General features: G+C 38.8%; 7 protein-coding genes and 2 long non-coding RNA genes across 19 annotated transcripts; 3 read left to right on the top strand and 6 right to left on the bottom strand.

The window, feature by feature from the left end:
- The first annotated feature begins 6,453 nt into the window (after positions 1–6,453).
- On the top strand, positions 6,454–37,407 carry zmym4.1 (zinc finger MYM-type containing 4, tandem duplicate 1). Its single transcript, XM_067412226.1, has 27 exons — positions 6,454–6,614; positions 7,744–8,343; positions 8,445–8,497; positions 8,591–8,746; positions 10,005–10,077; positions 10,181–10,418; positions 11,345–11,474; positions 16,935–17,150; positions 17,231–17,381; positions 17,498–17,613; positions 17,705–17,929; positions 26,267–26,417; positions 26,538–26,713; positions 26,834–26,999; positions 27,090–27,242; positions 29,482–29,519; positions 30,597–30,741; positions 30,829–30,935; positions 31,192–31,363; positions 31,997–32,203; positions 33,003–33,103; positions 33,883–34,036; positions 34,267–34,418; positions 34,506–34,620; positions 34,698–34,937; positions 35,023–35,149; positions 36,602–37,407. The coding sequence occupies exons 2-27, from the start codon at positions 7,818–7,820 to the stop codon at positions 36,804–36,806; spliced, it is 4,293 nt and encodes a 1,430-aa protein (XP_067268327.1). The 5' UTR covers positions 6,454–6,614; positions 7,744–7,817; the 3' UTR covers positions 36,807–37,407.
- On the bottom strand, positions 34,902–39,418 carry LOC137037866 (uncharacterized). Its single transcript, XR_010897321.1, has 3 exons — positions 39,082–39,418; positions 36,607–36,755; positions 34,902–35,031 (listed from the first exon to the last, which is right to left on the bottom strand). It is a non-coding gene; the product is annotated as an uncharacterized lncRNA (long non-coding RNA).
- Positions 38,330–84,660, top strand: zmym4.2 (zinc finger MYM-type containing 4, tandem duplicate 2). 10 transcript variants are annotated; one of them, XM_067412221.1, is made up of 29 exons: positions 38,330–38,899; positions 63,497–63,772; positions 63,870–63,951; positions 64,580–64,930; positions 66,065–66,120; positions 66,274–66,348; positions 66,982–67,060; positions 67,243–67,450; positions 67,532–67,658; positions 68,071–68,283; positions 70,399–70,546; positions 71,657–71,772; positions 71,881–72,105; positions 73,247–73,397; positions 73,514–73,689; positions 77,805–77,973; positions 78,166–78,294; positions 79,207–79,247; positions 79,381–79,510; positions 79,623–79,732; positions 80,382–80,553; positions 80,660–80,866; positions 81,397–81,497; positions 81,679–81,808; positions 81,959–82,110; positions 82,200–82,314; positions 82,392–82,631; positions 82,707–82,830; positions 84,156–84,660. In XM_067412221.1, the coding sequence occupies exons 1-29, from the start codon at positions 38,600–38,602 to the stop codon at positions 84,373–84,375; spliced, it is 4,623 nt and encodes a 1,540-aa protein (XP_067268322.1). In that variant the 5' UTR covers positions 38,330–38,599; the 3' UTR covers positions 84,376–84,660. The 10 variants fall into 10 exon arrangements, with proteins under 10 accessions (XP_067268322.1, XP_067268321.1, XP_067268317.1 ...); XM_067412220.1 differs by lacking the exon at positions 38,330–38,899 and adding an exon at positions 39,780–40,274; XM_067412216.1 differs by lacking the exon at positions 38,330–38,899 and adding an exon at positions 41,264–41,705.
- Positions 84,661–84,745: 85 nt separating this feature from the next.
- Positions 84,746–90,523, bottom strand: illr4 (immune-related, lectin-like receptor 4). Its single transcript, XM_067412227.1, has 7 exons — positions 90,394–90,523; positions 87,747–87,848; positions 86,904–86,972; positions 86,675–86,722; positions 86,456–86,592; positions 86,246–86,358; positions 84,746–86,124 (listed from the first exon to the last, which is right to left on the bottom strand). Exons 1-7 carry the CDS (start codon positions 90,485–90,487, stop codon positions 85,950–85,952), a joined length of 738 nt encoding a protein of 245 aa, XP_067268328.1. The 5' UTR covers positions 90,488–90,523; the 3' UTR covers positions 84,746–85,949.
- Positions 90,524–91,785: 1,262 nt separating this feature from the next.
- On the top strand, positions 91,786–94,753 carry rbm48 (RNA binding motif protein 48). Its single transcript, XM_067411939.1, has 5 exons — positions 91,786–91,914; positions 91,999–92,189; positions 92,907–93,052; positions 93,403–93,956; positions 94,621–94,753. The coding sequence occupies exons 1-5, from the start codon at positions 91,789–91,791 to the stop codon at positions 94,690–94,692; spliced, it is 1,089 nt and encodes a 362-aa protein (XP_067268040.1). The 5' UTR covers positions 91,786–91,788; the 3' UTR covers positions 94,693–94,753.
- A 57-nt stretch (positions 94,754–94,810) lies between these two features.
- On the bottom strand, positions 94,811–97,582 carry clxn (calaxin). 2 transcript variants are annotated; one of them, XM_067411938.1, is made up of 6 exons: positions 97,501–97,582; positions 97,181–97,336; positions 95,389–95,493; positions 95,160–95,311; positions 94,967–95,071; positions 94,811–94,861 (listed from the first exon to the last, which is right to left on the bottom strand). In XM_067411938.1, exons 2-6 carry the CDS (start codon positions 97,206–97,208, stop codon positions 94,811–94,813), a joined length of 441 nt encoding a protein of 146 aa, XP_067268039.1. In that variant the 5' UTR covers positions 97,209–97,336; positions 97,501–97,582. The 2 variants fall into 2 exon arrangements, with proteins under 2 accessions (XP_067268039.1, XP_067268038.1); XM_067411937.1 differs by having other exon boundaries at positions 97,505–97,571.
- Positions 97,583–98,611: 1,029 nt separating this feature from the next.
- On the bottom strand, positions 98,612–100,001 carry LOC137037165 (progranulin-like). Its single transcript, XM_067410982.1, has 5 exons — positions 99,993–100,001; positions 99,612–99,791; positions 99,376–99,513; positions 98,854–98,965; positions 98,612–98,728 (listed from the first exon to the last, which is right to left on the bottom strand). The coding sequence occupies exons 1-5, from the start codon at positions 99,999–100,001 to the stop codon at positions 98,715–98,717; spliced, it is 453 nt and encodes a 150-aa protein (XP_067267083.1). The 3' UTR covers positions 98,612–98,714.
- Positions 100,002–109,703: 9,702 nt separating this feature from the next.
- LOC137037229 (progranulin-like) lies at positions 109,704–113,566 on the bottom strand. The gene is made up of 5 exons (XM_067411051.1): positions 113,518–113,566; positions 113,166–113,330; positions 112,951–113,088; positions 110,959–111,070; positions 109,704–110,822 (listed from the first exon to the last, which is right to left on the bottom strand). The coding sequence occupies exons 1-5, from the start codon at positions 113,524–113,526 to the stop codon at positions 110,809–110,811; spliced, it is 438 nt and encodes a 145-aa protein (XP_067267152.1). The 5' UTR covers positions 113,527–113,566; the 3' UTR covers positions 109,704–110,808.
- Positions 113,567–124,423: 10,857 nt separating this feature from the next.
- LOC137037230 (uncharacterized) lies at positions 124,424–125,305 on the bottom strand. Its single transcript, XR_010897267.1, has 3 exons — positions 125,168–125,305; positions 124,805–124,993; positions 124,424–124,721 (listed from the first exon to the last, which is right to left on the bottom strand). It is a non-coding gene; the product is annotated as an uncharacterized lncRNA (long non-coding RNA).
- Positions 125,306–125,488: the final 183 nt, after the last annotated feature.

Here is a 125,488-nt window from a genome sequence, read left to right as displayed (position 1 = left end):
TTAAATCAGCACTTAAGGTTAATGGCAGATTACCAGTTTTTACAGTGGAATCTTTACTACATCAAACTTGTGTAACAGGACCTGGTTTAAATTTAGCTACTCTGTGATATTAATCCTTAAATAAAAAAAAACAAAAAAAAAAACATTTGAAGGCACATATGAAATTGTTTTATTTTCAATGTTTATAGTATTTCAATAAAACATTTTAAAATAAGTTGTTAATATTCATATTTATTTTAATATTCAGAACAAATTTAATACTTACAGCAGTGCAATACCCAGAATTAGCGGAGTTTGTTGGGGTTCACATTAAACTTCAAAGCTGTATAAATGTGACTCCAGACACATCTCTTCATCAGCCAGTAACAGGAAGTGTCAAACCTGAAGAGAAAGAAACCTGAGAAACATTCCTCTTGCATGGCAACACCCAAACAGCTCACAGGGAAAAAAACAACAGCTATATTACACTGATTATCCAACGACAGCAGCTAATGTTGCCAGGGTTTCTCAAGCAGTACAATGTATGATGGACAAATTTTAAAATCAGCAGAGGAAAGGAAAGATGTAAACTATTATTAAGTTTTATATATATATATATATATATCCTGAATTATTCATTCAAAAAGTCTCACCACATTTTACAACTTGAACTAACTAAAGATTATCAAAATGGATAATTTTGAAATAACATGTTCATCATTCCTGCATCTCCAGAGCAAAAGATTGGATGTTGCAGTGTTCATATATATATATATATATATATATATATATATATATATATATATATATATATATATATAAACAGCCGTTTTAGATTTAAATGACCCAGATCAGTTGGCATTTCAAAGTTATCAAAATTATTATATATATGTATATATAATATAAAGTACGGAAGAGGATTATAAAAAAAGTTGCGATAAAATGTTGAGAATAAACACTTTAAATTATGAGAAAAAAGTCATTAAATTACGAGAAAAAGATGTTAAATTATGAGAACAAGTTCGTAATTTACCGATATTTTATCTCGATTTTTTTTTCTCGAAATTTAACGTGTTTTTTTTACCCGTAATTTAACGAGTTTATTCTCAACATTTTATCTCAACTTTTTTTCTCGAAATTTAACGACATTTTTCTCATAATTTAATGCATTTGTTCTTGTAATTTAACAACTTTTTTCTCGTAATTTAATGACTTTATTCTTAAAATTTTATCTCGACTTTTTTCTCGAAATTTAACCATTTTTTTTCTCGAAATTTAACAACTTTAATCTCAAGATGGTTTATCTCGACTTTTTTCTCGAAATTTAACAGGTTTTTTCCTCTAAATTTAACAACTTTAATCTCGAGATGGTTTTATTTTTTTATTAATGCTTGGCCCTAATCCTTTTCCATAATAAAGGGATAGTTCACCCAAATAAAATCTGTTGTCATTTACCCACCCTCAAGTTGACCTAAACCTGTGCGAATTTCTTTCTTCTGCTAAACATAAAAAATGTTTTGAAGAATACTGGTAACTAGTCCCTATTGACTTCCAAAGTATCTTTTTTTCCATACTATGAAAGTCAATGGGGCCCATCAATTGTTTGATTACTCATATTCTTCAATATTTTCTTTTGTGTTCAGCAGAAGAAAGCAACTCATACAGGTTTGGAATAACTTGAGGGTGAGTAAATGGTGACAGAATTTTCATTTTTGGGGTGAACTATCCCTTAAAGTCACTACTGTTTAAAAGTTTGTGGTCAAAAAGATTTTTTTTCTTTCTTTTTTATATAATCTCTTATGCTCACCAAGGCTGCATCTAGCTGGTTAAAATACAGTGAAAACAGTAATATTTTGAAATACATTTACAATTTTAAACAACTTTATATATGAATATATTTTAAAATGTAATTTATTATTCATGTGATATCATAGCTGAATTTTTAGCATCATTAAGGCCCATTCACGCCAAGAACTATAACTGTAAAGATAACTATATTGCTGTTCTTGTTGCATTTACATGGATTTAACCAGCAGATGTCATCAGCATGCTATGTTTCGAGTGAATAGCTAGTGTAATTGATCTAATCTAACAGTGAATTCAGCTGACGAAGTCAATATAGTGGAATAAAAACATCTAGTTGCAAGCAAGGCAATTGATGTCAAAACTACCTGAGGTAATTTTATGTTACACTGTTTGCTAGCCTGTCATAATGATCTTATTATTAATACTTCTCACCATTTATTCCAAGGGTATGACCGACTGTTTTCCAAATATACATTTTCTTTAAAGTATCCTTGTAAAGGGGGTTTGACTTGTCAAACTGTGGTTTATTTACTTGGACCTCAGCAATTAACTTTTCTGAAATATCGTCGGCCATTTTAAATGCGCGAGCCCTTAAATGATTATGGATTCTGATTGGCTGGCAGTGTTTTATCGTTCAACAGCGGGGCAAAAATTGTTCTGAAATAGTTATCGTTGTAGCTGTGGTGTGGACAGTGCTATTCTTTTATATTTAGACCGTTTTCTTTATAGTTATTGTTCTTGGTGTGTACAGGCCTTTACGGGTGTATAACGATATATGAGGGTGAGTAACGTTAATTAATGACAGAATTAGCATTTTTGGATGAACTAACCCTTTAATTTCTTTTACTGACCCCAAAGTTTTGAAAGGCAGTAGGTATTTGACAGTCCTAATCTTTCCATTCCTTCAGCTTTATACCAGAAGATTTTCTGATTAACCTCATATGTGTCTGTTTTGGTCTCCTCTGATCTCGCAGTATCAGTCAGCCTTCCCTGTTCACCCCAGACCAGAGGGCGGTTTTTGAGGGGTTTTCGAAAAACCACCACCCCCTTTTACTCAAAAGTGGCCCACCTCTTTCCTCCTGCGAGACCCCTGAGAACACAAAGACGCCTCAGCAGAGCTATCATCAAGTGTACATGCATTTCTCTCAGCCTCTGAGACCTGTACCAAAGGTGACACAAACCTTTACTCGCAGTCAGCGGCGGTCCACAGAGAGCAGAGGCTTACAGCCGTTAGTGAGGCAGTGCAGGCAGCCTGTAAACCTTGAGACTTTATCTGTCAGAGGAAAGACTTGCCTCCCCACCCGGCATTTACCTGATGTTTCATCTGCCACGTCTCGTACTCAGCTGCATGTGTTCTTGCCTGCAGAGGGCGCTGGACGGGAGGAAGACAGGGACAGCGAGTCGGTCGATGAGGGTTTCATGGATGAGCTGGATAGCAAAGTCACCACACTGAGGCTTCAACAAGATCCAAAGAAACCCAAACAGTGTGGTTTAGAAAAGTCACTGACAGGTGAAATGGTACGATTAACATCTTAGTTTCATCATTGTTGGGTTTAATTCATTACTGAACCTAATTACTGTAATTTAATAAAGCTACTTTTCCCTTAAAAAAGTAAAGGGATTACTCTTGTTTTTTCTGTAATGTAATTACAGTTACTTCAGAGGTAATTGCAGTGAACACTGTATAGACTATATTAAACAATAGTGGATCAAAACTAAATGTTAAAATGTCTGTTTTTAATGTAACCTTCTCCCTTTACACACTTCGGTCAGTTGTTTATTTGAAAAAATTAAAAGTGCCGTTTCATGTCCTTGTATTGTTCAACTGGTCGAGGTTGATGTAAAGTAATTAAGTAATCCAATACTTTTTTACATTGCTGAAGATGTAAGCAGCTAGTAATTAGTTACTTTTTTTAGAGTAACTTACCTAACACTGAATGTCATGCCTTTATTTTAGCATTTCATGTTTTGAAACATCAGATAAATACAGAAATGACAAATGTTTCCTCTCAATGTGTGTTGTAATGTATGTCAGTATAATAAAACAAAATTATGATGAAAGGTCTTGTGTGCTGATGTATAAAAGGAAGAAAATGTTATATTATCCCTACAGGTTGTTTAGTGTGGGAGTAATGCATTACAAGTAACTTGAGTTATGTAATCAGATTACTTTTTCAATGATCTAATTCAATCATACTAATATGCAAAACTAGATTAGATTTAGAACAAAGAGTGTTGAACTTCATTCTCCTGTATCCTATTCTTCTTTAAAGGTGCAATGTGTAATATTTAGGAGGATCTATTGACAGAAATGCAATATAATATACATAACTGTTTTCAGTGGTGTATAAAGACCTTACATAATGGACCATTATGTTTTTATTACCTTAGAATGAGCCATTTCTATATACACACACCGCAGGTCCACTAACGATGCATTCACACTGGGGGGCGGCGTTAACGCTTCTCATTTACTTTGAATGGGTGATGTCATGCGTTGCCGAACAGAATTGTGGGTTCCGTCACGTCGCTTTGCTCTCGGCAGAAGTTGAATAGCGCTAATGCAGCGCTAACGCAGGGATCAGCCAATCAGATCACAGACGTTAGCCAATCGCATTCATGTAACACCGGGAAGTAATGTGAATTGCTGTTGTATATGATGATTGTGTCAGCTCAAGCTTCAAACATGCCCTGACGCTCAGTGTGAATGCAGCGTTACATGTTAAGTCGCCATTCTGTGCCGGCATGTTTCTACAGTAGCCCTAAATGGACAAACTGTTTGACTGGCTACTCTCTGCTATCTCAGAAGATGACACCTTTGTCCTGTGTTGGCCACCGTAGCTTCTCTATATTGCAATTCGCAATCTCTAGATACCGCTAAAAATTAAAATTAAAAAATTTAAATGAACACGCACCTTTAATCCAGAATAGCCACACATCTGAAAGGTGTATTTGAGCTGTGCCCTCTACTTCAGCCTGAGGCTTATTTATTCCACTTTTGGTGTGAAAGGGCCATTTGCCAAAAATATAACTTTTTTGGTTGTTATTAAAAAATAAGCAAGCCCAGCTCAGGTGAGAAAAAGTATTGCAAATGTAAGTAACGCAATTAGGGAGTAATGGAATATTGTAATGGATTACTTTTAAAAGTAAATTTCCCCAATACTGGGTTGTTATATAAGGACTACAATACAGTTCCGATAACTGTAAAGATGTAAAGATAAACTACTATAAACAGACAGTAGTCATTTTTGACAGAAGTGATTTGATGCTGCTACAATTTAAAGGGTTAGTTCACCCAAAAATGAAAATAATGTAATTTATTACTCACCATGTCGTTACACGGTGTAACTTATGGTGCGTTCAAGTCTTCCTGGGAAGTTCGTATTTACGAGGTGGGAAATCGTGTGTACGACGGTAGGTGCGTTCAAGTCACTTTCGTCGGAGTATGATGGCGGTGTGCCTTCTCTAAATTAATTACACAAAATAACAACACTTCTGCTTCTAGAAAATGTAGAGCAAATAATGTACATTAGTTGTATGTTGCTTTTTTATGTTTTTTAATTAATGTATGAAGCTGTTGTAAACTTTATTGTTGCATATTACATTTTTATATTGTGATGCTATTGTATTTTTTGCTGGGAATCAGCTTACTTTGTTGTAAATAGAAAAGCCTGACAATTCACTGCTAAATACCTGTAATATTGTGGTATTTCGCCATGTTTCTGACTGACACGCCCCCAACTAGTACAGATCGGAGCTTAAAGAAAATTACGAGCTTCCCACTGGTATTTACGACATTGTGGTGGCATTCATGTCAGTTCTGCTCGTAAATACGATCTTTCCGACATGACTTGAACGTACCATTACACCCCTAAGACCTTAGTTCATCTTTGGAAGACAAATATTGTTGAAAGCAAAGCCATTCAAACTCAAGATCCATAAAGGTACTAAAAACATATTTAAATCAGTTCATGCGAGTACAGTGGTTCTACCTTAATGTTATGAAGTGACAAGAATACTTTTTGTGCGCCAAACCCCCCCCAAAATAACGACTTATATAGTGATGGCCGATTTCAAAAACACTGCTTCAGGAAGCTTCAGAGCGTTATGAACCAGCGTGTCGAATCAACGGTTCGGAGCGCCAAAGTCACGTGATTTCAGCAGTTTGACACACGATCCGAATAATTCGACTCAGAAGAATCATAACGCTCCGAATCTTCCCGAAGCAGTGTTTTGAAATCGACCATCACTAAATAAGTCGTTAATTTGTTTTTTTTGGCGCACCAAAAATATCCTCGTCGCTTTATAATATTGATATTGAACCACTGTCTGTACTCACATGAACTGATTTAAATATGTTTTTAGTACATTAAGGGATCTTGACAGAGGAAATGTCATTGCTGGCTATGCAGGCCTCACTGAGCCATCGGATTTCAACAAAAAATATCTTAATTTGTGTTCTGAAGATCAACGAAGGTCTTACGTGTGTAAAATGACACGAGGGTGAGTAATAAATTACATTATTTTCATTTTTGGGTGAACTAACCCTTTAAGTGGTCGAACCGATTTGCAGGAATGAATGGATCGCGCACGCGCGCCTACCCAACGCTTGTGGTGTGCATCTCCCATAATGCACTGCTGCACGCAAAGGGGGAAGTGCTTTCGCGGGAGAGCCAGCTAGTCCTTCCAGCTAGTTGATCCTGTTTTAGCAAGTTTTTCCACAATTTTGTTATTTTAATACAGAAGTGATCCACCGTGCATCGCGCATGATTTGTACATCGGCTGTCTCGTGAGAGGAATTGTTGAAAGAATACGTCAAGCGCTCTAAAGTGAGTATTTAAACTGTTGTGAAGAGTGGCCCGCGTGTTGTTTATCGTCTCTGCAGAGATTCGCTGCAGGAACATGCATGCCCTGCAGTATTTCACCTTTATACCCCCCGTTCTGGCTGCAACTTTCTTTGCGTGCATGATTTAAAGCCACGTGATGGAGTATTTCATGTTTGCGTTCCTATCGAATAGTGTGCTGAGGACAAAAGAACGACGCCTATGCAACAAAACAGGGCATTAATGCAATGTTGAGGAATTGGATGCATGTTTATAATCCTGAGGCTGCATGTTTTGTGCAGCTGTAGATTAGGCTGGTGTTTTGAAATAGGAATGTATTTTAAAAATAACTCTTGGTAAAAAAAATATTGGAGGAAAGTCAATATTTTTATCCCTAAAATGGTGGCGGATGCATCTATTAGATTTAAACTTTTTTTTTTCTGCCAACAAATAGTTTTCTTCCACATTTACGATTAATAGTTAAATGCAACAATTTTGTGTAGTAATTGTAATTTTTCGCGACATAATAATAATAATGCATAATATTTATAAGATATAATGTATTTTTCATGACAAATGTGTGTTATATATTTTATTTTCCATGAAAAGTAAAAAAAAAAACTCTATAATGTTGCTTTTGCTTGAAAACAAGGGAGTGTGGTTTCATTATCATGCTTCCAAAAGTCCCCATGAAATCAAAATGGAGGTTTTTTGGCTTTTAGTATGAATATGTTAGTCTTATTGTTATCTATAAGCTAGTGAAAACAATGACACAATTTGCATTTTTTAAGACATAAACTTTTTTTTCTCAGTTTTGCCAATACATACAAGTGGTGACATCACTCTGCATTTTAGCTCCTCCTCAGATTTTCTGTCCAATCAAATGCTCTCTAGAATCTAAAGCGCCCCGCCCACTACACTATAAATAGAGACTGAAGCTAAGTCACTTTCACACACATTTACTATTTTCTACGTGGCGAATAAAGTGATATGGAGGAGATTAGGAGGAAAATGTGGACTTTTTTACATTTAGAGTGACTTTTTAAACTATAACTTTATTGTTATAGTCCTTGGTTATGGGCCTTTATTGTTGAACTCTACCATATGGATAAATGTAATCATTTTCCACTTTCAGGAGCGAAGTCTGGCCCCTTGTAGCCTACAGAGGTAGTTTCACAGCTGGACTCTACATCTGCAGAAGGTGTCCTTATGGCCAGTGAGGATTTCACAGGACATCTCACTGGAGATGCAGCTTTTTCAGAAGAGAAACCAGATGCAGTGGAGTTATGCAAGCTGGACGCCACTGAACCTGGTGTAAACGAGCCAAACCCTCAAAACAGCCTGATGGAGGGCCATCAGATGGAGCTGGAGGAAGTAGAGTCGCACCAGGAGGAAATGGAGGAAGATCTGGATTTAGGACAACAACCAGATGTGGACCAAGGAAACAGTCCAGAAAAGGGCAGTCCATCCGACCAGGGTGAAGAGGAAGAGAACTGTGTACAGGAACACTGTGAACAGAAGGACACTAGAAAACTAGAGAAGAGCGAAGACGAGAGCAACAAAGACCACATGGCAGAGAAGAGCGAAGACAAGAGCAACGCAGAGGACACGGCACACAGTTCAGAGGAGCTTGTGATTGCTAAAGTTGAGGACTTCACAAATGAAATGGCAATAGATGTGGACCAGACTGAGGTTCGTGATGGGAAGATGGAGGTGGATAGACCAGAAGATGCAGGTTGGTGTGAATTTTTCTTTCTTTAATTTACTGTTTGTTAAGATTGATTGATGTTTCTGTTTATTGATAAGTATGTTCTACAAAATGTTTACATTTAACAGGAAAATTGCTGGCTAAACCCATAAAAAAGGAGAAAACTGAACCATCTGCCATGGTGAGCACAATATCACTGTTTTATTTTTACTCTTTGATTTTCATTGTGTTTTTGTTGATGTACACTCCTAAATCTAAAACCATTTTCATGCAGCAAACACATCCAGTGTCAAAAACTGAACTGAAACCACAAGTGGCCCAGCCTTCCATCGCCATTCCAGTGAAGGTGAAGGATGAGCCAATGGATGAGGAGTATGAGAAAGCATCGGCAACTCTGGAAAACATTAAAGATGAGCCTGACACTGCAGCTGTGAGTTTTTCTGCCTTTAATTTATTTTTTAAGAGGTAACAAAGGTTAAGCAATGTATTTTGAATACTTTCTCTTTATGTTCAGGGTGTCTTTGAATGTGGGTTTTTATCAGTTCACTGGGGGGAAAAAATGCGTGCACTGGGTTACCAGCACCAAGTCCAAGCATATTCATTTCTACTCCAAATGTAATACAAAATTTAGCATTTTAATCAACAATAATTTTTTTGTTATCCTTTTTATCCTTTTACCATGTGTCTTGGAGTATCGCAATAATACCATAATTTGAATTCAGTATTGTGGTATTTTTCAAATTGTGATATAAGGGTATCGTTACACCCCCATTACCTTGTAATTGTTCAATTGTAATATGAATAATTGATTAACAATTTAATTGAGGTTAAATAAAAAAAATCTGTCTGTCGAACAGAACTTCATACATAAAGACAATTGGTCTACTTAAGATCGAAAACTGCCCCCCTCCCCCCCACAGGAGATGGATCTACTCTGAGCAACGTTGTTTCTTTGTCATTCACACTCATTAGTATCTATGGGCCATACATCTGTATGGGCCATTTGGTTCACACCTTTATAGACACAGATAGAGTTGATTGCATCTGATGCACAGTCACAATGTAAAAACCATCTGACCAAAGATGACTGAAAATACACTTCATCTTTCAACACACTAAAGTTTGGGTTGGTCAGGTTGAAATAATCTCTTATTCTCACTAAGGCTGCATTTATTTGATTCAAAAATACAGTAAAAACAGTATATTGTGAAGTATTATTGCAATTTAAAATAACTGCTTTGTATTTAAATTTTTTAAAATGTAATTTATTCCTATGATGGAATTACTCCAGTGTCACATGATCCTTCAGAAATCATTCTAATATGATGATTTTCTGCTCAGAAAACATTTCTTATTATTACTAATGTTGAAAACAGTTGTGCTGTTTAATATCTTTGTGGAGACAGTATTTATTTGATATAGTTTTTTTGTAACATGTCTCTACTTTGTCACTAAATATTTTTTTCCTCCACTACTTTACTGCACGAGAAAATGAAATTTAGTAACCTAAAATTCCTTTATTTGAATGGCAAAATATGATTAGTATTTAAGGTGCACGGTAATCACAATGAAATGAATGAAATAACCCAACAAGCCAAAACATGTGGCAATAAAAACATAACTTTGGGGCATTGTTGAGTAAGTTCTAAAATGTTTCATGGAGTTTAACCCTTTGTTCATGCTTTCAGGAGTTTAACCAGACATCTGATGCGATCAAGATCAGCGCAGTGTTCTCTGTAGGAGGAAATGCCACATCCATTGGTATGAGCCCTGAAAACATATGATATATTGCTACATTGGTGAATAGTTGATTTATTAAGTTACATCTTATATTTCTTACATAATCCTCTTTATGTGTCTGCAGCTTCAGCAGCCGTCCCAGCAAAGGCGGCACCAGTCCCTACACTATCTCTTCGTCCTCTGGCCCCTGCCAATCCAATTGGTGTGGTCTGCACAGGATGTAACAAAGTCCTGCTAAAGGGACAGACTGCGTTCCAGCGGAAAGGCTGTCCCAAACTCTACTGCTCACCTCAGTGTCTCTGTAGCACCTCTACTATGGTGGTCAAGATACCTCAGAAGAAACAATGTTACCACTGCCTCAAGTAAGCCTACAATAAAACTTTTAAATTTTAACTTTTCAAATGATCATAACAGTTGCATTAGATTTGATGTTTATGCACTCACATTCAAAAATGACTTCCAAAGCAGTCATATACTTGGTTGTTGAATATGAACTGAATATTCACTTCTTTTTTTACCACACCAAAACTTAAAGTTAGTTTACCAAGAAATTAAAATTGACATTTACTTACCCTCATGTGATTCCAAATCCATAATTTGTGTTGATAAAATTAACAAAAGTCTAATTTTAATGAATTAATTAATCAGTTGAAAGTCTATTCACCCAAAACTTGGATGCTTCAAAACATTCATAAAGAGATTATGAAGTAATATCATATGAATCGAGCAGTTAAGTCTTCTGAAGAGACATGAATGGCTTTTATTCACATATAAACATTGCTCAGCGAACGTACATGGGAACGTTCATGGAATGCTCAAGTATGTGAACCAAATGAGGTTCTTCTTACGCGTCAAACAAGTTTGGTTGAGCTTCTGTTTGTTCACTGATCAATTTTCATATGTGAAATAAAAACCTAAATTAAATGTTCATAATATAAAGTGATTGTGTCTGTTCAGAACACTTGGTTTAAACAGCTCAATTTATATGGATTTATTTTATGATCTCTTTTATGAACGTTTTGAAGCATCAGAGTTTAGGATGAACAGACTTTCAATATTCATTAGAGATATCTTCATTTGTGTTCCAAAGACGAACAAAAGTCTTACGGGTTTGGCACGACACAAGGTTGAGTAAATGGTAACAGAATTGTCATTTCTTGTCAACTGTTCCTTTAATACACATTATTACATGCTGCTTTTATTTTAAAAGGTAAAAAATAATCATATATAATAGAAATTAAATCACAGCAATGGCACGTAACCTTCAACCATTTCTGTTTCCGTGCAGAGACATTCTTGACCCAAAAGATGTGGTCAATGCGCCAGTGGACATGTCAGGAACTTTGAAGGAGTTCTGCAGTCAGAAATGCCTCAACGCTTTAAACTTCAAGTGCAGTGTGTGTCAGAAGGCAGGAATGGTAAGTGTCATCTCTATCTGTTCAGGTGTTTGCTGCACTGATGCGCCAGTACTAATTAATCATGTTTTTGACCCCTAAGGATCTTTTCACACCAAGACAAATATTTGACACAACATTTAAATGAACAGCACTTACTGTGTCTGTTCAGAATGACACAAACATTTACATTTTATCATTGACAGATTTTTTTTTTGCTTTTCCATCGCACCCCAGGTATTTAATTTCAGTCATATATGACTCAAAATTCAGCAAGCGCTGTTTAGTCTAGGGCTGCACAATATTGGAAAAAACTGACATTGCGGTATTTTGTTTTTCTGCGACTATATATTTCGATATGAAAACAATTTCACCAGATGAGAGTGAATGATAGGGGAGTGAATCTGTATAGAAAATAATAAAACAAATTACAAGCATAGATGAATACAGGAGAACAAAGATATGTATGGAAATTTGTGTCCGCCACGGAATAAAAAAAGGATGATTACAACTTTTTATCTCACAGTTCTGACTTTTTTTCTCAGAATTGAAGTATAACCTCGCAATTGCGAGGGAAAAAATCAGAATAAAGTCACAACTCTGACTCTAACTCACAATTGTGAGTTTTTATCATGCGATTGCGAGAAGACAAGTCAGAATGATTAGATAAAAAGTTGCAATTACCTTTTTTTATTTATTCAGTAGTGGAAACAAGTTTCCAATGAAATAAGTTTTGTTTTTCAGGTAAATTTATGTTTTCAGGTGCAGACATAATCAAATATACAATGATGCGCACATCGCGATATCGATGCTAAAACAATATATTGTGCAGCCCTAGTTTAGTGTATTTAACCCCCTGGAGGTTCCAGCATGTGTTTTTTCTTCTTTTTTTTTTTTTTTGTTCTAATAACAATGGCAGCAATTTAAAATACTCTTATTTATGGTTATGCAGATAAGAGGAAGACATCATTCAAAACTGCTTTCATGTGTGTCTACTCACAATAACAAAAAGGTCTCAGAAACTCAGCCTTGAATTGTTGCACTGACTTGACAAATGTCTCTACAAAAACCCTGATGTCAACTTTTATTTTTACAGTTTAGGGGTGTAAAACTTAACACAATGAATTCATATATATATATAATCCAAAAGCATAGCTAAGCTTTTAGGAAACGGTCAGTCAAGCTTTTTTTATATGCTTGATATACTTTTATACTTAGAACTAAAATGTGGCAACTAATGTTTAAATGAAATAATATTAAGCACATTTTTCAGATTAAACAACTTGCTGGTGATGCTTGACATTATTGGTCATTCAGTGTTTCTGCAAAGTATGATTAATAGTAATTTAAAAACACGCTAAATGTTAATCTATTCAACTAATTTACTTACAAAGGCGACTTTGCATCTTTTCTTATGTAGGCTGTATATTGTCAGCAGCTCTGAGGTCTGACAGACTGCTTGGCTCATGAATATTAATCACATTGTCTGCGTTCGCTCGAGCTGATTGGCGTGAATGATGATAGGTGAGCGCTAGCCAATGGGATTGCCGCTTGCTTATCCTCCATCTGCCGATGGATACAACCGGCTAAAATAATAAATAATAAACGAAGTTCGTAATTTTGACAGAAAAAAATATGAATATAGCGCGTCAATTCTACGTGGTTCGACTGTTTCTCTCTCTTTCTCTCTCTGTGCGCGTGTGTCAGTCCAGCGCCGGTGAGTGCGGCTTCTACACAATAGAGACTTCGCCTGTTTGTCTATTGATGTCAGCAAGAACAGTGCGCTGTAAATAGAGAGATAAACGCAGCGTTTTGCGGTCCAGCTCGCTGTATTAATGCTATATTTAACATGCCAATGTTTACTCGTATTGTAGATGTTAGATAGTACCGTTATCGCGTTCAAGGCGCTCCCACTCGCGGATAACACACACGGTTATGATCTGGGCGAGCCATACAAATATGGTAAAAGCTCCCCATCAATGTGATTAAAAATAGCATCAAGCTTCATTCGATTCATTCACTTTTCATCGCTTTTGGAAGATGGCACACTGCACGTGTGAGGAACCTTCCCAGATCCTGGACAGTGAGGAAGAATTCACCTATTCTTCAGAAGAAGAGCACGAGTCTGATGATGAATGGGAAAATTTTGAAGAGCGAACTGATCCAGCAGAGGATATCAGTTCTGATGAGTAAGTCATCTATTCTTTGTATTAGTTAACATGTTATTTTTAGACATGCATGTACATATTTTACTTAGTTGGGCTGTTTGCCAGACTAAAATAAGCAGCATAAAAATAAATGCATATGTTGCTCTTAACCTTGGTGACTTGTCATTACATCTAAATGCTATACAAAACGAGTATGCACGTTTTATGCTGTATAATACATTTCCGTTTAAAAGTTTGGGGTCAGTAAGATTATTTTTGTTTAGTTTTTTGAAAGAAAGAAATACTTTTATGCAGAGAGGACACGTTAAATTTATCAAAGGTCTCAGTAAAGACATTTTATAATGTTAATAAATATTTCTATTTCAAATAAATGCACAGCTGTTTTCAACAGTGAGAAGAAGAAATGTTTCTTGATCGGCATATTAGAATGATTTCTGAAGGATGTATGTTTGACCTAATAAATAAGACCTTACCTACCCCAAACATTTTGAATGACATAAATATAATTATTTAGAATATATTTAATTATAAATATATATTTATTTCAATTATAAATATATGCATGTGATTTTCAGTAATGTTAAACACTGTAGTTGCTTTGATCCTAATATTTGCATGCTCACAAATGTTTGCCTTTTATTCTTTTATTTGCAGATGTGAGAATGACATTGACCTGATGCCTGTTGCAAAGAAAGCCAGGACAAACGGGCTTTCCACTCAGTCGTGGAAAACGGAGAAAGTCGTCGACTTGGTTCCACAGAATCTGAGATTCTTGCCCGCACGGGAACCTGGACCGCAGATGAAGGCTACTGACTCGCATTCCCCTCTTAGTCTCTTCAAAATGTTTTTCACTGACAGCGCTGTCTCAACTCTGTGCTACAACACAAACGCTCAGGCCGCCAGGTCAATTGCGAGGGGTCGCAAATACAAGTGGACTGACGTCACCGTTGACGAGATGTACCGCTACTTTGGGCTGATATTCTACATGGGCATGGTGAAGTTGAGCTCCATCAGTGACTACTGGCGGCAGGGCACTCTTTTCTCCGTGCCTTTTCCCGCCACGATCATGTCAAGGGACAGATATCGCACCGTTTCATGGAATATGCACATGAGCCACCCAGAGGAAGACAAGGAGAATGACAAAAAGAAGGGCACAGATGAGTACGACCGCCTTTTCAGGGTCAAACCCCTCTTGGAAACAGTCCGTCTCGCATGCAAAACTGTCTATCATCCCAGAAGAAATTTAGCTGTGGATGAAAGAATGGTGGCGTGCAAAATGAACACTGGAATGACGCAGTACATGAAAGCCAAGCCGACCAAGTGGGGCTTCAAGCTGTTTGTCCTCGCGGACTCGTCGAATGGATACACTGTGGACTTTTCTGTGTACACGGGAAAGAACGCCAGTGCCTCTGGTCATGGACTACCATATGACACAGTGATGTCTCTTTTGGACAAAAAAATTTTGGGATCTGGGTACCATGTGTACATGGACAATTTCTACACAAGTCCGAAGCTCTTAAAAGACTTGTTAACCATGAAGTATGGTGCTTGTGGGACTTACAGAGACTACAGGAAGGACAGCCCACAGAATGCAGCTAATTCACTGACCAAAAAGTCCACCAGGGGATCTATTAGGTGGATTCGGGATGGACCGCTTGTGTTTGTGAAGTGGATGGACACACGAGAGGTGTCTGTCTGTTCCACTATCCATCCTGCCTACAACGGAGACATTGTGCAGAGGAGGGTGAAAGCAGAAGCAACATGGAGCTTGAAGAGTTATCCTTGTCCCGCACCGATTGTTGCGTACAACCAACACATGGGGGGCGTCGACCTGTCCGATCAGCTGTTGCAGTACTACACTGCACAGCACAAAACCTTGAAGTGGTACAGAAAGATCTTTCTCCACTTATTGGATATTGCTGCCACCAACGCCTATACAATACACAAAGAGCTGTACGGCAACCTGTCCCACAAAGAGTTTATGGAGCAGCTTATCGCAGAGCTCTGTGGCGTGTCGCTGAAAACAGAACGAAAACGGACCAGCAGTGACCACGTGCCTGTTCCAGGAGCTCAGCTGAGCACAGACACCAGGAAAATCGCCTCTGCTGGACGTCGGATCTGCGTGCATTGCAAAGCGGTGCATGGCAAGAAGCAGCAAACCCCTTGGAAGTGCCAGGCATGTGACGTGCACCTGTGTCTTCAGTTGACCAGGAATTGTTTCCAGGAATGGCACAAATCTCTGTGACTGTGTGCTCGAAAACGTGCTTTATATCTGACTATCAATCTTTCTATTTATCGGTCTGTCTTTCTGACTGTCTGTATTATATTGTACACTCCTGTAAATAAACTTAAAACAAACAAAAACGTTCTTTCTTTTAGTCCTCTCACATCTTCCTCACGGGGGCATTCCCAGATCTGATGATCTTCCCAGATGTGAAACGCATCAAAACAAAGTGTCACACAAAAGTTAGTCATGTTTTATGTGAATGAACGGACAAGATTGTCTTCACATGTTATAACAAAGAATATGATCTACAAAATCCAGTAGTCCAAAGTCTTGTGAACAACATTTTTTTTAAGTGTTTTATGGCCCCATCTCATCTGAAATTCTTCTAAAATGAGCATTTTTATCAAGCTTGAATGTTTATGTTCAGTTATTTTACTTTAATGGCAATGCAAAGGACCTATTAATTGCTAATAAAGTGAAATTATTGAACCTAAACATACAAGCTTGATTAAAAACGCTCATTTTAGAAGAAAATTTCAGATGGCACTTAGAGGCTTTTGCATATTCAGACCCCCTTTTTTTTCATCAATTTGCAAAGTTGACTCAGATATGTTTTTGCTTTGTCATCAAGCTTTGTGGAGCGTAGATTGTGATTTTGTATGTTGCTGCCTTATGAAGCAGTTTAGCATAAGGCAGCAACATACAAAATGAAAAAAATAAGGGGTTTGTAGGCTTTCTGAATCCACTTTGTATTTTTTTTTTTTTTTTTTAATCAACTTTTATGATTGCACTGTACATATTGTTCACACATATTAGGACAGAAACTACTGTTTAGTGTACTTTAGGTCCATGAAAAGCAAATCTGTATTATAACCGACTGGCTGTTTGTGATGCATTTTCTTTTTTGTTACTTTATATTTCTCTAGAAAACACTATTGTTCTGTTAGACTAAAAATTAACTCTAAGTATGTTATAGTCTCTGACAATTGTATGAGTTTCTGTGGCTGCTTTATAAGATCCATATAGAAATAAAGTTCAGTAGTTTTAAAAGATCTAAAAGGTTGCATGTTGCAATTGCATTTCTCATAGACTTACACTCATGAAGTGAACTTCATGGGCTCCATCCATAAGCTGTGCAGCGACAGCTGCTTCAACCAGTTCCGCTCCTCCAATAAGCTGAACATGAACAGCTGTGTGAACTGTGGTGGATACTGCTATGGCACAGACAGTCAGTGTCCATCTCTGCAGATAGAGGGCAGTGTTATGAAGTTCTGCAAACAAAACTGCCTCATAGGCTTCAAAAAGGTAACGGCAAAAGAATTCCTAAATAAGGGTTGTTTGTTTTGTTGAAAGTCATTATTAAATAAATTCATCTTCTTTTTTAGAAGAGTCTGAAACCTGTCCCCTGCAAAATTTGCCGTACCACTCGCCCGGTGGCAGAAATGGTGGACAGTCCGAACACAGGGGGAATTAGAGAGCTTTTCTGCTCCCCTTCCTGTGTTACAGCAAATAAAGTTCAGACTGTCAGTTCTTCAGGTAACATATTCACCAAGATTCAGCATTATGGTCTTCTCAAAAGAGAAGGTCTTCTTTATGGTCTTCTTCCAAAAGGAAGTATATTCAAATATCTTTTTTGTTTGCATTCTAACAAGGTGCTCCAGTAGAATGCAACAGCTGCAAGCTGAAACTAGTGCCTCAGTATCATCTAGCCATGTCTGATGGAACCATCCAGAACTTCTGCTCCTTTTCCTGTGTAGTGTCATATCAGGTAGAGTTTAGTACTTTTACGGATCGCCCTGGTCAAAATGTCAATCACAGAAGTAGAGATAATGAATATTCCGCTTTTTGACTTTGTTCAGGAGTCCTTCGGTAAGACGAAAACTAACAACCAGGTGAACATGATAACTTCTACAACCAACAACACATCTACCCAAAAACCTGCTGCTTCCAAGCCTGCTTCAACAGAGTCCAGCTCGTCAACAAAGACTAGCGCTCCCAGTGGTCCTGTGCAGACAGTCACTAAGATCCCCTGCTCTCAGTGTCTGAACTCATTCTACCACAAACCAGAGCTGCTGGAGTTCAAGGTACTCCTGTTCACTGGTGTAGACTAACTCGGCACTGAAAATAAAGGAAACATTTCACATAATTGGGAGAAAATATAATAGTACTAGAATAGTTGGAGTTAATGGTTTTACAGGCATAATGAATTCTTGGAATTTCTTTCTATTTATAATTTGATCACATGCAACAATATGCACAGATTGTCAAGATACTGATAACTAGTTAATAACTGATATACTGGCCATTATTAGGTCACAATCTACATTTGAGGCTGATTAAAAAAAAACTTTAAGAAAAAATTAAGCTACATAAAAAGAATAAAGAAACAAAATGCTTTTGCCATGGAGAAAAAAAACATACAACAATTTTATTTTACTTCTATTTTAACAATAGGCAGATTAGGCAACTAGAAATAATGTCAAATACAATTTATTAAAGGGTTAGCTCACCCAAAAATTAAATTTGTCATTAATTACTCACCCTCATGTCGTTTTACGTCCGTGATTAAATCGGAGAGGTTTCTGATCCCCTATAGACTGCAACATAATTACCACATTCAAGGTCCAGAAAAGTAGTAAAAACATCGTTAAAATAGTCACATATAGGAGACTAACAGGGAAGAGATTAAAGGTGCCCTATAATTAAAAATTGAATTTACCTTGGCATAGTTGAATAACAAGAGTTCAGTACATGGAAATGACATACAGTGAGTCTCAAACTCCATTGTTTCCTCCTTCTTATAAATCTCATTTGTTTAAAAGACCTCCGAAGAACAGGTGAATCTCAACATAACACCGACTGTTACGTAACAGTCGGGATCATTAATATGTACGCCCCCAATATTTGCATATGCCAGCCCATTACACAAGGGCAGCCAGTGTTAACGTCTGGATCTGTGCACAGCTGAATCATCAGACTAGGTAAGCAGGCAAGAACAATAGTGAAAAATAGCAGATGGAGCAATAATAACTGACATGATCCATGATAACATGATATTTTTAGTGATATTTGTAAATTGTCTTTCTAAATGTTTCGTTAGCATGTTGCTAATGTACTGTTAAATGTGGTTAAAGTTACCATCGTTTCTTACTGTATTCACGGAGACAAGACTGTCGTTATTTTCATTTTTAAACACTTGCAGTCTGTATAATTCATAAACACAACTTCATTCTTTATAAATCTCTCCAACAGTGTAGCATTAGCCGTTAGCCACGGAGCACTATCAAACTCATTCAGAATCAAATGTAAACATCCAAATAAATACCATACTTGCGCAATTAGACATGCTGCATGACGAACACTTTGTAAAGATCCATTTTGAGGGTTATATTAGCTGTGTGAACTGTGTTTATGCTGTTTAAGGCAAGTGCGAGCTCCATGGGCGGGGAGCACAAGAATTTAAAGAGGCCGCAGCCTGAATTGGTGCATATTTAATGATGCCCCAAAATAGGCAGTTAAAAAAATGAATAAAAAAAAATCTATGGGGTATTTTGAGCTAAAACTTCACAGACACATTCAGGGGACACCTTAGATTTATATTACATCTGTAGCAAATTAGCTCAAAATAAATATGAATAATTAATCATAACTAGTTATAATTAATTATTAATATTTTAATCAGTCAATAAAATTAACTTAATGTAATAAAATTAATATTACAATCAATTAACCTGTTGTTCAATGAACACACAGTGTTAATTGTTTATTAACTAAGAAATGTTCATTTCCAGGTTATAGGAAATAACAATCTTATTCTACTAAAAGCCTGTAGTCAGGACCGACATGAATAGGGACTCCCGTACATGAGCGCAAAACACGGACAACCTTACGTGTGACATGAACAAGACTTTATTAACTAGACTAAACACTTAAACTACTCTAACATTCACACACATACATGCATACAGTTTACCAAGAGAGAGAGAGAAAGCAGAGTACAGGAAGCAAGAAGTTACAGCATTGTTGGACATTCAGCAGATCAACAGCCTTGAGCAAACCATCAGTTTAGTTTTAACAGGCCCTTCTTTAAAAGGGGTAAGGATACTCAATGTATCCGATAATGAGACTAAGTTTGATACTTGCATGTCTCTCCAAGTTGAATTAAAACTGTCCTGATGCAATTTGTGGAGGCTCCTGTTGAATCTTTGCTGATATTTTCTTGACGAAAGAGAACCGGCTGGATTCAGAGGATCTTTGGTGAATGGAAGGTCTAGGCCGAGGCCTGGCACAAGCTTGGGGTTCCTTAGAAGCTTCTAGCTTCTTAAAGCATCTTGACGTCAGCATTCATCAGTAAAAGAGAAGAAGAGGAGGAAGAGCAGGAAGAGAGGGGGTTCCTTGTGATCAGTGAATATAAGGGGTGAAGATGTCACACCCTCTTGAGGTGTCTGAGCCAATAAGGAGTTCCCCTTTCAGAGGGAAGTTTTACGAGTCTTTGTTCTGTAGCAAGATATTAGCATAAGACACTGGATTGGATGAATGAGAGAATAACCTTCTAGATTCTTATAATACTAATGTGTCACAGAGTTAGTAACATGTGACATAAATTACCAAATAGGAAATGAAAGTTGGAGTCCGTAGATACCAAGCATGCTGCCAATGTGATCTCAGTTAACTATACATTTGCAACTATGGAACATTAATACCAAAATAGTTCAAAAGAGAGAATTAATACATAGAATAAAGCCTATAAAAGGAAAGTCATGAGATGGGCAACTTGGATACATGTTTATACATTTCCCAAGTGGTTATATAGAGAATACATAGGATTAAGAGAGTTTATTTGTCCTTCTCAGGAAGAATGAGTCACTAGTCTCTCCAGAATTCTTCTGGATCATAAAAGTACCATATAACTGTAACAGGACACCTAGGTTGGCCTGTGTGCTAGCAACATTGGGATGCTGGTTACAGTTTTAGGGGGATGAGTTCAGAGAACTTTGATAGGGAGAGTGAGTTTATGGGTAATTCATTAAATACAATGAATAATTGTGTGGCTGATTGGTCCAGACGTTACATCCCCCCTTTCGGTCGTTGTTGTTCTTTCTATGGACACCAGCGAGCGTCGTTGAAGGTGTAGAAAGATCAGACACACCACTGGCACACAAGGCTGGAAGGCTGTGATGGCCTCTGGTTGTATGTGTCTCCTGGAGTGGTGGTCGTTCCATTGCGGTTGATGTAGACAGTAGACAAGCTCAGGTCTCTGAGCTGGTGTTGTGTGAGTGGTCAGAAGCTTGTACTGCTGAGTACTCCTCAGGTAAGAACTGTTCAAGGAGCTATCTTACTAGCGTTAGAAGCTCCTGCAGGTCCGATGCAGGCGTGTCCAGTCGTCCTTGGGCTGCCTGCTGTTGGAGATCCTGCTGTGTCTGCAGGGAGAGGATGCTCCCATCCCTGGCTTCTCCCTGTGGTAGGTCTGGTACCTGGGTCTGTCTGAATTAATCCTTCTCCTTCTGCAGCTGCAGAGGATTTCAGGAAAATGGCTGATAAGGTGTCAAGCAGAAGGCTTTGGCCTCCCCCTCTGTACCTCTGTGCTTGGCTGGGGGAGGTTCTTATGCTGACTCCATGCGGTGAAGTGAGACGTTTCTCCTGCAGTGGTTCTGTTTGCTGCAGGTAAGAGAGTCTCAGTTCTCTTTTCTTCTGTGTCTCTATTCTGTCAGGGTCCTTGTGTCTGTCCCGAGCCTCCATCTCTAGCTGGTCTATGTGGCTTTTAGCATGCATCAGCTCCTTGTGAGTCTCTGTGATCTGGAGTTTGAGGTTGTTCACCTCCTGTTTCAAAACAGCGAGGATGTGGGCCAAGAAGAAGTTGACTTCAGTCAGATCATTGTGATCACACCTCTGGTTTGAATCATCTGCCTTTACTTCTCTTCCATCTTTGTCCAGTTGCTTTTGGCTCTGGGGCTGTAATTGATCAGCTGCACTGGTTAGGAGGGTGTTCCTCACGACACATAGCCAGTCCTTTTGGTCTGCCATCTGGGCAGTTAGGCTGAGCATCTGCAACATTTAGGCACGCTTGTGGTGAGAGTAAGGGCAAGAGACTACTGCAAGATCAAACAGAATTTAGGGCTAAAGGCACAGTGAGCAGCCAGGTGTATAAAATACAGCTAGGTTTAATAAATGACTTAAGATGGTTCTTGTGGTCAAATTATTTCTTAGTATTTCTTACTGATGGCTCACAACAGGCTTGACCTCTGAACAAATGGAAAAGAGAAAGAGAGAGGAAGAGGAGAGCTTTCCTATTAGATTGTGCTTATTAGTGGTGCTCAAAATTATGCCATAGCAGTCATTCAGATTCCTTTGTAACTGGCTCATAAAATTGAAGCAACTGTTGTAAATAAACAAAATCAAGAAGGAGAGTATGTCTAGTTGCTTGTGGTTATATTGGGAAATTAAACCACACAATATTAAAAAGGGAGATGTAAATAAATCACAAAGATGAAAGAAATAATACTAGTAAAAATTAATAGCTGACTGCTATTATAATTAAAATCAATAAAAAGATTTAAAGAAGTGACTAAAACAGCAGAATGACCTGGTATTGGGAATAGTCAATAGCACTAGTGATTAACAATTAGATTAGCTTTGGAAATCACTCTATAGTTGGTCACAGCTGCAGCGTGTTCAGGACCACACCATGTGTGTGTCCCTCCCAGAAGTTTAGTCAACGTGCTATTGAAAAATCTCAATAAATCCTAGAATTCTTCTTTAGTTAAACAGTTTACATGTAATTACATTTAGATTTAATTACCCTAGTAACTGCAGATTTAGCTGAACAGTGTTCAGGGAGAAATGCACCTAAGTGCAGGTGAAATTAGCTGAGAAGAATTAAAGGTAAGGAAAGAGAGAAATCAGAAAACCAGGAATGTGGTTAAGGGAAATTGGTTTAGATCAGTTCACACTGCATACACACAAGCTATAGTTAAAGGCTTCACGTAAATGATGCTAACCACTAACTGTAGAAGCTATTATTTAGCTTAGCCTGAGGTGCAGGGCTGCTAGGTGAGGTTAGCTTAGCCACCTAGCCTGGTTTGTTTACAATATGGCATCACAGGGTGAGTTAGCACTTCCTGTGACAAGTCGTTGTCATGGGAACCAATGCACATCTGGGCAATTCAAACAGTTTATTGAGACTGTCTGCTCATTTCAAACAAGTTACGTATAGAGTTAAAATGTGACGCTTATACTTTCAGATTTTCAAAAACTTGATATTACATTCAGTAAAATGCAAATATGTTTTGGCATTTGCAAATTTTACTCATGTAAACTCTTCTCTCTACTTTAAACAACGTCTTGTACTTGTTTAAAGGGTAATTACACAGTTTGCTATAAGTCAAAGCTTGTTTAAGCATATATAGCTAAGTCCGTCTTGTGCATGAATACTGATGTTCCTTTCAGCGAGTGAAACACAGTTTTGGTCAAAAGGTAGCTATGCTTGTAGATGCAGCCAAAGTTTAGATGAATGACATCAATCTTAACTATAAAAGGGGAGCATTACCCAAATCTACATTTATATAACACTGTACTGAGATTCATTCATCAGAAACAGGTTAAGCAATACTGCAATTGGTATTTCTCCAACCAAAGCAGAATAATCAATTCTGGTACAGTTTACATGCCGCTGAGCTGAGATTCCTTCGTCAACACAGGCTTATGCTCTAATACTGAGATTAGGATTTCTTCGCTAAAATCAGATTAACTTTACACTGATACCATTTGAACATATGCTAAAATGTGTCAAGAGTAGACTCTTTCAGTTACAGTAGAGATGTCAATTCAAGCTATCACTTTATCAGCATCTAACAAGCCCGCAATTAGTGACCAAAATGCGCATCGTCTGACATATTCTGACTGGAATTATCAAATGCACACTTTTAAATTGACAGTGGTTTAAGCTCATAACCTTTGTTTATTCATGCCCGCATTCTCCACCATTTGTAGCAAATTAGCTCAAAATAAATATGAATAATTAATCATAACTAGTTATAATTAATTATTAATATTTTAATCAGTCAATAAAATTAACTTAATGTAATAAAATTAATATTACAATCAATTAACCTGTTGTTCAATGAACACACAGTGTTAATTGTTTATTAACTAAGAAATGTTCATTTCCAGGTTATAGGAAATAACAATCTTATTCTACTAAAAGCCTGTAGTCAGGACCGACATGAATAGGGACTCCCGTACATGAGCGCAAAACACGGACAACCTTACGTGTGACATGAACAAGACTTTATTAACTAGACTAAACACTTAAACTACTCTAACATTCACACACATACATGCATACAGTTTACCAAGAGAGAGAGAGAAAGCAGAGTACAGGAAGCAAGAAGTTACAGCATTGTTGGACATTCAGCAGATCAACAGCCTTGAGCAAACCATCAGTTTAGTTTTAACAGGCCCTTCTTTAAAAGGGGTAAGGATACTCAATGTATCCGATAATGAGACTAAGTTTGATACTTGCATGTCTCTCCAAGTTGAATTAAAACTGTCCTGATGCAATTTGTGGAGGCTCCTGTTGAATCTTTGCTGATATTTTCTTGACGAAAGAGAACCGGCTGGATTCAGAGGATCTTTGGTGAATGGAAGGTCTAGGCCGAGGCCTGGCACAAGCTTGGGGTTCCTTAGAAGCTTCTAGCTTCTTAAAGCATCTTGACGTCAGCATTCATCAGTAAAAGAGAAGAAGAGGAGGAAGAGCAGGAAGAGAGGGGGTTCCTTGTGATCAGTGAATATAAGGGGTGAAGATGTCACACCCTCTTGAGGTGTCTGAGCCAATAAGGAGTTCCCCTTTCAGAGGGAAGTTTTACGAGTCTTTGTTCTGTAGCAAGATATTAGCATAAGACACTGGATTGGATGAATGAGAGAATAACCTTCTAGATTCTTATAATACTAATGTGTCACAGAGTTAGTAACATGTGACATAAATTACCCAAATAGGAAATGAAAGTTGGAGTCCGTAGATACCAAGCATGCTGCCAATGTGATCTCAGTTAACTATACATTTGCAACTATGGAACATTAATACCAAAATAGTTCAAAAGAGAGAATTAATACATAGAATAAAGCCTATAAAAGGAAAGTCATGAGATGGGCAACTTGGATACATGTTTATACATTTCCCAAGTGGTTATATAGAGAATACATAGGATTAAGAGAGTTTATTTGTCCTTCTCAGGAAGAATGAGTCACTAGTCTCTCCAGAATTCTTCTGGATCATAAAAGTACCATATAACTGTAACAGGACACCTAGGTTGGCCTGTGTGCTAGCAACATTGGGATGCTGGTTACAGTTTTAGGGGGATGAGTTCAGAGAACTTTGATAGGGAGAGTGAGTTTATGGGTAATTCATTAAATACAATGAATAATTGTGTGGCTGATTGGTCCAGACGTTACACATCTTTTAAAAAGATGTTCTACAGCACCCGCATTCTCCACCATTTGTAGCAAATTAGCTCAAAATAAATATGAATAATTAATCATAACTAGTTATAATTAATTATTAATATTTTAATCAGTCAATAAAATTAACTTAATGTAATAAAATTAATATTACAATCAATTAACCTGTTGTTCAATGAACACACAGTGTTAATTGTTTATTAACTAAGAAATGTTCATATAACTGTAACAGGACACCTAGGTTGGCCTGTGTGCTAGCAACATTGGGATGCTGGTTACAGTTTTAGGGGGATGAGTTCAGAGAACTTTGATAGGGAGAGTGAGTTTATGGGTAATTCATTAAATACAATGAATAATTGTGTGGCTGATTGGTCCAGACGTTACACATCTTTTAAAAAGATGTTCTACAGCACCTTTAAAATGTTGAACAGAGTCATTGTTTTTTTGTTTTTGCACACAAAATGTATTTTCGTTGCTTCATAACATTAAGGTTAAATCAGTATAGTCACATTGACTATTTAAACAATGTTTTTACTACTTTTCTGGACCTTGAATGATGGTAATTACATTTCTTACTATGAAAGATAAAAAAAAATTAAAAAACTCTCATCAAAAATATCTTAGTTTGTGTTCCGAGGAACTAACAGGTTTGGAACGACATGAGGGTGAGTAATTAATGACTAATTTCATTTTTGGGTAAATTAACCCATTAATAAAATGCATTAATTTATAAAGTCTTAAATATATTGTCATATTTATTTATCAGACCAGTATCAACAGCATTATCATAAAAAGTCTCATTTTATGACTGAAACTGGTATGACTGCTGATATATCACACATTCTTATTTATATTTGCATTGTAAAGTTTATAATTAAAATTCTTTCATTTTGTTTGTTTCTTTATTAATACTTTCTACTCAACAATGACCCTAAACCTAATTGGTTGCTTTTCTGACCTTTCAGAGGAAAATGTACGCTTTCTGCGATAACGCTTGTGTTGAGGAGTTCAAACAGATCAACAACGTCATGGCTCGCTGCGAATACTGCAAGATCGATAAAGTTGTAAAGGAGGTGAAAAGGATAAACAAGATTGACCGCTCTTTCTGCAGTGAGGGTACGTGCTAAGAGCAAAATTTAGATATTGTTTCATGCCATGTGTTTTCTTTTTGATTCATACATGCATGTCTTAATACCAAGTTGTCTAAGCTTTACTTGTTTGTTCATCCATGTACAGGATGCAAGTTACTTTATAAGCATGACCTGGTCAAGCGCTGGGGGAAGAAACACTGTCGCAACTGCTTCTACTGTAGTGGCTCCTCTCAGACTGTCATCACTGAAGTTTTTGATAAAATAGAGGAGGAGTTCTGTGGGAATGTATGCTTACAGCAGCATACCTTATTAATGCGTAAGGTAATATTTGAACTCTTATTATTTTCATTGAGAAGCAATGTACAAGGCTGTCATTAAGATGCATTAAGACGTTATTCTGTGGTTGTGGCTTTCAACTAACAGTGAGTACATTTCTGACAGGAAATAAAGTGCTCCATGTGCAGGCAGGCCAAGAAGATGACCGAGACTGTGAAATGGCTGGGTGAGATTAAGCATTTCTGCAGCTTGCAATGCTTGATGTTCTTTTGCAGTCTGCAGGGAATCACTGGGCCAGTCAAATCTTCAAGCAAACCTCTGACCACACAAGGTATGTCTTCCTGCAGATATTTGTGTATATCTCGCCTCTGTAGCTTATCATTTGATGTCTGTCTTGTCTTTTGGTAATTGGTTTCCTCAGGGACAAGCCCAGCGCCGTCTCCAGCCCCTCAAAGTACAGTGAATCGCACATCACTGATGACTAAAGAGGCCACACCGGTCATTGCCAATGTTATATCACTCTCAAGTGCATCCAATGGACAGCCATGTGTTTTGGGAAATAGCGTTCTGCAAGGTGACTATCCTTATCATCCTTGTACCATGGTTATCAGTCGACATTAAAGATTTTAATTTATCAGTAATATTTATTTACTTTATTAGTAAATCATAAATACAGTGCTTAACAAATTTATTAGACCACCACTCAATGTAAGCTTTGTGCCACAGCTGCCCTAAACAAACAGTATTGGTGATTACCACAATCATTTTTTATGTTTCTGTAATGGTTAATCCACAACAGTATGTGTAAGCACTTTTGTCACAGTAATGTTTCTAATGCTAAAATATAATTATTGTTGTGATTAAATTAATTCAAAGATAGATCACACAAATGTTTAATCAAAAGCAAGTCTTTGGGAACAACTAGAAACTATTTGGAAGTCAATAACAAAAGATACTGTTCAAAAGTATATAAAACAATGCCAGCAACAATGCAAGCTGTTATCAAGGCCAAAGAATGCCACGTGCATAAATAAAAAAAAAAGTTAACAGATTCCTAAAATATGTTTGTTTTCTTTGTCAGTGGTCTAATAAATTTATTAAGCAATGTATATTGATTTATTTTAATTTAAATAAGCAATTTAAATTAATTCATTTATTGGATATATCCACCAACTTATATATTTCAAATAGGATATTTTATTGTGCATGCTCATTCTCATTTTTTACATATAGATTTTACTTTTGCCGCCATCTTGCAGTCACTTAATTTAATAACTCTAATTATTTAATAACACTGTTAAATGTAACCTTTAGCCAATCTCTCTCTCTCTCTCTCTCTCTCTCTCTCTCTCTCTCTCTCTCTCTATATATATATATATATATACACAATCTATATATATATATATACACAATATATATATATATATATACACAATATATATATATATATACACAATATATATATATATATACACAATATATATATATATATACACAATATATATATATATATAAACAATATATATATAGATATACACAAAAAATATATATATATACACAATATATATATATATATACACAATATATATATATATATACACAATATATATATATATATATATATATATATATATATATATATATATATATACACATACACATACACAGGGCTTGACATTAACACCCGCCAAATGTGGGTAGATTTCAGCTGTGGCGGGTAAGACAGCCACTCCCATAGCCACTTTGGCGGGTTGAATATATTTTCAGCCTACAGCCAAATGAAAAGTAGCCAAGCTTTTCGTATCACAAAATTACAATTCAGTCACAATTCTTTATCGATTAACTTGCGTTATGAAGGTGGGATAGGCGGAATCGCGCTAAATGACACAACAGAAGCGCTCGCGATTCAGTTCTCCTTGCACCTGAATACACGCACACACAGATGTCAAAATGCATCGTGTATCTCGCGTGAATACAGTCAGCTATGGCTTACGGCTAAGTGGACGTAAACAGGTGGGTAAAAACTGGATATGTGTCAGTATATGACGTCCAGCCCCCAAATAAATACCCCTCTGTCATTAATGTTAATCAAACATCAAAAAATGTTAAATACATGTATACGTGTATGCTAAATAAACATATGTATCTGAATTTTTTTTTTTTTAAATTACTATTTGTAATTTGCTTCTTTGTTCTTTTTTATATAGCCTAACAAAAATAACTGTATACCTCATGTATAGTCTTGATTTGGGTGGTCAATCTGCATTTGTAAGTTTGAAGGGGTTTTAAATCTTGTAAATCAAGTAAAATGACTCAAATTCAAGTAATTTAAGCATGCCAGAGTCAACTTTAATCATATAAAATGTAATTTCCCAACAGCAAAATTGTGGCCAGTGAAAATGCTGAGTGGCTAGTAACTTTGGAAAACCACTAGCCACATTGGCTGGTGAGCAAAAAAGTTAATGTCAAGCCCTTTATGTATATATAAAATACACGTTTTCAATTCTGTAATGTTGCAATGGCTAAATTCACTTGTATTGTAAATGACTATTTAGTTTGTTTTTTCTTTGTTTGTTTTTAGAAAAAAATTATAAAATTATATCTTCCATTTATCAGATATAAGCCATAACATGAAAATCAGTTTCAGTTATCTGAAAGAATTTTAATATTGCTGCCAAAACACATTGCCAGTTACATACAAACTTGCATTAAAGTTTGTCGGCATTATTTCCTTGTTTGTTTTTTGCAAACTAAGCAATGAGTCAACTATTTTCTGTGTGTTATCTCTCACAATTATCTTTTTGCTTCCTCAGGCTCTGTTCCAGCTGCTACTGCAAAAAGTTCTGGAAATGTGAGTTTTTCAGAATATCGATTAAAGGTGGTAAAGAGGATGTTTTGTTTTATAAATTTTTGCAATATTGCTTGAAACTGTCTTTACTAAGTCTTACTACTGTCTTTACTGTCTTGTACTAAGACTATTTATTAGGTGCACCGAAAGGAATATTATTAATATACATCATCTGTGCACGAGGTAGGGCCTTAAAAACATCAGCCAATCGTTTACGCGATCATCGCGTGAACGATTGGCCCTCTGGCTTGTCAATCACTGACGTTCCTTGTGAGAGACACGCGGCTGCGCGCTCCAGTAACTTTCCACACTCTACATGCGCCGCACGCAATGTTTTTGTCAGGAGACAGGAGTAACAACTGCAGATTATGAGTTACCTGCGGTGAGTCCGACATAATGAATCCACTAAGTGTGTGTGCGGCTTAACGATTGTAAGGCCGATTATGAATGTAAATTGATACTTATGACTGATCGCGCTCAAACGCGTCCAGTCAGAGCCAGTTGCGTTCAGTCTGCGATTACAGTCGGTGTTCAAATTCCATGTGAAAGTAAGTTATATAAATCTGCTTCAGGAGCAGGAAACTATCGCTGTATGTTGAGCACAGTCAGAATGTTTTAGCTAGTCGTAAAATGTGTGCCCGGCTTAATAACACAGCGAATGCCGGTGGTAAACAAACAATCGTGCACGAGTTTTGGGAGGCGTTCACTTGAAATGAGCTGTAAAGGAGGGGGATTGTTCTTCCTCATGCGCTCATTTCAAAAACTCAGTCGACGAAAACATCCTCTGTACAACCTTTAAACCATGGGAGTTTTTCCCCCTCCCTAAACCAGTTCAGAGCCAATCCTGCCCTGCAGCCAATGTCATAGGTTAAGGTTAGGTTGTAGGGTATGGTCAAGGGTTATTATTTGTTCTAGCATTGTGTTTGCAATCAGCACTGCGATTGGTCATGTCAATGAAATCTAATCTATAGAATGGGAGTTTGCGTTGAACTGGTTTGGGGGAAAAAATTACACAAGTAAACCAGCTGACGTTCCTCTTGAAATGTGTATGAAATCAATCGTTCTCTGTGTTTTCCCCAGACGGCCAGCACACAGACAGATGGTGTGAAGGCTTCAGCTCCACCACCCCGAATCCTGAAGAACAAGGCCCTACTCTGTAAACCCTTTTGTCAGAACAAAGGCACATCCTGTAAACCCAATGTCTGTGACATGAACACACAAACAGGTACTAGGAATCACTGTTGCAGACATGTTTCTAGTGGGCATGGCATTTGCTGACACTCACATGTTGTGCACGTCTGTTGTCCTTTAGATGGACCTTCCGTGATAGTGCTTCCTGTGCCGGTGCCAGTCTATGTTCCGGTTCCCATGAATCTCTACACACAATACACTCCAAAGTCTGTGGGGCTACCGCTACCGGTGAGTTAACTCTACCTCTTCCAATCTGAAACTACAAAACTTTGGGGGACGGGAGATGCTAAAAATAATTTAAAACTAATGAAAACTAGGCAAATTGAAAAATAAATAAAATAATTTAAAAAATGAAAAAACTATTATAATCAGTTTAAAATAAATTGCAGATCATAGATTAGATTCAAAGGTAACCTAAAAACTCCCACCCCTAATTATACCCTTGGTATATACTTGTATCATGTATCTCTGTCTGTTTATGCAGGTTCCAGTGCCGTTGTTCTTCCCCACGACTCTGGACAGCGCTGAGCGCATCGTCAAGACCATTCAGGAAATCAAAGAGAAGATCCCTGATGACCCTCTGGAGGCTGACCTCATCATGATGGCGGAGATGGTGGCTGAGGATACAGAAAGGGAGAAATGCATCACATCTACTGGTAAATTAGGGACAATTTTAAGGTTTTTAATATTTTTTTTTTTTTTAATTGCTTGAATGTAAAAAAACAAACAAACACATTATTCACATTTTCACATTGTTGCAGCATCTCATTTCCCAGTCTGACAGTAGCGCTCTGTTTATTTCCTGTCTCTATTAAGACCCCTCCTTATGAAAAGTGCAGTGTGCTCTGATTGGTCAACTGGACCAGTGTGTTGTGATTGGTCAATCGCTTTGAGGATGTTTGGGAAATGTCATGCCTCTTAACATAGAGTTTCAGCACACTACTAGCTAACTCAACCAGGCCCCGCCTCTTTATTTTGAATATGCCTTGGCCAGGAATTATATGAGTGGGGAATATTATGACATGTTCCTAGAAGAAAACTCAAGAATACAATCGAGGCATTTCAGGGAGTTCAGAAACGGTGTGCACTGATATAGAGAATAACTCCCTTTGGAGTGACTTTGGGCTTTGTAACCTTTTCATGCTCAAACAGCAACATTATACACTAATGTAATACACTAATGAAAACATAAGTAGTCTTTTAACACTATTCCAACAAAACTTACTTATACAAAGACACACATGCACACATTTTCTTTTTGTTCACAAGCCTCTTGTTTTGTTATTCAGATCCGGCTGGAAATATAATGGAGGATCTTGATCTGGAGGCCCTATCCAGCAATCTGAGTTGGGAGGACGACTCTGTGTCTTCTGCTCAGACATGGGATCAACCCACAGAGCCTGAAAGGCCGCCTCCGTCCAGATCTGCCACACAGACCCCCGTCTCTACCGCAGCAGAAGAGCCACAGATGGACCTGGAGGCTGATTTCCCAGTCGGTAAGAGCTTCTACTGTGGATTAGAGGTCAAAATGCATAAACACGATCCAATTAGAGGTTCAAGCACTGTGACCTTATTATTATTGTAATTACTTAACCATTAGTCCGATGGACTTGAAAATTGGCATGCAGTATCTTTGTCCGATGTGCCATGATTGTCTCATTGATGTTCATTCTCAAAAAACATGTCCACTATCGGCCAATGAATTTGAGCAGCAATCAGACAAGGTTAACGGAGGCCAATCGGAACGAAGTTCACTGGGTCTGTTCGACTCGAGCCTGTTTGATTCAGGCCTGTGAAAAATTCGAAAGAAATTGGCCACCGGGGGGCACCTTCGTGTCTTTCACATGGATAAACGATTGTGTACTGCGCTTCTTTTTTTTTTTTTTTTGCACACGCCCATGACATTTGTACCACATGGTAGAACTCCTGATTCTGAACAACTTTGCCCATAAGACCTCCTCTGTCTAACGAATCGTTTGTTAAATACTGGAGATTATTTCAAAAACCAACTTTGAGGAATTAGTCCTAGATTTTTGGCTCAACCTCGATACCTGTTAAAAAGCTTTAAAAAAACAAAACCATTTACAATACAGTCAATTAATCTAGGGTAAATTAATACCTATTGGCTGTAAATTATCAAGATGGTTACAGACCTGCTAAATAAAACACAATACTTTTTTACACCTGTGCTTAAAGGCCTTAAAGCGCTTGATCCCTGATAATTGCTGCTCAGAACCGTATTTTTTTCTTATTTTCAATTCATATGTCACGTATCTTTATTCTTTCATATTTCAGAGAGCATTGAACTTTTCAGAGGGCAAGCACAAAAGGAGATGACAGATTCTGTCAAACGCAAACGCAAGAGAGGACGTGATGGCCTCCCTCAGAAGAAACGGGTAAGAACAACTACTCTTTAATTATTCTTGATTTTTCACCAAAATGTTCAAACAATCTAACATTTATATTATCATGCTAAGGTGGGTGATATAAATCAGTTTGTTTCTGCTACAATATTCTGAGAGCATGTTTAGCAATATTGTGCAAAATGCCACTACATGGTAGAAATGTTCCAATCATTTTACATTTAGCCACAACATCATTCTCAGAGGACCTGTACAACAAAATATACAAAATAAAAACAAAACAAAATAAAGCTGAAGCAAGTTTTTTTTTTTATGATCTGCTTGGTTACAAACGTTCTTCCAAATATCTTCTTTTGTGTTCAGAAGAACAAAGAAATGTATACAGGTTTGGAACAACTTCATGGGGACTAAATGATGTCAGGATTTTCATTTTTTGGGTGAACTATCCCTTTTAATAGGGTTTTGTAATAGGGTCCAGGGCTAGTGCCTAGTTATTACTTGGGTATTGTAATTACTATAAAAAATACATAGTATGTACACGTGAAACAGGACTGTAAAATAAAGTGCTACCCATTAAAGTCTTATGATTATGTCTAATATTATTTTTTCATACTTTCAAATAGTCTTTTAAATTGTCATAGTAGAAATAAAAACTCAGTTGATGTACAAATATTCTCTTTAATACAATACATTGAACAGATAATATAAAAATTTGTAACTTTTTTTCCAAATAAGAATTTTGTAGTAAAGGTTTTTTTTTTTTTTTTTTCATAATATCAATGATTACATGTTTGTGTTTTATTGGTGTGTAGGGCCGTAAAAGTGCAGCAGTGGTTCCAGCCAAACCAGCTCCAGACAACTTCTCGAGCCTCTCCAAACTGCAACACGAGTATGCCGTCAATGCCTGGAAGGACTGGGTGCGTTGGAGAAACGCCCAACCCAACATGGAGACTCCCAAATTTGGCTGTAGGTCTCAGTTTGATATATTCCCAACATTTAACCCACAAAAGAATAAAAAAGAATCAATTATGCATACTTAATGTGTTTTTCAGTTTATAAATTTTTTTGACTAATATGCCTTCACAGGGATTTGTACCATAGACTTTGCCATTGTTTACATCATGCTTTAATAGTTAAGCTACACAATCTTCACCATGCGATTTAAGCATTAAACACGTCCTCTTCATCATCCATAGCGCGTATTATGACAATAAAGGAGGACCTGTTGAAGTGTTGCACGGCTGAACTCAGCTACGGCCTCTGCAAGTTCATCTCTGAAGTTCGTCGACCCAACGGAGAGAAGTACAGCCCTGACAGCATCTTTTACCTCTGCTTGGGCATTCAGCAGGTGAAACAAGAAGAAATCGCACAAACTGAACACATTCAGTCATGTTGTGTAGTTTGTTTGATTGACTCTCATAAATAATGTTTGCAGTACCTGTTTGAGAACAATCGGATGGAGAACATCTTCTCAGATGTCTTCTACACTAAATTCTGCCATGAAATGACCAATATACTCAAGGGATGGAAACCAACTATTTTGCCCAGTGGTGAGTAATTTAAGACACCAACATGAGACTGGCTCATTTCTCTGTTGTGCTACAAATGTCTCTGTGTGTTTGTGCAGGTTATGTTCATTCTCGTGTGGAGGAGGAGTATCTGTGGGACTGTAAGCAGCTGGGAGCGTTTTCACCCGGTGTGCTGCTCAACACGTTGCTCTATTTCTTCACCAAGTGCTTCAACTACAAGACTGTGGAGCAGCACCGTTGCCTCTCTTTCGGCCACATCGTCCGCTGCTCTCGGAGCAAGGGCAGCACCAAAATGGCCTGTTTGCGCTTCTATCCCCCCAAAGAGGACTCAAGCTCTGGTCAGTGGTCAGTCATACCGTCATAGCCTGATTGTGTTTTTTGTGTTCTTGTTGTGTGTATCATTTGTTTGTTTGTTCAATGTAGATGGCATCCCTGCAAAGAAAAGAAGGGAAGAGGATGACGACAATGACACTATATATGAGATAAAGGAAAATTCAGACAATCCTCTCCGCTGTCCTGTCAGGCTGTACGAGTTCTATATCTCAAAATGGTATGTTTGTTTGAAATAACAGATAAACACAAAAACACACATTGCCATTAAAAAGTTTGGGATCAGTAAGATTTTCTTCTGCTCACCGAGGCTGCTTTTATTTGATCTGAAATTCAGTAAAAACTGTATTACAACTTAAAATATTTGTTTTCAATTAGAATATACACCGATCATGTATAACATTATGATCACCGACAGGTGAAGTGAATAACACTGATTATCTCTTCATCACGGCACCTATTAGTGAGTAGGATATATTAGGCAGCAAAGTGAACATTTTGTCCTCAAAGTTGATGTGTTAGAAGCAGGAAAAATGGGCAAGCGTAAGGATTTGAGCGAGTTTGACAAGGGCCAAATTGTGATGGCTAGACGACTGGGTCAGAGCATTTCTAAAACTGCAGCTCTTGTGGGGTGTTCCCGGTCTGCTGTGGTCAGTATCTATCAAAAGTGCTCCAAGGAAGGAACAGTGGTGAACCGGCAACAGGGTCATGGGCGGCCAAGTTTCATTGATGCACGTAGGGAGCGAAGGCTGGCCCGTGTGGTCGATCCAACAGATGAGCTACTGTAGCTCAAGAAGTTAATGGTGGTTCTGATAGAAAGGTGTCAGAATACACAGTGCATCACAGTTTGTTGCATATGGAGCTGCATAGCTGTAGACCAGTCAGGGTGCCCATGCTGACCCCTGTCCTGCGCCTAAAGCACCAACAGTGGACATGTGAGCATCAGAACTGGACCATGGAGCAATGGAAGAAGGTGGCCTGAACTGATGAATCACGTTTTCTTTTACATCACATGGATGTCTGGGTGCGTGTGCGTCGCTTACCTGGGGAACACACCAGGTTGCACTATGGGAAGAAGTCAAGCTGGCGGAGGCAGTGTGATGCTTTGGGCAATGTTCCTTGGGTCCTGCCATCCATGTGGATGTTACTTTGACACGTACCACCTACCTAAGCATTGTTGCAGACCATGTACACCCTTTCATGGAAACTGTATTCCCTGGTGGCTGTGGCCTATTTCAACAGGATAATGCTCCTGCCACAAAGCAAAAATGGTTCACCAATGGTTTGAGGAGCACAACAACGTGTTTGAGGTGTTGACTTGGCCTCCACATTCCCCAGATCTCAATCCAATGAAGCATCTGTGGGATGTGCAGAACAAACAAGTCCGATCCATGGAGGCTCCACCTCACAAATTACAGGACGTAAAGGATCTGCTGCTAACATCTTGGTGCAGATACCATAGCCCACCTTCAGGAGTCTAGTGGAGTCCATGCCTCGACGGGTCAGGGCTGTTTTGGCAGCAAAAGGTGGACCAACACAATATTAGAAAGGTGGTCATAATGTTATGCCTGATTGGTGCATTTTAAAATGTAATGATTCTTTTAATGTTAATGCTGTTCATGAAATTAAATAAGGGAACATGCACTATAATGCACTCTTAATTTTCTTCCAGCTCACCCAGTGTGAGGCAATGCACAACCCAGTTCTACCTAAGCCCCGAGCGCTCCTGCGTACCCAGCAGTCCCATGTGGTTCTCGACCGCCTCACTGAGCGATGAGGCTCTGGACAGCATGCTCACTCGCATCCTTACTGTCAGAGAGCTGCACCTGGAGACGGACAAAACACCCAACGAGACCGATTCAGACAGCGACTCTTGACTTCAGACCGTGACGTTGAACTGAGACTCACACCATAAGCGCACATCAAAATTGCAGAGTGAAGGAGGCGTCTGGGGGAAACATTTCTTCTACAAGGCTTACAAAACCTGGCTGCCGTTAAATGGGCCTTACAGATATTAGTGATTCCGACTTGGGAAAGTGTTTTGTCATTGTATTTTCCATGTTTAATTGGATGGTAGTTTTTTTCCTGATTAAGTGTATGAAAAACTAGATTTGAAAAAGCAACTGATGTCAGTGAAAACACTTTGAAAGGTGCGTATGGTTGTATGGATTTCAGTTAGAGGACAGTGCTGAATTTTATGCAGTGCCACATTATACATAAGTGATCTTTAATGGGATTACTGCACATTCTCTGTATTATGAAACACTAAAGACATGAACAGCATCTTTGTATAACAGGCATTAAAAATAGTGGCTGGCGTATCTACCCTTTGTTCATTTGGAGTAAAAATGAATCTTGAGGGTTTTATTTCTTTTTGCAACCTTATCATTCCAGGGTTTATTAATTCCTGTACTATGGACAATACTGTATTTCTTTGCATAAAAAAGACAATGAAACTGAATCTGAGTCTTTCATTTTGTTTCAACATATACTAAGTTGTATCTTCCTGAAGTTGAGATTTCAAATAAAGAATCAATCAAAATGACATGCATTTTCTACAGAAATGCTTTTGTGCACTGCAGTCTCATTTTAAAATAGATATGTACATTACACATTGATATTCTGTTTATAGGCATTACAAAATCGCAAATGTACATCTGAATGAGAGAATTTAAAAATTAGGTTTTAACTCTTCAACTTCTGCAAAAAAAAAAAAAAGTGCAATTCAATACTCAATTTCATGTCCATGTTAATTTTAGATTGATCTAGTTTTAGAGTTGACCACCAAAAATGTGTACAATTGACCAATTTACTAATGGAGCCACATTCTCTCTATATCTCTGGGATTGAACCAAATGGGTCCTTTAAAATGAAGATACAGAAAGAAAAGTTTATGGAACAGAATCTAAAAGGATATTAAGGTATCTTTAATAATTCTTGAGTTACAGGCATGAAAACTAAGTTTTAAGACAAAAAAAAGTGTTTTTGATCATTTTTTGAATGGTCAACATTAGCAATTTTTCGTTGCATTATATTCCTAAGTAATAACAGACCTATGGCTATAACTAATAAAGTAGCAACTAATTGGCCAACCAATCTCCATGTAAAAAAACATAAATAATGATGCTACCGATTATTCATTTTTACCCCCTGTATTACTAAATCTCACATTGTACCATTTGGTATTGGTAAAATTGAAAGGAACACGCCACTATTTTTGAAAATAGGCTCCCCTAATGTTAAACAGTTGAGTTTTAACGTTTTCTAATCCATTCAGCCGATCTTGCGGTACCACTTTTAGCATAGCTTAGCATACTTCGTTGAATCGGATTAGACCGTTAGCATCTCGCTCAAAAATGACCAAAGTTTTGATATTTTTCCTATTTAAAACTTGACTCTTCTGTAGCTACCTCGTGTATTAAGACTGACGGAAAATGAAAAATTTTCTAGGCCGATATGGCTAGGAACTATATTCTCATTCCGGCGTAATAATCAAGGAACTTAGTTGCTGCCATACCATGGGTGAGCAGGCGCAATGATATTACGCAGCGCCTGAAAATAGTCCCCAGCTAGGTAACTTCCAACGTGACCGGTCCGGCGCTAAGTTTGTGTAGTTGCAGAGGGCAAATTGGGTACTATAGTGGCTGGATTTACCTGTGTGGGATTAGCCATGGTTTTGTGCGTTGTAAAGGGCTGTGATAGTAAATCGAAGGTGTACTCTACCATCATGTTTCATAGAATTCCAAAGAAAACCAAGAAACGAAAGAATCAGTGGCTGGCTGCTCTGAACATAGATCTCAAAACACCGGAAGAATCAATCAATAAATGGCGTGTTTGCTCAAAGCATTTTGGACCAGATGCCTATTTGGAAAACATGGACAGTGTTAACACGGTACGACGTCTAAAGAATACGGCCATCCCAACAATCTTCAGAGTACAGACAGGACCAAGTGTATCATCAGCCACAGCTGTAAGTGTAACATTACTATTATTTTTAGTTAGTTTGAACGACCAGATTGAAAAAGCACTGCTATTGTCGTTAGCTAACTGTTACCTGTGAAATGCAATCACTGCTAGGTTCGCGCGAGCATTTGGCTTATACAGTATATATAACGTTAGTTGTTTTGTTGTAGAGTTCTGGTGTAACGTTACCAAAGTAAATATCTTCTGAATCTCACAAATGTCTCCATGGTTGCAAGGCACGCTCCCTGTGCAAGGAGTTGGTTATGTTGACGGAAGTTACGTCACCGTCGACCGTTATGACTGCGGTTACGCGCACACTGAGTGGCAGCATTGGTTTTCAGCGTGAATGCCGCAAAAAACAAAAACAAAAAAAACAAAACGTGAAAGAGCTTTGTGATTGACTTTACAAATAGCTTTGACACAAAATCTGAGTTATATATAAGACTGTCGAAAGCTACAGAAAAAAGGAGCAAATGGATTGCTGCAATTCACAAAAACAACTGGAACTCCAGGCAGAGAAACCGTTATCATTTTGTGTCAAAATGTTAGATTTTGAGGTAAAATCATACTGTATAACAGTTATATTGTAATATATTGTGTTGACAACTCATCAAATACGTATTTACCATCTTATATTCTGCATAATTGGGTGTTTTTAAATAAACACTGACAAAAACAAGTTTTAGTGCTGGATGATATGACGATATATATAACATTGATATAAGTGATCACTCGGATTTAAACCGACATATATTGTAATTATATAAAATATTCACAGTAAGATTTGTTTATGTATTTCCCCGGCGTCAAATCAGACACACATAAATGTCACAAACACTATTCCTAGCTGCAAGTCAATATCCATGGATTAGGTTTATTTGACAAGTTGTAAGGAACACTTTCGAGTCCAACCTTTAGTGTAATCGTTTGTTTTACTCGCGTTTTCACAGTTTCCTCTATTAAATCCAGTCATACAGCAGGTTATTTTGACACTCAGTCCAGCTGAGGGAGCGCGCTTTCGGCGGGAAAGTGACGTCGATTTACATAGTGCATAAACATTGTAGGTACGACGGCTAATCAAAATGGTACGTACTTGCGCTTATCCGGATTGTTCAAACCGACTTAAAACTAAAAGATTGCGTTCTCTCGCGCAAACTCATTCGGGAGTAGTGAGTTTCCACGTATTCCCAACTTCTGAGCCTGATCGCCTGAAGTTATGGCTGATTGCTCTTCGGCTGGATATCAACAAATCCATTGACACACTAAAGACGATGAGGGTCTGCAGTGATCATTTTTCCCCTGATGATTTTACATACCCCGGAGAGGATCGCGTACGACTTAAACCATCAGCTGTGCCTGTGGTTTGTCCACATCCAACTAAGGTATGTGAACAAGAGCTTTGTATGTGTCATTTTCATTTGTAAAGCTGGCCTTACGAAAAGTAACAAAATAAAATGACGTTTTGATGTAATGAAACCATGTTTTTTAGTGGTTTACTTCCATTTGTATAACAACTGTTGTACTACAGCCGCCATGTTTAAACTACGTCAGAGCGCGCGCACACACCTCATGCACTGAATGCCGTGCGCGCGCTCAAAGCATTTGGATATAACTTAGTGGTGTATTAGAGGTAAAATAATAATAATAATAATAATAATAATAATAATTATATATATACTTATCGGTTTCTCGCACAAACCGATCGTTTTGTGTCTTAGCACGATGTTCATGCCTTTCTTCAGTTGAAAAGAAATTAAGGTTTTTGAGGAAAACATTACAGGATTTTTCTCCATATACTGGATTTCAGTGTGGTTCAATGGGTTGAAGGTCCAAATTGCAAAGAGAGAAGATGTTGCTGAATAAAGTAATTTTTTGCGCACAAAAAGTATTCTCATCGCTTCATAAAAATAAGTATACTGTAGTCACATGGACTGTTTTAAAGATGTCTTTAGTAAGTGAAAGTGGCGTTTGAATTGCTGTCTATTGAGGAGTCAAAGAGCTCTTGGATTTCATCAAAAATATCTTAATTTGAGTTCTGAAGATGATTGAAGGTCTTACGGGTGTGGAACGACTTTAGGATGAGTAATTAATGACATGAATTTCATTTTTGACCCTTTAAGGATAAGTTACAGTAATTTGAATGGCACACTATACATTATAAGGAAGCACCCAACTGGTTTTTGTATCTATTGTCAGGTTTCAGAAGATAGAGCATGTGCTTATGAGTTGCAAACAATGTGAAGAACAGAGAAAATAATGATGGAAGAATTAGTTAAAGTGAAGGAAATACTGGAAGGCGGTGAGAATGAACAAAGCAGCTGCAGAAGAAGTATTTGCAGTTTTTTATCAAGGATAGGACTGATGAGGAGAATATGATGAATGGACATTAGAGGAAAATAAACCCGGAAGATGGCAGTAGTGCAGCGCGTCTTTATGCAAGCTGCAGTTAAAGAAGAAAAAGACGCACGCTGTTGTGCTTTAGGTCTTGGTGTGTAGTGTTTAAAATGGTGCTAAAGTGTGCATTTCCTGGATGCATGAACCGTGAGAAACCTGCGAGAGTGCGTAAAAGTGCCTTACCAACGCCGCCAGATGACAGACTTACATTTCACACTTTCCCATTAAATGATCCCGAGCGACTGACGCTGTGGCTGCTCGCTGTTCAGCGGGATGTTGATTTACCGCTTCGATACGTCAAGCAGATGAAGTTGTGCAGTGAACATTTTTCACCAGACGACTTCAGACCTGGTCTAGGAAAGATACGTCGATTTCTGAAGTCAACAGCTGTGCCCAGCCTGTTTTTAAAAAACACAGAGGTATGTGGAAGCGGTCGTTGAGGGTGTTAAAGTGTTGACTTCACTTTGATATGGCTTTAAAAATATTCGTTTTATAATGCTTTTCATGATACTGTACATTAAATCCGATTTACAACAGTAACTTAAGATGTTTTAAGAGACTACGAATCAGAACGCCGGTGTTGTGCCGTATTTCGACTGCCCTCCGCGTGCGCGCGTATGACGTCATTTGTTGACATCGGTGCGGCCAAATGAATTTAATATGTTTGTGTTGCCCTTTCATTTTCATTTATTTTTATGTAGTTATTGCATATACATGTGGATAAAACTTATTTCGGCAATATTAAAGGATTAATTCACTCATAATGATCATGATAATTTACTCACCCCCATGTCTTTCGTTCTTCAGTGTAAAAGAAATTAAGGTTTTGAGCAAAACATGTCAAAAATGCAGCTTCGCTGGGCTCTACGCAATCCCAGTCGAGGAAAAGGTGTCTTATTTAGCAAAACGATCGGTCATTTTTCTAAAAAAATAAAATAAAATTGCATATTTTTAACCACAAATGCTGGTCTTTCACTACTACATGCATTACGTAGTCACGTTGGAAAGGTCACACTTGACGTAGGTGGAAGAAATTCATCCTATTAGTAGTACTGTGTTCAGACTCATAGTCAGCATTAAACAGTTTAAATAGCATACTTTTTTTCCCCCCTCAATGTTTAAAGCTTTTTTAGTGTTTAAATTTTGTTAGTTTTATTTGGTAGCTGATTTTTAACTTAATTTCTAAATTGCTTTATTTTATTTAGCCTCTATTGTAGCACTTTGAGATTTAAGTGCTTTATAAATAAAATGCTTTATTATTATTATTATTATTATTATTCAGCATTCAACTTAAATAGGGGATTGAAAGAAAGATATATGGAAACGAGAAGATACTATTAAAACCAGGCTATAGAGTTAGACACTCAAACTTTAATTATTCACTGCACATTATAGAAAAAATGTGAGTCTGTTTTCTGCAATTACTGTGGAATAACAAACAGTTGAACACTTACACTTTGAGGCATATAATAGAGAAAGAAATCAGCTTGTTAAAAAAAACTATGAAATATGGAAATTAATGCTATTACAGTCTGAAGTAATATATTTCAGAAGTAATATATTATACAATTTAATTTATTCCTTTCGTTCATCGAGGCCTCACACTCCATCCCAGTAGGTGGCGGAAGTGCACCTTAAGCTGGTTTACCAACCGCAATAAAACACAAAAGAAGGAGAACCGTTCAAAACTTGTATTATATTGAATGACACATATTTATACGTATTTGTGTCAGTTTATTGTTTAAAATGGTGCGTTCGTGTATGTATCCTGGATGTTTAAATCTTATGAAACCGAAGAGATTTTTTCCGCAAGGAAAAATCGTGACTTTTCACAGATTTCCTGTACATAATCCTGATCGATTGAAGCTGTGGTTGCTCGCGCTGCACCTGGATATCAACACACCCGAACATGCTCTGACACTGAAGAGAGTGTGCAGTGAGCATTTTTTCGACGATGATTTCCACAACTCTGAGGAAGGAAAGCGTCGTTTTCTCAAAGCGTCTGCTGTGCCCATGACGTGTTTACAGCAAGCAGAGGTATGAATGAGCTTCAGTATAGTAATGCATTAATTATTTTACACAATATGTAACGTTATTCAATTTAAAATGTTTGAAAACAAAATAATTGGTTGGCAATAGGTAATACATTAGGTATCAAACTAATAATGAACAAGATTTACAGCATTATTGATCTAGATTAGTTTATAAATTGTCCATCAGTTCATGTTGAGGGAAAGATAGAATACATCGTTGCTAAAACAGTTTACTTTTTGTGTTGGTGTGAATATTTGATCCTTACTGATTGTACTCTACATCACTACTATCAAATGCAGAGTTGCATTTACACATCAACGACTGTCATTGCCTCAATGTTTTTTTTATTATTCCAAGTAAACATACATGTGAGACTGCAACAAAAGTATATAGTGTTGCTATATATATTCAATGTTTATCGTTGTGTATAAACTACAGCAATCACATAAATTAAAAATTGTTATAATTACAAATATTACCTATGAAATACAAATTATGTTTGTTGTCAAAAAAATGTAACATTTTACTTGTAATCACAATGTATATAAAGACCAAAAGCATCTTTTGCATCTTCTCTGAAGCCCTCATAATGTCCTGATGGAGACCGGTATAAATGTCTAATGACACTGACCACACAAGAGGGATGAACCCTCCTGTTTCATCTTCCTAATCTCTCTCTCAGCATCCATTCAAGACCTAGCCTGACTGTATTGACTGTAAAATCAAAGAAATGTGCAGTGAATAATTAAAAAAAAAAAAAATTATATATATATATATATATATATATATATATATATATATATATATATATATATATATATATAAAATAGTTGTAATACATGTAGTCACACTTAGGGTTGCAAAGGGGCGTAAAGTTTCCGGTAAATTTCCGGAAATTTTCCACGGGAACTTAACCAGGGCAATTTTGGAAATATTCCAATTTGGAAACTTAACAAGAATTTACATTTATTGGAATTAATTGGAAATTTTGGGAAATATTTATAATATAAAATGTATCCTATACAAACATAAACTATTTGTTTGGTCATAACATGACATTTCTTTTTCACATTCAATTAATTCTAATTTAGTAAATATGGAAAAATGTTATTGCAGCAGTTATGTGTTATTTATTTCAGTGTCACATGATCCTTCAGAAATCACTCTATGCTGATTTGATACTCAGTCACTGTCAATGTTGGAAACGGTTGCACTGCTTTATTTTTTGGAACCTGTAATTTTTTTTAGGATTCATTGACGAATAAAAAGTTAAAGAACAGCATTTATTCAAAATAGAATTTTTTTCTAACAATATCACCGTCACGATCATAGCCTGCTCCTGTCAGTTCCCGGACTACACTTCCCACAATCCTCCCTGTCTGTCACATGTTCACGTCACACCAATCACCTGTTGCCACATTCCCCCTAGCACACCACACTAATCACCACACCCAGCTGCAGCTCATAACCAGGACTATAAAGGACTGTCACACACACCACTTCACCGCGAAGTCTTGATTATTGCCCCGGCTGTCATTTCTGAGCGTTTATACCCTGTTTGTTTTCCCGTTGCTATTCCCGTCTGTTTAACGTTTCCTGACCCTTTGCTGCCTGCCCATCGACCCTGTGCCTGCTCTCTGGACTGTGTATCTTGCTTGTTGCCCTGATCCTCTGCCTGTCCCTGACCACGTTTCTGCCTGCTCTACATTGCTGTGTTTGCTGATGCTGACCCCTGCCTGTACTACTACGATTACTTTTAATAAAGCTTGCAAAATGGATCCCATGTCGAGTGTTGAATCGTTACAGAAGACTTCGCCGCCACCACGATCCAGCAGCTTTCCCGGAGTTCAGTTGTACGGTATGGACATTGACCAGTTGTTATTGTGGAGTACGCAGGGCACGCGATCGTTAGAGGATTATGTGCAGGAATATCTGGACATTGCTTACCTCTCTAATCTTCCGGACTGTGCACTGATTGACTTTTTCTGTGACGGCGTCAACCAACCTCTCCAAAATCAATTAAGACGAGATGGACCGCGTTCGTCACTCAGCAGCTTTATGGACTATGCATTGTTGACTGTTGTCTCTCCGTTTACTGTGGGTGTCGCGGAGGAATGCGACACCATGGTGAACCCCGTAATGGCCGCCGCGCCAGATAACACACAAAATGGCGGCTACCATCACAACAGCAACAATTCATGTCTCCGCTGATCGCCCAGAGCAACATCACGTCTCCGCTGATCGCCCAGAGCAACGTCACGTCTCCGCTGATCGCCCAGAGCAACGTCACGTCTCCGCTGATCGCCCAGAGCAACGTCACGTCTCCGCTGATCGCCCAGAGCAACGTCACGTCTCCGCTGATCGCCCAGAGCAACGTCACGCCTCCGCTGATCGCCCAGAGCAACGTCACATCTCCGCTGATCGCCCAGAGCAACATCACGTCTCCGCTGATCGCTCAGAGTCACGTCACATCTTTAGATCAGTCAGGAAGCTGAGAGGGTTGCGTTCCAGCGTGACTGACCCACCGTTGACTTCGGCACGAGCTGCTGCTATTCCGAAACCAACGCCGGCCGCTTCACACTCAAGCCCGCCGGCCGCTTCGCTCTCAAGCCCGCCGGACGCTTCGCTCTCAAGCCCGCCGGACGCTTCGCTCTCAAGCCCGCCGGACGCTTCGCTCTCAAGCCCGCCGGACGCTTCGCTCTCAAGCCCGCCGGACGCTTCGCTCTCAAGCCCGCCGGACGCTTCGCTCTCAAGCCCGCCGGACGCTTCGCTCTCAAGCCCGCCGGACGCTTCGCTCTCAAGCCCGCCGGACGCTTCGCTCTCAAGCCCGCCGGTTGCAACGCTCTCAAGCTCGCCGGTTGCTATGGATTCAAGCGTCTTGGACGCGATGGACAAGATGGCTGCGTTGCCAGTGCCCACGGGCAAGATGGCCGCTCCAGCCAGTGAGTCCGCTCCAGCTAGTGAACCCGCTCCAGAGCCCGATCCAGCCAGTGAGTCTGCTCCAGCACAGCCTGCTCTCCTGGTCTGTCCTGTCTTGGCCCAGAGGGTCGTGCTCACTTTCTATGTCTTGGCTGTCCTGCGTGCGTTGAGGAACTCGAGCTCTATGGACTTTGTAACAGTCTGCCAGCCCAAGCCGTCTGCTGTCGTCCCAGACCAGCTCGAACAGTCCGCTGTCGTCCCAGAGCAGCCCGAGTCGCCAGCTGTCGTCCCAGAGCAGCCCCAGCCTGAGCCTGCTGCCATCACTGAGCTGTCCGCTCTCCTTGATACGGCCATGGAGGCCGTCACCGAGCTGTCCGCTCTCCCTGATATGACCACTGAACACCCTTGGTCAGCCCTGCCGCCGCCGGCCAGGCTGCCTGCACTGCCACTGCCGCCGCCCAAGCGTTCTGCCCTGCTGGTGCCATCCAGGCCTTCGGTCCACCAACCTATTATGGACCCTGCTGAAATCCCCAAGAACTTTTTTGGGGGGGGGCAGTATACCTGAGGGTGGGGAGCTTGTGGGTGGGGACCCTGCGCAACCATGGCCATTAAGGGCCACTGAACTGTTATGGCCATCTCTGAACTGCGAATTATTATGGCCTTTAATGGACTCTGACCCGCTGGGGTCACCTATAGACCCTGTTCTGCCGTGGCTGCCCGAGCCATCTGATCTGCTGTGGCTGCCCGAGCCATCTGATCTGCTGTGGCTGCCCGAGCCACCTGACCCGCCGTGGCTGCCCGAGCCATCTGATCTGCTATGGCCGCCCGAGCCACCTGTCCCGCCGTGGCCGCCCGAGCCGCCTGTCCCGCCGTGGCCGCCCGAGCCGCCTGACCCGCCGTGGCCGCCCGAGCCGCCTGACCCGCCATGGCCGCCCGAGCCGCCTGACCCGCCGTGGCCGCCTGAGTCCCTGGGGCTGCATTGGAGATCCCGTCTGCCGTTAGATCTCCAATGCACCCACCCCCCCTCCCTAGCTGTTCCTTTTACGGCGCGAGGACGCGCCTTCCGGGAGGGGGGCGTTATGTCACGATCATAGCCTGCTCCTGTCAGTTCCCGGACTACACTTCCCACAATCCTCCCTGTCTGTCACATGTTCACGTCACACCAATCACCTGTTGCCACATTCACCCTAGCACACCACACTAATCACCACACCCAGCTGCAGCTCATAACCAGGACTATAAAGGACTGTCACACACACCACTTCACCGCGAAGTCTTGATTATTGCCCCGGCTGTCATTTCTGAGCGTTTATACCCTGTTTGTTTTCCCGTTGCTATTCCTGTCTGTTTAACGTTTCCTGACCCTTTGCTGCCTGCCCATCGACCCTGTGCCTGCTCTCTGGACTGTGTATCTTGCTTGTTGCCCTGATCCTCTGCCTGTCCCTGACCACGTTTCTGCCTGCTCTACATTGCTGTGTTTGCTGATGCTGACCCCTGCCTGTACTACTACGATTACTTTTAATAAAGCTTGCAAAATGGATCCCATGTCGAGTGTTGAATCGTTACAATCACTTTATCAATTTCACATATCTGAATAAAAGTATGAATTTCTTTCAAAAAAAAAAAAGGAAAAATTTTTGACTGGTAGTGTATAATGTTATAAAATATTTCTATTTTAGATAAATGCTGTTCTTTACATTTTTATTCATCAAACAATCCTGAAAAAAGAATCACAGGTTATAAAAAATATTGAGCAGCACAACTGTTTCCAACATTGATAATTGAGTAGCAAATCAGCATATTAGAATGATTTCTGAAGGATCGTGTGACACTGAAGACTGGAGTAATGATGCTGAATTCAGCTTTGCATCACAGAAATAAATTACATTTTAATATATATTAAAATAGAAAATCATTATTTTGAATTGTAGTTATATTTCACAATATTACTGTTTTTTTCTGTATTTTTGATCAAATGTGCATGTTATGGACTGGGGTGTGTCCTCAATAGCCCTGCAGTATATAGTGTGCTGTGTGAATGTCAGGGTAAAAATTCAACTGAAATTGCATTAAATCTGGTTGCTTTAACCAAAATTATGCTGCAAGATGTTTTTTTTTTTTTTTTTTTTTTTTTTTACTACATTTAAGTACCCTGTTATAGGCTAACCTGCAATTTTGCAAATTCCTTGTTTATTCCCATAAATTACCATATATTCGCGTTAACTCCCTTGGAAAGTTTCCAGCTTTGAAAATTCCCGGAATTTTGCAACCCTAGTCACACTAAACGGGATACTTACTCTAGTGTTAGAAAGCCACCAGGTCCTTGTGGCCTCAGACGGCATCCCCAAACTGAAAACACCTCCAAACCGCTGTTGCTCAGTCCATTGCGTTCAGTAATTCAATGCTAGATTAGACCCTTATTCCTCGGCCGAGTCATGTAGAGTCCTTTGAGGCTGCATTGAGATTGCAGTTTGGACCTTCATCCCGTTGAACCCCACTGAAGTCCACTATATGGAGAAAAATCCTGGAATGTTTTCATCAAAAACATTTATTTTCGAATTAAAAAAGGGACATGAACATCTTTTTATCAGGAAATTTTAATTCTGGAGTGAATTAATCCTTTAACGATGTCTTTACTACCTTTCTGGGTCTTGTTAGTTCACCAAAAAATGAAAATTCTCACACTCGTCAACCTTAATTTTATGAAGCGCCAAGAATACTTTTTGTGCGCCAAAAAAAAAAAAAAAAGACTTTAGTCAATAATATCTAGTGATGGGCGATTTCAAAACACTGCTCCCATCACTAGATATTGTTGAATGAAGTCGTTTTTATTTATTTATTTTGGTGTATTCTGTCACTTCACAATATTAAGGCTGAACCACTGTAGTCGCATGAACTGTTTTAAATGTCTTTAGTAGTTTTCTGGGCATCTGAAAGTGTTAATTATCTTGCTGTCAAATGCAGGCCTCACTGAGCCATCGGATTTCATCAAAAATATCTTAATTTGTGTCCTGAAGATGAACGAAGTTCTTACAGGTGTGGAACGGCATGAGGGTGAGAATTTTCATTTTTGGGTGAACTAACCCTTTAATGTGATGTCCTGAAACACTGTCTCCCTCAGCTTGTGCACAAAACATAAGGCATAGACCAGAATTCTTATGAATTTTTAAGAGAAACGGGTTTTTGATAGGATATGAACATTAAGGAAGCTTAATAACAGTAGTAGTATTGCACGTCAGGGAAGTGTATGTGTGAACGGGGAAGGTGGATGATCCACACTCCGGAGCAGAAGGGGGCGGTAATGCACCAGAACACTGGATGCCATAAAAAAATAAAAAAAACACCAAGTTGTCTATATAAAAGGGAATCCACGTGAAAAAGCGAATTGTTTGAGCAATACATTTTATTAATCTTAAAAATGGTGTGTTCGTGTGCATATCCGGGTTGCTTCAACAAAGCTAAAGTCTTAAGATTACGTGCGACGACATCAAAGGGAGATGGACTGTTAACATTTCACAAATTCCCTGTAAAGGATCCCGAGCGAATGAGGCTGTGGCTGCTCGCTATTCGCCGGGATGTAAATACACCCTTGGAACATTTTTACAAACGCGTGCTGTGCAGTGAACATTTCAGGACCGAGGATTACAAGGCAGACTGTGGAAGTACAAGACGACTTCTGAAATCGTCAGCTGTGCCTATGCCTGCGCTGTTTCAGCCAAATGAGGTATATATATTCAACAATACTGTAATATCATTGCTAGATGAAGTTTTGGCAGCATCAGTTGGGCAGGGAGATATTTGTATACTATTCCAAATAAAGTTGGTGCTGTGAACAGTATGGGAGGGAGTAGAAAAGAAGTAGTTATGATCAGATCACAGTAATTTAAATGGCACATTATAAGTATTTGCAGTTTATGCAAGCTGCAGTTAAAGAAGAAAAACGCACGCTGTTGTGCTTTAGGTCGTGGTGTGTAGTGTTTAAAATGGTGGTGCTAAAGTGTGCATTTCTCACCTTTCATGCCTGAACCGTGAGAAACCTGCGAGAGTGCGTAAAAGTGCCTTACCGACGCCGCGACTTAAAGGGATAGTTCACCCAAAAATGAAAATTGTCAGTAATTACTCACCCTCATGTTGATACAACCATGTAAGTCTTTCTTTCATCTTCGGGTCACAAATTAATATTTTTGTGATTAAATGTGAGCGGTGGAATACTCCTCCATTGGCTTTAAGGGGGCCCAAACTTGTCCGTCCAGAAAGTCAGTGAAGAAAATGTTTAAATAGTCCATGCCACTACAGTGGCTCAACCGTACGTTTCTCAAGCGACGATAATACTTTTCGTGCGATAAAACAAACAAACAAAAGAAAGACTTTATTCAACTATTCATTTTCTCTCTTGTAGGCCTCTGACGTTAGTTCACGAGAGCTCCATGACAGATGCGTGAGAACTAAACTGACGACTGTCTTCTACTACTGCTTGTTACTGGCTGCTCACTCCTTAGGAGTATTACCGCCACCTAGTGTTCAAGATGAAGTGCTAGCATAGCCGGAAGCGCTACACTTTGTTTACAAGCAGGTGAACGCGCGCGCTGTATGTAAGCTATTGAATTCGACATTGATCATGCTTTTGGTCTCGCTCTAAGTTATTGTTTACAATGGTTAGAAAGTGTGCATTTCCTGGATGTCCGAATTGTGAAAAACTAACGAGTAAACGTAAAGGTGCCTTAACATTGCCACAAAATGAACGGCTTACCTTTCACCGTTTCCCATCAAATGATCGTGAGCGACTGAATCTATGGCTGCTGGCTGTTCAACGGGATGTTAATTTACCGATTAATTTCGTCAAGCACATGAAGTTGTGCAGTGAACATTTCTCTCCAGACGACTTCAAATCAGTTCAACAAAAAAGATTACTGAAATCAACAGCTGTGCCCAACTTGTTTATACAGACCAACAAGGTAAGTGGAAGCAGTATCATGATACACTCATTTAGTTTTGTCTTTATTTGTATATGGCTATAAAAAAATAAATAAAAAAAAAACATAATACATGATACAGTGAATTAAAGCCGAGTTACAACATTGACTTTAAATGTTTTAGGAATCAAAGGATCCATCACAACTCAGTCAGGACCCCCAGTCAGCAGGTCCACTCCTTACAGGTCTTCCACAAGTAACTGATCAAAGTGAAAACACAGTTACAGAGGAAATATTGTCAGCTGTAAATTTAGCCTCGGACGTCTCTTCCAGTTCACTTTAGGCAAATTAAAAAACACTTCTAAAACCGGGATCCTCAGTTATACAGCGAAATACACTTGTCCCATTGTCTGCGTTATCCAAACTTTCAAGCTGTGGCATGACAATGTCCCAATCGATGCAGCACATGCTCTCCTGTTCAGTTGGCATCGCCTGGCACTGATTACATTTACACCACCAGCTCTCCAATGCTCTCTGTCTTTCGGAAGCTTGAGACTGTGGTTGTGTTGCAGCGGCAGCCTCTTCCATCTCTTGCATTTCAATGTCTGTGTATTCAGGTTCGAATAAGTAAGGTTGGTTAAAAAAATTCAAGTCTTCATCTACGTTAAAATCTACCGACATATTTACAAATAATGGTTTTTACATACAGCGCGCGCGTTCACCTGCTTGTAAACAAAGTTTAGCGCTTCCGGCTATGCTAGCACTTCATCTTGAACACTAGGTGGCGGTAATACTCCTAAGGAGTGAGCAGCCAGTAACAAGCAGTAGAAGAAGACCATCGTCAGTTTAGTTCTCACGCATCTGTCATGGAGCTCTCGTGAACTAACGTCAGAGGCCTACAAGAGAGAAAATGAATAGTTGAATAAAGTCGTTTTTTTTTTTCGCACGAAAAGTATTATCGACGCTTGAGAAACGTACGGTTGAGCCACTGTAGTGGCATGGACTATTTAAACATTTTCTTCACTGACTTTCTGGACGGACAAGTTTGGCCCCCCTTAAAGCCAATGGAGGAGTATTCCACCGCTCATGTTTAATCACAAAAATATTAATTTGTGATCCGAAGATTAAAGAAAGACTTACATGGTTGTTGATACATGAGGGTGAGTAATTACTGACAGAATTTTCATTTTTGGGTGAACTATCCCTTTAAATGGCTGACCTTTCCCACTTTCCCATTAAATGATCCTGAGCGACTGTCACGCGTGACGTAGGCGGAAGTAGCGAGTCAGTGTTTGCCTTTTACAAATGTCGAGGAGGACCGTGCAAAAGTTGTTGCATGTTCAATAACACGCATTCAAACGTCTTTGGGTCGATTTATTGTTTAAAATGGTAATTTCGTGTGCATATCCTGGATGTTCAAATCGTAAAAAACCTAAAAGAAAGCTAGGAAACAGAATTTTGACTTTTCATAGATTTCCTGCACACAATCCTGATCGGTTGAAGCTGTGGTTGCTCGCGCTGAACCTGGATATCTACACACCCGAACATGATCTGATATTTAAGAGAGTGTGCAGTGATCATTTTTTCGACGACGATTTCAAACCCTCCGATCAAAGAAATCGCCGTTTTCTGAAAGCGTCGGCTGTGCCCGTTTCGTTTTTTCAGCAAACAAAGGTACGTTTTTTTTTTCACTATATTAGATGCATTAACGTTTTTTTCCCTCGTCAATGTGTTTTATAACGTGCATGGATGCAAACTCCTCACTTTTCAGTGAGAACTCTCCTTTTTGAGATCAAAATAGGTCACCTTTGGGTTTTGCATATATCCAATGAGTGTTTTGTGGGGGGTGGGGATCTTACAAGGGTACTTGGGAACTTACAAGGGTAAATAAAGAACTAGTTGTTTCAATAAGTACTGTACAGTGTTTCCTTTACTCTTTACTTTAAAAACTGTGTCTATAATGGGTAATATTTTATGTATTTGAGGTCTGAGAGGCAAAACAGTATTGCAGTCTAATCAGCCAATATTGTCTTAAATATCTTGCATAGCATTTCGTCATTTATAACATGTAAAATGTTGATTTTGGTAAAATGTTGCAACTATGTTAATGTTTTGCATGGAAAAATTACAGTTTTGGACATTAAGGGATTTATTTTTTATTACCCTGTAAATAACTACAAATGAGCATTTAAATCAAATAACTTAAAAAAAAAAAAAAAAGTGTGCAGTATGCCCCCTTTCCTGTTGGCATTCCTGAACATGGGAATTTTCATTTATTACTAATGTCTTCTATTACTAAAGTGTTTTTTTACTCCTATGTATCCGTCTCATGGAAATGACACACATGTATACGTCTTTGTGTGAGTTAACTGTTTAAAATGGTCCTTTCGTGTGCGTATCTGCATGTTTAAAGCTTTTGAAACCTAAAAGATTTTTTTCCGCTAGGAAAAATCGTGACTCTTCAGATTTCCTGTACACAATCCTGAGCGATTGAAGCTGTGGTTGCTCGCGCTGCAAGTGTGCAGTGATCAATTTTTTTGGTGATGATTTCCTATAGAGCTAGAAATATGACAAAATGAGCCAAGTTTGAATTGTGTACATTTGAACTTCTGATAAGTGTCATTTAACAGAATTTAATATTAAGTGCCATTTTATATAGATTTGAATTTTGGATTTTGAATTTATATTTATATAGAACTTGAATCCTGGACATTTGAAATTGAAAATTTATGGCATAATTTCTACGTAAGTATTTTCAAGCAGCGTATTATTATTTTTATTTTTTTAGACTGCAAATATTCACTTCTTTGTTTCAAGTTTTCAACATGAATAACAAATTTTAAACTATTGTCTAAAATTCAAAATATAGAAATTCAGATCGTATTTAAAGTAGGGCTGCGTCCAAAAACCTAGGTAGCTGTCTTGCTGCCTTATAAGCGAACGACATTTGTGCATGAAGGCACCTCACGAAACAGCATAACAGTTTAATGATCTACATCAAAATAGTGCAAGCTTTGGTGAGAACTAAACAAATAATTACTATAGTAGTAATTTCTTGATGGAAATGATATCAAAATTTAAATGGTCAAAATCTTACGTTTATACACAAACTGAGCAGCAAACACAACTTTCGGACGCCATCTTTATTTTTTCTAGCTCAGCTGTCACAGAATGGAAAGCACAGGATTGTGGGATATCAAAGGCAGCTAAGGATACATCTATGCTTCCTTCAAAAATCGATTTGATGACGTTATTTCATGAGACAGGAAGTGAAGCGAACATTGGATTCAGACGTACCTTGATGCCTTCCTACCTTGAAATGTGTGCTCAGAAGTGCTCAGAAGCCAGTATTTTCCAGTTTTCAGATGCAGCCTAGGTCAGAGGTCCAACTTCCGGGTTCCAGTAGAGGATCTTGAAAAAGTCGAACGTTGCATTTTGTCTAATTACAGAGCAGTAAAAATTCTCAATTTTGTTGGAGTGTGAAAGTCACGTGATTTCAGTAAACGAGGCTTCGTTACGTCATAAGTGTTTCGAAATTTCAATGGTTCACATGACTTTGGCGGTTTGATTCATGCTCTGAACCACTGATTCAAAACAAAAGATTTGTAAAGCTTCATGAAGCAGTGTTTTGAAAATGCTCATCACAAGATATTGTTGAATAAAGTCCTTATTTTGTGTTTTTTTGGGGGAGGGGGTTTGGCGCACAAAGTATTCTCGTCATTTTATAATATTAAAGGATTAGTCAGTCCACTTTTAAATAAAATTTCCTGATAATTTACTCACCCCCATGTCATCCAAGATGTCCATGTCTTTCTTTCTTCAGTCAAAAAAGAAATGAAGGTTTTTGATGAAAACATTCCAGGATTATTCTCTTTATAGTGGACTTCAATGGCCTCCAGATGGTTGATGGTCAAAATTACAGCTTCAAAGGGCTTTAAACGATACCAGATGAGGAACAAGGGTCTTATCTAGCAAAACGATCAGTCATTTCAGTTATAAAGCGTATACGGTTGTACTTTTTTCGAAAATGACCGATCGTTTCACTAGATAAGACCCTCATTCCTCATCTGGTATCATTTAAAGCCCTTTGAAGCTGCATTGAAACTATCATTTGGACCTTCAACCATCTGGAGGCCATTGAAGTCCACTATAAGGAGAATAATCCTGGAATGTTTTCATCAAAAACCTTCATTTCTTTTCGACCAAAGAAAGACATGGGGGTGAGTAAATTATCAGGAAAGTTTTATTTAAAAGTGGACTAATCCTGTTAGGTTGAATCACTGTAGTCACATGAACTGTTTTAAATACATCTTTAGTATCTTTCTGAGCAGTGTAAGTGTTTTAGAATGCTGTTTAGAACGCTGCAAAAGGACTGAGACACGAGAGCAACAGCCAAACGCATCCGCCAAACATAAAAACAATAGGACAAATAGTGCAATGGAATGCAAAAACCTGTAAAAAATCTACTAATGATGTTTCATGTTTGCATGATGGTGACAGGCTGAAAGCTGCGGTTATTTTCTGTTTTTACAACATTTGCTGTTAATAATAGCCTGTTACTTGTTAGGGCCTGAGCACCGATGGTGTGAGGACCCTATTGGAATTGCTCAGCCAATTATTCTTCTTCTCCAAAATGAATTGCATTTTTGAGGACCTAAACATTATCAAAAACTCATGAAACTTTGCACAAGCGTCAGAAGTGGTGAAAATTTACATCTGATATGGGTTTCAGAATTAGGTGTGGCAAAATGGCTCGATAGCGCCACCTACAAAATTTCAATTAAGCGCCCTTCGTGCTACGTTTCACGTACAGTTATGAAATTCGGTAGACAGATGTAACAGCCCAATACCTAGAAAAAAGCCCTTGGGTGCAAAGTTTGTAAACCCAACAGGAAGTGAGATATATTGAATTTTCTCTGCAAAAATTTGTGCAGTTTTTGCCATTTCCACATGTTGTACTTTAACAAACTCCTCCTAGAGCTTTAATCAGGTCAACATCATATTTGGTCAGTCTAATCTAAAGGCCTTTGAGATGTTAAATTGCGAAGATCTAGAGTTCGCTGAAGGGGGTGTATGTGGCGGCCTGGCAAAGTTCGATGTTTCGCCATGAAACAGGAAGATGTTGTAACTCGGGCATACAATGTCTGATCTGCCCCAAACCTCACATGTTTTATTAGAGTCCTGACCTGAAGACATTTATATGACAATATTCAGTTACAGTCATAGCGCCACCTGGGGGCAACAGGAAATTACATGTTTTACACTGTGATTAACTCCTCATAGAGATTAAACCAGAAGCACATAATATATGGCCAGTCTAATCTTAAGGCCTTTGAGATGTTAAATATCAAAGATCTTGAGTTTTCGCTGAAGGGCGTGTCTGTGGCGGCCTGACAAAGTCTGTTTCGCCATGAAAGAGGAAGCTGTTGTAACTCAGGCATACTATGTCTGATCTGCCCCAAACCTCACATGTTTTATTAGAGTCCTGGCCTAAAGACATCTATATGACAATATTCAGTTAGCTATAGCGCCACCTGTTGGCAGCAGGAAATGTGGCACTTTTACATGATTTTGCCATAATTCTCCTGTATTTACTTGCTCACATGCATGTCGCCCACTGTTCGCTGTTTTCCTAAGGCCAATGGGTGGCGGTGAGCCCGGGTGCGAGGGCCCTTTCATCGCTGCTTGCAGCTTTAATGCTATTTATTGCTGTTATTTTTTTTTTATAGAAATATTTTGCATTTTTCTTCTTTTAAAGTATTAGGAAATGTTTAAGATAAGTTTGTACAACATTTGCCTTCATATTTCATGCATGTTATTTGTTAAATATCATTCCAAACTCGTAAGACCTCCATTTGGAACACAGTTTAAGATATTACATTTAGTCCTAGAGCCTTCTGTCCCTCCATTGAAAATGTACACTTACCTAAAGGATTATTAGGAACACCATACTAATACGGTGTTTGACCCCCTTTTGCCTTCAGAACTGCCTTAATTCTACGTGGCATTGATTCAACAAGGTGCTGAAAGCATTCTTTAGAAATGTTGGCCCATATTGATAGGATAGCATCTTGCAGTTGATGGAGATTTGTGGGATGCACATTCAGGGCACGAAGCTCTCATTCCACCACATCCCAATGATGCTCTATTGGGTTGAGATCTGGTGACTGTGGGGGCCATTTTAGTGAAGTGAACTCATTGTCATGTTCAAGAAACCAATTTGAAATGATTCGAGCTTTGTGACATGGTGCATTATCCTGTTGGAAGTAGCCATCAGAGGATGGGTACATGGTGGTCATAAAGGGATGGACATGGTCAGAAACAATGCTCAGGTAGGCCGTGGCATTTAAACGATGCCCATTTGACCACTAAGGGGTCTAAAGTGTGCCATGAAAACATCCCCCACACCATTACACCACCACCACCAGCCTGCACAGTGGTAACAAGGCATGATGGATCCATGTTCTCATTCTGTTTACGCCAAATTCTGACTCTACCATCTGAACGTCTCAACAGAAATCGAGACTCCTCAGACCAGGCAACATTTTTCCAGTCTTCAATTGTCCAATTTTGGTGAGCTCGTGCAAATTGTAGCCTCTTTTTTCATATTTGTAGTGGAGATGAGTGGTATCCGGTAGGGTCTTCTGCTGTTGTAGCCCATCCGCCTCAAGGTTGTGCGTGTTGTGGCTTCACAAATGCTTTGCTGCATACCTCGGTTGTAACCAGGGATGGAAATTAGCACCCGCCACCAGCCAAATGCAGGTGATTTTGTGTTGTGGCGGGTAAACTCGCTTCACCTACCGGCCACCGTGGCGGGTAAATAAAAATAGAATACTGTTTCACCTGGACGGCGGACACTTTTAGAGGAGGCACACCTTCAAAAGAAATGTGCCGTTACATCGCACGAGTTGTGTTCACACCGCCGGCGGCGTGAGCGTCTAGGAAGTCATTCATTTTCAATGTGAGCCGGCGGCGAGAGCGGCGTGGCGCGTCCTGGACGTTGAGAGCGTTGAAGTCAGGTCGACTTTATGGTAATGAGCTATGACGCGGTTCAGCGGCAACCAAACGGAATGTACAGGTCCTCGCTTGAGAGGATTCCGATTGATTGCCGCAACTTGTCATTCACTTTGACCCTCCTGCCGGCGGCGGTTTGAACGAACAGTACTGAAATGTATATCAGTTCATGGTTTGTGTGTGTATAAGAGAGAAAGAGAAAATGTCTGTATTTCATTGAGACTTGAGATTAAATAAACTGCTTAAGTATTGTAGATCTTGTAGTATTAATTTTCACATGCAGTTACACGTTGTCGGTTAAAAACAAGAAAGTGGCTGGTAAAAACATTGAGTGGCTGGTAGATTTTGAAATCCACCAGCCACAGTGGCCGGTGGACAAAAAAGTTAATTTCCATCCCTGGTTGTAACGAGTAATTTCAAAGTTGCTCTTCTATCAGCTTGAATCAGTCGGCCCATTCTCCTCTGACCTCTAGCATCAAGGCATTTTCGCCCACAGGACTGCCGCATACTGGATGTTTTTACCTTTTCACACCATTCTTTGTAAACCCTAGAAATGGTTGTGCGTGAAAACCCCAGTAACTGAGCAGATTGTGAAATACTCAGACCGGCCCATCTGGCACCAACAACCATGCCACACTCAAAATTGCTTAAATCACCTTTCTTTCCCATTCTGACATTCAGTTTGGAGTTCAGGAGATTGTCTTGACCAGGACCACACCCCTAAATGCATTGAAGCAACTGCCATGTGATTGGCTGATTAGATAATTGCATTAATGAGAAATTGAACAGGTGTTCCTAATAATCCTTTAGGTGAGTGTATGTACGGTATACTGTCCATGTCCAGAAAGTTTAGAATTTTTTGGTCCAAAAATAAAAACTACTACTTTATTCAGCATTGTCTTCTCTTCCAGGTCTGTTGTCAATCTGCGTTCACGATAGTGATGTCGTTCTTGAACGATTCGTTGATTTTTAATGAATCTTTAATGTGACTCGGGAAGAACGAGTCGTCTCAAGGGATGATTCGTTCAGTCACGTATGTGCAATATTCTATAGGTTCTGTACTGCTAGTAGTAGTTCACCTGTTTCAGTCAATGCAGCCTGAGCCGGAAAGAGAATTGATTAGTTATTTTCATGAGTGTTTCAGGGTTTTGAGTTGTTCCTTAATCATGTGACCGACCCATACGCTAAACCAATGCAGTCAATACAGACAGGCTGTGTGACCCAAGCACATTATATTTCTAAGTAAATAACTTTAACTCTCCAGTTTTATTTCAGTTTGGGTTAAAGCTGAAGTTATCATAACCTTAATGTTTTAAACTAACCTTAATAATTCAAATTCAAAATGTTATTTGCTTTTAATTTATGTCATTATGTCCTTTTTTGAGCAATCTTCTTATACATATATTAGACCAATTTGTCAAATATGCCTAGGAAAAGTAATTATTATACCAGCAAACTCAAAATTGGAGTAAAAATGAACAATCTAAGCCATAACTTTGTATTGTAGGCTTGGGTTATTATTATTATATACCCTAGTGTTTATTTACAGATAAACAGTCAAAAAGATAAATTAATCAATATTTTTTATTTAGAAAATAATAACACACCACAGATCATCAAGAAAAAGTAACAAAAACATAGTGACAGAAATGTCAGAAATAGCGTATGGGTCTGTTGCGTGATTAAGGAACGACTCAAAAACCCGAAAGACTCATGAAATGAGCTAATCAATTCTCTTTGCAGCTCAGAATGCATTGGTTTAGCATATGGGGCTGCCTGTCACTTCATTAAGGGAAGACTTGTCAGGCAAGAGGTGAGCTGAGCTAAATCAGCTTATCATAAACTGAAGACCCAGGTAAAGAATGAATTAATCATTTCTGAATCTTATAGCATTGTAGTTTTGTATTGTTTGTAGTGTGATCAACGTTTGCATAAGTAGTATATGTGTTGGGGAAGTAACACGTAACATTTTAATTACATTTTGCTAAAATGAACGAAATGACTCGAAAAAAGATTCGTCCATTTTGCTGAATGAGACTCAAAAGTCCGAGTCCGTAAAATGATCCGAACTTTCCATCACTAGTTCAGGGCCGTTTCTCAATATGCGTACTTGTCTGTACTTGTGTTCTTGTGGACTTGTGAAACGTCATCAGTTGCTGTCCAAGTACTGTTCCAATTCAAAGTTCACGTCTAGTTCAGATCCCCGGATGTGTTCTTGATCCGCCCCTTTTATCGAGGATGCATCGAGAAGTGACTTGTGCAGACTTGAGACAGCCAGGTATCCCAGAATGCATCTCGCACTAACCAGCAAGCGTCAATAGTAAAGGAGAAACCCCGCATAATTTAAACATATTACTGTTTTTATGTCATGATATGTAGTTTTAAGAGTGTTTCAGGCGAGAATGTGCTGGTTTAAAGCTCAAATTTGTGGTTTATTGATAAAGATAGTGCCTTTCTGACAGTTTGATCTGACGTTGTCGGAGTTGTGAGATCAAGGCGATCACCGGACGCTCAGCGCTCATGTGCCCAGCGGAGAGCAGCCTTACCTCGGCTAGTCCTTCTGACGTTTGCCGCTGGCTCCGTTTTGGCTGAGGGCAACGTGACGTTTCATAACTTTATATATGGCTATTTAACTTTTGTATCCTACTAAAGCGCTGATTTTGTACGCTTGACTGAATTGTTTGCTTTATTTCTTATTGTATATTCTTAATGGCAATTATTGATAATTAAAACTGACATAAAACAAATAGGGTTGTGTTTTATGTTATAGCCTATTTCATTTTATTACAGTGAAGTTAATCAGAGTATGCACAAATAGTATTACATTTAATATTTTTGAAATGTATACGAAAAGAGGCAGGGTTGTTTTAATATTTCGTTTTGTTATAAATGTATGCAGACATTGCAGATAATCAATCACTCGTTGCCTGAGACTATTAATGTTTTTGTTTGATTTTTAAATAAAACGAAAAGAGGCAGAGTGGTGTTTTATAACAAATTTCGTTTTATTGTTGGCTAAAACGTACATAAAGAGATAACCGGAGAAGCCAGAGCGAGCTGAGTGACGTTATCAAGAAGGCTGCTGTTCCATTTGCAGAATCACCGGACTTGTGTTCTCCCGTCCACGGGAGTTCGTTCTCCTGAGTCGAACTTGCCAAGTCCCAACTACCAAGGACGCGAGTCCGAAGTTAGCGAACTCGGTTTTGAGAAACGGCCCACGACTCCGCATGACGCTGCTGACGTAAGACGCTGTGACGTGTTATCTGGTGCGCCAGAGGTTCGTTTACATTCTGAGGGGGACGCACGCTGTATTCAAGCTATTCTACATTGTTTGTATTTTGGTATTGCTATTTTTTTTTTTTTTTAAATGGTGCGTAAGTGTGCATGTCGCGGATGTCCTAATCGCCAAAAACAACCACGGCGACGTAAAAGTGCATTACCAACGCCGACAGATGAAAGGATTCACTTTTACTCTTTCCCGGTAAACGATCCAGAGCGACTAAAGCGATGGCTGCTATGTGTTCAGCGAGATATTGATTTACCTCTTCAACTCGCCCGTCTACTGACATTGTGCAGTGAGCATTTTTCACCAGACGACTTCAGACCGGGTCCGGGAAAGATACGTCCAAAACTGAAAATAACAGCTGTGCCCAGCCTGCGTTTACCACACACAAAGGTATGTGTGTAAGAAGTATAGGGAGATCGTGCAGTAGGGTTGGACTCAATGCAGTGCATTCTCACTTCCGTCAGCATAGTGGAATACTAGCGCGACTCGAATGAAGTGCACTCAATAGTTGTACAAATGTGGTTAGAGGATGACTAATAGTCGCCTAATTTCATGTAAATTCAAAGTGAGGTATTTGGCAGCCGCAGATCTCAAACAAACTTACTGATCGGCGCGATTTACTGCTTGAAATCGGAGGAGTTGAAAACGTACGGGCAGCAGAAAGTGTCTGTATGGCTTCAGTATCTTGCAAACTTTGCTGTCTTTATTGCAGATGAAGCTGTTTATATATATTTGTGAAATAAACGCATGTTTCCAACATTTACGTGCAGTAAAAAAACTTCTCATTTCAATCTTAATGTACTACTTATTTCAGTGCCTACAGGCCGATGTACAATGATCAACATAAGCTTATTCTTTTTAAATATCAAAGTCTATTTTTCCACTTTTATTTCAATAAATATGACATGCATAATACAAATTGTTTAATATAATACTATTTCTACATGGAGACTGTTAATGTTGTAAAAACGGACTCATGTATGTGGCTTTTTTTACCATAGTAAAAAAAAAAAAAACATTGTCATCATTAATCTCTTTATTGCAGAACAAGATCGTCACATACAAAAATATACAGAGGATTTACAACACTATTCATTGTTATAGCAGCATTAAATGAATGAAATCAAATTATTTCTCCAGGGAATAACATTAAATGAACACACAGGCTACTTCCGTTTTGTATTTTCAATACACTTCTTACAAAGTATACAATCTTAATATATTGCAGCAGTTCAGTTTAAACTGGTATGATGTAAAATGATCTAAAATCTTTACCATTAATCTTCAACACCATTAATTCTTCGGAGTATTATATGTGGATGTGCTGCTTTCAGTTGTCCATTACTCGTAAATAAATCTCACAAGAGCAATTCGTTATCATAGCCTAGCAATTTCTAAAAATAAAGATTTGTTTTTAAAGACAATATTCTTGTTATTCCAAATAGGCTAACAGATTTGTGTGGACACACACAATCATTGTGATGAAACTCTGACAGCAATTCAAGGACACAACATTGCTAAAGTTTCTACTCACGGAAACCCTAACCAAGGCAGTTACAGAAAGGAAATAATAAATAATGTTACCAGAAGAACCCGAGTGTGTAAATTCTTACGTCAGCAGCGTCACTGCGGAGTCATGAACGCGGTTGACAACAGTATAATATAAATTTATAAAATATCATACATTCCTGTTAAGTTGGGATATTTCCAAAATTCCCCAGGGAAAGTTTCCGCCCCTTTGCAACCCTAATTATTAGTGAAGAATTATTTAAATTTCATGTTTTTTCCTTACACATAACTATAGTATGGCTTCAGAAGGCTTTGAATGTGCTGCACAAGCAATGTGGACTACTTTTATGATGCTTTGTTCATTACATTTTGGTTATAAATTGCCATTGTCCAGAAAAGAACTGTTTCCTATTGTGTTCAGAGGTGATAATAAAAACATACATGTTTGAAATGGCATGAGCATGTGTAAATAACCGCAGAATTTCATATTTGGTTGAACTATTCTTTTAACATTGTTTGTTTGCTGCTGTTTTAGGAGACTGCGAGTGATCCAGATGTCCTGTCAGCAGATGACTGTGGAGATATAGAGGAAGATGACGATGATGATGATGATGTGTATTTTGCGGATGATTTTGAGTCAACTTCAGGAAAGCAAAAGAACCACAGAACCTGCCCTGTACAACGTGGGCAACAGTCAAAACTCATTTTAACCGTTTCAAATCAGTCTACATCTACATCTCCATCTCATTCTCCATCTACGTCTATTTTTGGGACATACTATGCTCTTCCCCCCACATGGTACTACCAAATGGTAAATCCTCACATATTTTGTCACACAACTTGAAAGTGAGCAGGTTTTACTTCTAAATCATGATTGTAATATTGCTCCACTGATTGTTTTCTGACAGGATGATCCTGCAAAGATTGGACTGCCAATGGAAGGAAGTTCTGATGTAAACGTCAGCATGGATTCTGCTGCTACTTCAGAAGGCAAGATGATCAACCTTGTTTCAGACCTTTTATTTCATGAGATTTATATATATATATATATATATATATATATATATCACAATAGAGTTATATTTATTTTATTATAGTTAAGAATATAAACATAAGCAAATTCAATGGAATAGAACAAGTACAATAGAACAAAAAATGTATCTTTTCAATTACTATAGGTGTATTTCAAGCTCCAGTCCGTAGCTTTTTTGATTAAAATGATCCAAAATCAATTTTTGAGCAAGTACATAACCAGCCAACTACCTCCTTATCTTAGCCCGATTCACAACGGTAAGCTTACAAGTCCACTGATAGACGCCTGCTTTCAAACTCTCCCGCTTTTAAAACGCTTTCAAATTCTAACACTTCAGTGTGCTTTCATATGCTCCCATGCATTGATCATTGTAGCCAATCACAAACATATATGACGAGTGTTTCAACACAATGGCCAATCAGGTGTTTACAAATGTGCTCAAAGCGTCACATTTTTAAAATTTCAGTACCGAAGTTGGTACTTTTGACAACTCTATTTACTGTTATTACTGTAAGTAGTGCATGTAACGTGTGTCAATGGCACTGTAATATAAAGTGTTAATGATTAATAATTTCCCACTTTTAGGAGCACAGTCTACAGTTTCACAGCTGGGTTCTACGTTTGCAGCAGGTGTTTTTATGGCCAGTGAGGATTTCACAGGATATCCGGACACGTACCAGGGTAGTGGAGCAGAAAAGGGCAATACACTAGACCAGGACGGAGAATTAAACAAGAGTGTACTGGGACACTGTGAGCATAAGAAGGAAGCCACTGAACCAGAGGAGAACAAGGACAGGGATATCAATGCAGAGGACACAGCACAGTGTTCGGAAGAGCTTGTGATCACTAAAGTTGAGGACTGCACGAATGATATGGCAGTGGACCAGAATGAGGATTATAATGGGAAGATGGGAGTGAATGGACCAGCAGATTCGGGTAATTAAACCAATAAATGAATTTTAGTTGGTTCAAAATCCTGCTGCTATATATTAAACAATAATAGTACAGTGCTTCCCACAGGTTTGAAATATATTTGCGGTGGTAGCCGGGTGAAAATTCCTCCTATTACCTATGGCACAAAAATGGTCTACTACATGTGACAAACAAATAATGTGTGATTTTTAACAGTATTTTTATTTATTGAAATTAATTTTAATTACATAGCATATTACATTTAATTACATACTAATATTATGCATTATTATGCATTGTAAATTATGCAAAATTGCAGCATTTAAATGGTTCTCGTTTTCCTATGTTCTCCTTGCTGTCATATAGTGTCTCTCTTAGTGAATGGGACACAGATTTTACTAGTAAAATTTATAAAATGGATAATATGTGTCAAATAATGTTCTTAGTCTTTTCTTCCTGTGGGGGAGACTACAATAATTTACTATGAATTAAATGGAAATCAAATTAAATACAATTTATTGTGTAACCAAAATACCAATAATGCCCAAAACAAAAAGAAAAAACTTTGCGTGACTTTTAATTATAAACAAGCCCGAAATACACAGGTATTCTTATTTTGAAATGTCTGTACTATTGCAGGCTGATCCTTCAGATTCTTACAATCTTCTAAAACATTTTATATAAAGGCCATAAAGTAGACATTGTAATAATTCATCAACTTGAATTCATTAGCAATCGCTTGGCATATATCTGCGCTTTTCATTGATTGAGAATCACTTTGAAGCAGACTGAAGCGCTGTTGCGCGAGCTTGTAGAACACACAACAGCGCCCCCTTGTGACATTGCAAAATGCAGCGCCTGTGGGAATGTTAGCGGGAGTAAACAGTTCTGACGCACACGTAACGAGCTGGTATGAAACGACTAGTTTATCGATCGCGGATGGTTTCATTATCTTGCGCGGATATAAAAGTATAAGAGGATAAAAATAATAAAAGCAAAAATGTGTCTCCAATATACTTGCGCGGCCGTTATTATACGTGGGCGGCCCGCCCAAGTAAAGTCTATGTGTGGGAAGCACTGTAGTAAATTCATAACAAGTATTATACCGTTTATTTTTGTTGTATTGAACATGATTTGTATACCTTTCCTGTTTAACAGAAGCAAAGAAAGCCAAAGATGTAAAAGCCAAGACGAAGGAATCTGCTACACTAACGGTAAGCACAGCGCACCTGTTTAATGTTTACCGCTGAGGGAAAATAAGTTTGAGTTTGTGCCACGGAGCACATAAAATCACTTAAATTTGTCCAGCAAACACAGGCTGTTGACAAAAAAAAATTAAAGCGGCCTCTGTCATTTTACCTTTGAAGATCAAGGATGAACCAATGGATGAAGAGTGGAAAAAAGCACCGCAGTCCCCATTGAGAAACATTAAGGATGATGAGGTGCTGTACTTGAGATTTTACTGAAGTAGAAAAGTTGTATGAATGTCATAAAGTAAATTTTTCATGCAACATAAACTACCATTCAGAAGTGTGGGCTCAGTTTCTGTTTGTTGAAAGAAATTTATACTTTAAAATGATTTAAAATACATTGTCTCAAACAATTTCTGATTCAAATAAATGCAGTTCTCTTGAACTTTCTAATCTTTAAAAAATCCTGAAAATAAGTTTCACTTTTCAACAAAAACATTAAGCAGAAGAACTGTTTTAAAATTACATTGATAATCATAAGACATGTTTTTGAGTACCATATCAGAATGCTCTCTGAAGGATCACATGACACTGAAGACTGAAGTAATGATGCTGAAAATTCACAGAAATAAATTGCATTTTCAAATCTACAGAAATAGACAACATTATAAAATATTTTATTCTAGATTGTAATATTTCATAATATTATTTTACTGTATTTTTTAACAAATAAATGCAGTTTTGGTGAGACTTCTTTCAGAAAAGAATTTAAAAAAATCTTACTGACCCCAAACATTTGAATGGTAGAGTATATGTTATATAAGATACACTTATTTTTTATAAATGAGTGACTAAGGATTTATCCCAATGTGTTTATGCTTTCAGGATTTTGACCAAACGCCTCATGATGTCAAGATTCAAGCTGCATTGTCTGTTGGAGTAAATGCTTCCACTGCATCCATCGGTATAAGCATTAGAGTGGTTGTAAGCTGTTGTTCCAACCCAGTGTGACTTTGTCATACAGTTCCTCATATAGTAACCATCCTTCAAACAGGATATTAAAAAAAAACTTTTTGCGTGAGATTTTCCTTTTTAATGGTCTAAAGTCTGTTCTTGCATTCTTACATTGTCCTCTTCATGTCACAGGAGCTCCAGTAGGCTTCCCAGCAAAGGCACCATCAATCCCAGCTGAATCTGTTCAACCTTTTAATCGACTTGGTGTGCTGTGCACAACCTGTAATAAGGTTATGCTGAAGGGACAGACGGCATTCCAGCGCAGTGGCTCTTCTAAACTTTACTGCTCACCTGCATGTCTCTGCAGCAGCAAGACGAAAACATGTCACTGCTGCCATAAGTACGCTTGCGACATTTCATTCAGCTGTATAGTTGTAGATTGCTAGAATGAGCTGACTTGAAGTACCTTCTTTACCTTCAGAGAGATTCGTGACCATAACGCCATAATTGGCCCGGTGGACATGTTAGGGACTGTGAAGGACTTCTGCAGTCAGAAATGCTTCAGTGCTTTAAACTTCAAGTGCAGTGTGTGTCAGAAGACTGGAGTGGTGAGTAGACTTCCCCATCTGCTCAAAAATACACTTCTGTAGAGCTGGGCAATATTCATAGGGCTGGGCAATATTCATCAGGGATATTGCGGGTTATATGCGGGATATTGATATCGCTTTTGAATTTGTTTTCGCTTTCTAATTCTCGATTGCGCATACTCTGTGTATAGGGAGCAGTGGTAATTTTTAAACTCAGCATCATCAAATTAGGTAATATTAGGCCTTATTTGCAAGTCAGTAGAATTTTTATTTATTTATATTTTTCCCCCAAGATGCAGGGTTGTGAGTATTATTGTGTGCTCATTCGGAAAGAGACTTGTTAATAAATTGTAAAAGCATATTTTGTTGCTTTAATTGTCTAATATAATTTATGTGGCTGAGTTTTCAAAGATCTGAAATTGTCATTTCTCAGACTCGTCACGAAGTGAACTTCATGGGCTCCGTCCGTAAGCTGTGCAGCGACAGTTGCTTCAACCAGTTCCGCTCCTCCAATAAGCTGAACATGAGCAGCTGTGTGAACTGTGGTGGATACTGCTATGGCACTGACAGTCAGTGTCCGTCTCTGCGGATGGAGGACAGAGTTATGAAATTCTGCAAACAAAACTGCCTCACAGCCTTTAAACAGGTAACTGCAAAAGAATAGTAATACTCATTAAGCTTTCAGTCATTTTGTTCAAATGCTATTGTTAAAGTGCCCCATTGCGCTTTTTCGATATTACTTTTCATATATATGTAATATAGCTGTTTGTGAATGCAAAAGGTCTGCAAAGTTGTAATGAATAAAGTGCATGACAAATAAAGTTGTCTGCTAAACTAAAGAATCGATTCTGAACTGCTAAAACGAGTCGTCAGCAATTTCAGTCTCATTTCCTGTTATATACCTATAAAACAAATTTGCATAATGCCAGCCTATGGTCTTTATTGGCTGCCCGCAAACAATGTCTACTTTGACCCGCCCTTAAACACTGAGGCCTGTCGAGAAGATGCTGTTTTCAGTGTTGTGAATCCACTTTGCTGCGCTTTAAAAGGTTGAAGACTCGTGCTGGAATTGATATGGAAAAACCAATCAACACCATTGTTACTGTTTGTATCACTGTGTATCAAGTGTAGTGATCGACCGATATTAATTTTTTTATAACCGATACTGATTATTTGCATGTTTATGTACCCGATAACCGATATGCAGAACCGATATTTATTTACTGTTATACTTCTGTTTTTGACAATTATTACAACACAAATGAGCTGAACAAACCATTTTATTTATAATCACGCCCTCCTTGCATACAAAAAAAAAAACTTTACTGAATAATATTAGCTGGAATATATAACATTGTCAGGAAAGTAACAAACAAAACAGCATACATCATTGCATTTTCCAAATAGTGTTATTAATTATTATGTTTTGTCGGTCTAGATCATGAAATGCTTTCTGACAAAGTGCTGTAACTTATCTATGCATTTACACAAAACTATAAATTGGGCTACTCAACCGCGATCGCGTGTGGAGATACTAAATTTCCACAGAGCTGCATTTATTTACATTTGTATTAACTAAATAATGGTTATGTAGTAAATCAAATGATTATATAATCTAATAAAGTTAAACAGCACTTGCCAGTTGGCATTTTATGATCTAAATTTAATCTAACATTAAATCATGAAATGCCAACTGACAAAGTGCTGTTTGACTATAACTTAATCAACCGCGATCGCGGATAATAAATAATTAATTTCCACAAAGCGGTAGGCTATATTTATATGTGTATTAGCGAAATAATTATGTAGTAAATGATAATATAATCTAGGGTGTTTAAACAAGATAATCTTGTCAAAAGTTTCATTCAGTGGCCGTGCTTAAGCCTCCTGATCATCCGTCAGTTGCTAAGCAATATGAACGAACTTTTTCTTCTAGACTAATGGTGAGCAAATACAACAGATAGAGAATTAAATTCAGCGCTTTTATTTTCAACATGCACTCATTCATGTCTGTTTTATTTAATTCATGTAAAGTTACGTCTTTATTGGGGCATGACATGACGAATTACACTACGTGACTCAATGAGTTCGTCTCAATTGTTTAGAAACAAGCTGCATAAATTAACTATATCAGGAATTTATGTCTCAGATCTCATTTGTGCATGTCTGTTATGTTAAATAAAGTTGATTAATTAAAGCAAACCAAGTAGAACATATACTTTACCTGTGCACTGAGTTGTTGTTGACTGATCTCCTCAGACGGAGGAAGTCTCAAAACGGCCACAAGATGGTGCAGTAAATCGGCGAATCCGATATTACAAAACCGATACCCGATTATGGAAAAATGCTTAAATATCGGGAAAAATATCGGTAAACCGATACATCGGTCAATCACTAATCAAGTGAGCTGAAATTTAGATATGCTTGATAGGCATTTTGTTTCCAACACATGCTGCAAGTGGCAGACCAACAGATTGAGCTGTCTAACCAAACAGCAGAGCAGAGCAGGCTCTCAGAAAGGAGGGGATTAGAGAGACAGAATTTTCAAACAAACCGCTTTCAGACTCTTTGAGAAATGAGGTGATATTGTTCATTGTATATTAAGAGAATAATAGTGTTTTTGATCTTGGATGTATGTGAACCTATTGTAGGAGACCTCCAAAACAAAATTAGGAACCTTTTAAAATAGCATAATAGGGGCACTTTAAGGTGAATTATAAGTGCAAATAAATAAATTGGATAAACTGATCTTCACTTATAGAAGAGCCTGAAACTTGTCAGCTGCAAAACGTGTCATACCCTGCGCCCGGCTGCAGATGCAGTGGACAGTCCCAACTCAGAGGGCATCAGGGAGCTTTTCTGCTCCACTTCCTGTGTCACAGCAAGTAAAGGCCAGACCAGTTCGTCAGGTACCATGACCATATATTTACCACAACTCTGTGTACTTAATCATAGGAATGTACTGATACTATTTTTAGAGTCGGAACATGAGAACTGATAATTTATTTGAGATAATAGCCAATACCTACAATACCATTCAAAAGTTTGGGGCCGGTAAGAATTTTATAATATTTTTGAAAGAAGTCTCTTATGTTTGCCAATGCTGCATTTATTTAATCAGAAATACAGGAAAAACATTAATATTGTGAAATGTTATTACAATTTCAAATAACCTTTCGGTTTTGATATATTTGAAAATGTAATTGGTGTAATGATGCTGTAAATTCAAAGTTGAATTTTTAGCATCATTACCCCAGTCTTCTGTGTCACATGATCCTTCAAAAATCATTTGCTGCTCAAGAAACGGCAATTATTTGAAATTGAAATCTTGTAAAATAAATATTTACTGTCACTTGATCCATGTAATGCATCTTTGCAGGATAAAATAATTTCTTTAAAAAAAAAAAACTCCCACATTTTTGAACTGTAGCGTGTTCAATTTGAAGTACAATAGTGTATAGGAATATATTTAATATTTTTATGAAATGTCAACTCCATTAAAAACTACGTCTTTGAAAAAAATCATTTGCTCACCCTCATGTCACTTCAAACCTGTATAATTTTTCTTTTTTCTGTGGAACACAACAGAAGATATTTTGACAAAACATTGGACCCCATTGACTCTTTTATTGTATAGACAAACAACACTTGCGCATTTTTCAAAATATCTTCTTTTGTGTTCCACAGAAAAAAAGAAGGTCATACAGTTTTGGAATGACTTGAGGGTGAGTAAATGATGACAGAATTTTAATTTTTGTGTGAACTGTCCCTTTAATAATGATAGTCAACCAGAAATCATAAATTGCACTGGTTTAATTAGTTTAGTCAACACTACAGATTTTAAAGTTAATGCATTTGGTTAATCAAATATGTATTTTTATACTTTTTTTTTTTTATTGTTTGTTTTTTTATTAATTTTATGATTTACATTTTAATACCATTAACACTTATTCTATTTGACATTTACAACTGTGTTTTTCTGTATGCTTGAATATCTTTATTGTCTGCATGCAAACAAGGTATTCCTGTGGAATGCAACAACTGCAAGCTGAAACTAGTGCCTCAATACCACATAGCCATGTTTGATGGATCCGTTAAGAACTTCTGCTCCTTTTCCTGTGTACTAGCATATAAGGTATAGTACTGTTATATCTGGCACTGCTCGCTCTTCATAGTATTATAGAAATCGTACTTGAACAGTTTGAATGATATTAGTTTGTGTTGATCTTTTTGTGTGGTTCAGGAGTCCTTCAGTAAGACGCAACCTAACAACCAGGTGAATATGGTAACATCTACAAGCAACAACACATCTACCCCAAAACCTGCTGTTTCCAAACCTGCTTCAACAGAGTCCAGCTCGTCAACAAAGACTAGCGCTCCCAGTGATCAGGGCCAAACAGTCACCAAGATCCCCTGCTCTCAGTGTCTGAACTCATTCTACCACAAACCAGAGCTGCTGGAGTTCAAGGTACTCCTGTTCACTGGACCTACTTTTTTAATTAGGCCAATTACAAAAACGTAGTTTTAAAGAGGTCATGACATGAGAAATCAAAATCGCCTTGATCTTTTGACATGTAAAAGGTCTTTGTACAATTAAGACATCCTGCAAATGTCATAGCTTAATGTCCTCCTCATTAGAAACAAAGCATTTTGGAATCTGTGACATCACACAGCCAAATACATTTGTATATCCCTGCCTCCAGAGCAAGACGGCAACAAATGGAAATAGCACCGTAGGCCCCACCCACTGGCTGACATTTGCCTACACTGGATGTGAGCCTGACATCAATAGCATATAGAACTCATTATAATCACTGACGCTGTCTACACTGGATACAGTATACTAGTGTTGGCCTCTGATTGGCCATTGTGTTTACGTGCTCAACATGTCTGTGATTGGCTACAATGATCAACGTACAGGAGAGTTTAAAAGCACACGGGACCGGTCCACTGATAGACGGCTGCTTTCAAAGCGCGCAGTGAAGAGCATCATTGATGTCTATTTACAACATGTTTTTGAAGCGCTGATCATTGTAGCCAATCACATACATATCTGATGAGCACGTGAACACGATGGCCAATCAGAGGTGTTTACGCATCCACTCAACAGCGCTCAAAGTGTCACATTTTTAAAATTTCAGTATTGACTTGGTATCGAAGTCGTGACTTTTGGCAACACTACAGTATACAGATGCCCATTCAGTTTCTGACACTCCACTCACTCGAGTCTGTCGACAACCTTGTCAATGTCTCCCCAGACCTACCATCTGACCACATGTCTTTGGCTTTAAAGTCAGATCTGCACGATCCCTTTTACAGCACTATAATTATAATAATAGACAACTTAATAATTACAATAGGGTTCCAGCGCTACATGCTTGAACCCCTAATTAGAAGAAATGATCATATTTAAAATAAATAGGGGGCTAGATAATTTGTAAATGGCCTATTCATAGGTCTATTCATTATTTAATTATATGTACTTATTAATATTACATAAAGACAAACCAAAATATATTGATAGTTGACTGATGTCCTGGTTGAGTGCAGGCTTGTAATGTTTTACCTATTTTTTTTTTTTGGTTTGTTTGTTTTATCTGATCTTTCAGAGGAAAATGTATGCTTTCTGCGATAATGACTGTATTGATGAGTTCAGAAGGATCAACAACGCGGTGGCTCGCTGTGAATACTGCAAGCTCAATAAAACTGTGAAAATAGTGAGAAGGATAAACAAGTTTGACCGTTCTTTCTGCAATGAGAGTAAGCTTAAGCATTATTAGGATCTTAAAAAATATTATTTTTTTAATAACCACAAATGTGGGTTGTCAATATATGCATGTGACCTTGTGTTTGTGGATTTATTCTTTTCTGTACAGGATGCAAGTCACTCTTTGAGCATGACCTGGTCAAGCGGTGGGGAAAGAAACACTGTCACAACTGCTTCTATTGTGACAGCACCTCAAAGACTGTAGTGACTGAGGTGTTTGATGGCAAGCAAGAGGAGTTCTGTGGGAACGATTGCTTGTTAAAACATCGTTTATTAATCCGTCAGGTAATATTTTATTTTAGCTTTTTAATTTTATTTGCGCTTTTATTTATTTATTTATTTTTTTTTTTACTTATTGACTTAGTTGTTAGTTATTTAAGTGAATTAGTTATTTACATTAAATTAGATATATAGTTTAGTTATTTATTTAGTTGTTTTAGTTATGTAGTTACTTGGTTACTTGAGTCATACAGAAAAAGGCCATGAAGAGGTCACATATTGTTTCATACTAAGTTCCAGACCTGCCAACATGTTCGCATTTTGCGTAGCATGTACGCATTTTGACCTCAAAGTAAGCTGGTACAATTTGTCACTCTCAATTACGCAAAAACCTGGTGACTCCACTGTGCAGGCACAGTACTCAAATCATGTGACAGCAAAAGAAGAAGAGTTTGACCAATCATAGCGCTGGGTCCATTCCCCAAAAAGCAAGCGGGGATTATTGACATGCGTAAGGCCTATCATTAAAAAGAGACTGCAGACCAACAGCAACACAAAATCCTGCCCACCCGATCTCCCTCCTTCCGCTCCCGCCATTGACTATTTCTCAAGCGAGGACAGTACAGTACTTCTAACTCCTTAAGGTAAACGGGTATAAAATGCTCTATTAATTCTGCACAATAAATCTAAATTGCTATATGGCTTACTGATTATAAAAAAAAGTGCTGTGGTTTGTGGATGCCTGACAAGCACGAGTCTGGAGAAACGTGTTTATCCATTCTCAGTGTTGAGAAACGTAGCCTAAATATGTTATTGTGTTGATGATAACTACCTTATTATTAAGTACCTTATTGTTACATATTTATTTTGTATGAAAACTAGCACGTTAGTTAGGTACTTACGGATTTAAAAGTACTGTTGTCTCAGTTCTGTGCAAACAAACAAACGCACATGCAAAATTTTGTAAAATGAAAATTTACATGCTATGTCAAAATGTCAGAAATTATTTTATATTATCAATCCCATGTTTTTAAAATTTGTTAAATGAAACCCCTTAACGCAACCCCTCGTTAAATGTCGGACTCTGCTTACTTAAACTTGATTTTCTTGAATAATCAATTTGTTCTGCTCTTATTGGTCCTGTCTATTCATTTCAGCTGTTTTCTATAAGTATGTTTGTATTGCCTAATGTTTATTCAGCGAATGCTTGTCTTGTTTATAATGTGCAATGATCAAATTCAAAGACCGCATCACAAACCCTTTTTTTCTTTGGGATTTAGTATCATATTTAGATATTGGAATAATTATTTTAAATGAATCACATGTACACACAATGTTTTTTGGTTTTCTAAGGGTTTCTTAATTTTAGACTAGTTGACTAGTCATTACAAATCCTCAGTTTAAAAGACTGTCAGGTTAGTTTTAGCGCATATCCCTAATATAAATACTTGAAAATGCAAACAATTTTTTTTTTTTTTTTTACATTTATATTAGTTTTTCTCCATTGGTATGGCTCATTTTTTGAAACAGAAATTACATTCTCAAAACTCTGAGATCATTTGGCAAAACTGTCTTACAGTTCAGTACAACACTATAGCTCACTTGCAAAAGCTAATATCTCTCCCAAAACTGTTCACTCATGCTTCAAAACTAAATTCCTTTACCAAATAAATAGTCAGTGCCACAGAAATGGCAAAGATCCCTCTCAATTGCTTTGGCTCAGTTCTTGAAACAGACCGGACATTCTCAACACACTTGGTGCTTTTGTCAAAATAATGTGGATGGTTCAGCACAACACCATGGTTCACCTGCAAAAGCTCATACCTCTCCCAAAACAGTTCACTCATGTGTCAAAACTAAATTTCCTTCTCATTTAAACAGTCAGTGCCCCCAAAATGCTTTGTCCCTTTGGCATTGTGTAAGCACTGCAAGTCAAAATGTTTAGATGTCTTGTCACTATGGCAGAGGACCATTGAAATATCCCTTTCAGTCTTAGCCCAGTCCTTCATTGAGACTGGTTACTGTACTGTTTTTGTCTAGCCAGCATAATACATTAAAACTGTAATGGGTCATTGTATGGTACAATGTGAATTTCCACCGTGGCCTGCTCTTCAGCGCCTGGTTCACTACTCATCCAAGGATGGTCATGGTGTTCCTACCACCTTACTCTCCTTTCCTCAATCCTATTGAGGAGTTTTTATCTGCTTGCAGGTGGAGAGTGTATGAGCATCGGGCTCAAGATCAGAGGTCCCTGCATGGTTGTGACATGCACAGTGTATAAAACTGAAAAAAAGAAATAGGATTTTAGGGTAAGAGTAGCCTCCAAGGTTTGACATCACACATTGCACTCATACTGCCAAGGAAATTGTAACCATTATCATTCACACACATAAAGTAACTTCCATACATCAGAGTAAAAAGAAAATGTATACAGCATAATATACTGTAATATAAACACACAAACAAAAAACAATGAAAACTATATGCAGCCTACAGTGCCGTAAATAAAGCTGGACTTTCACAACTAACAGTTCTTCACTGGTCGCTGTCCTCACCCTCCCTCTCCTGGACATCGTCCTCACCCTCCTGGCCATCCACACGCTGCTGTCTGTCTGGCCACAGATTCTCGTCCACATCACAGCGTATATTCTCCTTTGCAATGCAACGAGGGAAGAAACAGTGTGCATGTCGCAACCATCCCCTACAATGAACTCCTGTAATATCCTCACACGCAGTGTCCATTGCTTGGAGCAGCGACCTCTGATCTTGAGCCCGATGCTCATTCACTCTCCACATCCAAGCAGAGAAAAACTCCTCAATAGGATTGAGAGCAAGGTTGTAGGAACACCATAACCATCCTTGGGTGAGTAGTGAACCAGGTGAGCGGGCCACGGTGGAAATTCACATTGTCCCATACAATGACATATTGTGGTAGGTGAGGCCCTATGAGACCTCTCTCATTTTCAGGGTTCAAATCAAAATGAAGGCGGTCCAAGAAGATGAGAAGCTTCTGTGTATTGTATGGGCCAAGTCTGGGGATGTGAGTGACCACACCATTCTCAGATATGGCAGCACACATAGTTATATTGCCCCCTCGCCTCCTTCGTTAGTCAAGTTCTAGTTTCACCTGACTGTCAATTGCTGTAATAAATGTATCAAATGTTCCAAGGAGTCATATATGGTATTCATGGTATCATGTTCTTTACTCATTTTGAAAGTTGAACAGACTATTGTGCACGTGATGACTTATACAACGAAATGATGCTGACACATTTTGGAGCGAACAACCATTAGACTGAGAATCAACAATCAGTTTATATCAACAAGATCTATTCACTTGGAAATTGTGCTAAATGTTGGCTACCTGTACTTAATCATTTGCAAAGATTTACTGAGACATTGAGACATGTACTTAGACATTTGCAATTTGATGAAATGAATGAGAAATTCAATTCTGTTGTGGTTTGGAGGTTTGTCCATGTTGTTTTGAGAATGTAATTTCTGTTTCAATAAATGAGCCAAACCAATGGAGAAAAACTGTAAATAATTGAATGCGATTCACTTGTGGTTGTCAGTTTGTATAAGCACACAATGCAATATTAATCATGAATAGTAAAAAAAAAAAAAAAAAAAATGGTTTTGAGCAGTTGTATTAAATTTTTTGACTTGCACTGCTCGGTTATATACAGTGAAAGTCAAAATTAGACTTATGAAAGGGGTGTGTGTGTGTGTTCTTGTATACATGGTTTATGAGGACACAAATGTGTATAATAACATGGGTATTACAACGTGAACCAACTCGTAAACCAAATGGCTTAAAAAACATACTAAATGGTGTTTTTTTTGAAATTCAAAAAATGCAGACAGTTTCCTGTGATCGGTAGGTTTAGGGGTAGGGGTAGTGTAGGGGGATAGAATATACAGTTTGTACAGTATAAAAACCATTACGTCTATGGAGTCTCTGTAAACCACATATACAAGTGTGTCTTGCATTTTCAAAATTTTGAAAATATACATGACCTCCCCTCAAACCCCGTGCCCCCTCCCGTCACACTGGTTCTCAAAAAAAATTTCCAAGGTTGGCAGGTCTGAAGTTCCATTTTGCTGCAACATTGGACATTATGCAATCAGTGTTGCTTCTGAAAGTAACAGTAATTGTTCCTGCTGCACAATTTTGACAGGAAATAAAGTGCTCCATGTGCAGGCAGGCCAAGAAAATGACAGAGACTGTGAACTGGCTGGGTGAGATGAAGCATTTCTGCAGCCTGCGGTGCCTGATGTTCTTTTGCAGTCTGCAGGGCGTCACTGGAGCTATCATCAAAGCTACAAGCAAATCTGTAGCCACACAGAGTATGTTCTCTTCTATACTAACTTACATTACTTAGATATTTGGGTTGGTCTGCTTTTCTCTCACTGCTTTTATTGTTTTTTTCATTCTTGGTTCATTCTTTAGATTCTGTAATTGGCTGGGGGTCAGTGTGGCAATTCTTAAATGTTTCACTTTCTTTACTCTGGAGTCCTGTGATGTCAATTTCTCCACAGGTGCAACTTCAGTATCCTCTGCAGTCCCTCAGAGTGCTAAAGAGGGCACACCGGTCATTGCCAATGTTGTTTCACTTTCAAATGCATCTAACAAACAGCCAGGTGTTCGCAGAAACACGGATCCGAAAGGTGATTTAACTGCAGAAACATTAACCACTTTAACACTTGTGTTAAAGGATTAGTTCACTTTCAAATGAAAATTACCCCAAGATTTACTCAATCTCAAGCCATCCTAGGTGTCTTTCTGATGAACACAGTCGGACATATTTTTATAAATATCCTGACGCATATGAGCTTTATAACGGCAGTGAGAAGGACCAATGAATACGAGCTGAAGAAAGTGCTTCCGTCCATCATAAATGTGTACTCCACACAGCTCTGGGGGTTTAATAAAGGCCTTCTGAAGTGAAGCAATGCATTTGTGTAAAAAAAAAAAAAAAAATCCATATTTAACAAGTTATGAAGTAAAATATCTAGCTTCATCCAGACTGCCTTCCATATTCAACTTACGAAGACAGTGTAAAACTTTCGCAGTTCAAAAATCTTGCGCTACTTCCTACGCCTTCCCTATTTATTTACGGGAAAAGCTTAACTGACGCCACGGCAGTTTACACTTTCTTCGTAACTTGAATACAGAAGGCAGTCTTGGGCAAAAGCTAGATATTTTACTTAACTTGTTAAATATGGATTTTTATATACACAAACGCTTTGCTTCAGAAGGCCTTTATTCACCCCCTGGAGTCGTGTGGAGTACATGTTTTTGATGGATGGATGAGGACGGAGGCACTTTCTTCAGCTCGTACTCCTTGGTCCCTCTCACTGCCGTTATAAAGCTCATATGCGTCAGGATAATTATAAAAAAAAATATCTCCGATTGCGTTCATCAGAAATAAAGTCATACACCTAGGATGGCTTGAGGGTGAGTAAAGCTTGGGGTAATTTTCATTTGAAAGTGAACTAGTCCTTTAAACTAAACACTTGTAAAGACTGAGATGCATCGTTTGTTGCTCAAATCACTCACATTTAACTCTGTTTCCTCAGGCTCTGTTCCAGCTCCTGTTATTGTAAAAGTTATAGAACATGTGAGTTTGTCTGGAAAAAAATCTGTATTTACACACAATATTTCAATAACTTGTTATATTTATATATTGTTATATAATTTCAGTGCATCTGAATTGCTGTAAACAGATCTTTTGTGGTTTGCTCTGCTCACAGAAACGTGCTCCGGAAGCTCCTGTTTCAACATCCCAAATCATGAAGAACAAGGACATAACATATAAACCCATAAGCAAAAACAAAGCCACATCCTGTAAACCCCACACCGCTGATGCTGAGACACAAATAGGTATGAACAAACTCCAGCGCTATAGTTAGCAGTCTTGACAAATCTCTTTTTGTTAAACATAATACATGTTGCTGCAACTGTTGCATATGCCGACATCTCTTTTGTCCTGTAGATGAAACGCCTAAAGTGATTGTGCTGCCTGTGCCGGTGCCAGTCTATGTGCCAGTTCCCATGCATCTCTACAGCCAATATGTTCCACAGTCTGTAGGGATTCCACTTCCGGTACATCTACTCCCTACACTTCCTCATCCTCACTTTCCAAGTCAAAATAATTTTCTTTAGGAACAGCATGTCACAGATGTTTAAAAGTGCCTGGAATATTACTTTAAACATGTTAAAGTAGACACGTAAACAGTTGCTGCTCTGGCACAATGTAGTTTTTAGGGCTGCCTCCTAATAGTCGACTAAATGTTAGTCGAGAAGAGGCTTAACCAAATTTTATGTAGTTGGTTAGTAGCAGATAAAAAAAAAAAAACGCCACAGGAGTTGGCAAAGTCACATAGTCGGTGATGACATGGCTGACCCATGTGGTGAAATCCAAACACCAGGAAATCCAAACATTGCCTAACATTCATCAACCCAAACATGGCTTATCATTTGAAACATTGGTAGCCTGACGTTGGCAACTTTACATGGCTGCTGCTATAATGTAAATGTCATCCTAGATAATTGTACTTAGGCAAATATACAAGTGTACAGTCTCCTTTGATTAGTTTTTTTTTTATAATCATTACTTTTGCCAGTGCATTGCAGAAAGCTTTATGTGTGTGCTTGAGCGCTTAATTTATTTTCGTTATTATGGTTCAGTATTTTTCTGTAATGTAGAACAATGTAAAATGTCCTAAAACTCAAACCATTTTCCTCTTTGCAGGTTCCAGTGCCGTTGTTCTTCCCCACAACTCTGGACAGCGCTGAGCACATCGTGAAGACCATTCAGGAAATCAAAGAGAAGATCCCCGATGACCCTCTGGAGGCTGACCTCCTTATGATGGCAGAGATGGTGGCTGAGGATACAGAAAGGGAGAAACACACCACATCTAGTGGTATGTAATGGAAAATTTGAAGGTTATGGTGTTTAGGCTGCGTACCAAATCTGCAAATGCACATTTAATGGTTTTGGTCACATGCATATCTTGTTTTGTTACACAGATCAGACTGGTAACATTATGGAGGACCTTGATTTTGAAGCCCTATCCAGCAATCTGAGTTGGGAGGAGGACTCTGTCTCTTCTGCTCAGACATGGGATCAACCCCCAGAGCCTGAAAGGCCGCCTCCGTCCTGTTCTGCCACACAGACCCCCGTCTCTACCGCAGCAGAAGAGCCACAGATGGACCTGGAGGCTGATTTCCCAGTTGGTAAGGGCTTATCATGAGGTTAACTCTTTCCCTGCCAGAGTGTTGTTGTTTTTTTTTGTTTTTTTTTTGCCGAACGATGCAACAGCACCTCCTACTTCTAGGCATAAACTTCTATAGCGGTGAAAGGGAGATGATAGAAAAAAAAAATTTATATTTCCATTTGATCCATTTGCAAAAGATAAAATAAATCTGTAATAGTTTCCATGGCAAAAGAAGGAAAAAAAATCTAAAGTTTATATTTGTATCAGCCGTTGTATTAGAAACAAACACCCTCTCAACAGCGGGTTTTTTTTTGTTTGTTTTTTGTTTTGTTTCGTTTTTTTGTCATTTACTGACAAGGTAATGTAACACAATATAAAGCGTTACAAATGTGTATTTTTATTTTATTTATTTTTTTTGATATAATGATAAACTAGATTTGCAATGTTGGTCTCGTCAATTTTGGGGAAAGGGTTAAGAGGTCAAAATGCACAAATACAATCAAAGTTGTTTATTATCTTCCATTCATATTTTATCCTTTCGCATTTCAGAAAGCATTGAATTTCTCAGAGAGCAAACACAAAAAGACACTGATTCTGGCAAACGAAAATCTCGCAAGAGAGGAAACGACGGCTTCCCTCAGAAGAAAAAGGTAAGAACAACTAAAGCAGCATTATTCTCCACCTCCATCCAAACATATAGGGCCCTACGATTTTTGCAATGCGGAAAATTTAAACGTAATAAGAAAGAAGAAAACCATGATTCATCATTTTTGTGTAAAATAAACATGATTTTCTTTTTAACCAATATATATTATGATTTTTGGCATGTAGGGTCATAAATGTGCATCAGCGCTTCCAAACAGCCTCTCCAAACTGCAACACGAGTACGGCATCAATGCTTGGAAGGACTGGGTGCGCTGGAGGAACGCCCAACCCAACATGGATGCTCCCAAAATTGGCTGTAGGTCTCAATTTACTTTATACCCAACATTTCATCCCCAAAATAAGTTTTAAAATTCAGAAGCAATACTGGACCAACTCAAATCTATTTAGTTGGGAGGAAGATTTTGTGCCATTTAAGCATTAAACACATCCTCTTAATCATCCATAGCACATACTATGACAATAAAGGAGGACCTGTTGAAGTGTTGCACGGCTGAACTCAGCTACGGCCTCTGCAAGTTCATCTCTGAAGTTCGTCGACCCAATGGAGAGAAGTACAGCCCTGACAGCATCTTTTACCTCTGCTTGGGCATCCAGCAGGTGAAACAAGAAGAAATCACACAAACTGAACACATACGATCATTTTATATATAGTTTGTTTGATTGACTCTCATAAATAATGTTTGCAGTACCTGTTTGAGAACAATCGGATGGAGAACATCTTCTCAGATGTCTTCTACACTAAATTCTGCCATGAAATGAGCTGCATACTCAAAGGATGGAAACCAACTATTTTGCCCAGTGGTGAGTAATTTAAGACACCAACATGAGACTGGCTCGTTTCTCTGTTGTGCTACAAATTTCTCTGTGTGTTTGTGCAGGTTATGTTCATTCTCGTGTGGAGGAGGATTATCTGTGGGACTGTAAGCAGCTGGGAGCGTTTTCACCCGGTGTGCTGCTCAACACGTTGCTCTATTTCTTCACCAAGTGCTTCAACTACAAGACTGTGGAGCAACACCGTTGCCTCTCTTTCGCAAATGTCAAACGCTACTCTCGGGGTCCAGCTAACTGCAAAGTATCCTACCTGCGTTTCTACCCCCCAAAAGAGGACGCAAGCATGGGTCAGTCATACTTTTTTGTAGTTTTTTTTTTTTTTTTTTTTAATTGTTACTTATTATTCTTTTTGTCCAATTTAGATGGTGTCCCTGTAAAGAGGAGGAAGAAGGAAGATGAACGGCAAATGATGTTAAAGATACGGCAGAATTCAGACAATCCTCTCCGCTGTCCCGTCAAGCTATACGAGTTCTATCTCTCAAAATGGTACGTCAGCAGTTTGTTTATAGTCAGCATGAAACCGAAAGTTGCAGTAGTCTTTTCTTCCCCATTTTGATGTATATCTGAGTGAAACCGTTTTAGGAATGAGGGAAAAAAAATGTAGGGTGGGACTTGATTTCATCCTTTGGGAATTGATTGGATCATTGGAAGTTACTAACTAATTTGGTAACTAAGGCACTGTTTACACCTGGTATTAAGATGCATTTTGGTTGATCACATCACAATTGGACGAGGCAGACACATTCCCATTTACACCTGGTGTTTTAATCCATCTCTTTTGTCCACTTTCAACCGTTCTTCTGTTCTGATTTCTTTGAGGGGAGGGTCTATGGGAGGGTAAATATGTGGGCTTTCTCAGATCTTTTGATCTGATGTGCCCAGAGATGATGGAAAAACATACGGAGAACAGCAGCTTTCATTTCTGCTCTGACAGCCACAAAACCAGCTGAAAACTTTGAGTGTGTGTTAGATGTCGCGAATGGTGAGAGAACATTGTGCTTTGTACTTTTTAGAAAAAAATAATGCATAATTATTTATAATAAATACTGCAACATTCTGTAAAAAATGGTTCATGGTTACTTTAAAGTGCCCCTATTATGCTATTTTCAAGTTTCCTAATAAGTATTTTCTCAACATACATTGCAACATGAGCTCTTTTCTCACAGTGTTTGAAATGGTTCAATCAAGGATTCAGTCTTTCTAAACCCCTCCTTTCTGAGAGCCTACTCTGCCCTGATTGGTCAGATGACCAAGTCTGTTTTGATTGCTCAGCTGCTTACAGCGTGTTTCAGCTCTGCAGGCTTCCTTAGCACTCATACACAGTGATATGAACAGTAATAGTGGAATTGGTTTTACCGGATCAATTCCAGCCCGTGTCCTTTTAAAGTGCAGCAAAGTGGATTTGCTGTCACAGCGCAGCACGTCTTCTCAATATGTCGACAACACGAACCAAACTCTTCCAGTCTCAGCTACAACTACAGTGTTTGAGGGCCGGTCAAAGTGAACATTGTTTGTGGGCAGCCAATGAAGACCATAGACTGGCATTATGCAAATGTGTTAAATTACATAGGTTTGAGCAGGAAGTAAGACTGTAATTACTGACGACTCATTTCAGACGGTTCAGAATCTATGCTTTTTTTCGAGACGCAGTAACTCCATTTATCGTGCGCTTACATTACAGAGCTTTTACATTCACAAACCGCTGTCACACAATGCATGAAAGGTAATATCCGAAAAAACATAATAGGGGCTCTTTAATCAAACGAGTCATGGTGTATTTGGTCGTCATACTGATCTGTTGTTTCTTCCAGCTCACCAGGAGTAAGACAACAAGCGAACCAATTCTACCTGAGCCCCGAGCGTTCCTGCGTACCCAGCAGTCCTACATGGTTTACAACCACCTCGTTGAGCGATGAGGCTCTGGACAGCATGCTCGCACGCATCCTTACTGTCAGAGAGCTGCACCTGGAGACGGACAAAACATTCAACGAGACCGATTCGGACAGCGACTCGGACTTCAGACATTTTTAAAACGGCAAAACTGAGAACCTGAACACATCCTCTGGGATATTGACTGTAGTTCTGAATGTTGGAAAGCAAGCAGTTTGTCATTGTTAACTACAAGAATATTGTAAATGGAAAACACGGTTAAACACCAGTGGGATTGCTGTGAGTCGCTGCGTTTGTATTATATTTCAACACTAAAGACATTGACAGCATCATTCCAAACTTATTTTGAAGTTGTTGTTCTTCATTGTAAACCATGTTGGTCCATATAGATTGGAATGTTCCTGAAATTGAGGAAAACAGTTTTTTATTGATTAAAAAAAAAAAAGACAAACTGATTCTGCAAGTCTTTTTATTTTCTTGAAAGATGATAAAAACATGATGCATACATACTTCATTCACAGATTGCGCAGTGAAGCACATCAATGATATAAAAGTTTTAAGAGTAGTTCTGTTTTTCACAGCGCCTTGCTGGTGATTTTAAAAAATAATTACATGTAATTATAACTGCAAAATGTCATGTGACCATATATTTAGAAAAAATGAAAAGCGAAAGCTGCCTGTTATCAAGGTTTGCAATGAACATGAGCAAAATCTTTTTTTTTTATTTTATTTATTTATTTTTTTTTTTCCTTGCAATTGATTTTATACATAGGAGGACAAATGTATTTATTTATTTTTTTTTTTGCAAAAGCAAATCTGTCTTGTAAAATATACATTTTTGGTTTTGGAATTGTAAATGCATGACATTTTAAATTAAGTGAAGGACCTTTCATACAATTGTAGTTCAGTTGTGGGCTAAAGTGTGGGCTTAATTAATGACAGAAAACTTTGCATTGGAATGGAGGTACAGTTTCGTAACATTGAAACCTGTGCTACACATGCACACATTCTGGTTATTAAACCTTTTCCTATCTGGTTTATGGAAAATGCATTCTCATCAATCTGGCACAAATCAAGATATAGAAATGGGTTGTGCAAATTGTGCATTATTATTTTTTATTTATTTTTTTACTTTTATGTGAATATTTGAAATTAATTAATTTACATATTAGCTAATGGTAAGTTACCCCTCGAGATAACCTACCCAGTGTTATATGGTCACACAAGCCATTTTTGTTTTTTCTCCCCTATGGTCCTGTGTTATAGACGTTAGATCATTTTAGTTGTTAGGAAATATCCAGAACAAAAAAACACCAATCTTAACGCGTTTCACAGACATCAAGTTGAATGGAAGCTATTTGAAATGTTTTATCCACTAATTTTTGCATGAAGGTTATCTTGAGCCAGCTTTGGTGAAGATTGTAAGAGCAGTGAACTATTTTTCTCAAGGCCTCAAAACTTAAAAGCAGAAGTGAGTTTGAGTAGAAGACTACAAAGCTGTCTACACACACTCCCAGCCAGAAGAGCAAAAGATGTCAGAACAAAAATAACCGGGGGCTTAAGTGCCCCTAAATACAGTAGTCAAAATTTGAAGTGGATCAAAACCTTACGTCAAAGTTGTCTTAACTTTCTTCTTAGGAAAACTATTTTGGTCTGCTTCAAATGTTGACACATTTTCCAAATAATCCAATGCCATACATTGCTTTCCAAGGCCACTATGTTTGTCTGGAAGATCTGGTCTCGCATATTCTGTAGAATGAATTTGTGCAGAATGCATCAGACCAGCTAAGATACTGACTGTACTCTGGTCTGATAATAACACAGTCCTCTCCATTGTAGTTCTTTCCATTAGGTCCTTTCCAGTCATCTGGTTCATTTTTCATCCAGTAACTGTAAGAAATTATACATTTCAGTGAGCAGCATCTCAACACCTGTCAAAAAGGTCAAATATTTGGGGTTTAGATTTAAAGAACTGTAAATGAGGCATTATGAGTGCAAAGATTTCAACTACCTTTTACTCAGTTCTGTGTTGTCTACCCAAAGCCATTGACCCTCCTTCTTCTCATCTGTCAGGCCAATCCAGAAATCTTCCTTTTTCATCTTTACAATTCTCATCAGGAACTCCTTCAAGGACAAAGTGTTGGCTTGTTATTTACATTGCATTACTTTATATTCATATTTTCAACTTTATATATATATATATATATATATACAGACAAACCTGTTCGTTTTTGCTGTTTATGATCACCAGATGACCGCCAGCTGTGATACAGCTATCTCGACTCGCAGTCCAAGTCAGTATGTTTGTTGAGAAGAGGTAACATTTTCCTGCATGATACTCCCAGTCCTCTGGACACGCTTAAAGTTTATTGCATTTGAGAGGGGTTATCAATTTGTTTGCTCTTCAGTGGTCACAAATATTGTGAAAAGAGTCACTTACCACCATCATTCAGAGCCTTGGACAGATTTTGCTGCCAGTGAAGTACGGCTGAAAATGAAATTGACAACACATATAGCCAGATTACAGTAATGTGTTCTAATGACGCCATTTTGCTAATGTTCCCATTAAAAACTCAACATTTTAAAATGTTTTTAAAACAGTTATTCTCTGTTATGCTAATGATTTTGCAAACAAATTGGGAACATTATGGAACCAAAAGACTATTTACCTGTGAGATTCTCATTCAGTGCAGATTGGAGCTGCTGAAGAACATTATGCTTTTTCTCTGTATCTACATCTAAACAAAAAATTATGGTTAGGTTAGCCTGCATTTAAATAGTATAGAAGCTTGCCACGGAATAAAAAATTAGGTCCCACTTTATATTAAGTGGCTTTAACCACTATGTACTTACATTGAATAATGTGATACAATGCACTTATTGTGTACATACGTTTTTACATTATACTTATATTTCAAAAACACTTGCATTTAAATACATCTCTAATTAATTTCTGTAATTACATTTATAATTACACTGTTGACCCATCCCTTACACCTTACCCCTACCCTTAAACCTACCCATACCACCAAAGCTTTCCCTAACCTTACCCGTATCCACCTCAATAGCAGCAAAAGTGTTTTGCAATTCAATATGAACCCAATAAGTACATTGTACTTATTTTTTTGATGTAAGTGCACAGTAGTAAATGCCACCTAATATAAAGTGGGACCAAAAATTTGAGAAAAAAAAAGGTAATTGGACTTTTTATCACAAAATTCTGACATTTGTCTTGCAATTACATTACAAAGTTTACGTCTCACAATTTAAAATAAAAAATCAGAATTGTGGGATATAAGATTGCAATTCTAAGGGGAAAATCAGAATTGCGTTATATAAACCAGAGTTTAAATTATGCAATTCTGGCTTTGAATTTGGGAAGAAGCATATCTCATATTTTTTTCCATCATCATGTCCCTTTAGGGGCTCTGTAGTACACTCATAATTGCACGGGGGAAAAAATTGGTTTGTGTATGGGGAATTTTAGAACAAGTGTGAAGAAGGATACGTACATTGGAAGCTGAACGCTATCAGTCCAACCGTGAGGAGAGCACACAGAGCCATTAGAAACAGTCGAACACTGTCACAACCACACGGTTTGGTCTTTTGAGAAGCTTAAGGAGAATCACCAACAATAATTAATATGAGAGAATGTTTTAATATTATAAATCACAATTTAAGGATTTAATTAAGCATATATATATATATATATATATATATATATATATATATAGTTGCATGAAAAAGTATGGAAACCACTTTCAGAATCTGTGAAAATGTGAATAATTTTAACAAAATAAGGGAGATAATACAAAATGCATGTTTTTTTATTTAGTACTGTCCTGAGTAAGATATTTTACATAAAAGATGTTTGCATTTAGTTCACAAGACAAAAAAATAGCTGAATTTATTAAAATAACCCTGTTCAAAAGTATGTGAAGCATTGATTCTCAATTCTGTGTGGTTACCTGATGATCCACGACTGTTTTTATGTTTTGTGATGGTTGTTCATGAGTCTCTTGTTTGTCCTGAGCAGTTAAACTGAGCTCTGTTCTTCAGAAAAATCCTCCAGCTCCTGCAGATTCATCAGTTTTCAAGCATTTTTGCATATTTGAACCCTTTCCAGCAGTGGCTGTAGGATTTTGAGATCTGTGTTTTCATACTGAGGACAATTGAGGGACTCAAACACAACTATTAAAAAAGGTTCAAACATTCACTGATGCTCCAGAAGGAAACACGATACATTAAGAGTCGGGGTGTGAAAACTTTTGAACAGGAAGAAGATGTCCAAATTTTTCTTATTTTGTTGAAATATATATATATATATATATATATATATATATATATATATATATATATATATATATATATATATATATATATATATTTTTTTTTTTGTTTTTTTTTTTTCATTCATTTAGTACTGCCCTCCGGAAGCAACAGAAGATAATTGGATGTTTCCCAGAAGACAAATTAAGTACAATTTATCTTGATCTTCAAATTCAAAAAGTTTTCACCCCCTTGGCTCTTAATGCATCGTGTTTCCTTCTGGAGCATCTCAAAATCCTACAGCCACTGCTGGAAAGGGTTCAAAAGGGCAAAAGATGCTGGAAACTGATGAATCTGCAGGAGCTGGAGGATTTTTCTGAAGAACAGAGCTCGGTTTAACTGCTCAGGACAAACAAGAGACTCATGAACAACCATCACAAAACATAAAAACAGTTGTAGATCATCAGGTAACCACACACAGTATTGAGAATCAATGGTTCATATTCTTTTGAATGGGGTTATTTTAATAAATTCAGCTTTTTTTTTTTTTTTTGTCTTGTGGACTATATGTAAACATCTTTTATGTAAAATACCTTACTCAGGACAGTACTAAATTCAAAATACCATGCATTTTGTAAAATCTCTCTTTTTTTGTTACAATGTTTCATATTTTCACAGATTCTGCAAATGGTTCCCATACTTTTTCATCCAACTATATATATAAAACAGTTTGAAGAAGCACAAGGATCAGCAAAATGTGATGTGGTCAATATGTGTTTTTTGTACTATTACTATAATTTCATGAGAACATTAACATCCTGCCATGAACTTCCCCCTGATAGCACACGTGCATTACAGAGATGTCTATTTGATGTCTGCATTTACATATGCAAGATGCCTGACGACAACTATACTCACACACATACACCCACATTAACTTAATCACAAACTTTGCACATTTGCACACTTAAAAACTCCACACTACTGTGCCTTGTCTCTTATTACTGTGCTCTGTTTAATGTAAAATTATACTGTCCCATGCTGCAGCTGTTTGCACTTACTCAGGTATGCACACTTGCACTCTATGTAGTCTTGTGCAGTCTGCATATACATTTTCACTTTTTTTTTTTTTTGTTGTTGTTCTTTTTCAGTTCCATTTCTAGCTCTTATTTAATTCTGCTTTTTTTTTTTTTGTTTGTTTTATGTAGCACCATGGTCCTGGAGGTACGGCTTAGCTTCACTGTGTACAGGTTGTAAAGAGCTGAAATGATAATAAAGCCACTCTGACTCTGAAGATGTATTTTTTAAAGTGTCTGCCCATCTGCAATATGTCTCTAAGACATTTCCTGGCCAACTTTAAAGAGACATTAAGAAAATGTCTTTAAGATGTTTATTGTTCAGAATGTATCCAGATAGTACACGTACATATTTAAGATGTAAGTTTTACACACATTCTAAATCATAAAGACATCTTCTAAACATCTATTTGACATCTGACAGGATATATAAAAAATACGTCTTCCAAATGTAAACACACATCAAATAGACATCTCTGAGATGCGTGTGTGCTATCAAGGTATGTAAAACTTATTTTTCTGAGACTTTTATCAGATGTTTGTACACAACAGATGTTTTCCAGAGGAAGCACTCTTTAGCAGAGATGTACCTGTGATATTTAAAGTCATGTTACTTGAGTTATGTTTGATTTACGTTATTTATGTTTAAACTTAAACATAATGCGTCTCTAAACTCAAATATCGTCATTTTACTGCAAACATTTGCTTGTCATGAATTTTCTCATACTCGCTCTCCTTTTGCAACAGGAGAGTTTACAAAAATGCAGTTATGTAAGAATGTAATATACAAAAACAACTCTTACTGAAAACTCACCTAATTGACACTGATCTTGATTATTATTGTCAACCTCATTTTTCTTCACAAATACGACCTCCGAGTAGACAACTTCCTCAGACATTTTACTCATCCTTTGATTCAGAAAGGATGCTTCTCGATGACTGTAAAGAATGAGAAGTTAATTAAAAGAGGAACTTCATGTTAGCCTAATTTCTTGTCAAAAATCTTATGTCATACCTTATGAAATATTAGACTGCATTGGTAGGTTTTGCTCGGAAGGACGTCTCTTGGTTGTTTTAGGTTTAATATCTTATGTTTAAGTTTAACATAACTTAAGTTGGATATTATTCATTCATTCGCTACAAATGTATATGAACGTTTATACTTTTAATGAAATAAAATAAGAAATTAAGTAAATTAAATGGGTTAATTGTTAACTATTTTAATCATATTTATCTCTCTCTCTCTCTTTTTTTTTTCTTTTTTTTTTTTTTTTACAGTTCTCTTAAATGGTACTTTTGTCTTTGACAAATTCATTTTTAACACTTTATATGTAATAATGCAGAACACAGCTCAATATACACTGCCCTCCAAAAGTTTGGAAACACCTCTGGCAAAGTGTGATTTTGGACAATATCAGCATAAATCCTTATCATTTTTTTGGTGCAAATACATTACAGTAACTTGACATTATCATTGAAGAATCATAATTTTTGATTACCTAATAATGGCAATATATGCAAGTCAAAGAAAGACATGCCCCTTTGCCAGCTGGTTTAAACTTGACCCAGGTTTGTAAAAGATTTTTGTGTCAGCACACCTTAATAGCTTCAACAATTGATTGCTAATTAAGTTTAGAATACAATGAACCAATCAGAACCCAGTTTAGGTCAGATAGCTACTAATGGTGGATATTTTGATTAATCGAAAATGTTTTTTTCTATGTATAAACTGTTTATATAATAAAATATGTTTTCGTAGTTTGTGTTGTCCCTTATCAGTGCAAAATTATCACATATTAAAAAGGATTCATGCCAATATTGTCCAAAACCCCACTTTTCTAGGGCGTTTGCAAACTTTTGGAGGGCAGTGTATTATATATATATATAGAGAGAATTTGTTTTTAAATTTAATACAATTAATTATATTATATATACAATTATATATATTATTATTATTATTATTATTATTGTATTAAATTTAAAAACAAATTCAATAAGAAAAACCTATTTAAATCTACATTATTTAGATTATATTTATTTAATTTTCTAATACATTACATTTATTAAATGAATAAGTATAAATATAATGATGACGAATTAACAATGCAACTGCAAATGATCACGATAACAGAAGGATTGTATAAAAATTGAGACTTTTATTTTGAAAATCAGTGACTCGCTTTCGTCGGTCGCTGACTTCACCACACAAATGGACCGATCAGTCGCTAACCCGTCTGTGTGGGACACACAAAAAGTGTATAAACACCACGAGCAACAAAATGTTGCCCAAACACGCGCAAAATACAGAGAGGGAAGACGCCCCAAAGCTGTTAAGGTCGGTTTATTTTATAAACAGTTTTAGTTTATGTGTCTCGCAGCCAGTGTAGACAGTATTTCATGGCTGAATCTCTGTTTTCAGGTGTACACCATCAACTTGGAGTCTCGGTACCTGTTAGTTCAAGGAGTGCCCGCTATTGGAGTGATGAGCGAGCTGGTGCAGCTCTTTGCTCTCTATGGAGTGATCGAGGAGTACAGGGCGCTTGATGAATACCCAGCAGAGCAGTTCACTGAAGTCTACCTGATTAAATTCCAGAAGCTGACAAGTGCAAGGTAAGGACAGACTCAAACATGTTCAAAGCGAGCTTGTGCCAGACTGATACAGAGGAACACTTACCTTTAGTACACCTGGGTCATTCCACAAAATAATTCAGTCATGCATGCATGTACTGTATGTAGAATATGTATGCATGCTCACCAAGGCAAGGCTGCATTTATTTGATCAAAAATACAGTAAAAACTGTAATATTATGAATATTATTCCTGTGATCAAAGCATCATTACTGCGGTCTTCAGTGTCACATGATCCTTCAGAAATCATTTTAATATGCTGATTTGCTGCTCAAGGAAACATTTTTGATTATTGTGAAAACTGTGATACATCTTGCTTAATTCTTTGATGAATAGAAAGTTAAAAAAAAAAAAAAACAGCATTTATTTTAAATAAAACCTTTTGCAGGATTAACCGTTTCTTGTAAACGTAACTTTTTTTACTCAATGTTGTGACACTTCAAACTGACTGTATATAGGGAATTTAATGCTGAAAATTTTACAAATATACAGTTCTAAATAATCAGTTGTTTCTTGTCCAAATAAGCAAAATCTAAAAATAATGTAACTCCATAAATATGGGATTATTTATTAATTCATTTATTAAATGCCTGTGTTAACATAATAAAAGTTGGTACAGGCTTTTCATTGAACACATGTGTTACTGAGGGACTCTTATTATGGAATGACATGCATTTGTTACATTGTGGAAATTTGCAGGGTAGCTAAACGGCATACTGATGAAAAGAGCTTCTTTGGGGGTCAGCTGCATGTCTGCTATGCCCCAGAGTATGAAACTGTGGAAGAGACGAGGCAGAAGTTACAGGACAGGAGGAGATACGTGAACAGAGCAAGCCAAAATACAGGTATTTTTAATCTTGTCTCTTAAAGGGATAGTTCACCCAAAAATGACAATTCTGTCAAAACCTGCATAAACGTCTTTGTTCTGCTGAACACAAAGGAAGATATCTGGAAGGATGTTTGCAACCCCCATTGACTACTATAGTTTTTTACTACTATGGCAGGGCGAGATCTGCTTGGTTATAAACATTTTTCCAAATATCTTCCTTTGTGTTCAGCAGAACAAAGAAATTTATACAGGTTTGGAACAACTTGAGGGTGATTAAATGATGACACAATTAAATTTTTTTTCAGTGAACTATCCCTTTAACAGGTTACATCTGTAGAAAATCTAACTTGTGTGATGTTTTTCCAGCAAAACAATATGATCAGCAACAGGAAGTAAGCACAGAGCCATCAAGCACGGACACACGAGCAGCTGCAGCACCTGAGATCCAGAAAGACTCTGCCAGTGCTAGAAGGGAGAATGTGAAGTCTGAATACTTGGGCTTTCCTGCACAGCCTTTGCCCCCAACGGAGGATGTTTCTTATAGCCTTCCCAATTTTACACAGCCATTTCAATTGCAGTGGACCAATGAAACATCATTTCCTACTGAGGATAAGATGGGCTCGCTACATAATTCCATCCCTCCGGTCCCAGAAACTTCAAAGCAGAATGCATCATCCTCATCTTCAAGTGTTAAAGAGAAGGATTTGGGTAAAAGGCAGAAGAACCTGTCACCACATGTTAGATTTATGCCAAGGACTACACAATTAGAAAGTAGAAAAAGAAAATTGGAGGGAACAGTGTTCTTTTTGAATGAAACTGAGACTCTAATTGGCCCAAAATTACCAGAGCTGCCCAAGGTGGACATGGAGGATCATTCATTAAATGTAACCGCCAGTTTGATCCGTCAAACTATGACTAAGGTTAGTTTGTCTGTCTTATTCTTATTATTTAAAGAGAACCTATTATGCCCTTTTACAAAGTCCTGATTTTGTTTTTGGGGTCCACTAGTGTAGGTTTTCATGCTTGAATGTTCAAAAAACATTTTTCACATTGTTGCAGCTTTTCTCTTTCCAGTCTGTCAGTAACGCTCTGTTTAGCTCCTGTCTCTATGAAGCCCCTCCTTCTGAAAAGCATAGTGTGCTCTGATTGGTCGGCTGGACCAGTGTGTTTTGATTGGTCAACCGCCTCGAGCGTGTTTGGGAAATGTCACACCCCTTACCATAACTGCGAGTTTCAACACACTACTAATGCATTTCAACCAGGTCTTGCCATCTTTATTTTGCATATGCCTTGGGTGGGATTTATTTAAATATAAGTAAACTCAAGACTACAATAGTGACGTTTCAGGAAGTTCAGGAACAGTGACACTGATATAGAGGAAAAACTCCCTTTAGAGTGACTTTGTGCTTTGCAACTTTGCAGACCTTTTTCCATGCTCAAACAGCAACATTACATACAAAAGTTGCAAATGTAAAAAAGCAAAATAGGACCCCTTTAAGTACATCATGTTTGTGTGTGCCATCTTTCACGACCGTGTATTTCAACATGTTGATACAATTCTTTTTTTTTTCTTTCTTTCCTTAGGTCGCATCTGTTCCAGAGGTCAAACCTGAACAAGTGAAGACCACTACTGCAAAGCCACGCAGAAGAATTTAATAAGACAATCGTGGTCTTACATTGAACAATATTTTAGTTATTTATTTCAGTTACAGCCATAAACCTTTTTTGACAAACCTTTTTTTTTTTTTTTTCATACAAAATTCAATGGTTCTTTTCAATGTTCATGTGGTTCCCGGAATGCATGTTGCTCGAATAATAGTATTCTCTGCCAAACAAATGGGGAAAAAAACAAAAAAAAAACATTTAAGAGCCCATCCTTTTAAAATTACAACACATTTTACATGCACAAGTAGTTGCGTCTGATTTCTACCTTTGCATCTGGGAGGCAGTTGCCAAAAGCTTCTAGTAAAAGGTTTTCATCAATGACTGTCTTCTCAAAATCAGAATAAGAAACTTTCCCATCATGGTCATAATCCTGAAAAAAAAAAAAAAAAACCATGTCTTTTATACTTAACAATGGCAAAATTTTCCATATACACTTTGAGTCTGACATATAGTAGTACCATTTTTTTCAAGGCAATATCCACAACATCCTTAATTCCCTCATCGGGATCCTCTTCTGCGGGCTGCCTGATGAGGCTGTCTTTCAGCATTTGAATCATCTCCTCCCGTGAGATGTATCCGTCCCCATTCAGGTCGTATACATCAAAACAGACTAGGCATTATACATGGAATATTATATATATAACAAGAACTTTATGTACATAACCTTATAAAATATAAAGAACTCACATTTTATTTTTTCATCCAGCGTTCCTCGTAAAAAGACAGACAGACCTTCCACCCACTCTTTGACGCTGACGTAGGTGTCATTGTCCTTGTCAAAGACACGAAAAACTGAGTACACAAAGGGTTAATACAAAAATGTGCAAAAGTGGTTAATATCCTCATTGAAGGCAAAGGAGAATCTTTTTTTACATTAGTAGTATTTGATGAATAAGAAAATATTACAAAGATGTATTATTGGGCAGGTACTAATATCCTTATATTTGTTAAACTGGCAATTTTATATATATATATATATATATATATATATATATATAAAATGTGTGTGTGTGTATACAGTGGGTACGGAACGTATTCAAACCCCCTTAACTCTGTTATATTGCAGCCATTGGCTAAAATCATTTAAGTTCATTTTTTTTTCCTCATTAATGTACACACAGCACCCCATATTGACAGAAAAAAAAACACAGAATTGTTGACATTTTTGCAGATTTATTAAAAAAGAAAAACTGAAATATCACATGGTCCTAAGTATTCAGACCCTTTGCTGTGACACTCATATATTTAACTCAGGTGCTGTCCTTTTCTTCTGATCATCCTTGAGATGGTTCTACACCTTCATTTGAGTCCAGATGTGTTTGATTATACTGATTGGACTTGATTAGGAAAGCCACACACCTTACAGCTCTCAGTGCATGTTAGAGCAAATGAGAATCATGAGGTCAAAGGAACTGCCTGAAGAGCTCAGAGACAGAATTGTGGCAAGGCACAGATCTGGCCAAGGTTACAAAAAAAATTCTGCTGCACTTAAGGTTCCTAAGAGCACAGTGGCCTCCATAATCCTTAAATGGAAGACATTTGGGACGACCAGAACCCTTCCTAGAGCTGGCCGTCCGGTGAGAGAAGAGCCTTGGTGAGAGAGGTAAAGAAGAACCCAAAGATCACTGTGGCTGAGCTCCAGAGATGCAGTCAGGAGATGGGAGAAAGTTGTAGAACCTCCACCAGTCGGGGCTTTATGGCAGAAGTGGCCCGACGGAAGCCTCTCCTCAGTGCAAGACACATGAAAGCCCGCATGGAGTTTGCTAAAAAACACCTGAAGGACTCCAAGATGGTGAGAAATAAGATTCTCGGGTCTGATGAGACCAAGATAGAACTTTTTGGCAGCTCAAACAAACCTTTCAGATGTGCGGCCATTCTGAATTAAAGAAGAATAGGATACAGGAAAAGGAAGATCAACACTCTTATTTCTAAATCTAATCTAAAGTAAGTTTTGCTTATTAGTATGATTGAATTCGATCATTAAAGGTCAGCAGCAAAGACATAAGTTAATAAAGTGAGATTAAATAAAGTATATTTTCGTAATATAGTTAATTATTACAGGTTTGTGTAAAATTATGAGATTGCATCTCACTGTTTTTATTCATTTTGAGGAATACTGAATGTTTTTGTAAGATAACAGATATTTTGTCGTAATGCGTTACTTTACTAGTTACTTGAAAAAGTAATCTGATCATGTAACTCAAGTTACTTGTAATGTGTTACCCCCAACACCGTATATGTAACTCACACACTCACACAGCACTATATAATATACTATACTGTCCAACAGACCAGACTATCAGGGGCTGGTTGCATAAACTGCTAAGACTAGTTTTACAAGTTAGTTTTGTTTTTTTGACTGTTCATAACTGGTTCATAACTTACTAACATACTAATTCTTAAGTCTTAACATAATGGCTGTGTTTATGCAACTGGCGTCAGGCCTGTAATTACTCTCTCATCCAAATCAGAAACGTACCTCTGTCCATCATCACATCGTCGGTCATCCCGAAGGTGTTGTGCAGTATATTTCTAAACCTGACCCTGTCGAGTCCATGAGCCGCTCTTCTCTCAGCCTGCTCTCCCAGCAGCCCGCTGAACTGCCTTATGAGACACTCCGCCTCGGCTTTATCAACTACAGCACAGTCACAATACTGTCAAATGACTGAACAGTCACTAAACACGGTATTTGTTGTAACTCTGGCTTTATAATGCAGGACATGTCCCGGTAATGAACAGCTGCTATTATAACTATATTATAAAGAATAAAATTAAAGAAAAACATTAGTTAGTAGATACCTACAATGCTTGACTTGCTTGCATAAAGTTTCAGCGAGGTTTTGTATTAGTTTTCTGTTCATTGCCGACATTTTCTGCACGCTCTTACACCAGTCTTTCGTTAGATGTTGCTATAGAAACGCGTAATGGAGGCGGAGCAATGTTGTGACGAGATAAACAAAAATTAAATAAAATTCAATGCTTCGCCACAAGGGGGCGATCTGTGAATACTTGGCTTAACACATGGAATATGATTCACAAGCACAATTTTTCCAGGCAATGCTTTTTTATTTGGAATAATTGTTTATAGCATTTATTCCAATAAGTGTTTTGTTTTTATTTGTTTTTACAGAAAATATAAAATATTTTCCCTACACAATTTTTAACATTTTCATTGTAAGTTTAAGAAAATCATTGTTGTGAGGGATGCTCTTACAAAGACTCTTTTCTTTTCCTCTTACAATCTTTGGTTATTTAAAATATGATAACATGTTGAAAATGAGGCATATTTAATCAAATTTTACTTCCCAACTAGAACAGCAAAGATAAAGACCATAGTTTATGTTCTCTTTTTAAAATCTTTACATTTTAAATCTTTAAAATAGGTTGCATGTTTATTTGAGGATTGATTTATTTCAATTTATTTATTTAATATTCTTTAATATTATTTTCTTTATTTTAATATTATTATAATTCTCTGGAAGCTTCTTTGGGAGTCAGGGAGTCTTTAAATCACAAAAAAAAATGTTTAATCATCATGAGCATTTTGTCAGTTGAACTCATTTGCTCCAATGACATTATCATACAGAAACGATGATTATGCACAGTAGGCTATATATTTAGGACCTATATACATGGTACAACAAGAGTAACTCGTACAGTATAGTTGTAGGCTTTTCCTAATGTATCTGAGGAGACTTCAGGAAACAAACATGAGTTAGTCAGTGGATTAAAGTGAAGGAGAATCATTTGTTCCCTTAAAAGATTCATTCAGAAACACTGATTCACTCATGAACAAAATACCATGAATTGTTGGATGATTGAAAATACAAACACTTTCTTCAAAAACAAAATCGTTTATTAAATGACAGTGCGATTTTACTGCAATCAGTTTTTATTTCACATTAATTCAGTTTGGATGTAGGATTAATCTATTCCCTCAAGAGTAACAGTGAAGTTTGAAAGGCTCTTGCACTTTGACAGTCTTTGATAAGAGGTTCACGGGGGTTGTTCACTTACAACACCATCCCTAAAAAGATAGAAATACAGCTTTTAATATGAGAGAACACAAATCAGGTAGGTTATATTAAATCTATAATTCATCCACATTTATTTCAGCTTGATGATTATTGAAGTGATTGAAGTTTGTTTTACCGCTGCAGCACCCCCACTGGCCAGTCGCAGTCTTGCAGCAGAACTTCTCAGCTGGGCAGTAGACATTTCCCTCACAGTGAACAGTTTCAATTTCGTTCTGCCTTTCAAGATCCTGGTCATTTCAATTCACAGGAATTATGTTAGTAAACATTTAACCAGAAGTTCACCTGCTTAGAAAAATGGACCGTTTATATTTTTACAGCTCAAATAACATAATATATTGAACTAAAGCACATTTCTGCTTTTAAACCACCTAAAACAAAAACAGAGGGATGAATTTGAAATGACTATTTATGATAATCGAGAACATAGAATGTTTATTTAACCCTAAAAATTCTAATTGTCTTAAAAGTGATTCCCGTATTATTGTCCACTGTTTGTTGCTTGCAGCTTTAAAATGTTCAACCATGTTTTATTACTCCTGGAAATGGTGATTGTGTCTGTAAAGATGATCAAGTAGGACGTTGTAACATGATAGGTTGCTTTACTGGTTTACTTTGTCATCTTCGCAGAGTGACATACCTGAGTTTTCTGGATAGCTTTGATGGTTGCCTGTGGAGTAGATGTCAATCTCAACCACCCACTCAAACAGTGGGTCGATGTTGAATCACAGTGATAACCATGAGGACAGCAATGAAGTCCATCTCTGCAGCACTGACCCTGAAGGAGTGGGCAGGGGTTGGGGGGGCAGGGGTTGGTTAAACCTTAAAATGAATAGAGTATAAAACGGTTACACATTTTTACTGTGATTCACTTACCATTGGGTACACACAGCAGCCCCACACTCCATAAGGAGTCAGACAGCATGTTGTTCCATCAGGACACACAGTAACAGCATCACAGTGAACCAAAGAGACAGAGTCACTATCAGAGAGATCCATCAGTGTCTCATCTGCAGCTACAAGAGCTGCCATGAGTAACATCAACACTGGAACCATCTGAAAATATGACATGAAAATATTGTGTGTAATAACATAACATGTTTTTTCTTTTTTTTTTTCTTTTTTTTTTAGAAATTTCTGGAAAAAAAAAATGTTTTGGAACTTTTTCCATCAGCTCTAACATTTGATATTAATGATAATGTGGAAAGGTCTAAAGTCAATAATAGACTGATTGACAGTGAGAATAAGAAAATTTACCTTGCTCATTATCTGGGTTTCTTCTTTGTGGATTGTGTTCTGCTGCTGTCTGTGCTGTTCTGTGATTTTTTTTACTGTATCTCAATATATATATACACACACGGCTCCTCCCACTGTAAAAACATGAAATTTGTTCATACAGTTTTTCTCTGTGTTTAGAAAATGTTTTTTAATGTTAGGTTTTACTAATATCACCTGAAATAAAAGGAAAGAATACTATATTATCAAGTTCATATTCATAAATGTAAATACAGTAAAACCAAACCTTTGTTTTGGTTCTTGAAAAAAAAATATAAACAGTATTAATTGATTTCTTATTATATGAATATATATATATATGGGGTATTTTGTGTGATTTTCATTTACGGCACCACAAGTTGCTTAGTGGTGATGTCACGGTTTACCCTGTGTTTTGGATGTGTCATGTTCTAGGACTTTTATTTTGAAGTGTGTTTTATCTTTCCATTGCTCCCAGTGTCTACTTCCTGTGTTTGTCTTGTTTTACTTTGTTTCTATAGTTACCCTTGTTTGTGACCATGTTATTGATTACCCACACCTGTTCCTTGTTAGCCCCTTGCTCTATATATATATACACACCCCTGTGTTTCAGTTGTCTTTTGTTGGTTGTGTCTTTACATGTATGTTTGTGTAACAGGTATACAAAGTATACTGCTAAATACTGTTATAATTCACACAAAATTGTTCTTTTATACGTTTTATGATACCTGATCTAAAGGTGCGCTTCTCCTTTAAGTGTTGCGTGGTCACAGTATGACCTAATTTCCTGTCCTGTCTCCTCCTCTTCCCTTTTGAACTGTGATTCAATGGAAGAGGTAGGTTTCTTTTGTCATCCTGTTAATTTTATTTAATCCTTATGTTAATTATATCTTTTATATCTGTATTTCCACCCATACTTATGTGTAAAGTACTATTTTATCTATCCTTGGGATTATTTTTGTTATTTTACATTCTTTGAGGTATATTTCTGTCATTTATGTGAAAAGCACATGGTAATGGAGATGCACCATATTTGTTTTATAGAGTGTTATAAGGGCCACTCGATCTGAGGCTGCTTATGTCTCTGTTATACAGGTATGTTTTTCTGTATATATTTTCCTTATGTTCATGTTTTCTTCCGCCCTTTTGAACTGTGATTCAATGGAAGAGAGTGTTATAAGGGCCACTCGATCTGAGGCTGCTTATGTCTCTGTTATACAGTAAAACGATCCAGTGAATCTGCTGCCTGCTGTCCCGTGTCTGTTTCTCCATCCACACAACGTAACACAACGCAGACCAAGTTTTAATACCCTGGTGTCGCTGGCCGCACATCACGCTGGGCATAAGCGAGCCGCACGGGTTACACGTGGTGCCGTGAACCTTGGTTTCGCATGATCGGCTGTTCACCGATCGCCGGAGTTGCTGCTTCAACAGACGACGGGTGTGCTGTTCCGAATCGCTGGAGGAGTGTTTCGCTGACCGCGGAGGCCGCAGCTCGTTTCATCTCGTCACCTCTGCTCGACCAGTTCACTGTATCTGCTGCTCACATCAAGTAGGACGGCTTTAATCGAACGATTGCTTTTTGTGAGGTATGGTTGAGAACTGTTTTGATCTATCGACTACTATTCGCTGCATATACACTTTGATGTGTGTTGAACTGTTCCGTGAAACTGAACACTCATTATAAAGGAGTTTGATCGTCACGTGGAACATTTTTTTTCCTCATTCTCCGTGCAACTGTATGCTGAACTGTTCTTCGCGCTGCTGCACGCTCATAATAACGGAGGTTTTTGTGATCGTCACATACGTAAGTTTTTTTTCTCTCCGTGCGACGTCACACTGAACTGCTTTGAAAGAGCATTATTACATGTGTTTCTGCAGAGTGTATATATTTTTCTGCATACTATGTTGTGTTTTTAGTGCTTTTAATTCCATTTTCTGCATATCTCTCGGTGTTTACTATTCAAGTTGAGTCATGTTTGAGGACACTGTTAGTCAAGATAACTTTAGCTCTGTGCAACAACCTAACGCCGTGTTTCCAGTAGGCAGGGGTAGTGGGGCTGTGTTTAATCTTCCTGACAAAAAGTCTGAAACTCCACCTCAATGTTTCGGGAGGGGAAGGGCATTCTTTAATGCAGAAATTGACCATGTACATGCCTCTGATTCAGCTATTGGTGCCTCAGTGGGCCCTACTGCCTGTTCCACACCTTTTGCACACTCAAACGCTGATAATGTTTTTACTCCAGAGTCTTTAGGTGGTTTAATTTCTGATTTAGCTCAGAAAATTGGTGAGAGCATTTCGGCCAGTCTCAACTTAACACAACAACCCAGCCAAATGCAGTCTAAGTCAAATGTGCAGCATTCAGATGACTGTGCTGATACATCAAAATTGAAAGTGATTGTCCAACATGATGTGACACCTCCACCATTCTTTAGAGGTGATCGAAGTGATTCATTTACTGTGCACGAATGGGAGGACATGATGTACAGTTATTTGAACAGTAAGAAATGCACTGATGAAACTGCTTCTGATCTCATTTTGAGCAGGTTGGCCGGAAAAGCAAGGGACGTGGTCAAAGTGTCCTTACGTAGCTTCCCAGGGCAGGCTACTGCAGTGCTCCCCGCCACAGTGTTTGATATACTGAAGCGTAATTTCAGTGAGTTAACTTACTCGAACATGCCTATGGCTGACTTCTACAACACTCTTCCTAAGGTGGACGAGAGTCCAATGGACTACTGGATACGGCTGAATAAGGCGATCGATGTGGCTGATGAGTGTTTACGTAGACGCAACAAGTGTGTTGAGGATCCTGCAGCTGAAGCTGTTATGATGTTTGTCTCTCACTGTCCAGATCCTGGCCTTGCTTTGTCTTTTCAGTTCAAGCCTGTCGAACAGTGGAGTGCTGCTGAGGTTCAAGAACGACTGGATTGTCACCGCAGGAACCTGAAACGAACTTCTGCTAGAACCCAACGTTACTCACCTGTGTTCGCCTGCCATCAGGACACTGTGACTGTCCGTGACGATCCTGTATTGAGTTCGCCCAAACAGCCTGAACCCTCCTCAGGTCAGTCACCATGTTCGAATGGTCAGCTCAACCCTAACGCTGTCCCTTTTACGCCTAACGATAGTATGCAACAGTTAGTCGGCATGATGGATAAAGTTCTGTCTCTCTGCACTGCCTCACTGTCCTCGTCCAATCCTGGATGTCACGTCAGAACATCAGACCCCAAGCCTAGTGTGAGCCCAGCATGTAAAGTATGTCGATCTAAAGAGCACACTACACATTCTCATTGCATGCGGCAGAGGCTTTGCCGTAACTGCTTCAAGCCTGGACACTTTAAGAGTGATTGTCCAAAGACGACAAGCTTTGAGCCTCATTCTTCTGCTACTCAGTTAAACTAAATAGCCCGTGTGTGGAAGGGGGTAGCATGGGCGGTGATGTACTTCCCCAAAAGATGAGTCGGACCCACATGAGATTTTTGTAAATAGTTGCAAGTTGCAGCCACCTGATAAAACGGTGCTGTATGTGGGATCTCAGAGAATCGATGGAGCTAGTGAACTGTTTTATGCTCCTGTGACTGTCAGTGGCCAGTCTGTACTGAATGGTTTGCTAGATTCTGGCAGTATGGCTTGCACCCTGAGTACGGAGAGTGAATCCAAGTTGCGTGCCGAAGGAGTTCTTTCGCAACCTTCAGTAGTTCCTGGTAACGTGGTCCTAGTGGGCTGTGGTGGTCTTACTATTCAGCCTAAGTGCACTTATGACCTGGAAATCGAAGTCTATGGATTCAAGTTCATCGTACCTACTTTAGTAGTGCCTGGACAGAAAGATGAGTTCATCATCGGCAGTAACGTTATCAAATGCGTGCTTAAGAAGATGAAAGCCGAAAAGAAGTACTGGGAAGTAATTTCATGTGAAAACAGCAATCCTGAGTCTGAAAAGTTCCTTGAGCTTTTGAGCTGTATTTCTCGTTGGTCTGGTCCTCGCCAGCCTGTTAAGCTTGGCACGCTGAAGCTCTGTCAAGCAGTTACCTTACTTCCCAGAAGTGAACACCTGGTCTGGGGAAAACTTCCTGCTAACGTTAATGTCTCCCCGGGAAGCACAGTCATCGTTGAACCCACTACTTCACGTTCAGCGCCCCGTCATGTTCTTGTGGGACGCGTAGTGAGCCCTATGTGGGGTGATCGATGGGTGCCGATGAAGATTTTGAACCCCACACAATCTCCAATAACTCTTCGTCGCAATGCTAAGCTGGCTGATGTGTCTCCTTGTTTGGCAGTGGAGGATGTTACTGTCACGCAAAATCTATGCAGATCTCATGATGCTCCTGATGCAGCTTTCCCCAAGACCGTGTCATCTGTCGATCCTGTTAGGTTATTGCACGAGTACGGCTTGGATGACATTAATATCGATGAGTGTGAAGTCTCCGACTTATGGAAGGAGAAGTTGGCCAATGTTATCGTGTCATATCGTGATGTTTTCTCCATTGACCGACTTGATTGTGGAGAGGCGAAAGACTTCGTACACAGGATACATTTATGTGATGAACGTCCTTTCCGTCTGCCCTACCGCCGGATCCCTCCTGCCCACTACCATAAGTTGCGAGAAGTTCTTTCAGAAATGGAAGAAAAAGGCATTATCAGCAAATCAGTTAGCGAGTACGCATCTCCTTTGGTAATGGTTTGGAAGAAGGATGGATCGTTAAGAGTCTGCACTGATTTTCGCTGGCTTAATGCAAAGACTATAAAAGATGCTCATCCTTTGCCCCATCAGGCGGATTGCCTGGCCGCTCTTGGTGGCAATCTTCTATTCAGCTCTGTGGACTTAACATCTGGATTTTATAACGTCCCACTCCATGTATCTGATCGGCATTACACAGCATTCACAACGCCCATGGGCTTATATGAATATAACCGTCTCCCCCAGGGCCTGTGTAACAGTCCAGCATCCTTTATGCGCATGATGCTCAGCGTATTTGGAGATCTTAACTTTTCCAGCCTCCTTTGCTATCTCGATGATTTGCTGGTCTTCGCCCGTTCTGAAGAAGAGGCATTGAAACGCTTAGAAGTGGTGTTTGCACGGTTGAGAGCTAGTACTTGAAGTTGGCTCCAAAAAGTGTCATTTCCTCAGGCGTTCCATCAAGTTTTTGGGCCATGTGATCAGTGGTTCAGGAGTTTCAGTGGATGAGGATAAGGTTGCAGTCATTGCTGCCTTTCAGAAGAAAGACCTAATGAAAGAGGATGGCAGCACACCTTCGCCGAAGAGAATTAGATCGTTTCTGGGCATGGTTCTTTACTACCAAAGCTTCATCCCTGGCTGCTCACAAATCGCAAAGCCATTGTTCAAGTTGACTGCTGGTCAAAAGTGTTTGGTGAAAGGCACAAGTCGTCGTAATAGTAACGGCACTTTCCGAGAGTTGACTCCTCAAGACTGGACTCCTGACTGTGATGTCGCCTTCGAGGAGTTAAAGAGAGCCCTTGTCGAGAGCGTGGTGTTGGCCCACCCTGACTTTGAGCGTCCCTTCATCCTCTGCACTGACGCATCGTTGAACGGCCTTGGCGCAGTGCTTTCTCAAGTTGCTGTTGGCGAGGATAAAGCACGTCCTATAGCGTTCGCCAGCAAGTCTTTGAACCACAGCCAAGCCAATTACCCTGCACACAGGCTGGAGTTCTTGGCCTTGAAATGGTCCGTTTGTGACAAGTTCAGCCATTGGCTTAAAGGCCATGAGTTCACTGTATGGACCGATAATAATCCGCTCACGTACATCATGACAAAACCTAAACTGGATGCGTGTGAGCAGCGCTGGGTTTCAAAACTTGCCCCGTACAACTTTAAGATCAAGTACATCCCTGGAAGGCTAAATGTTGTGGCGGATGCGCTCAGTCGCGACCCGTTTGTCAAGCCGGTGAGTCAGCGAATTCTGACTGAGCCTTACTCCGAGCTGCTGAAGCATGTACACAGTGTTGAAGATGATTCTGTACAGAGAGCATTCCATCTCACGTGCCAGCCGCAAACACTTGGCACTGAACGCGATCAAAACTCTGAAATGGATGTTTCTATGACTGCTGAGGATGTGTCGTCCATCTTGTCATCTTGTGGTGATTGGGATTTAGGAGCAGTATCCAGAGCAACATCCCTAGCTGATCACATGAGCTCTTTAATTCCTGCCTGTCAAGATGTCTCCCATGCTTTTTCATTGTCTGAATTGCAGTGTCAGCAGCACAAAGACGCAGTTATTTCACGGGTGTCCTATGTCAGCAGGAAGCGCAGACCATCCAGGCGCGAGCGTGTGAATGAGGATTTGCGTGTATTAAGGATTTTAAAGCAGTGGGACAAACTCTTTTTGCTCAATGGCATTCTGTACAGAGCCATCAAAGATCCACTCACAAAGCATAAGAGAATTCAGTTCATCCTTCCTGAATCCCTGAAACAGCAAGCTCTCTCTGGTGTTCATGATTTGGCCGGTCACCAGGGCCAGCCACGTACACTGTCTTTAGCCCGCCAGAGGTTTTATTGGCCTGGGATGGAAAGTGATGTACGTGATTACGTCAAGACTTGTACTCGTTGTGTCCTGAGTAAAACTCCAGAGCCAGCTGCAAGAGCACCCTTGGAGAGCATCAAGACTACTGCCCCATTGGAGCTCGTTTGTATTGATTTCTGGTCCGCCGAGGATAGGCACAATAAATCTGTGGATGTCTTGGTAATCACGGATCATTTCACCAAGCTAGCTCACGCTTTTCCATGCCAGAACCAATCGGCTAAGAGTGTTGCGAAGAAACTCTGGGATGGCTTCTTCTGTGTTTATGGCTTCCCTCAGCGTATCCATTCGGACCAGGGAGCAAATTTTGAGAGCGAGCTGATAGCAGAGCTCCTTGATCTTGCTGGCGTTGACAAGTCACGGACTTCCCCATACCACCCAATGGGAAATGGTGGAACTGAGAGGTTTAACAGAACATTAGGTAACATGTTGAGATCGCTTCCACCCAGATCTAAACAAAAGTGGCCACAGTTAGTGCAAACGATGACATTCGTGTATAACTGCACTGCCCATGAAACAACTGGATTTGCCCCTTTTTACCTGATGTTTGGAAGGGTGCCGAGATTACCTGTTGACCTCATGTTTTCAAGTGTGCTTCGTGATGAGTCCGTCTGTGATTACAATGACTATGTTCAATCTCTCGTCAGTGATCTACAGTCTGCTATGATGCTGGCTCAAAAGAATTCTACTGCAGAACAGAAACACCAGTCTGATCAATACAACAAGAGAGTCAAGGGATTGCCTCTGTCAATTGGTGATCAAGTTTTCATCGCAAACAAAGGCTGTCGAGGTAAACGGAAGCTTGCCGATAAATGGGAACCCACCATGTACTCTGTTGTCGCTTCAAAACCTTCCCCTGCACATTTATAAGATCCGTGACCGATCTGGTCATGAGAAAGTGGTACATCGGAATCTCTTGTTGCCAGTTAACTTTCTTCCTTTGCCCACAACAGAGTTTGAGTTTTCTGTTGGTGAATGTGCTGGTGATGGTCCTTGTTCCTCACCTTCTCGATCTGTATGTGATGTAACTGAGCCAACAATACCTGTCACTAATGCTTTGTCACATGCAGAGTCTCTATCTGTCATTTCTCACATGGCTGTGTGTGATGATGATTGTACAGCTTCTTGGGTCTCATCTCATTCTTTTCAAGATGTTTCTGAAGCACAAGCTGATTTATCTGTTGTTGACCCTGACACTGTAGCTAGTGCTTTTTCACCTGTCCCTGTTTCTACAGATTTGTACGATCCTGTGGTTGACAATAACCCTGACAATCGTTACATTACCAGGCTTGGTAGAGTAATTAAGCCTGTTCGTAGGCTGATTGAGTCAATGGTTCAACTCGAGACCTTACTTGGTGTGGAGTCCATATCTCCTGTTATTCATGTTTAAATCTGTGTATAGCATTGCTCTTTGATGCTACTGAGTGTAAAGTATTGTTTTTTCTCATGTGTATACTGTGTAAGCAAAAGGCTTGAGTTTTTCAAAGTGTAAAAGGCACTTTTATATGCCTACAACATGTGTAGTGGTTTGGCCAACTTCTTACATATTTGTATCCCTTAGTTGGGTAACTTTTCATGTTGATAGTCTTCACTGTTTTTTCTGGAGTGTAGACCAAGTCATTCTCACGACCTGTGCTCTTGTTTTTGTTATACTCTGAGGAATTTTGTGTAAATTCTGGGGGGTGAGTGTAACAGGTATACAAAGTATACTGCTAAATACTGTTATAATTCACACAAAATTGTTCTTTTATACGTTTTATGATACCTGATCTAAAGGTGCGCTTCTCCTTTAAGTGTTGCGTGGTCACAGTATGACCTAATTTCCTGTCCTGTCTCCTCCTCTTCCCTTTTGAACTGTGATTCAATGGAAGAGGTAGGTTTCTTTTGTCATCCTGTTAATTTTATTTAATCCTTATGTTAATTATATCTTTTATATCTGTATTTCCACCCATACTTATGTGTAAAGTACTATTTTATCTATCCTTGGGATTATTTTTGTTATTTTACATTCTTTGAGGTATATTTCTGTCATTTATGTGAAAAGCACATGGTAATGGAGATGCACCATATTTGTTTTATAGAGTGTTATAAGGGCCACTCGATCTGAGGCTGCTTATGTCTCTGTTATACAGGTATGTTTTTCTGTATATATTTTCCTTATGTTCATGTTTTCTTCCGCCCTTTTGAACTGTGATTCAATGGAAGAGAGTGTTATAAGGGCCACTCGATCTGAGGCTGCTTATGTCTCTGTTATACAGTAAAACGATCCAGTGAATCTGCTGCCTGCTGTCCCGTGTCTGTTTCTCCATCCACACAACGTAACACAACGCAGACCAAGTTTTAATACCCGGTGTCGCTGGCCGCACATCACGCTGGGCATAAGCGAGCCGCACGGGTTACATTTGTAAAGCTCTTGTGTTTCCGTTCCTTAGTTGTTTTATTGTCTCCTTCCTTCCCTGTTTGGATTATTATCTTCTTCTTCCTGTTTCGATTTATGATTCTTGTTTGGTTTTACATCATCCCTGTTTGTATTCTTTGTTTGCGTGTTTATTTAATAGCTGCGAGTAGATCCTCGCCTCTCCTCTTCCCTGCTAACCGTAACAGAAATATAATTAAAGCACATTTCTGCTTTTAAACCACCCAGGTTCCTCATTTCCTCAATGTTTATGTGAACAAACGGAGGGAGAAATTGAAATGATTGATAATCTAGTGTTTTTCAAACCCTAAAAATGTCTTTAATTGTTTCAAAAGTTATTGTTTGCAGCTTGAGAATGTTCAACCGTATTTTATAACTGCCGGAAACGGTGATTAGAAGTCTCATGACATTGTCTGTATAGATTGTCAAGTATGCAGGTCAGTGTAACATAGGTTGTTTTACTGGTTGCATAGGTTTCTTTACTTAAACAAACTGACAGTTTGGAGGCCAGCTGAGGAGAAGATGGAAATCTCAACCAACCTCCAGTTATGAGAAGCTAACAAAAGCAAAGAGCAAGAAAAAATTCTTAAACTATGAAGGTAACACAGAAAAGAGGGCAAATACTGTCTGTATAAAATGTGACTGTTAATATCTGTTTACATGGAAACTCTTCAGTGATCAGTTTGTAAGAAACTGCAATTTAGGTGTGATTTATTTAATCAGTGTTTAAATAAAGACAACAACACAAGGATACAGTTTCAGTTCTGAGTTTATTATGAGATTGAATATTAATGTGCCTTGCACAGTACAATCTTAAAAATAAAGTTTATTAAAGTTTAATTGGCATTGATTGTACTTTAACATCCATGGAACATATAGTGGAAAATGGTTCTTCTATGACTTCGCTGTAAAAGCCTGCTTTTGGAACCTTTATTTGTATGTTGCTGCATATTTTTAAATACATTTTTTGCGCTTTATGCTATAAGGTTTATAGCAGGTGAGAACAGTGATAGTGATATACAATCATTAATCTGAAGGGTTGCTATAAACCAACAGAGCTCATTTGATTGGAGAGAATAACTACCCTGCACCTCTTTTGTCAATCACTGTGTCACATTGACTCCGTAGTGGAAAAGGACAGCTGAGAAGATTATTGGTTCCCCCTGCCCACCCTCCAAGATCTTTTTATCCTCCAGAGTGAGAAAAAGGGCTGAGAAAATCACTTTAGACCCCACAGACCCAGTCCAACTTCTCTTTGAACTGTTGCCCTCTGGCTGGCGCTACAGAGCACTGAGCACCAGGACAGTTTTATCCCTCAGGGTATATATTCAGTCTGAACAGATCAAACTCTAATAACTATACATTGTCTATCATAACTGTCCATTTGTACATCTCAGAATTGTACAACTGTAAATAACATATTTGTTTAGTCATAAAACTATTGTGTGTGTAAACACTCAGAAATAAAGCTCTTTCTGATTCTGTTCTATGCATACAGAAACGATGAATATTATGCACAGTATATGTTTAGGACCATATACATGGTACAACAAGAGTAACTCGTACAGTATAGTTGTAGGCTTTTCCTAATGTATCTGAGGAGACTCCAGGAAACAAACATGAGTTAGTCAGTGGATTAAAGTGAAGGAGAATTATTTGTTCCCTTAAAAGATTCATTCAGAAACACTGATTCACTCATGAACAAAATACCATGAATTGTTGGATGATTAAAAATGCAAACACTTTCTTCAAAAACAAATTCAGTTTGGATGTAGGATTAATCTATTCCCTCAAGAGTAACAGTGAAGTTTGAAAGCGTCTTGCACTTTGACAGTCTTTGATAAGAGGTTCACGGGGGTTGTTCACTTACAACACCATCCCTAAAAAGACAGAAATACAACTTTTAATATGAGAGAACACAAAACAGGTAGGTTATATTAAATCTATAATGCATCCACATTTCTTTCAGCTTGATGATTAGGCATGATTAATACAGCAACATGAAGTTTGTTTTACCGCTGCAGCACCCCCACTGGCCAGTCGTAGTCTTGCAGCAGAACTTCTCAGCTGGGCAGTAGACATTTCCCTCACAGTGAACAATCTCAGTCTCGGTCTGCCTTTCAAGATCCTGTTCATTTCAATTCACAAGAATTATGTTAGTAAACACATAACCAGAAGTTCACCTGCTTAGAAAATCTCTAAATGGACCATTTAATTTTTTTACAACTTAAAGGCACAATATGTAAATTTTCGCCACATAAGGTCGCTTATTCAAAACAAAGGCGTAGATTTCGTGGAATCATGGGAGATGTTGTCTTCACGTCTACAGCCGGTGGAAGAGAATCGGGATGTGACTTGGTCAGAAATCATGTTCATGGATGAGATTATTAACGCTACTGTAGTATGAAGCAGAGCAGGACAGAGTGTTGTGTGAGCAGAAACAAGGCCGCTGGAACGATTGGGGAGCAGCAGGACTTTTATTATGCCGCAGTCGCCACTACCAGTCTAGAGTGTGTGGGGGAAAGCAGCGCTGTTTTATCATATTAGATATATTTGCGTGTTTAAAGTTGTTATAGTGCTACTCTGCATTCACTTGATGGCTACTATGAGACACTTGTTGCACACTGCAGTAAGCTAGATCGATATTAGGCATGATAAAACATGGTACTCGCTGTAAATCAAGAAAACAAGATTTAAACAATAAGATTACTGTGTTGAGCTATATAACATAATTAGTTTTCTGTCAATGAATGTATCCATCCCCACCTGTCTAATAAAACACTTAATATATTAAAGCGTCTTTGGTGTTTCCATGGTTTCTAGAAATGGAGGGTAATGCGGGTATGATGTCATTGATAGGTGACGCACAGGCAGCAGTTAAAACTGCTTATTTCTCTGGATTTAAACATTCTTGGAAACATTTGGGATAATGTAAGTACACAAGTCAACAAAATATATAACATTATTCTAGTGGTTTTTGCATATTTTAATCCAAAAATCTTACATATTGTGCCTTTAAATAAATATAACACAATATAATGAACTAAAGTACATTTCTGCTTTTAAACCACCCAGAATTCAATGCTCCATTGTTTATTTTAATGAACGAAGACTAATATTGAAATGATTATATATGATAAACGAAAACTTTTTTTTTATGAAGCCTGTATTATAAGGGTGTCACATTTCTGAGTTTGTTTTCATTCATATTTGTATTTTTATATTAGTATGTCATTAGCTTCTAGTCTGTTCTCTCTGTTTCCCTTCCTGTTTGTCTCTAGTTACAGACTGATTTAAGTCTCACTTCAGGTGTGTCTAGTTATCTCACTAGTTCCTTTGTTGGCTTTGTGTATTTAAGCCCTGTGTTTTGTTCTGTTCAGTTGTCTGTTAACGTTACGTTTTACCAGTTGTTTCAGTTTTATGGTCAAGAGTGATTTATTTCTAGTTCTTTTGTTAAAAAACCTTTCCCTGCTGCACTTAGATCCTCTCTTACTATTATTTGCAACTGGATTGTGACAGGTATTCTTAATGCATTATAATACATGCGTAATGCCTTACAAACAACCTTATAATATGTTGTATCATCTGATAAATAATCATAACAACGATTTCAGTACTTAATAATACTTACCTATTTGTGATTATAAATTTTAAGAGAACAATGCATTATAACACTGTCACGTTTTCATTGTATTTTGGTCTTGGTTTCATTTTCAAGGACTTTTAGTTTGTATTCCTGCTTCCCTTATAATGCATTACAAATACAGGAAGTGTTACCTGTTTTTTGAAGCCTAAAAATTGTTTCAAAAGTTATTGTTTGCAGCTTGAAAATGTTCAACCATGTTTTATAACTGCCGGAAATGGTGATTGGAAGTCATATGACATTCACATTGAAATCATATGACATTAAGATTGTCAAGTATGTAGGTCACAGGTAACGTGATAGGTTGCGTTACTGGTTGCAGTTTGTTTTTATTGTGGAGTCATACAGGCAGAGCACTGACACACCTGAGTTTTCTGGATAGCTCTGGAGGCCGGCTGAGGAGTAGACGTCAATCTCAACCACCCCCTCAAACACTGGAACGATGTCGAATCGCAGTGATAACCATGACGGCAGCAATGAACTCCATCTCTGCAGCACTGACCCTGAAGGAGCGGGCAGAAAAAACAAAGGTTAAACCTTAAACTTAATGGAGTATAAAAATAGTTTTACTATGATTTACCATTGAGAATGGACAGCAGTACCATACTCCATAAGGACTCAGACAGCATGTTGATCCTTCAGGACACATAGTAACTGCATCACAGTGCACTGGGCTTGTGAGATCCATCAGTGGCTCATCTGCAGCTACAAGAGCTACCATGAGTAACATCAACACTGGAACCATCTGAAAATATGACATGAAAATATTATGTGAAATAATATATGTTACTGCATATTTATTTATGTTTAGAAATTATTGAAAAAATGTTTTGGAACTTATTCTCTCTGATCTAACATTTGATATTACTGATAATGTGACCAGGTCTGAAATCAATAATAGATTGATCGACAGTGAGAAGAAGAACATTTACCTTGCTCATCTGGGATTCTTTGTGGATTGTGTTTTCCTGGTGTCTGTGCTGTCATGTGATGTTCCGACTGTATTCCCTTTACACACGGCTCCTCCCACTGTAAAAACAGGAAATGTGTTGAGACAAAATTGAACCATAAATACATGACTAAACACTGACACCAATTGTTCAGAATTTTTTTTACTTGGTTTTATGAATATATCCCTCCAAATAAAGAAATAATAATAATAATAATAAAATAATAATGTATTATCAATTTAATAAAATTTTTGTTAAATTTCATATTTATAAATGTAATTACAGTAAAACCAGTAAAACCTTCTTTTTTTTTCAAATATACTATTTTCATTAATATAATAAAATATTTTTCTGTAAGAGCAGCTCAATTGTGGAATACCATACCAAATGAAATGAGAAACAATATCTTTACTCACCATTTAACCCTCTATGGTACACAATATATTATAAATGAGGATAAAAATTATTTGTGATATTTTTCCTTCTTAAAATTGGACACTAGAACAATATCAATATACATTTTCGTTATTTTTAAATGTATTTATTTATCAACAGTTTGCTGCCTCGAGGCAACATTGTACCACAATGGATAAATTGAAACAAATTGAAACTGTAAACTCGTCCCTCAGATCTGATTGGTTTGGAATGTTGTTTCAGGATCAACAAAGATGTTGATCCAGGATTCCCTGCATTTGTATTTTGACCTGTTTACTTGTGTGTGTCAGTTAGTCACTAATCAACTTCATCTGTTGTTCATTTAGTTTCCTCATTTTCCCCTGTGTATTTAAGTCCTCAGTTTCCTTTGTTCAGTTGTCCGTTTTAAGTCAGGTTGTACTGGTTGTTCTGTTTTCTGAGTTTTTTGTAATAAATTTTGATTCTGCTGTAATTAGACTCTCTTCCTTATATTGCCTCCACCTATGTGACAAAAGTCTTTCGCTTGATAAACTGTTAATAAATAGGATATCATTCACATTACTCAGATAAATAATATGACAGGTTTGGCCTCAGTGATGCTCGGTACCTTTTTTCTTATGCCTTATTCATTTGCATTGTGACCAATTTGAATATAAGACATCTCTGTCAGAGACTATTAATGTCTTATAACTGAAAGTCTTTTTTATTACAAAAAGCTATGAGAAGCTTCAGAAGATTTACAACTCATAACTGTGAACTTATATACTTTTTTAATCTTTTCTTGAACATTTTTGGAGCTCAAAAGAATACTTAGATTTTTTTTTTTTTTTTTTTACAGAATATCATTTTTTTTACATAAATTATTGCATTTAATTGAATGAGATGAGTTTATGTAAGAATGGATTCATGAATGATTTACACTTTTTTTCTGCTTGTGTTTCATGCAGTGAAAGTGAATGGTGAGGTTGCAGTATGCTTGAGATCTGCTTTTGGGTTCTACAGACAGAAACAGGTTTTAAATGTCACAAGGATGAGGAAATTATTTTTATTTTCACAACTGTCACGTTACTTGCAATAAATTAGTAACTAATAACAATATGTTTCTAACAATAAGTTTTGTACTTTGCAGGAATCTTGGCATAGAACGCTGAAATACAAGTTTGAAGAGGAATGAAAACTCTTGTAGACCTGAAAATCTTTGATTGCTTTTTATGTTGCAATAAAGTAAAGGTGTACTGAAATTGTTTGACCTCACATGAAATTCCTCATTGTGTGGATTCCTATTGAAATACATTAAGATAATTCAAACTCATTTCCTTACCAATAAAATATACTTGTATTCCAAACTACTATGCATGGCCTTATGGGATTCAGTTAAGGTACAATGTTGCCTTGAGGCAACATGCCATTTTTTATAATGGCCTATGATACATTTGATGATATAATGTAAGGTTTTTGAAAATACTTCTTTACTTATCAATGAAGGTGACTCATATTTTTTGTAGGCAATCATCTGGATGAAAATTAGTGAAAAATGCACTTTGCATTACCGTGCGTTCACACCGCCGCCGCCAACCAGAGACCTATCTCTTTTTTTTAGTGGTCTCTTCTTAAGGTTTATTAAACTAGTTCTTCTCATTGGATTGCACAATTTACACTTTTCTCTTTAACACTGTTTTTCCCTCTTAAAACTCATCATATCATAATGATTAAAATATAAAGCAGTATAATTTCAAAAATGAAGATTCTCATTGTTTACTTACCTTGATGCCATTCAGGTGTACATGACCTTCTTTATCAGAACACAAATGCATTTTTTTAATTTGCAGGAAATTCAAGCTCTGTATGCATAATGCAAGAAAATGGGTTCAAACATTCTCAAACATGTGTAAAACATTCTCAACTTTAAACTAGTGCTTCTGACCAGGGCTCTGATACCGTTTGAAATTCGGTTTGAAATTCTCATGTGAAGTTCATTCTTCTATTGCAATCAAAGCATCACTTTATTTTCACATGAACATGGCAACATATTTATTATACAGCTTTATAATGAATTGAGTGCAGACAGGAAGAGCTTTTAAAGCTTTATTTGTTTGTTTGTTTTTTTATACACCTATTGTTTTGCTATAAGACATTAAATGATCAGGTTGTGCATGCATTACTTTTGGACTTTCCAATGATTGCAGTCTTTTATTTTCATGGTATGCATCTACAAATTTCAAATTTCTTTCCAAAAATGTCTGTGTTCTGCTGAAGAAAGGGAGTTGTGTATCAGGGTAAATGAATAATGACAATTTAATTGAACAAATGAACAAATGTTTTAAAGGATGGTGCTTTTTCCTTTTTCTTAACTTCCTCTTTATAGGCTATTTATGCTAGGATTTATGCCGGCCAATTTTCAATGCCTATTTGTTCTTGTTTGTTTTTTTGTTTTGTTTTGTTTTGTTTTTTTTTGGTCTGTGCTTTAATAAATAGCTAATAATCTATTTCTTCTTTATTTATTTTTTCTCCATCTTCTGAAAAATAGTTTGATATGTCTGTATATACTAGTAGATATGCTACTAAAGATGTTAATTATGTATTGTTTATGTAATGTATTATTTTTTATATTGTAGAATTACAGCTGTAACCATTGCTGCAAATGTAAAATGGTATTTAAATGGTAGAATTACAGTAAATGGCTGTTGTGTTCTTTCTATTAAACATTTATCCCAATTTTGAAACTGTAATATTGGTCCCCAAATTCCGCTCCTAGAATTGTTTTAATGACTGCATATAATCTGATCAATGTTTACTAATTTAGTAATGCTCAGACACATTCGGTCTCTCTCGCGCAGGTTCGCTCGCTCTCGGGCACACTCGATCTCTCTCATGCGCACATTCGTTCTCTCTCTCTCTCTCTCTCTCTCTATATATATATATATATAATGTAAACAACTGTGTCGTCATCAGAGCTCATGCAGCTCCTCTTCAGAAACTGCGCTGGATAACTCAGGCGGCTGATCTCGAATAGCTCTCGCGGTACTTTGAAGCCATACGTCACAGTCACATGGCGTCAGCGCTGTCTCAAGTCGGACAAAATTTCTTACCGGCATGCACTGCTTCAAGTCAGCCACCGATCAGTCTGCATGGCGCTGCATCAAGCCTTTTGTTTGTCGTTGATCACGTGACTGTGAAACCAATGCATGCACTGATACAGGGCTACCCTGGAAATTGTGCGGCATGCTTGACACCCCCCATCACGGCCACGGATAACTTTCCCTGTCATGGCCAGGGAGGATGTTCCCCCATCACTGCCACAGATTTCATTCCCGTCACAGCTATGGATGTTGTTCCCCCTGTCACTGTAACGGAGGTTGTTTTCCCCCCGTCACAGCTATGGATATCGTTCCCCCATCACTGCCACGGATGTCATACCCCTGCCACTGCCACGGAGGTCATTCCCTTTGTCACGGTCACGAAGGTCACTCCCCCCATCACAGCCACGGATGTTGTTTCCCTGTCACTGCCATAGAGATCGTTCCTCCTGTCACGGCTACTGATGTCGTTCCCATCATGGCCATGGAGGTCGTTTCCTCTGTCACTGCCATGGAGGTAATTTCTTCTGACACGGCTATGGAGGTTGTTCCCCCGTCACAGCCATGCATGTAATCCCGTCACTGCCACGGATGTCGATCCTCTGTCACTGCCATGGAGGTCATTTCTTCTGTCACAGCCACAGATTTTGTTTCCCTGTTACTGCCATGGAGGCTGTTTTCTCTGTCGCGGCTATGGAGGTCATTCCCCTGTCACTGCCATGAAGGTAGTTCCCTCTGTCACAGCAATGGAGGTTGTTCCCCCCGTCACAGCCACAGATGTCATTCCCCCTGTCCCCTGTCACAGTCAAGGAGGCCATCCCTGAAGTTTCTTTCTACCCCGTTATTGCCAAGGAGGCCGTAGACTCTCCATGCTCTCTGTCACGATCATAAGGGCAGTCTCTGGACTCTCCGTGCTCCCTGTCACGGCCATAAGGGCTGTCTCTGGACTCTCAGGATCGTCAATGGTGCACAGTAAATTCTGGGGTATGCGTAGTCACAAAGGGTCCATGGCTGCGTATGAAATCTCTTGGGTAGGTACCTGTGGCGAGGGGGGCGTGGTTCAGCGAGGTCTGCGGCGGGAGAGAGCATCGGGAGATCTTTGGTGAGTGAGCGAGTTAAATGTAAATCACGAACACCTGTTTCTCATTTCAGTAATTGGCGCGGAGACAGGTTAAAACGCCGCGAGAAGCAGGAGTCGGAGAGAGAGAGGGGAACTGCTGACTGAGCAGCTGGTGCACGACTAACTGGAGTGAAGCCCATTGTGGATTGTACAGCCGTGACCAGGAGTGAAGCCCTTTGTGGATTGTAGATGCCGTGACTGGAGTGAAGCCCTTTGTGGATTATTTTATTTGCTGTTGTGCCTTGCACAGTTTTTGTTGGACGTTTCTAATTCTTGAAATAAAGCTCAGTCAGCAGTTGAACGCCGACCCTGTCCCCTTCCTTCCTACACATAAGAACGTTAGTTGTATTACACTGGTGCCGAAACCCGGGAAGGAAGCTGGGTGGCCGCTGCCATGCAATCTTCGTCCTCCCCATCGACATTTGCGGAAGTCATCGCGTCCCTCGCGGTCCTGCATCAGGAACAACATCGAGCCCTGCTGGACCTGCGCACCGACCAAGAACGTCGCTTCCAAGCCATCGTGCAGGCCCAGCAGGAGGACCGCGAGAGGTTCCGGAGCTGGATTGACCGGGAGGTTCACCAGGAGACCATCGGGCAGCCGGCTGCGCCTACCCACCTGCCATTGAACAAAATGGGGCCGTCGGACGACCCCGAGGCCTTCCTTGACTTATTTGAGCGGTCAGCCTAGGCAAGTGGCTGGCCGCGGGACCAATGGGCCATGAGGCTGGTCCCCCTCCTCTCGGGGGAATCGCAGGTGGCGGCGCAGCAGCTGCCAGCAGAGAACCTCCTGGTCTTTGACGACCTTCGGCGGGCCATCGTTCAGGGGGTCGGCCGGACCCCAGAGCAACATCGTCAACGCTTCCGCTCCCTGGACCTGGGTGAGTCCGGCCGGCCCTTCGTGTTGGCCCAACAGCTCCGGGACTCGTGCCGCAAATGGCTACTGGCTGAGGGAAGCGACGTGGACCGGATTATCGATCGCGTGGTACTGGAGCAGTTTATCACTCGGCTCCCCAAGAAAACAGCCGAGTGGGTCCAGTGCCACCGCCCCACGTCGCTGGACTCAGCCATCGAACTGGCGGAGGACCACATGGTGGCGTGCCAAGGGGTCGGCGAACCCCTACCATCCGCCTCTCTCTCTCCTTCTTTTAATTCCCCCTCTCTCTCTAAACCTGTCCCTCTACCCAGGTCTCGTCCGCCCGGCCCACCACGTGTTCCGCCCCGGGGGCGGGGCGGAACGGAACAGGGCCCGTATTATGGACCAAGAGCCCCGCCCAGGGGGGCGGGACTCCCTGCTGCCGGGCCGGACTCCGCTCCTGCTTCTCACCTCTCTCCGCGTCAACCATTTAACCCGCTCCCTGCCACAAGAGCGGCGGGCAGGTCTGGGCCGGCCTGTTGGCGTTGCGGGGACCCGGAGCACTTTGTGGACAGGTGTCCAGTGATGGAGGTTGGGACGTTGATCCGGGTCCCGGACGATCCGCAGGCTGCCCCCGGTCAAGCTGGCGAGTACCAAATACCTGTGAGTGTCAAGGGGGGTACCTATCAGGCTTTGGTGGACTCAGGATGTAACCAAACCTCGGTGCATCGAAGCCTGATTTCGTCCGGGGCATTGGATACAGGCCGCTTGGTTAAGGTGAGGTGTGTGCACGGGGATGTGGTGAAATATCCGTTAGTGCCCGTCATTATTCAATTTAGGGGTCAAAAGCATAGTGTGGAGGTGGCAGTTAATCCGCACCTCCGGCATCCGATAATTTTGGGGACGAATTGGCCTGCATTTAATAAATTATTGGGGTGTTTATGCTCGGATGCCTCTTGGGGGGAAAAATCGCGGGATAAGGAGGTGCGAGTGCAGGCGGGAGAGACTGATCAGGGACCGGTGAGTTCAGCTTCAGGGGAACAGAGCGAAATTGGAAGACTTATTCTTTCGGATCGCGATGACTTTCCCCTGGAACAGTCTCACGATGAGACGCTAAAAAACGCGTTTGAAAAGGTCAGCACCATCGATGGTCAGCCTCTCCAGCCTGGGCGTCCACTTTCTTATCCGTATTTTGCGATCATAAAAGATAGGTTGTATCGAGTGACCCAAGACACTCAGACAAAAGAAGATACGACCCAATTATTAGTTCCAAGGAGCCGCAGGGAAATGCTTTTCCACGCGGCTCATTCTAATCCGATGGCTGGGCATTTAGGACAAACGGCAACACTAAATCATCTCATGACCCGATTCTTTTGGCCGGGCATTCACGAGAATGTGCGCAGGTGGTGCGCGTCTTGTCGGGAATGTCAGTTGGTTAACCCACCGGCCACCCCAAAAGCGCCGTTGCGCCCCCTCCCATTAATGCAGGTCCCCTTCGAAAGAATTGGTATGGACCTCATCGGGCCATTAGAGCGATCAGCAAGAGGGCATCGCTTTGCATTAGTCCTAAGAGAGACTTGGGAGGACGGACCATCTCAGGCCAAAAATGAAATTCAGTATGTGCTGGACTTGAGAGCAAAACTCCACACGTTGGGGCGGCTGTCTATGGAGAATTTGTTACAAGCCCAGCACAGACAGAGCCAGCTGTATAACAGGGGAGCTAACTTGCGCAAATTTTCACCGGGAGATAAAGTACTTGTATTGCTTCCCACTTCAAGCTCGAAATTACTTGCAAAGTGGCAAGGACCGTTTGTGGTGACACGGCAAGTCGGTGAGCTCGATTATGAGGTTGTGCGTTCCGATAGGAGAGGAGCACGTCAGATTTACCACCTCAATCTCCTTAAAAAATGGAATGAGGCGGAATCAGTGATGCTGGCGACGGTGATTAGCGGAGAGGATGATCTCGGGCCAGAGGCGAATGTCAAAAAACAGTCCCTCGCTCTGGCCCCAGGGGGAGATCACCTCTCGCCCTCACAGCTCACTGATTTATCCAAGTTACAAGCAGAGTTTGCAGACGTGTTTTCTCCCCTACCGGGCCGTACAAACCTCATTCAGCACCACATCGAGACAGAGCCGGGCGTGGTGGTTCGCAGCCGGCCGTATAGATTGCCTGAACACAAGAAAAATGTAGTGCAGGCAGAATTAGAAGCTATGCTTGAAATGGGAGTAATAGAAGAGTCCAGCAGTAACTGGGCGAGCCCGATAGTTTTGGTTCCCAAGACGGACGGTTCAGTTCGGTTCTGTGTGGACTATCGCAAGGTGAACGCAGTGTCGAAATTCGACGCGTATCCAATGCCTCGGGTGGACGAGTTGCTTGACCGGCTAGGTACGGCTCGATTTTATTCGACACTGGACTTAACGAAAGGGTATTGGCAGATCCCCTTGTCGCCATTATCCAAAGAAAAGACGGCTTTCACGACACCGTTTGGATTACACCAATTCGTCACCCTTCCGTTCGGGTTATTCGGGGCACCGGCTACCTTTCAGCGTCTCATGGATAAAATTTTGCGGCCCCATGGTGCATATGCTGCTGCCTATCTGGACGATATTATTATCTTCAGTAATGACTGGCAGCGGCATATGCAGCATTTGAGGGCCGTCCTGAGATCGCTGAGGGGGGCCGGGCTCACGGCCAACCCGAAGAAGTGTGCGATTGGGCGCGTGGAAGTAAGGTATCTGGGCTTCCACTTGGGGCATGGACAGGTGCGTCCCCAAATTGATAAGACGGCAGCGATTGCGACCTGTCCGCGCCCCAAGACCAAAAAGGAGGTTAGACAGTTCCTCGGGCTGGCGGGATATTATAGGAGGTTTGTTCCTAATTATTCGGCCCTCACCAGCTCGTTGACTGATCTAACCAAAAAGGATGCGCCAGATACGGTCCAGTGGACGGAGCTGTGCCAGCAGGCCTTCACCCAGGTGAAGGCTGCTCTATGTGGCGGGCCATTGCTTCACTCTCCTGATTTTTCTCTCCCTTTTCTGTTGCAGACTGACGCGTCGGACAGGGGGCTGGGTGCTGTCCTGTCCCAGGAGATAGAGGGTGAGGAACGGCCGGTGCTGTACATTAGCCGTAAGCTCTCAAAGAGAGAAGCTAAGTACAGCACCGTTGAGAAAGAGTGTTTGGCTATTAGATGGGCCGTCCTCACCCTCCGCTATTATCTCCTGGGGCGGGAATTCACTCTCTGTTCGGACCACGCTCCCCTGCAGTGGCTCCACCGCATGAAGGATACCAATGCGCGGATCACTCGTTGGTATCTGGCATTACAGCCTTTTAAGTTCAAGGTGGTCCACAGGCCGGGTGTTCAGATGGCTGTGGCCGATTTCCTCTCCAGAAATTGTGTGTGTGGGGGGGGGATCTGCAGGCCGGATGGCTCCCCGGCCTGAGTCGGGCGGTGGGGGTATGTGGCGAGGGGGCGTGGTTCAGCGAGGTCTGCGGCGGGAGAGAGCATCGGGAGATCTTTGGTGAGTGAGCGAGTTAAATGTAAATCACGAACACCTGTTTCTCATTTCAGTAATTGGCGCGGAGACAGGTTAAAACGCCGCGAGAAGCAGGAGTCGGAGAGAGAGAGGGGAACTGCTGACTGAGCAGCTGGTGCACGACTAACTGGAGTGAAGCCCATTGTGGATTGTACAGCCGTGACCAGGAGTGAAGCCCTTTGTGGATTGTAGATGCCGTGACTGGAGTGAAGCCCTTTGTGGATTATTTTATTTGCTGTTGTGCCTTGCACAGTTTTTGTTGGACGTTTCTAATTCTTGAAATAAAGCTCAGTCAGCAGTTGAACGCCGACCCTGTCCCCTTCCTTCCTACACATAAGAACGTTAGTTGTATTACAGTACCTTATTTTGATTCAGTACTTTGTGACCAATAAAAAAGTATGTTCTATATAGTATGAATGTGTATAGTATGATATTATCATGTGACCTACCAGCATCAGTTACATCGCATCACTGCCATTCACAAATCCTCTCCCATGACCTCAAAGGTTAGGAAAGTGTGCATCATATGCGCACTTCAGAATCTTGACGGAAGTAGTAGGTCATTCCAGTTACTTTTTGCCTACTCTTTTATGAGTACTGTGAATTCGGACATACTATTTTTGTCACATACTGTTTTTCCCCTACTATATAGTAGGGAAGCATGTGATTTCAGATGCAGCTCATATGTTGTATACTTCATTGCCCACAAAACGAAGGCCGCATTTGAAGGAGCCTTCAAAATTGGGACAGCCTTTTTCACACTGTGGTGATGCAACAGGCCTTCGAATGCAGCCTTTGAAGGATGCAGCCTTTGAATTGGGACACAACAACTGTGTCACACCCCCACCACACAACACACTACATCACATCCACCATTTGGGTACAACATAATAAAGTGCAGCAGTGCAGCATCAAGAATACATTTTAGAGGACATTTTGGAGGGACTAAATTGTCCCTCCAAGCGTCTGTGGTGCTATGGACAAATCCACTGAATCACATTCAGATTTGTTTAATGGCTCATTCAGTGGCTTGTTTTGAATGTTGTTACACCAGTAGGTGGCTAACAGTGTTGAGCGAGTCAGGGGCTGCGTCTGAAATCTTAAAAATGCTGCCTTCGGAGGCTGCATTTCAAAGGTATCAAGGCATGTTCGAATCTAATGTTAGCTTCACTTCCTGTCTCCTGAGATACCTTCATCTGATCAATTTTTGAAGGCAGCATAGATGTATCCCTAGCTGCCTTTGATATCCCACAATCCTGTGCATTCCATTCCTTGAAAGTTAAGTTAAAAAGAAAGATGGCGTCTGAAAGTTGCGGTTGGTGGTCAGTTTGTGTAAATGTACATTTTTGACCAACATTTATCACTTTTGATGTCATTATAGCAAGAAATTACTATTGTAGTAATTAAATATTCGCTTTGTTGCTCTATTTTGCTGTAGATCATTAAACCGTTACGCTGCCTCAGAAGTCTGTCTAAAATGAGTTTTGTGAGGTACCTTCGTGTCCAAACGCCTGCAAAGTCATTGCAGCGAGGCAACAAGTCAGCTCCCTAAGTTTTCAGATGCAGCCATTAAATCAAAATGTTTAAGCATCATAAGTGTTTTGTCACATGAACTCTTTTTGCTCCAATGGCGTTATGATCTTTTTATGTTCAATGCATACAGACGCATTATGCACAGTATACATAAACCACAACAACAGTACAATACAGTACAGTTGCACAGTAGTCTTAATGTAATGCACATTTCTTAATGTAGCTGAGGAGACTTCAGTAAACAAAACTATGAGAAAGTCAGTGCATTGAAGTGGAGTACAAATATTTCCCATAAAAGATTCATTCATAAACACTGATTAATTCATGAACAAGATGGATGATTAAAAATAAAAACACTTTCTCTAATGCAAAATCATTTATTAAATGGCAGATCAATTTGACTGTAATTCTATCAATGTTTATTTCACATGAATACAGTTTGAATGTTGGATTAATCTATTCCCTAAAGAGGTTGAAATCTTCTTTCACTTTGACAGACTTTGATAAGAGGATCACTGAGGACATGGGAGTTGCTTCCTTACAACACCAACTATTTAGAAGAAGATGGCGCTCTCAACCACCCCTTCACACAATGGGTCGCAGTGCAGCGATAACCCTGGGGACAGCAACTAACTTTATCTGCGCAGCACACAGCCTGAAGGAGTGAACAGAAAAAATAAGGGTTAAACCTTAAACTTAACGAAGTATAAATCAGTTACACATTTGACTGTGTTTTACCGATACACTCGGACAGCAGCCCCAGCCAGTATGAGTCCGACAGCATGTGTTTCCAGTAGGACACGTAGTACCATCACTGCAGCGCACCCTAGAGGCAATATCTACTGACTCAATTGGCTCTGTGAGATCCATCAGTGGCTTATTTGCAGCTACAAGAGCTACCATGAGTAACATCAACACTGGAACCATCTGAAAATATGACATGAAAATATTATGTGTAATAACATAATATGTTACTATATTAATTATTGAAAAAAAGTTTTGGAACTTTTTCCATCAGCTCTAACATTTGATATTACTGATAATGTGACCAGGTCTAAAGTCAATAATAGATTGATTGACAGTGAGAATAAGAAAATTTACCTTGCTTGTAGTCTGGGTTTCTTCTTTGCGGATTGTGTTCTGCTGCTGTCTGTGCTGTTCTGTGATGTTCTGACTGTATCTCTTATATATATACACACACACACAGCTCCTCCCACTGTAAAAACAGGAATTTTGTTGAGTCAAAATTTGACCATGAAATTTAGATAACGCCTTATGAGTTTTTAAACATATGGAAGTCCTTGTATGAATGTCCTGGAATAGACAGAATGGTCATAATGTAATTTATTCCTGTGATGCAAAGCTGAAGGTCTCATGGGTGTAGAACGACATGAGGGTGAGTAATAAATGATATAATTTTCA

Source organism: Chanodichthys erythropterus, chromosome 15 (genome assembly GCF_024489055.1).
Source record: "Chanodichthys erythropterus isolate Z2021 chromosome 15, ASM2448905v1, whole genome shotgun sequence".
NCBI lineage: Eukaryota > Metazoa > Chordata > Actinopteri > Cypriniformes > Xenocyprididae > Chanodichthys > Chanodichthys erythropterus.
Note: the sequence above shows the minus strand (reverse complement) of the source record. Positions and strands in the feature narration are given on the sequence as shown.

Coding starts and splice junctions, on each gene's coding strand:
- LOC137037165 (XM_067410982.1), bottom strand. Junction 99,514..99,611: donor GCTGCTGTGTGTACCCAATG/GTAAGTGAATCA, acceptor CCACTCCTTCAG/GGTCAGTGCTGCAGAGATGG. Junction 98,966..99,375: donor AAGCTATCCAGAAAACTCAG/GTATGTCACTCT, acceptor TGAAATGACCAG/GATCTTGAAAGGCAGAACGA.
- clxn (XM_067411937.1), bottom strand. CDS start 97,571: ATGTCGGCAATGAACAGAAAACTAATACAAAACCTCGCTGAAACTTTA. Junction 97,337..97,504: donor ATGCAAGCAAGTCAAGCATT/GTAGGTATCTAC, acceptor ACTGTGCTGTAG/TTGATAAAGCCGAGGCGGAG. Junction 94,862..94,966: donor ACTGCCTCCCAGATGCAAAG/GTAGAAATCAGA, acceptor TTTGTTTGGCAG/AGAATACTATTATTCGAGCA.
- LOC137037229 (XM_067411051.1), bottom strand. Junction 113,089..113,165: donor ACTGCTGTCCATTCTCAATG/GTAAATCATAGT, acceptor CCGCTCCTTCAG/GGTCAGTGCTGCAGAGATGG. Junction 111,071..112,950: donor GAGCTATCCAGAAAACTCAG/GTGTGTCAGTGC, acceptor TGAAATGAACAG/GATCTTGAAAGGCAGACCGA.
- rbm48 (XM_067411939.1), top strand. CDS start 91,789: ATGGACCGATCAGTCGCTAACCCGTCTGTGTGGGACACACAAAAAGTG. Junction 92,190..92,906: donor CAGAAGCTGACAAGTGCAAG/GTAAGGACAGAC, acceptor GGAAATTTGCAG/GGTAGCTAAACGGCATACTG. Junction 93,053..93,402: donor CAGAGCAAGCCAAAATACAG/GTATTTTTAATC, acceptor ATGTTTTTCCAG/CAAAACAATATGATCAGCAA.
- zmym4.1 (XM_067412226.1), top strand. CDS start 7,818: ATGGCCAGTGAGGATTTCACAGGACATCTCACTGGAGATGCAGCTTTT. Junction 26,418..26,537: donor CCGCTCTTTCTGCAGTGAGG/GTACGTGCTAAG, acceptor ATCCATGTACAG/GATGCAAGTTACTTTATAAG. Junction 27,243..29,481: donor GGGAAATAGCGTTCTGCAAG/GTGACTATCCTT, acceptor TTGCTTCCTCAG/GCTCTGTTCCAGCTGCTACT.
- illr4 (XM_067412227.1), bottom strand. CDS start 90,487: ATGAGTAAAATGTCTGAGGAAGTTGTCTACTCGGAGGTCGTATTTGTG. Junction 87,849..90,393: donor TCAAGATCAGTGTCAATTAG/GTGAGTTTTCAG, acceptor ATTCTCCTTAAG/CTTCTCAAAAGACCAAACCG. Junction 86,723..86,903: donor ACTGAATGAGAATCTCACAG/GTAAATAGTCTT, acceptor TTTCATTTTCAG/CCGTACTTCACTGGCAGCAA.
- zmym4.2 (XM_067412216.1), top strand. CDS start 41,397: ATGGTGCTAAAGTGTGCATTTCCTGGATGCATGAACCGTGAGAAACCT. Junction 73,398..73,513: donor CCGTTCTTTCTGCAATGAGA/GTAAGCTTAAGC, acceptor TTTTCTGTACAG/GATGCAAGTCACTCTTTGAG. Junction 81,809..81,958: donor GGATGCTCCCAAAATTGGCT/GTAGGTCTCAAT, acceptor AATCATCCATAG/CACATACTATGACAATAAAG.